Source organism: Rhinatrema bivittatum, chromosome 5 (assembly GCF_901001135.1).
Source record: "Rhinatrema bivittatum chromosome 5, aRhiBiv1.1, whole genome shotgun sequence".
NCBI lineage: Eukaryota > Metazoa > Chordata > Amphibia > Gymnophiona > Rhinatrematidae > Rhinatrema > Rhinatrema bivittatum.
This window is the reverse complement of record NC_042619.1, coordinates 9,516,890-9,660,659: the sequence shown is the minus strand read 5'-3', so window position 1 is coordinate 9,660,659 and position 143,770 is coordinate 9,516,890. Positions and strand designations below refer to the sequence as shown.

Sequence of the window (143,770 nt, the reverse complement as noted above, 5' to 3'; positions counted from 1 at the left end):
AAGTTGGGGTGCATGCATTTACTTACCTGGACATTTGGCTGGTCAAGCACTACCATAGAATCAATCAGCAAAACCATTGGGGTGTTTTAGTTTATGATCAACTACTCCAAGGTCCACTGGAGCCCATCATCTCAATTGGAATTTATAGGAACACGGCTAGACGTGACTTGGACAAGAGCCTTCCTCCCACGGGAGAAAATCATCTCATTGATATCCATAGTGGAGAGGATAAAAATGAGTCAGCAGGCATCAGCAAGAGGCATATTGACGTTGGACTTCATGGCGACAACAGTTCATGGTTTTCCTTGGCATGTCTTCATATGAGAAGAATCCAATGGACCTTCAGATCACAATGGAATCAGGCCACTCAAGATTCTCAGGACAGTATTTGAATTATCCAGCCTCTAAAGGATTCCCTGTCTTGGTGATCTATTACAATCTGGCCAGATGTATACCTTTCCAAATCCCCCCTATTCAAATTGTCCTAACTGTAGATGCATCCAACCTAGGCTTGTACAGAGGCACTGCATCTAAGGCCTGTGGTAGGCCCAAGAAAATCATCAAATAAACTTCTAAGAGCTATGGGTAATTCAATACACTAAAGACTTTTGAGAGATTGATTGGCCACCAAAATTATCCTCATCCAGTCAATCAAGTGGTGATGTTCTACCTCAACAAGCAGGGAAGAATAGGATTGTACCTCCTGTGTCAGGAATCTGTCTAGATGTGGAATTGGGCCATCTTTCAGTGAATGGTTCTCAGAGCCAGGTATCTCACAGGCGAGGAGAACGTTCTGATGGACAGACTGATTCAAGTCCTGGAACCCCACGAACAGGGGAGATAGCAAGCCAGATATTCTGCAAATGGGGAAAATCTGTGCTGCATCTGTTTGCATTACATCTGAATAGAAAGGTATCACTCTTCTGCTTCAGAAAAGGGATTTAAAGCAAGCTAGTCTCGAAAGGCCTTTGCCCTAAATTAGGGTCAGAGTCTACTCTACGCATATCTTCCAGTTCCTTTTGTGCAAAAACCTTGCTGAAGCTCAGAAGAGTGTGCGAGACTATAATTCTCATAGCACCATTTTGGCCTAGACAGATTTGGTTTCCATTTTTGTGGGAGATGTCTATCAAAACTCCAAACAGAACAGGGAATTCCCCAACTCTCTTCACTCGAGATTGGGGGTCTTTGCGCCATCCCAATATTGGGTCCCTAGCTCTCACTGCCTGAATGTTGCTAGGGTAGTTCTACAACCCCTGAATCTTTCTGAGGATGTCTCTTAGGTTTTTCTAACTTCCAGGAAGACCTCCAAGAAGAATTCCTAATGGTTGAAGTGGAAGAAAGTCATCTTCTGGTGAGACGAAAAGACTCGAGATCTTTTTTTTCAGTTTGACACAAAAACTACTTGATTACCTTCTATATCTTTCAGAGTCAGGTCAGAGTTCACCTTGCCATCATCATGTAAAAGGTAGACTCATCTCTGCACAGCCTTTAGTTGTCCATTTCATGTGGGGATTCATTTGAAGCCTCCTACTATGTCATGGGACCAATATGATATCGACTCAGTTGATGAAAGCTCCCTTTGAGCCTTTACCTGCACTTTCAAGTAAGGATTTTAGATCAGTGCTTATCAACCCAGTCCTGGGGGCACACCTAACCACTCAGGTTTTCAGGATATCCACAATGAATATGCATGAGATAAATTAGCATGTACTGCTTCCATTGTATGCAATTCTATCTCATGCATATTGATTGTGGATATTCTGAAAATCTAACTGGCTAGGAGTACCTCTCAGGACCGGGATGAGAAGCACTCTTTTAGATAATACACCACTGGGTTCTCAGTGCTGTTCCAAATGTAAACTTGATTTAATTGTGATAAGTGATACTCAATAAATGTAGTGTACCTGATTTAAAATGTGTTGTAATCCACCACGAGGCCCTTCTTGGAAATAGGCGGAATATCAAATGTCTATAAATAAATAAATACAGACTCTTGTGAGCTGAAGTACTTGACCTGGAAGGTCATATTTTTGTTGGTGGTTACTTGGGCCTGTATTGTCTGTGAGCTCCAGGCTTTAGGAACTTAGCCACCTCACCCTGACTTTTTTTTTTCTTGGCATTTGAGGAGTAGCCTAGCTCCAAGCCAGCATTGTACATAGTTTTGTTACACTGGTTACTTCAGTATGTTAGTGTTTACGGGCTCTTAATGTTATCTCAAGCAGCCCCAAGCGTTTGTTTCTTTTTATCTCTTTGCTTTTTCTTTGTTCCTCTGTAATCCCTCCCTCATTGTAATTTCCATACTATAGTTCTACTGTAAACCGATATGATGTCTCTACTAATATCGGTATAGAAAAGTCTATAAATAAAATAAATAAATAGAGCAGTGGGCTATGAACCAGGAGACCAGGGTTCAAGTCCTGTTGTCTCTCCTTGTGACCTTGGGCAAGTCACTTTACCCTCCATTGCCTCAGGTACAAAAACTTAGATTGTAAGCCCTCTAGGGATAGGGAAATACCTACAGTACCTGAATGTAATCCACTTTGAAGCGCTGAAAAAAAGTGCAGAATATAAATAAATAAATTTTCACAATAGGGGGGTTCTGTACACATGTCCTAAGTTCTTGTCTAAGGTAGTGTTGGACTTCCATGTTAATCAGTCAATCTTCCTTCCAAAATTTTATCCCAGGTCACATGCCCCCAAAAGTGAAAAAGCACTTGTTACGGGTGTAGACCCTTGGGCAGAGGTGGAGTTCGTGCAACCTGCAGGGACAAGCCCTGCAGATCCCTACAGTCAGCTGGCGGAGCTGGCTGTGGCAGAGGCCCAATTGGAGTTTCTCGTATACCAGCCCTTATTCCCCTTAGGTTGAGCTCTCAGGTGCCAGGGCAAGCAGGACTTAGGTGCGGGCCTCTGTGGATGAGATGGAGAGCCTTGGAGATGGGCAAGTAACAAGCCAGGGTCTGGGGCAGATAAGCACAGGTGTAGTCGGAGGTAGACAGCGGTCAGAACTGGTAATGTTCAGACGTGGTCCAGAATCAGACAGTGGTTGGAGGCAGGCAGACTTCAATCGTAATCAAGAATCAGATGCTGCTCAGTGGCAGGTAGAGTTCAATTGTAGTTGAGTATCAGTAGGCTGAGGTCAGAACCAGAGATCTGTCCAAGGAAAGACATGATGGATAGGAAGGTAGGCTGGGAGGCAAGGAGCAGCACAGGAGGGTACAAGGAGACACTGAAGGACTGAAGACTGACCACAGGCTGAAAGTGAAGAATTGAAGACTGACCACAAGACAAAGACACGGAAGTCAGAAGATGACCAGGCACCGCCAAGCGATGACCAAGAATACAGGAACAAGGACCAGGAACATGAAGTGGCAACTAGCACTACACAGGGCAGTTGATATATTGCCGATGCCTGGTTTGATGGGAGCAAAGCCCTTTTTCCTAGTTTGTAGCCAGATGTACTCAGGACCAGTGGGTTATGTGCTCCTCTGCCAGCAGATGGGAGATGGAGTCAGATTTCAAAGCTGATGTCACCCTAGATATACCCCGGCACTGACCTCACTTCCTCAGTATCTCTCCGTCTCCTAGCAGATGCGGACACTATCCCACACACTAGCACAGTGTTAGGAAAATTGCAGCAAGAAGACAAAATATACCTTAAAGAAGATCGTGCCCCGCTCTCCTGCGGTGATACCTAAGGGTCCCTCCCCTAGTTGAGAATTCCTGAGGTGATCTCCAATATCCCTCAGAGGTGTGCCTTGGTCCGGTAGCCGGTTCCTGGCATGGACTTAGCCCCCAGATTGGCTGAAAGGCAGTGGGTGCATAGCCGAGCACGGCGGTAAAAGGTAAAACACTCTCCCCCCGCAGCTGGAGAACATCTGACACACGAGCGGTAAGCGCTGAGACCAGGTAAGAAGAAAACTTTAAATTCCGGTCTCCAGAGCTTGGCTTGCCATACTTTTTCCTTCTTCCAGCGAGGTTAAAAGGGAGCACCGATCGGGTTGAGTAGCCTTGGTTGGGCTAGGCCCCAATTTGGTGCAAGGGTCCACACACGTGGAGACCCTCAGGGGGGGTGCCATCTTGCACATGGGGGGGCGTCGGCACCATCTTCCCTTCTTGTCCAGTGGTATGCACAGGGCAAACCAGACGGTCGATGCGCCTAACTTGTTTGCATCCCATACAGCTGCGCGCACAAGTTGGCCACATGCACAACTGAGCACACTCCGTGCGCATAACTACAGCCGCGCACAAATACATGCACGCATTGAAGCTCAGAGGCAATGGCACCGGTGTCCAAGAAGGCCAGAGGAGCGGGTACTCCTGGTAAAGTCCAAGGAGGCAGAGTAGCAAGGTAAGCGGAGAGCAAATCCCATCCGCAGCGATACCTGGGAGGCAGCTAGGTAGGAAACCCTTTGCTAACTCGATTAGCTAGCAAAACAAGAGACCTTAAATACCTGGCAATGATGACGTCATCTCAGGGGCGCCCCTGAGGTTCGCGCCACAGCCGGTACTTGAGTTGGGGCCGCGCGCCCTTAAGCCTCAGGAGAACATGGCGGAAGGCAGCGTCTTGCCGGTCCGGGGACGCCGGAGGAGGTTGGCAAATTGATGCTGCGGCAGCCAAACTTCCATCAATCAAAGAGGGAGTTGCCAAAGAGGTAAGGTGGGCTGGGTGGAGACATTGAGCAGTGACAGTCGCAACAGTACCCCTCTTCAAAGGGCGATCTCTTCGGGTACCAGGCTTGGGTTTTGAAGGATGCATGATGTGGAACTGACGAAGCATCTCTTTGTCCAGAATATTGGTCTGAGGCTCCCAAGAGTTTTCTTCGAGGCTGAAACCTTCCCAGGATAGAAGGTATTCAAAAGTATTGCCTCTTTTTCGAACATCCAGAATCTCTTCGACTTTGAATTCTAAGTCGTCTTCTGCATTGATGACAGGAGGGTCTTGAGTTTTGGAAGTAAATTCGCTGAGTATGAGCGGTTTCAGAAGTGAAACGTGGAAAGCATTATGGATGTTGAGACCAGGTAGCAGCTTCAGACGATAGGTGACTTTGCCAATACGTTGAAGGACTGGGAATGGTTCCACGTAGCGAGGAGCAAACCGAGAGAAGGATAATTTAAGTCTGAGGTGCTTGGTTGATAACCAGACTTTGTCTCCTGGCTTGAAGACTGGAGCTTGCGAATGGTGCGCATCGTAGTACTTCTTAGCACGGTCACTCGCTTTGATTAGCATGTCCTTTGTCTGAACCCACAGATTATGGATATCACCAGCAGTGGACTGAGCTGCTGGGGACGTCATTGAGAGCTTCAGTGGAAGTGGTAGTGTTGGGGAACATCCAAAAACCACTTCAAAAGGTGACAATCCAGTAGATGTTGCTGGATGAGCCGCTTCTTTGAAATATACATCCCCGAAGGATGCGTATTGGGGCGGCAGTCCTGGCATCACTGGAGTCATAGGCATGCACATGATAGGCGAAATCTCCTTAAGGTACTTCCCATGACATTCTGGGCCCCAGCGGGAAAGATCCAGGGATGCCCAGTCAAATTGGGGTTGGTGCACTTGCAACCAAGGTAACCCCAGGACGATAGAGTGCATGGCCTTTTCCAGTACAAACAAGGAGAGCAATTCCGTATGGAGAGCTCTGGTGCGGAGAGTAACTGGTACGGTTTGGCAAGTCACGTCACCCGGTAAGGGCTCTCCATGAATGGAGGATAACAGTAGTGGATCTTTCAACTTGATGAAGGGAATCCTCAAATATTCCACTAGACGTCTGAGAATGAAGTTGCCTCCTGCCCCTGAATCCACCAGGGTAGGAGCCTGAACCGTGACTGGTCCATAGGTCAAGGAGAATGGGAGAGAGAGCGGAGGAGAGGGCGCAGTAAGGCCCAAGAACAGTCCTCCCGCAGGACTTAGGCCCATCCGTTTCTCCGGATGAATGGAGCATGTAGAGACATCATGACTGGGCTGACCACAGTACATGCAAAGGCCGCGCCTCTTCAGAAGTCTTCTCTCTTTGGAAGTCAAACATCCATGACCAAGTTGCATCGGTTCATCTTTATCAGCAGCAGGGATTACTGGAACCATCCGAGGTGCAGGTATAGCACTAGCCTGTTTCAACCCAGGTAACACCTTAGGCTGGAGTTCCTTCACCTTGTCCCGAAGACGGTGATCAATCCGAGTGGCCAAGGCTACTAATTCGTCCAGCGAGTCAGGTGTTTCGCGAGCAGCCAGCTCGTCCTTTAAACGGTTATCCAGGTCTCTGAAGAAGAGAGTCTTGAGACATTTGGGGTCCCAGCAGAGTTCTGCCACAAGAGTTTTGAACTCTATGGCAAATTCAGCCAATGATCCGTTGCCTTGCTTCAATTCAACCAAAGTAGAACCGGGGACAGCAGCTCGGGCAAGGTCATCGAAAACGGATTTAAATAAATCCATAAATCCTTCTATGCTCTGCAAAATGGGGTCCTTGCGTTCCCATAAGGTAGAAGCCCAAGACAAGGCCCTACCATCCAAGTAGGAAAGGATGTAGGTAGTCTTGGAGAAAGCAGTAGGGAATAAAGATGGCTGTACGGCAAAATGCATGCAGCACTGATTTAAAAAACCCCGGGTCTTCTGGATTTCTCCGGAAAAACGAATTGGAGCTGCCAGTGGTACAACAGTCTTTAAAGTTACCTCCTGTAACTGACCTTCATGGCTGGAAGCAGTGCCTTGAACCTTCTGTATGTGTAGCCGACGAAACGCTGAAGTAAGTTCCTCCAAGGCGTCTTGCTGCTCCACAATGCGTCGGGCCAGGCCTGGTATGGCCTGCAAGGCATTGAGCTGTGCCGGGTCCATGGAGTTATCAATCTGTTATTATTTGTGATAATTGTGGGTGGATCCTTGGGCCAGTGGAAGATGACCACGCCCACGGGGGAAGATCCCGAGAGGGACCACCGGTCAGGCTCAGAGTAGGGAGACAGACACACACTTAGTTCGTTTATTAAACTGTTTTAGAGAACCACCAGAAGTGGCAGTAATGAGCTGGAAGAGCCCGGCTGGGCTGTAGTCCCTCAGGCACTGGAACAGCGATCCCAGGATGGCTGAGCTGTAGAGAAACTGAGATAGTGAGTAGGCAGAGTATGCAGCAGTGGCGTAGCTACGGGTGGGCCTGGGTGGGCAGTGGCCCACCCACTTTCCATTCAGGCCCGCCCAAATTTCTTTGCAAGACACTGCAGCCAATAAAAAGCAGGCAGCATCAGCAGGCACCCAAGGGAGAAAAAAAATTAATAAAACCAGCTGGTGTGTTGCGGCTCCCGGTGTCCCACAGCCCCAGTAATACTTCCCTTTACCTTCTTCCTGCCCCCGCGGGCCAATGGGAAACCTCCTATCTTCTTTCTGCCCCCATGGGCCAATGGGAAACCTCCTCCCTTCTTCCTGCCCCCGTGGGCCAATGGGAAACCTCCTCCCTTCTTCCTGCCCCCGTGGGCCAATCGGAAGCCTTCTTCCTGCCAGTGGAAGGAGGAAGCCTCTGATTGGCCGGTGGGGCAGGAAGAAGGGGGGCATCAGGCTGGGAGGAGTGGCAGTGTTCAAGCCACGGGCTGGAAATGCAGGGCAGGGAGGTGACTGGGGTGTGTGTGTGAGAGACAGAGACTGGGCAGGGAGGTGACTGGGGTGTGTGTGTGAGAGACAGAGACTGGGCAGGGAGGTGACTGGGGTGTGTGTGTGAGAGACAGAGACTGGGCAGGGAGGTGACGGGTGTGTGTGAGAGACAGAGTCTGGGCAGGGAGGTGACGAGTGTGTGTGAGAGACAGAGTCTGGGCAGGGAGGTGACTGGGGTGTGTGTGAGAGACAGAGACAGCAGGGAAGTGACTGGGGTGTGTGTGAGAGACAGAGTCTGGGCAGGGAGGTGACGGGTGTGTGTGAGTGACAGTCTGGGCAGGGAGGTGACTGGGGTGTGTGTGAGAGACAGAGACTGGGCAGGGAGGTGACTGGGGTGTGTGTGTGAGAGACAGAGACTGGGCAGGGAGGTGACGGGTGTGTGTGTGAGAGACAGAGACTGGGCAGGGAGGTGACTGGGGTGTGTGTGTGAGACACAGAGACTGGGCAGGGAAGTGATTGGGGTGTGTGTGAGAGACAGAGTCTGGGCAGGGAAGTGACTGGGGGGTGTGTGAGAGACAGAGTCTGGGCAGGGAGGTGACTGGGGTGTGTGTGAGAGACAGATAAGAATTATAAGTATTTGTAAAAATACAAGCACACTCTCTCTCACAAGGGCACATATCTTGTTTCCAAATATGCAGTCTTTATGTGAGAAAGTAACATTCCTAAAGGTCTTTTTCAGACCCTCTATTAAGTTAAGGTGTACCAGTTAATTTTCTCGTTGAGTCCCCCTGGATCCACTGTTTGTAAGGTAAAAATCCAGTATTGTTCACGTTGGTTGAGACGTTGTTGAACATCACCACCCCGTGTACCCGGATAAAGTTTCTCAATGATGGACCATTTTAGATCCACAAAATCATGTTTAACTGCCATACAATGTTGCACTAGGGGAGCTGTAACCTTACAATTCTTAATGCAGCTACGATGTTCAATCAGCCTAGTTTTTATCTTTCTTTTTGTTCGTCCCACATATACAAGGGCACTGTATAATATACATCACACATTCTGTCTCACATGAGGTCGTGGCTGTAAGCTTGATAGTGATATTATTGGTGGGAGAAGTCCATTGTTGACAAACCATTGTTTGTGTGCACAAGTCACATTTACCACAGGCTTGATGACCCCCTCCCCTAAAAATTGGCGGGGAGGAATCAAAAGCGGATTTCACCACAAGGTCCTTAATATTCTGAGCACGGGAAAACGCAAATTTAGGAAAAGCATCAAAAACTTGGTGGAGTGTTAAAACATGCCAATGTGTTTTAATAATTTGGACCACATTATGGGAGTGAGCAGAAAATGTTAATACACATGTCACATCCTGAGTCTTAACTGGTTGTTTGTACCGAAGTAACAGATCCCTATTGGCGTATAGTGCTCATTTAAACGCCTTGTTGATAACTGAAAGTGGATAACCTTTCTGAAAAAATCTTGTTTTCAAGTCCATAGCTTGGTGACGATAGTCTTCTATATTGGTACAAATCCTCCGTAAACGTAGAAATTGTGACACCGGCAGACCATCTTTTAGTCTTTTTGGATGATAGCTAGTATATCTCAGAAAATGATTTCTATCTGTTTCTTTCCTGTATAGAGTGGTCTCAATCCTCGATCCATCTCGTATCAAATTTATGTCCAAAAAGGACGCCTTAACATGATGATATTGTGCTACGAATTGTAGATGAGAATTCTGCATATTTAACCACTCAAGAAACTGTTTGAGCTCTTCCTCAGAGGCAGACCAGAGGCACAGTACGTCATCTATATAATGTTTCCACAGAATAATCTTATTATGCCACTGGGATGTATACAATACAGACTCCTCAAAATGTGCCACATAAATGTTGGCAATATCGGGGGCTACCGTTGCCCCCATCGCCACTCCTTGTATCTGTAAATAAAACTTGTTGTCAAACTTGAAAAAATTCTTGTATAAGACCAATTCTAAAAGCTGTAACAAAAAACCTGTAGGTACCCTATGCAGGCGCGGACGAGTTTGAAAGATGTGTTTTACAAGATCAAATGCTTCACTTTGTGGAATGTTAGTGTAAAGGGAAGTGATGTCCAACGTGACTAACAAACATTGTTCTGGTAGGTCAGGAAGCTCTTGAATTAATCGCAACACGTGCGAGGTATCCTGAAGAAAAGAACAAGCCTCTTTAACATGTGGTTTCAAAAAGAAATCCAAGAAGTCAGATAAGGGTTCCAAAATGGATCCTTTTCCCGCAACAATAGGACGTCCCGGTGGAGAATTTAAATTCTTATGAATTTTCGGGAGCGTATATAAAACCGGATACACCGGATTACTTCTCTTTAAAGCCCGGGCTTCACGGGCTAACAAGAACCCTGTACCCAGTCCTTCAGTAACTATATCTTGAATCCGATCTTGAAGACCCTTCAGTAGGATCGTCCTGGAGTTCTTGATAAAAATCTCGATCTCCCAATTGCCTCTCAATCTCAGCAACATAATCTATAGTGTTCTGAATTACAATGGCACCTCCCTTATCTGCGGGTTTCACTTCTACATCACGATTCGTGCTTAGTTGCTTTAAAGCAGAGTATTGATCAAAAGTCCACTCAGATGAGAAGGATTTCCTATTTGTTATACCAGAATTTTCCAATGTTTCAATATCCTTCAATACTAGTTGAATAAAAACTGCTATAGCAGGATCTATGGGTCCAGGTGGGATCCAAGTTGACTTGGGTGAAATAATGGATTCTCCTCCAGAATAGGTATGGGAATCTGCAAAAAATAGTCTCAACTGTAGCCTTCTGAAAAAGCGGTATAATTCAATCCTAGTCTGAAAAGGCTCATATTTACTATAAGGCACGAAGGAAAGACCCTTATTTAATGCCTGCATCATCTCTTTCGTTAGATCAAAATTCGACAAATTAACCACAGGATTCGACTCTCCCAATACCCCATTGCGGGACCTGGTTAGTAAAATTGCTGATTGCGCTGCTGTGATCTGGTCATTGGTCCTACCCATTCCGATGTGCGCGGTCGCGTCTGACCCCTATATGATCGTGACCGGTACGGTTCTCGAGCCTGCCCTAAAAAAGGCTGCGGCTGGGGGTGTGTTTGCTTATTCGGATCTTCATCACTGCCACTGAAATCATCAGTCGAATCCTGAAAAGTTACTCGTGGGCGTTGGTTGGGTTCCTTCTTGTTTCTCCAAAAATAAATGTTGTTAGTTTTGTAGTCATTCTCATCCCTGCGATATTTCTGAACTTTATACTGTTTTAGTTGATTCCTAAATTGAATAATATTCTGATCCAATTGTTTCTGTGATGCTTCGATTGTTTCATGATCTATATTAGTGCACAACTGAGCTCTCATCTCCACTATCTCTTTATTAGTTTCTTCAATAGAGACAGTTGTGCGTTCCACTATCAGGAGCATCAAATCTAGAGAACATTTGTTCAAAATTGATATCCAAAGTTCTACAAAAACTGTGTCTTCCTGAAACACCAGGGGCCCCTTTTGTACACGAAGTCCCCTGGGAATCATCTGTTGTTTGATGTATTCCACAAGGGTGGCTTGATGTAATTCACCTCTCACTAGTTTTTCGGATAATGCTGTCAAATCTGCCCATGTGCTTGGAGAATCACTGATTTCTCCCGAATCAAACAAAGACGCCTGTTTTATTACTTCTGCTACCCTTTCCTCCGAAAAACTGAATACATTTTTCCATTCTCCCTGCATATTCGCCATAGGGGCAATATCTCACGATAAAAATCACACACAATAAGCCCTACTCTCCAGAAACCGGAAGTACGCGTACAAAAACAATGAAAAAAGGTTTCGGGTAAATTATTCAAAATCTATTACGCCATATACCAATATTATAAGAGTAAAGAGTGAATTTTGTAGGACCGCTACCAACGGGATCTGTATAGCAATCAGACCCAGCATAGGAGAGGTCACTTTACTTTATTAATAATTTAGAAGTCTCTCAAAAAATATTTTGCCACGGGAAGATAAAGTTCAAAACAAAGCCACCAAAAAAGCTTTTGTTTAAATAAAGAATCATGCGCAAGAGATTGCAGTACTTAGCTTCAAAACCGGGATAGAAAGGTTGAAATCCCGACGTGATCACGTTTCGGACCGCCAATGTCCTGCTTCAGGGGTCAATTCTACGAATTGAAATATTTTGGTACAACATTCCAGAGGGTTTTAAAACATCTCACAGAATACTGTGATGTATGATGAGATATCTGTCTTTATGGTAGACTAGTATATGGTTCTTTGTAAGTTATGAGATACTGCCACTTGAGATCTCTTTAAGTATAATTGAAATGCTTCCATAACTATATATTAGGTTTAGCATTGGTAGCTGCTTGAAGTAATTGAGTTTAAAATATTAAAAGTATAACAGCTGTAGCAGATTATTTAGAAATCTATTGTCAGGTGTGTGTGTGTGAAAGTATTTATCAATAAGAATATGAATTCCATGGCTCAGACTTTGTTTAGTGCCCACCCATGTTAACCTTGGGCCCAGCCAAAAATTCATTTCTGGCTACGCCACTGCCGAGAATCCAAACGAGAATAGGATAGGGATGTGAATCGTTTTTCGACGATTAAAATTATCGTCTGATAATTTTAATATCGTCTTAAACCGTTATGGAACACAATACAATAGAGATTCTAACGATTTATCGTTATAAATCGTTAGAATCGTGAGCCGGCACATTAAAACCTCCTAAAACCCACCCCCGACCCTTTAAATTAAATCTCCCACCCTCCCGAACCCCCCCCCCAATGACTTAAATAACCTGGGTGTCCAGCGGCGGTCCGGAACGGCAGCGGTCCGGAACGGGCTCCTGCTATTGAATCTTGTTGTCTTCAGCGGCCATAGAACAACACGATTCCACGGCAGGAGGTCCTTCCGGACCCCCGCTGGACTTTTGGCAAGTCTTGTGGGGGTCAGGAGGCCCCCCCCAAGCTGGCCAAAAGTTCCTGGAGGTCCAGCGGGGGTCAGGGAACGATTTCCCGCCGCGATTCATTTCCCGTACGGAAAATGGCGCCGGCAGGAGATCGACTGCAGGAGGTCGTTCAGCGAGGGTTCCGGCGCCTCGCTGAACGACCTCCTGCAGTCGATCTCCTGCCGGCGCCATTTTCCGTACGGGAAACGATTAGCGGCGGGAAATCGTTCCCTGACCCCCGCTGGACCTCCAGGAACTTTTGGCCAGCTTGGGGGGGGGCCTCCTGACCCCCACAAGACTTGCCAAAAGTCCAGCGGGGGTCCGGAAGGACCTCCTGCCGTGGAATCGTGTTGTTCTATGGCCGCTGCCATTTTTCGGCGCCATTTTGGAAAATGGCGCCGGCTGAAGACAACAAGATTCAATAGCAGGAGCCCGTTCCGGACCGCTGCCGTTCCGGACCGCCGCTGGACACCCAGGTTATTTAAGTCATTTGGGGGGGGGTTCGGGAGGGTGGGAGATTTAATTTAAAGGGTCGGGGGTGGGTTTTAGGAGGTTTTAATGTGCCGGCTCACGATTTAACGATTTTTCACGATATTTACCCCCCCCAAACGGCAACAATATGATTCCCTCCCCCTCCCAGCCGAAATCGATCGTTAAGACGATCGAGGACACGATTCACATCTCTAGAATAGGATGCCTGCTGCTTGGCCAGATAAGCCTCATGCAGCAGCAATACAAAATCAGCCGAAAACGGCTTAATGATCCCAGCCCCACCAGATAAGCAGCATATGAATCTCTTCCCTCTCTGAGCCTCCCAGATCCTCCCCAGAGCCTGAACATGCCGGAGACAAATGTGGGGGGACATCCTCTTCCTCCCCGACGACACGGGAACAACTGAAAGTGAATAAAAAATGGCCACCGTTCCCGCGCTGAGTGGGAAGAGATCTTCAGCCCCATGTGATGCTGGAACAGAAGCAGGAGCCCCCCGTTTCTTTTTCACGTACATCCAGCCATCAGACGAGCCCTCCCTGTCTGCTGAACAGCCGGAGCACAAGCTGAGCCAATTAAGCTGCAAGCGCACCGAGCCATATGCGCGACATGCTGACCCGCGGCCCATCACACGCTCGAACACCCCAAACAGCGCAGCCCCACGAGAAAAAGGAGGAAGTGGTCGGCACAGGAGAGCTGTGCTGCCGCCTGAGACTCTTTCCTCTCTCTCTCTCTCTCTTTTTTTTTTTTAACTTTATTGGAAAACTCCCACCAGGCTGAAGAAGAGAGATCAAAAATAGAGTGCCTCAGGAGAAAAAAAGTTTACCCCGATCCTGCAGCCGCCTAAGCGGCCTCGTGAAGGGGAGGGATCTGGACTACCATATTTATACCCTACGGGTGCAAGGATCAAGCGTACTAAATGGTCACCTACCCCCAGCTCTTCCACTTCAACCACACAGAGTAGGACCCACCAGGATCCAAAACCTTCCTGGGAGGAAGGCTCAAAATCTAAAAACAAATTGCCCGGACTGCAGAACTGCAGGTTTTGCACCACCTACCATCTGCTGGAGACAGAGAAACTCTGTCTCCATCTGCTGGCAGGGAGGCAAAACCAGGAGTCTGGACTGATCTGGGTACATACAGGGAATATGTGTTATTAGTAGGCCATGGTACTTATGTTTTTAGTTATAATGTTCTATGTCTGCTTGATGGCGTGTGGTATTCACTTTGACTGGCCTCCCCAAAGGCCTATCCCTGTTACCATTGGCCATGGGAAGTGCGGAAACATCGTTTCAGGCATCGTGATGACTTTTGTTTACTTTCTGTTACATCAGATTTCAATTTTTGCGTGAGCAAATCAATGCAAAGCAAGATCATGTTAGTTAATACTATTAAAAAGATCTCATACTGACCTGGCTCACAGAGGAGGATGCAGTGCTAAGGAGATTTGCCCCTGGGTTTTCAACTGATTGTAAAACATTGTATAAACAAGCTTGGAGGTAGCTTATTAATTGCTTTTAAAGAGGACTTTGATATGTCATTGTGCGATGAGGTCATAGCTTTGCTTTTTTAAGTTTATTGCTCTGGTCTTCTCTGTTAAGTATTATCCTTGCTTATGTGCCTCCTGGCCTCATGTCACTGAGTATTTCACATTTAATACAATGTTTGGCAAATGCTGAAGTTAATCTGATGACTTCATTGTACTTGTAGATATTAAGCCAAGGTGATGACAGCCATTGGGTGGGATCACTTTATCTGTAATACAACTCACAAGCAGGTCCTATACTTTAGATTTGTTCTTTGCAAACCTTAAAGTTTTTTTTTTAAATGAGGTCTGGTGGGCAGAAGAATTGACTTTCTGAAAGTGCCCTGGTCAGATCAGTACCTCCTCACACATAGGTTTAAAGTTATCCGGATAAACTTAGCTGGACAACTTTAACCAGGGATAGTAAGGGAGTTAACTTATTGGCTCACGACTTACTGAATATTTGGCCCTTTCTGTTTTACTGTCCTGCTAATAAAGTTTATTGAATCGAATTCCCTCTCTGCCTCTAGTCACCCCCTTTGCCTGACATCATCAGTGAGCGCCGGCAGGAGGAGGAGGGGGAGGAGCTGCTCTGCTTGTAGGGAAAGAGCCCGGCAAGGAAGGGAGGAAAGAGACTTTCTCTCCTGCAAGAGAGGAGCCCCCAAGGCGTTTCTAATCTGCTTCAGGGACCCCCAGAGAGAGGAGAATGCCTGCAGGAGCTGCTGCTCAGGTAGGAGATTGCAGGCAGGGCAGAGGCAGACCGGGCTTTAATAGCACCAGAGCTGGGCTTTGGGCTCCCTGTGTGAGAAATTGTTACTCAGGGATCCAGCACTTGAGATTGCAGGCACTGCAGAGGCAGACCGGGCTTTAATAGCACCAAACCAGAGCTGGGCTTTGGGCTCCCTGGGTGAGAAATTGTTACTCAGGGATCCAGCACTTGAGATTGCAGGCACTGCAGAGGCAGACCGGGCTTTAATAGCACCAGACCAGAGCTGGGCTTTGGGCTCCCTGTGAGAGAAATTGTTACTCAGGATCCAGCACTTGAGATTGCAGGCAGTGCAGAGGCAGACCGGGCTTTAATAGCACCAGACCAGAGCTGGGCTTTGGGCTCCCTGTGAGAGAAATTGTTACTCAGGATCCAGCACTTGAGATTGCAGGCAGTGCAGAGGCAGACCGGGCTTTAATAGCACCAGACCAGAGCTGGGCTTTGGGCTTCCTGTGAGAGAAATTGTTACTCAGGGATCCAGCACTTGAGATTGCAGGCAGTGCAGAGGCAGACCTGGCTTTAATAGCACCAGACCAGAGCTGGGCTTTGGGCTCCCTGGGTGAGAAATTGTTACTCAGGGATCCAGCACTTGAGATTGCAGGCACTGCAGAGGCAGACCGGGCTTTAATAGCACCAAACCAGAGCTGGGCTTTGGGCTCCCTGGGTGAGAAATTGTTACTCAGGGATCCAGCACTTGAGATTGCAGGCACTGCAGAGGCAGACCGGGCTTTAATAGCACCAGACCAGAGCGGGGCTTTGGGCTCCCTGTGTGAGAAATTGTTACTCAGGGATCCAGCACTTGAGATTGCAGGCAGGGCAGAGGCAGCCCGGGCTTTAATAGCACCAGACCAGAGCTGGGCTTTGGGCTCCTTGTGTGAGAAATTGTTACTCAGGGATCCAGCACTTGAGATTGCAGGCACTGCAGAGGCAGCCCGGGCTTTAATAGCACCAGACCAGAGCTGGGCTTTGGGCTCCCTGTGTGAGAAATTGTTACTCAGGGATCCAGCCCTTGAGATTGCAGGCACTGCAGAGGCAGACCGGGCTTTAATAGCACCAGACCAGAGCTGGGCTTTGGGCTCCCTGGGTGAGAAATTGTTACTCAGGATCCAGCACTTGAGATTGCAGGCACTGCAGAGGCAGACCGGGCTTTAATAGCAGCAGACCAGAGCTGGGCTTTGGGCTCCCTGTGAGAGAAATTGTTACTCAGGATCCAGCACTTGAGATTGCAGGCACTGCAGAGGCAGACCGGGCTTTAATAGCACCAGACCAGAGCTGGGCTTTGGGCTCCCTGTGTGAGAAATTGTTACTCAGGGATCCAGCACTTGAGATTGCAGGCAGTGCAGAGGCAGACCGGGCTTTAATGGCACCAGACCAGAGCTGGGCTTTGGGCTCCCTGTGTGAGAAATTGTTACTCAGGATCCAGCACTTGAGATTGCAGGCACTGCAGAGGCAGACCGGGCTTTAATAGCAGCAGACCAGAGCTGGGCTTTGGGCTCCCTGTGTGAGAAATTGTTACTCAGGGATCCAGCACTTGAGATTGCAGGCACTGCAGAGGCAGACCGGGCTTTAATAGCACCCGACCAGAGCTGGGCTTTGGGCTCCCTGTGAGAGAAATTGTTACTCAGTGATCCAGCACTTGAGATTGCAGGCAGTGCAGAGGCAGACCGGGCTTTAATAGCACCAGACCAGAGCTGGGCTTAGTGCACCCTGGGTGAGAAATTGTTACTCAGGGATCCAGCACTTGAGATTGCAGGCACTGCAGAGGCAGACCGGGCTTTAATAGCACCAGACCAGAGCTGGGCTTTGGGCTCCCCGTGAGAGAAATTGTTACTCAGGGATCCAGCACTTGAGATTGCAGGCACTGCAGAGGCAGACCGGGCTTTAATAGCACCAGACCAGAGCTGGGCTTTGGGCTCACTGTGTGAGAAATTGTTACTCAGGGATCCAGCACTTGAGATTGCAGGCACTGCAGAGGCAGACCTGGCTTTAATAGCACCAGACCAGAGCTGGGCTTTGGGCTCCCTGGGTGAGAAATTGTTACTCAGGGATGCAGCACTTGAGATTGCAGGCAGGGCAGAGGCAGACCGGGCTTTAATAGCACCAGACCAGAGCTGGGCTTTGGGCTCCCTGGGTGAGAAATTGTTACTCAGGATCCAGCACTTGAGATTGCAGGCACTGCAGAGGCAGACCGGGCTTTAATAGCACCAGACCAGAGCTGGGCTTTGGGCTCCCTGTGTGAGAAATTGTTACTCAGGATCCAGCACTTGAGATTGCAGGCACTGCAGAGGCAGACCGGGCTTTAATAGCACCAGACCAGAGCTGGGCTTTGGGCTCCCTGTGAGAGAAATTGTTACTCAGTGATCCAGCACTTGAGATTGCAGGCACTGCAGAGGCAGCCCGGGCTTTAATAGCACCAGACCAGAGCTGGGCTTAGTGCACCCTGGGTGAGAAATTGTTACTCAGGGATCCAGCACTTGAGATTGCAGGCAGTGCAGAGGCAGCCCGGGCTTTAATAGCACCAGACCAGAGCTGGGCTTAGTGCACCCTGGGTGAGAAATTGTTACTCAGGGATCCAGCACTTGAGATTGCAGGCAGTGCAGAGGCAGACCGGGCTTTAATAGCACCAGACCAGAGCTGGGCTTTGGGCTCCCTGTGTGAGAAATTGTTACTCAGGGATCCAGCACTTGAGATTGCAGGCACTGCAGAGGCAGACCGGGCTTTAATAGCACCAGACCAGAGCTGGGCTTTGGGCTCCCCGTGAGAGAAATTGTTACTCAGGGATCCAGCACTTGAGATTGCAGGCACTGCAGAGGCAGACCGGGCTTTAATAGCACCAGACCAGAGCTGGGCTTTGGGCTCACTGTGTGAGAAATTGTTACTCAGGGATCCAGCACTTGAGATTGCAGGCACTGCAGAGGCAGACCTGGCTTTAATAGCACCAGACCAGAGCTGGGCTTTGGGCTCCCTGGGTGAGAAATTGTTACTCAGGGATCCAGCACTTGAGATTGCAGGCAGGGCAGAGGCAGACCGGGCTTTAATAGCACCAGACCAGAGCTGGGCTTTGGGCTCCCTGGGTGAGAAATTGTTACTCAGGATCCAGCACTTGAGATTGCAGGCACTGCAGAGGCAGACCGGGCTTTAATAGCACCAGACCAGAGCTGGGCTTAGTGCACCCTGGGTGAGAAATTGTTACTCAGGGATCCAGCACTTGAGATTGCAGGCACTGCAGAGGCAGACCGGGCTTTAATAGCACCAGACCAGAGCTGGGCTTTGGGCTCCCCGTGAGAGAAATTGTTACTCAGGGATCCAGCACTTGAGATTGCAGGCACTGCAGAGGCAGACCGGGCTTTAATAGCACCAGACCAGAGCTGGGCTTTGGGCTCACTGTGTGAGAAATTGTTACTCAGGGATCCAGCACTTGAGATTGCAGGCACTGCAGAGGCAGACCTGGCTTTAATAGCACCAGACCAGAGCTGGGCTTTGGGCTCCCTGGGTGAGAAATTGTTACTCAGGGATGCAGCACTTGAGATTGCAGGCAGGGCAGAGGCAGACCGGGCTTTAATAGCACCAGACCAGAGCTGGGCTTTGGGCTCCCTGGGTGAGAAATTGTTACTCAGGATCCAGCACTTGAGATTGCAGGCACTGCAGAGGCAGACCGGGCTTTAATAGCACCAGACCAGAGCTGGGCTTTGGGCTCCCTGTGTGAGAAATTGTTACTCAGGATCCAGCACTTGAGATTGCAGGCACTGCAGAGGCAGACCGGGCTTTAATAGCACCAGACCAGAGCTGGGCTTTGGGCTCCCTGTGAGAGAAATTGTTACTCAGTGATCCAGCACTTGAGATTGCAGGCACTGCAGAGGCAGCCCGGGCTTTAATAGCACCAGACCAGAGCTGGGCTTAGTGCACCCTGGGTGAGAAATTGTTACTCAGGGATCCAGCACTTGAGATTGCAGGCAGTGCAGAGGCAGCCCGGGCTTTAATAGCACCAGACCAGAGCTGGGCTTAGTGCACCCTGGGTGAGAAATTGTTACTCAGGGATCCAGCACTTGAGATTGCAGGCAGTGCAGAGGCAGACCGGGCTTTAATAGCACCAGACCAGAGCTGGGCTTTGGGCTCCCTGTGTGAGAAATTGTTACTCAGGGATCCAGCACTTGAGATTGCAGGCACTGCAGAGGCAGACCGGGCTTTAATAGCACCAGACCAGAGCTGGGCTTTGGGCTCCCTGTGAGAGAAATTGTTACTCAGGGATCCAGCACTTGAGATTGCAGGCACTGCAGAGGCAGACCGGGCTTTAATAGCACCAGACCAGAGCTGGGCTTTGGGCTCACTGTGTGAGAAATTGTTACTCAGGGATCCAGCACTTGAGATTGCAGGCACTGCAGAGGCAGACCTGGCTTTAATAGCACCAGACCAGAGCTGGGCTTTGGGCTCCCTGGGTGAGAAATTGTTACTCAGGGATCCAGCACTTGAGATTGCAGGCAGGGCAGAGGCAGACCGGGCTTTAATAGCACCAGACCAGAGCTGGGCTTTGGGCTCCCTGGGTGAGAAATTGTTACTCAGGATCCAGCACTTGAGATTGCAGGCACTGCAGAGGCAGACCGGGCTTTAATAGCACCAGACCAGAGCTGGGCTTTGGGCTCCCTGTGTGAGAAATTGTTACTCAGGATCCAGCACTTGAGATTGCAGGCAGTGCAGAGGCAGACCGGGCTTTAATAGCACCAGACCAGAGCTGGGCTTTGGGCTCCCTGTGTGAGAAATTGTTACTCAGGATCCAGCACTTGAGATTGCAGGCACTGCAGAGGCAGACCGGGCTTTAATAGCACCAGACCAGAGCTGGGCTTTGGGCTTCCTGTGAGAGAAATTGTTACTCAGGGATCCAGCACTTGAGATTGCAGGCACTGCAGAGGCAGACCGGGCTTTAATAGCACCAGACCAGAGCGGGGCTTTGGGCTCCCTGTGAGAGAAATTGTTACTCAGGATCCAGCACTTGAGATTGCAGGCACTGCAGAGGCAGACCGGGCTTTAATAGCACCAGATCAAAGCTGGGCTTTGGGCTCCCTGGGTGAGAAAATGCACTTTGGGACATTCCTGAGTGGGAGGAGGCGGATCAGGGCTCCCACAAAGGCCTTTTTTTTAGCACTGAGAGGAGGTTTCATGCAGATCACTTGTATGTGCATAATGCAGGGGTTTCTCCCCCTTTGTAAAGCTCTTCCTGCAGCAGCTGTGCAGGAAGTATCTTTCGTAAGGCTCACTATGAAGCTGTGAATGTGTTACCGGAGGATGTGGTCAAGGCAGTTAGCGTAGCTGGGTTTAAAATGGGTTTGGATCTGCGATTTAGGATTGCCCAGCGTGGGAGGCAGGATGTTGGGCTCGATGCACCTTTGGGCTGACCCAGCCTGGCACGTTAAGTCTTGGGCTGCCTACGGGGGGAGGGCCTGGGGTAGGAAGACAGAAAATCTTTGCGGTCTATAACTCATAATGGGTGAGAAAGCTAGGTGCCTAATGAGGCTTTTTGTGTTTGCTTCAAAGCCTTTCATCCTCTCTAAATTCCAATGTTTTCTTGTGTACTTTTCGAGTTCCCTTCACGCACCCTGATTGTGAACTGTTAAGGGAATGCTCCCCTCCTGAGTGTCCTGAATTTTCTCTGGAAGGTTTTATGCCTCCCTTTGATTATTGACTTTGTTTCTCCGATGCAGCCTCCTCCTTCACCTTTGTTTGCTCTGGATCACTGCACAGTATTCACAGAGAAGCATGAGTGTGAACCTTTTAGTGTGAGCGTCTGTCTTTTTATTATTGGCATTTTTACCACGCATGGCTTCAAAGCACAATTACCTTACCAGACACTTCTCATTAAGAATTAGCAATCCATGTAATGCCAGTTTCCTAGTTGGCATTTTAGCAATAAGGGGAACTGGTGGAGCTTATTTAAGTTAACTCTTCCCCAGGCTAACTCTAGGGTCCTGTGATAAGAACGTGAGCCCTCCTGTTCTTCTCTTTGAGGTTCACGGTTACTGGCTAGCAGCCTTTCATGGGCTTTCCTGTCACTTTTGCTGCCCCCAGTGACTGTCGAGTCGCTGCAGGGAGGCACTGGAACAGATGAGATCTGCTCCTGCCCGTGGGCTTCCCCAGAGGGTTCCCAGCTCCCTGTAGAGCATTTGGAGGCTAATTTTCTGGGATTTCCCCTGCTGGGGCAAACATCTGTTCGTGAGTCCCATGGGGGGTGACATCAGTTCCACTTAAAGAGAGAGCTCAGATGTGAGCAGCAGTGAGTAAATAAATGAGACTGTTGGGCCCAACTTGACAGGATCCCGTGGTTTTATCCGAGACTCTCGGGGGAATGTGGAGGAGTTTGGGACGCGAGAGGGCGCTGGAAGCCCCGCTCTGTTGGACCCAGGTTACAGTGACCCCCTTGCACGCTTTTGTTTCAGATGCGGTGTTCGTGGGAAGGCAGGGAATATTTCTTTCAGTAATTCGTCCTCCTGTAGTAGATCTTTGCTCGTTTTCACTGGGTTTTCCGGTTCTGGATCGCAGGCTATTGGAACCTGCTCCCTGGTTCCGCGCTCCGTGTCTCGGAGTAGGGTTTTCTCTGAGGGTTTTGCCTGAGGAGGTGGCTCTCCTGGAGATGATTTTGGGCTGATAGCTCTTTTGTTTGAAGGATTCAGTTAGAGCTTTGGGTCAGAAGAAAGAAGGTGGGATCGTGCAGCTTGGCTGTGCACCATGGGCTTTTGTGTAGGAAGGATGGAAGCTGAAGCTGCCCTGAGGAATCTTCACGTGTTGCAAAGTAACATGCAGACTGCTTAAGAGAGAGGAGGACGATCTCTCCCTCAGTGACCTCCCCACAAGGGGAATTACAGGGAATTTTAGGAGTACACAAGAATGGAAAACATTTGAAATTAAGATGATCAAAGGCTTTTGAAAGAAACACAAATGGGCCGATACAGTACAGTGCGCTCCAACGGAGCGCACTGTTAACCCACCATTGGACGCGCGTTTTCCCTTACCCCTTATTCAGTAAGGGGCGGAAAACGCGCGTCCAACCCGCGGCACCTAATAGCGCCTTCAACATGCAAATGCATGTTGAGGACGCTATTAGGTATTCCTGTGCGATTTAGAAATTAGCGCCTACCCAAAGGTCAGCGCTAATTTCTTCGGGCACTGGGAAAGTGCACAGAAAAGCAATAAAAACTGCTTTTCTATGCACCTCCAACTTAATATCATAGCGATATTAAGTCGGAGGTCCCGAAGGGTAAAAAAAAGTAAAAAAAAAAATTTGAAGTCGGCCGGCGGCTGTCGGGTCGAAAACCGGACGCTCAATTTTGCCGGCGTCCGGTTTCCGAGCCCAAGGCTGTCAGCGGGCTCGAGAACCAACGCCGGCAAAATTGAGCATCAGCTGTCAAACCCGCTGACAGCTGCAGCTCTGGGTCAAAAGGAGGCACTAGGGACGCGCTAGTGTCCCTAGCGCCACCTTTTGCCCGTTTCTACCGCCGGACCTCGTTTGAATACTGTATTGCATGCACAGGCGAGTGGCCTGCTCTCCCGCGGACTTTACTGAATCGGCCCGAAAATAACTTAATAAGGCCATTGCCTTTCTCAGCCATTAGCAGACATATATGAGCCCTTTCAAGTGCCAAATATACCTAAAACTCTCTCAGCGCCTCTGGCCTTCTCTCCCCCATTCCTGAACTGCAATGCTGTGCGCCGAGGTGGAGCCAGTGTACCTGCTCCGGGTCTGGGGGGTGAGAAAGCAGAAGAGTAACTCTGTTCTCTGCCCGGGACTTCCACACACAGGGAAACCTCTGCTCCTGCTCTGCTGAGCCCCAGCGCTGGGAGCTCTCCTGATGGACCTCATGCAGAAGGGTTTGTGTTTCAGGTGCCAGTGACCTTTGAGGACATCGCCGTCTATTTCTCCCAGGAGGAGTGGCAGCGTTTAGAAGAAGGGCAGAAGGAGCTGTACAAGGAGGTGATGAAGGAGAATTATGAGACCCTGAGCTCGCTGGGTAAGGGATCATTTTACAGGTTTATTAGCAGTGAATTCTGAGTGTGAGGGCTCCTGGTGTCACCTGGTGAAAACGTGAGAAAGTGAGCGAGGGCTGCAGGGATCACTTTGCTTCCTGTCCTTTGGAGCATTGGCACACTGGGTGATGTACAGTGTCAGTGAGACTCTCTCTGTCTCCATCTGCTGGCAGGGAGGGAAAGCCCAGGAGTCTGGACTGATCTGGGTGCGTACAGGGAAAGGGGAATTAGTTTTGGACAGCAGCCAACTAGGACATGAATTTTACGATCTCACCTAGAGTACGGTGTTCAGTTCTGGAGCCCGAATCTAAAAAATAATAGAGACAGGATGGAGGCGGTCCAGAGAAGGGTGACCAAAATGGTGAGGGTCAGGATTGTCCAATTTAAAAAGCCACCCTTGTTCACATTATACAAGCCACCTATTTTCTCCCAGTCTTCCAGTTCTTCCTCCAGGTTCGTCTGTATTTGTGAAATTCAAAATTCGGGTGTTTGTGCGACTTCTCTGTATCCTACTTGCGATATCGAACCATACAGTCTGATCACTAGCGCTCAGGTGAGCTCCTACCCGAATATCAGAGGCATTATCCCCATTAGTGAGCACTAGATCGAGGATCACACCCTCCCTCGTGGGTTCCATTATCATTTGTTTGAGCAGAGACCCTTGAAGGGCATCCACTATCTCTCTACTTCTCGGAGATTCTGCAGAGGAGATACTCTGAGCCACATCCAGCAGATTAAAATCTCTGATGAGCAACACTTCTCCCTTCTTTCCTGTCTTTTGGATGTCTTTGACCAGATCTCTGTCCATCTCTTCTGTCTGAGTTGGAGACCTGTAGACCACACCAATGTAAATGGAAGCACCATCTTCCTTTTTTTTTCGGATGGCCCATAATGCTGCTTCTCTACCCCAAGTCCCTTGCATTTCAGTTGCTGGGATATTGTTTTTGACATAAAGAAATACTCCTCCTCCTCCTTTTCTGTCTTCTGTCCTTCCTTAATAAGCTGTAGCCTAGGATGGCCGTATCCCAATCATGAGACTCAGTGAACCAGGTCTCTGTAACGGCAACAATGTCCAAGTCCGCCTCCACCATGAGGGCCTACAGGTCTGGAATTGTATTGCCCAGACGTGTGGTCATAGATTTCCAACTTTTAGCCTTGGTTTGCTGCTTTCCTACTCACCTTTTTGGCTTTCTTGATCTGATTGGATTTTGTTATTTTCTCCTCCAACTTCCTGTATCGCTAGTGGTTATGACAGTCCATTGGCCACCCTCTAGTTTAAATGCGTGCTCTGCATTTCTCACTTATCAGCCTCTTTCCTGCCAAGGACAAAAGTAGATCATTCCTTACTGTATAACATTTTACTACTCCATGCCTCCAATGTAATGAAAACCACTTTCTTCAATTTCTGGTTCAAAAAAAGGAGTAATCTCTATGGCCGAGCCTTTCCTTCCCCGTTCCATGACCAGGTAATATTCCAAAAAGGCAATAGTCTTTCCTATGACTCTAATCTTCTTTCCTCGATTTTGGAAATCTTTCTGTACTTCAAGGATACCATTTCTAGCAAGGGCATTGTTCCCTAGATGGATGATACAAGTGATATCCGAGTCTCTACTTTCTTCTATAATTGCATTGATTATCTGTTGGCATTTCTACTGGCTGAGGAGCCAGGAAGGCATTTGACTGTTGTGTCCCCATCAAAGTGAATTCCCAGTTTGGTTCCTCTGATGACAGTCTCCCAGGAGAAGAAGCTTCCCTTTATGACATTTAATAACGTTTAAGGGTTTCTGGATGCACTGTGTGACTCTATCCCTGTCGGCCACCACTTCATATTCAATTGCTGGAGCTTTTTTGTTATCCAGTGCAAAAAGGTACTATGTAAGGGTAATTTCATCACAAGTCTTATTCTGCCAGAACCCACTGTAATCCTTTGAGTGCTGGGTTTCTGAATTCTGGATGTAATGGCATCCTTGAAGTTCAGAAATATTTCCAAAATCTATGGAAGATTAGACACATGCAGTATCTGAATTTAATCTGCTTTGAAATGTAAAAAGGCAGAATATAAATAAAATTAAAAAATTAAACAGTCTGACTTCTTTGTGAGATTGGCGGTGGGTATTCAGGATGCTGCACAGTTGGGGAAACTGGGTGTCTTGTTCTACCAGAACTCACTGTATACCATTTATTCTTGGGTTTCTGAATCCTCTGTGGAAGCTAGGGGATATATTCTGCATGCTTAAAGAAAGGGGAGGTTTTTAGAAACCTGAACAATTCCTCTTTCAAATGAATCACCTGCTTTTTCATTGCAGACAGCTGAAAGCAAATTGGACAACCCTTTAGTTTCCAAATGGTAGGCTTTGAGACATAAACACCACAAATGTTACACTGGAAAAAAGCCATTCTGCCAATAGTGACTAACTTGCAAATTGTGAGATTTGTTGTCCAAGGAAGAACTATTTAAGAAGAACACAGCCTAGGGGTGGGAGGTGGGGTATAGTTGGAGAGAACAAACATCTCTTGTAGATACTAGCCCTTTATTCTTTAAATTACCAGGCACGGTTACTTAAATACAAACTAAACTATATAGCATACTCCCCGACAGAGCAAGATCCTTGATGAATCTGCAATAGGTCAGAAGCTGCAGAGGCGTAACGTCCCAGTTCATCAAACACCAGACGAACGTCCTGAAGGAAGCAATCCAAATCCAATAGAGGGTCATCTCACTCCCAGAGAGGAGAAGCCCTGTCCAAGGCAGAACCTTCCAGTAGGGACAGGAGGAAGGTAACCTTCATCTTATTAGTAGGGAACAGGGGTGCCTGAAGTGTAAAGTGCATACAACACTGGTTAATAAAGCCCCTGCACTCTAGAGGATCTCCATTGAAGTGTGGAAGAGGGAGTAATCAAAGAACAGGGTTCACCGGTAGTGCAAGAGGTCCTGGTGCAGGCGAGACCATCCATACATGCCGCAAGTCTCTCGAGAACCCGGTACTTGGTCCAAAATGCCTTGTTGCTAAACCCGAATTGCCAACACAGAAAAGGTTTGTAAAGCCGACAGTTCCACCAGTCTATGGCCTTGGCAAACTGTTAGATTTTATGGACCCTTGGGTGGTAGTGACCCACTACCACAGGTGGATGAACACCGCTGAGGGCCAGTCAGGAACTTCACCTGTACCAACTGTCTTCCCCACGTGTTGGGCCTTTGGATGCTGACAACTGGCAGGATTTAGGCAGGTCTCTGGGGTAGAGACAGTCAGCAGACAGCAGGTCTGGTGGGCAGGCGGCAGATCCAGTAAGCGGATGAATGGTCAGGGCAGGCAGCAGGCAGCAGATCCAGAGGGGGGCCAGTTAGGGTCAGAACCTGAACTGATGGCAGAAGCAAGAACGGGTACATCAGGGGCACACAGACAAGGTAGAACCACAAGGCATAGGCAGGGCAGAAGGGTCAAGGCAGGTTTGAAGCAAAACAGCAAACACTGACGCAGCTAAGACAGAGCAGGAACTCAAGAAGCCTGTTGCCAAGGCAAGGAGCAGTAAGAGAAGCGATTATTTAAAGACCATTGCTGCTGCTGTTGGCCTCATGCGACTTCCAAGGGCTGCGCGTAATGCACGAGTCGGCAGCGTGCCCATGCCAACATGTGGGTTGGCGAGAAGCCGCTGCCGCTATCAGTGGCAAGGGAGTGGTGGGGGCCTGGTGAGTCACGATGGAAGCACATTCTAACAGATTCTGTCCCTTGATCCTGGATTCTCCCTTCCTTGGCCTTCTCCCCAGATCTTGGGATTAACTCCCCAATGTATCCTACTGCCTCATTCAGGGCTGGTGCAGGAGTATTTGATGTCCTTGGCGAACCTTCGGTCATGCACCCCCATCCCTGAATTTACCTATGGGTGGCAGCGCCCGCACAGTGCTTCCTCTTACCAGCAGCATTGGCTCCCTCTTTGGCTAAGACATAGCACCCTGCTGGGCTTCACACTGGTAGGATTTTGCCATCCCAATAGTTTGGTGATACAGGAGACTGCTTAGTTTGCCTATTAGAGCAACGGCTCTGCCCTTCTCCCTTTCCTCAATCCCAGAACCTCCTTCCCTCTCCGTACTCTCCTCCCATCACAGATTCCTGATCTTGTCCCCTTCCTCTTATCTTCTCATCTCCTATCCTCTCCATCCCCATTGCTCTGTCTCCTCAAACTCCTCTCTCCTATCCCCAGTCTTTTCACTTTACCTCACCCCATTTCTAGTCTTCCTTCCTTCCCCCCTCTTCTCCCTATTCCTGAGATCTTCTCACTGTATTGATACTTAAGATATTTTTCCTCACCCAATTAAAAAAAATAAATTTACATAGACACAAGCAAGGTTGAAAAAGTACTTAATACATAATATAAAGGATGGCAACGTTTACCAGTGAGCTTCAGAATTTTCTAATTACTGCACAGAATCTACCCCTGGTCTGCAGCAGCAAACTGTGGGACCCTGCCTTACATCTCCTGCTCTGTATTGTCTGACTTTATCAGAGGGAGGGGGCAACAGTATAAGCAGTACCCAGGGGGAGGCAAAAACCTAAATCCATCTCTAGGTGGGACTGCTAATCACTGGAGGGGAGGACATTAAGTAAAACTTTTACAGTAGCATATAATTTAAAAGAGACTATCATCATCATCTATTTATAGCATGATAGAATGTGGAAATTAGGAAGAGAAAAATTAAAAAGGAGCAGTTGCAAGGGTAAAAAGGTAGGACTATTGTTTAAAAATACATTTTGGAAGCCCAGATAAAATGTATTCCATGCATTAAAAAAGATTGAAGGAAGACCAAATGACTGTCGGAATGGTTTCATGGTAAGGTAAAGGAGGCAGTTAAAGCTAAGGGTCATTGTTCAAATAATGAAAAATAGACACAAATGATGAGAATAGGCAAAAGCTGGCCTCATCTCTCAGGTGGAGGAGAATCACAGTTTCTCAGTGAACTGCCCTTCCCTAGACTATTTCTCAATATTCAGTTCTCCACCTGACAAGGTTCTTTGGGTGGGAGGGGTCACAGTATCACAGGTTTTCAGTGTTCCCCATTCTCACTATGACAAGTTTCTTCAGCCATCTCTGCATCTCCAAATATGCAGTCAGATGTCTCAGGTCTGCTTCATAATTCAGCACAATACATCACTCACCTTACACAGTCAGCAGGAGAGGCAAGAGGTGCAGCATAGCTTCCTTGAGATAATGAGGATTGTGTGTATTGAGATGGAGGTAATGATTCACAGAGGGAGCCAGATTATAAAGATGTATTAAAAGGGTTTGCACGACTTATGCAAGACACACAGGGTTTTTGAACTGTGCCTCATTAACCGAGGGTTGGAATAATATTGTCATTGAGATTGGTGAATATTTCTGTACTGCACATATTTCTAAGTCTGAATCTGTGCTAATCACAGCCAGGGTAATAATGCACTTATCTCATCCCTGGAACAGGCTCTCTGACTGTCACCCTGGATATTATATCCCACATTGAGCGAGGGGAAGAGCCGTACATCAGGGAGGAGCCGGGATCAGAGGAAGGAGAAAGAGGAGAAAGCAGCTGCTCCGGTGAGTCCAGGAATAAGAGGGACGGGAGCTGCAGAGACCCCTTCACAAGCCCCTCTGGGGATCTCTTTAATCACTGAGCTGGTTCTGATCTCCCTGCGTATCTTGTACAAGCCTCACTGCTTACACTGCTCTCGCTGTGGCCTTCACCCTTCTTTACACTCCCCTCACTCCCAGCTGTCAGCCTTACAAGATGTGACCCCCCTGTGAGCTATTACTTCTCTTTTAGTCACCACCTCATAGCTATATCACAACCTTCTCTTCCTATTATTTTACCTAAAGAACCATCCTGTGCCCTCTCTTTGGAGTCAGCTTGATCCAGTCCTGGTTTTATCCCATTGCATGCCTGCTCAGTATAAAGCTCCCTGTGTTACTGTTTTACTCTGTACAGGAACAGGAAGTGCTTTAGCTGCCTCTCCTGGTCACTGTTTTAGGTCGTGTCCCAGGATCAGAGGTTCTGTGCTGGAGTCAGGAATCTCCCAGTGGGGAATTCTCTCCATCATTAATTGAAAATCCTTTCTTCCCTGCTCACCCTGACCTCCCCTTACATCAGAGCCCTTCACGTCTCTGGGATGTCTCCAGCAAACAGAATAATGACTTTGTGCTTTTTTTCTTATGTAGGAAATGATCCCAGAAACACTAATCCAGGGAGACATCACCGGGAGCTCACTGATAACGGGGAAGTAAAGAAGATTTTATCAGATAGAGAGAGCGAGGAGACTTCTCCATGTGCTGACTGTGGGAAATACTCGGAAAAGAAGCAAAAGAATTCAACAGGAATCTCGGCCACCAATTGTAATGTGTGTGAGGAAAGTGCCTGTAATATCACAGGTACAAGGGAAGAGCAGAAAAACCAGAGAACAGAACAAAGATGTGCCTGTGATGCATGTGAGATTCACCTCAGGGATCCTGTAACTCTGGAATCACAACAGAGGCCACGCACTGAGGAGAGACCGTCTACATCTACAGACTATGGGAAGACCTTCAGTCTGAAGGGAGAGCTACAGGAAGAAGAGAGAACACACACCGGAAAGGGACATTTTTCATTTGCTGAATGCAGGAATGGTTTCAGTAAGAAACAAGATCTTGTACATTATAAAACCCCTACAGGAAACAGAACATTTCCATGCAGTGAGTGTGATAAATGTTTCATTACAAAATCAAGCCTAACATCTCACAAGAAAATCCACACAGGGGAGAGACCATTTTCATGTATGATGTGTAGTAAAAGCTTTAAGCAGAAGGTAACCCTCATAGACTACCAGAAAATCCACACTGGAGAGAGACTATTTTCATGTACTGAATGTAGTAAAATCTTAAATCAGAAGACACATGACTCATACCACTCTTACCACCAGAAAATCAACACTGGAGAGAGACCTTTTAAATGCATTGAATGTGGTAAAACCTTCACATGGAAGAGAGACTTAAAACATCACCAGAAAATTCACACTAAAGAGAGACCTTTTGAATGCACTGAGTGTAGTAAAACCTTCAAACAGAAGAAAAACCTCACACAACACCAGAAAATCCACACAGGGGAGAAACCCTTTTCATGTACTGAGTGTAGCAAAAGTTTCAATCAGAAGGCACATCTCACAAACCATCAGAAAATCCATACAGGGGAGAGACCATTTTTATGTATTGAGTGTGGTAAAAGTTTCAATCGGAAGGCACATCTCACCCATCACCAGATAATCCACACTGGAGAAAGACCGTTTTCATGTATGGAATGTGGAAAATGCTTCAATCAGAAGACAAGTCTTAGAAATCACAAGAAAATACACACAGAGGAGAGACTATTTTCATGTACTGAGTGTACTAAACGCTTCAATTGGAAGACAACCCTTATAAACCACCAGAAAATCCACACTGGGGAGAGACCATTTTCATGCAACGAGTGTAGTAAATCATTCATTCTGAAGACAACCCTCATAAACCATGAGAAAATTCACACTGAAAAGAGACCATTTTCATGTACTGAGTGTACTAAAAGCTTCAATTGGAAGACAACTTTCATAAACCACCAGAAAATCCACACTGGGGAGCGACCATTTTCATGCACTCAGTGTAATAAAAGGTTCATACTGAAGACAACCCTCATAAACCACCAGAAAATCCACAAAGGGGAGAGCTCGTTTTCATATATTGTGTAGAAAAAGGTTCCGTCAAGACAATCTTACAAAATACCACATAAACTTTGCAATGGAAATATCCTTCAGTATCAAGAGATGTAATCAGAAACCAAGAAAATATGGCAGATTGATACAGAAATAGTCCCAAGCATGTTGGATGCCACTGATCTTATCCAGCATAGCTCTCTGCTTCAACAGCAGGGGGCATGAAGAAAAGATGTTTTATATTCAGACATATACCAACAAGGACTGAATTACATAGTCTGGATAAAACAAATAAGCATGGGTATAGCTTGCTTGTTACGGCGGTTACTACCCCAAATCAAGCTTGATACTTCACTTAGAATACATATCCAGCGCAGCTCACTGCTTCAACAGCAGGGGGAATGAAAGGAGGATGTATATTCAAACAATCAACAAAGACTGAATTCACAGGCTGGATAAACAAGCGTGGGAGTAGCTTGCTTATTACAGCGGTTACTACCCCAAACCAATTAGCTGGATACTTCACTCAGATGCAGCTCCAGCACTGCTATCTACATCGATGGTGGGGGTGGAAGGGAAATAGAACCAAAAAAGATATTTAAAGGGACAAGAGTAACAGAAAAGTATGAAAAAAAAAAAGTGTGAAAGCTTGCTGGGCAGACTGGATGGACCATTTGGTCTTCTTCTGCCGTCATTTCTATGTTTGGATGCATTTTGATATGTTGCTTGTTAAGATTACACCCTATGAACTCCAGAAGGAGGCTCTCTTTGTTACAACGCAAGTACTAAGAAGGACATTAGCAGTAAATTTGAAAGACAGATAATCCCCAGCATGCCATGGCTTACTAATGAGGTTTATTCCTGTAAAGGTATGCACCCGAGAGAAACCCTGTAAAGAGATATGTTTCATCTGCTGAATGTATTAAAAGACTTACTGAAAAGAATTTCCGTAGAGAACCAGAAAATCCACACTAGTGAGAGGCCATTTTCTTGTACTGAGTGTAGTAAAAGGTTCTATTGGATGACATAGCTGAAATTATACCAGACAAGGCACAGTGGTGAGAAACCATTTTTATGTACTGAGTGTGGTTAAATATTCAAATGTGAGAAAACTCCTCACAAGGCACCAGAAAGCAAATACTGATGTGGGTGGTGTGGTGAGAGCAGAGAATAATAGTCTTGCTGCATACCTTACTGCTGCTAATTCTCATTTGGAAAGCATTACTGGATATGCACAGCTTTGTATGGATACATATAAGAGACAGTCCCTTCTCTTTACTGCTTACAATTGCGTTAAGATAAAGTTACATGACTATCAAGAATATGTGAGAAGCAAATTTATTTTTGGGAAGTAGTTAGGTTTTAAAAGCAGTTTAGAAAAGGTGAGTTTTTAATCAGGATTTAAACCATTGTGTTTTTCTCCTTCACTACATTGTCGTCTAGCCTCAGGTTGTCCTAGGTGATTTTAACTTGAAAAGATATCCAGGTAAGAAGCACTGGGAATTTAAGACAAAATAAAAAATAGTAAAGGGGCCTATGGCCCAATTTTGAGCCTTCTGCACAAACTTTGTAGAATGCCCTGTTGGACCATGCACCCCCAATCCCCTTTCAGATTGAATTTAGAAAAGTGTGTAGTCCTCAGATGGTACCCCTCTCCCCTCACAGTCTAAATATGTGTTCCATTGCCTCTCTAACCCGCCCGGACCCTCTTTCCAAAGAAATCACTGCTGGGACTGGGATCTGCCCTTACCCGCTCCTGGTTATGGTCCAGCATAGCTTCTGTCACACAGATTAGGCTTCCAGTGCTAGACATAAGACTGATTTTGGAGCGGATCTGCCTGGCGAAATCCCCAAGGATATCAGCAGGTCTATCTGACAGCAGCTCAGCATGGAAACTCTTTGGACCATGGAGTTTGCCTACATTCCTAATCTCTTTAACTTCTCTCCTTGACTGATTCCTCTGAGGAATCTGCTTCAGTTTCTGCTCTCGGTCTTGGAGATTATCTTTTCTCCCATATGCCTGGCACAGTAGCTGTGGTAGTGGTGTTTGGCCTTCTGCTCATCCCCTCCTATAGGTTTCAACCCATTTTTCCATTTCAATCTCACTCAAAAATTTTGGCAAAGGAATTTGGATTTTGTGGATTGGGTGGTGGAATTTCAGTGTCTGAGAGATCCCTGTTTGGGTTTTACTGATTAAGTTTTTTTTCAAATGTGTATTAATTCAGTTTCACAGAGAACAAGATAAAAACAGCATCTATAGCACATGAAACATACAAAAATATTGCCAAAGATGTAAAATTCAAAAGCAAACAGTAAAAAAAAATGCACTGAAAAATCACCATAATATATAAAGTGTTACATAACAGACCTGTATATTAACAGCAAATGGGAAGAGGTTTGACCAGAAAGATGAAAGTTGAAAAGTGCAATCAACTTGTCTTCAACCTGATAACCAATTTTTTATTTTTAAGCATTTTCAAATATAACAAGAAGAAGCCACTTGTTGTGGAAAAAACGATAAGCTGCAATCGTCTAGACAATAAGCAAATACACTGTTTATCTGATAATTAGGTAATATGGGGGGCCAGGTGTATACAGAGCGATTATATAGAAAAAGAAACATATTCACTTAAAGAAACTTAGAGAACCACCAGAAAACATAATCACTCCCCCATACCTAATATAGGAGATCCTTAGGTGTGAGAATCCAAAAAAGCTTGTAGTTGCGATGGCTCAAAAAAGATGTAAATAGAATTGGAATGTTTCACTGTGCACTTACAGGGATATTTCCAAACAAACGTATCCCCTCTAGATAATACCTCTGGACGCCTATTAAGGAATTTCTTCCTTCGGTCTTGAGACACTCTACATATATAGGGATACATCCATATTTTATCTCCATGAAGTAACAATAAGCGATTGCGCATAAAAAGTCGTAATCCTGAATTTCTAGCAGATGGAAAGGCAAAGGATACGAACAAAGTATTCCCTTCATTCGGGTTGTTCATATTCCTCATCCCACCCCTATCAATCACCCCAGGTAATTCAGACAGTATTCCAATCTGTTAGTTAAGTTAAACTGTTTCAACGTATACCAACATAAGTTCCAATCTGTTAATTAAGGTTCTTTGTTACTATGTAAGAATAATCAGGCACCGTTGTCATATTATTCCATGAGTTAATATGTAAACCGATGTGATATGCCATATAGAATGTCGGTATAAATAAATAAAATAAATAACTAAAGTTGCCCTTTTTAGTATGGTAGTCTCCGATAGACGACTCCAAAAATTCCGTCAAATTCAGTGAAACATCCACGGGTTGATTCCCAGGTTCAACATCCTCCTTAATAGGAAGATAGTAGATCTTAAATATCACTGGTGACATTTTCAAATTATGTATAAGATTGGCTTAAACATCTCATAAAGTGAAATCAGCTTTACATAAGGAAAGGTAAAAACCCTTAAATTTAAAGATTCCAGGGAGTTCTCAATATTTTCCAATTTTTTTTGCTTGTACAGTTTTCGATTGGACACATTTATATTGAAAAGACTCTTAAAGTTGTAAGGCGAGATTCCAAAAGTTCCAGCTTTGTAGAATGAGAAATAATTGTACTTTCAGTTGTAAGGACACGGTGGTTTGTGTGCAAAGTAGTCAAGTTAGATATTGCGGATTCCAGAGCTATCAAGGCAGTCCATAAAGAGTCCATAGTTATCACAGCAGGGGGGAGGAAACAACCGGGGCCTATCCTGGGCTCATACCTCTCATCTCGTGACCATTGGCTCTGGTTAAGGAAGAAGGGTCCCAAGATTGTATTGGAGAAGTAGGCCTCAACTGCAGTGGGAGTGTAACACTCCCTACGGCACCTTCCCCGCTTCCCTCCCCGGCGTTTTCAGTCTGCCGTTCCAGAGCAGGCTGCTTGGATGATCGGTGAAGCAGCACAAGGAAGAGAAGGGAGTATTCGGGGCACCGGGACTTAAAGATATCCCTTCAGCCAGCAGCGCTGACACTCGCTTCGTTTCTGCGACCACAGCGGCCCCCTCCACTGGCGCAGATTCTGGTGGTGCCGCGAAGAATGACTCCGTCCAGGGCTGATGGCATTCCGATAAGGGAGGAGAGGTGGAAATATCCCTTAATCTAGCTTTGCGCTTGGTATGAGGCATTTTTCTTTCAGGAAAAAGAGGTTAAGAAAAGCGCAATCCGGAGAGAGCCTCTTCAGCTTGCGTCTCTAACGGCGGCCATCTTGCCCCTCTCCAGGTCCAATCTGATAACCATTGATGCAGTCCCCTATATTTAACTGCCACCAGTTTTTCATGTTTATAATAAGGGCACACCAAAGGGTTTTGGTGGGTTTTGATACTACAGGAAACTTCCTTCAGTTTGGAAATTAAAAATGGAGCAAGATCGTGTGTTGTCTGGCCATAAGAGCCATCTTGAGAAATTGGAAGATGAGACACAATGATTTGTTTAGGGAATGGATGGATCTGATTTGTCTTATGGCATTTTATGAAGAGATGATTGCCAAATTTCAGGAGAAATCCTGAGGTTTTCAAAAATTTGGGGGCAAATTTTTAAAATGTAAGGGCCCGATTTACTTACCATTTTTCCCATAGACGCAAAACGGAAGAAAACCTTTAGCAAATGAGCCCCTAAGAGAGATGACTATTTCCTTGGTGTTATGGAGACATGAATGAAGATACGGAGCTGAAGGCTGATTGGCAGGGTTGGTGCAAGAGTAGTTGGCACCCTAGCTGAACCTTTGGTCATGCACCCCCCTCTGCTCTCTTCTTTGGAAGTAGTGGCTTCCCTTCTGGGCCTCATGCTGGTGGAAGTTTGACGCTCCCAAAAGTTTGGCAGTCTGTGCAACCTCCTAGCTTGCCCAATGGAAGCATTGGCCCAGTTTATTGACCAATGTTACAATAATAGGTTTTCTCCTAAAAGTTGGGTGGGTGAATGAAAGGAATTAGGGATACAATTAAACTCTGGAATTTGTTTCCAGAGGATGTGGTTAGTGCAGTTAGTGTAGCTGTGTTTAAAAAAGAATTGGATAAATTCTTGGAGGAGAAGTCCATTACCTGCTATTAATTAAGATGACTTAGAAAATAGCCACTGCTATTACTAGCAACAGTAACATGGGATGGACTTAGTGTTTGGATGCTTGCCAGGTTCTTATGGCCTGGATTGGCCACTGTTGGAAACAGGATGCTGGGCTTGATGGACCCTTGGTCTGACCCAGTACAGCATGTTCTTATGGGTTGGGTTTTGGAGACCATTAAAAATGGAAAGAAGAACTGTTGCCAGAATTAAAAATGTATATCGTGAATTGTTTCTTCAATAAAATTTTGTATTACAAAAGAGCTATCTAGGTATAGGAGAAGAACAAGTCTCCAGTGTGTATTTATGTTTCTTTATTACACTGCCCCCCTGTGTCATCTTGCAGTATTGCTTAGCTTAGATTTACTGAAGGGGGTAAGTCCTTTACCCTGACTGGTTATTGTTAGCTGTTTTGAACTTCCTAATTGGACCTGTTCCTGTTCTGTCCTCTCTCTGTGTTCTTTCCCCCTTTCTATAGGTCCCTTAGCCCAAAGCAGCAGGGGAGAGTTTTGCCTGGAACGATTTTCAGTTTGGTAAAGGGCTCTTCGCAAGCTAACGACTCATTCTGAAGTCTTCAGCCACAGGCTCCTGAGAAAGGCATCGGTTTTTTTATCACACACACACTCATTCATCCACTGCTTCTAGTACAGCTGCAGTTACTGGGGCCTCTGGAGAAAACTCATCAGCTGTACCAGGAGTCGGGAGTCTGTGCTGTGATAGGTCTGTGATAGTAGTGCTTCACAAGGGAGAGTTTCTGGCATCTCTGGATCTAACGGAAGCATATCTGCATATTCCCATTCATCCAGATTCACAGCATTTTCAGTTTCAGGCCTTTTCTTTCAGGTTGACCAAGGTGATGGTGGTGGCAGCGGCTCTCCATCAGGAAGGTGTTCAGGTGCATCCTTATCTGGACAACTGACAGCGAGAAGTCGGAGATTCTTTGTTGCTGGGTAATTCAGAAGGTTCTCGCCATTCTCCAGTCACTCGGCTGGGTTGTGAATTTGGTGAAGAGTTCACCTGTTGCCGACGCAGTCCCTGGAGTATCTGGGAGCTCGGTTCGACACTCTAGCAGGCAAAGTGTATCTCACAGAGGAGCATGTTCTGAAACTGAAAGGGCAGATTCAGTGCTTATTGAGTTTACAGATGCCCAAGCTCCGGGATTATTTACATGTTCTGGGCTCTATGGCTTCAACTCTGGATTTGGTACCGTGGGCGTTTATGCATATGAGACTGTTATAGAGGGGTCTTTAGGCTCGGTGGAACCCAGTCTCAGAGGAGTTTTAGCTTCCTTTTGCCACTTGAGAATGTCGCACAGGAGAGTCTATCCTGGTGGCTTCTAAGTTCCAATCTGATTCGGGGTGTGGACCTTGAGGTTTTGGATTGGGTGGTGGTTACTACCAATGCCAGTCTCTCTTGTCAGGGAGCAATTTGTCAGCATCTGTCAGCTCAGAGTTGCTGGTCCGTGACAGAATCTGCGTGGTCTATCAATTGTTTGGAGACCAGAGCCTTTCTACTTAGCTGTTGGTAAGGGGTCGATCGGTGAAAGTCCTATTGGACAATGCGACAACAGTGGCTTATATCAATTGGCAAGGTGGAACCAAGAGTCTAGCAGTGGCCCAGGAAGCTCAAGAGTTGATCCTTTAGGCGAACAACGCCTGGAGTAACTAGTGGCGTCATACATCACCGGAGTCAAGTACATTCAAGTGGATTATTTGAGTCACATGGTGTTATATCCGGGCGAGTGGGAGTTGTCGGAATCCGTGATGCAGCTCATTTGCGAGAGGTTGGGCTCCTCCCATGTGTATTTAATGGCGGCTCATCCGAATTCCAAGGCATTTCGGTTTTTCAGTCAGAGAAGAGAGCACAGGGCTGAGGGCGTCGATGCGCTGGTACTTCCTTGGCTTTGGGAGGTTCTACTTTGTCTTTCCCCCCTGGCCTCTTGTGGGCAAGGTGTTGCACCGAATAGAAAAGCATCAGGGCGAAGTGGTCTTGGTAGCCCCGGAATGGCCTCATTTTCCATGGTTCGCAGATCTAATCAACTTGACCATGGACTGTCTGATTCACTTCAATCACCTAGCAGGCCTTCGTCAAGGACCCATATTTTCAAACCAAGCTGCTCACTTTTGTCTAGCACCATGGCTTTTGAGAGCCGGTGATTGAGACGTAAGGGTTATCCTGAGGCAGTCATTGCAACATTGTTGCAGGCCAGGAGAAAATCTACTAATCTTTCTTACATGCGGGTATGGAAGGTTTTTGAGTCCTGGTGTTCAGCTAAAGGCATTCAGCCTCTCAAGTCTTCAGTCCTTGATGTTTTGTCCTTTCTGCGAGAAGGTCTGACCAGAGGGTTGTTTTGGAGCTCTGGGTTGTCTTCGTGGCAAAATAGAAGATTCTACTATTTCTGCTCATCTGGATGTGATTCTGTTCCTCAGAGGGACTAAAAATTTGCGTCCGCCGGTATTGAAAGTTTGTCCATCCTAGAATCTTAATCTTGTCCTTAGAGGTTTGTGCGTGGCTCCCTTTGAACTGCTCAGAAGGGCGACGCTTAAGGACTTGACTCTTATGATTGTTTTTTTTCTGGTCGCCATATGTTCATGTAGGAGAATATCTGAGTTATGAGCTTTGTCTTCCCGTTATCCATTCCTTCAGATTTCAGACTTGGGCATATCATTGAGGACTGTACCTTCCTTTTTACCAAAAATGGTATCGGCATTTCACGTAAATCAGTCAGTGGAGCTTCCGGCCTTTTCTGAGGTGGATGCATCTGCTCCCCATGTGAGGGAGCTCAAATTGTTGGATGTGAGGAGAGCTTTGATGAGGTATCTCAAGGTAACTAATGATTTCAGAAGGTCGGATCACCTCTTCGTTCTGTGGAGCAGTCCAAATAGAGGTTTGAAGGCATCTAAGATTACTATTGCAAGATGGCTTAAGGAGGCTGTTAGATCCACTTACATTACGAAGAGTCGTCCGGTACCTGAGGGTTTGCGTGCTCATTCTATGCGTTCTCAGGCGGCCTTGTGGGCGGCGGCTCAGCTAATTTCTCTGCAGGAGATTGCAGAGCAGCGACGTGGAAGTCACTACATATTTTTGCAAGGCACTATTGTCTGGATGTGGAGGATGCGGGGTCCCCATCTTTTGGCACGAGTGTTCTGCGAGCAGGACTCTCCAGGTCCCACCCTGAGTAGGAAGTTTTGGTACATCCCAGGAACCTGGACTGATCTGGGTTCGTACAGGGAAAGGAAAATTGTTTCTTACCTGCTAATTTTCGTTCCTGTAGTACCACAGATTAGTCCAGAACCCGCCCGTTCGGTTGAGGGGGAGACTTGTCCACTCATTTTATTTTGATATTTTATTTATTTATATATTTAAAAGATTTTATATACCGTCATTCATGGTTACATCACAACGGTGTACAATATGTCTGCATCTAAAACAAAGATATTCACATAAAAATACAACATTAAAACATCTAAAATACAAGTCAATTAGTATACAGTTTTAAGTTATACTGAAAACATTACTCTTAAGGGCTGACTGCAAAGGCTTGCTCAAAGAGCCAAGTTTTCAATCCTTTCTCAAATTTCTTGAACTCTGTTTCAAGCCGTAACTCAGCTGGTAGGGTGTTCCATGTGTTTGGGCCTGCTATGGAGATAACTCTTTTCCGTACTAACGCTAGGTGTGCAGTATTTATTGAAGGAACAGAAAGCAGTCCTTTATTAACGGATCTTAAGGAATGGTGTGGCGTGTGCATATGTATGGAAAAATTTAACTAGTCTGTCTTATGAGCGTAAATAGCCTTATGAATGATACAGCAGGTTTTGTACAGAATCCTTTGAGAAATGGGAAGCCAGTGCAGGCTAATCAGAATTGGGGTGATGTGTTCTCGCCTGTTACAATTTGTTAATACCCGTGCAGCCGCGTTCTGCAGCACCTGTAATGGTCGCAATGTTGACTGTGGAAGTCCTAATAAAAGAGAGTTGCAATAATCTAGTGATGATAATATGAAGGCCTGTAATACGGATCGAAGATCATTAAAGTCTAATAGTGGTTTTAGACGTCTAAGGACTTAAAGTTTATAGTATCCATCTCTTAGTTTCATAGAGATATGCTTTTTAAAACTCAGTTCACAGTCTATCGTTATCCCTAGGTCTTTGACTGAGTCAGCTAGTTCAATTCTGACATTATGCGATAAGGAAAAACCTTTTTTGATATCAGGCTTAGATTTTCTTTCAAGGAGGATAATTTCAGGTTTTTCCATGTTAATGGCAAGTTTCATGTGTGTTAATAACTGTTTAATTGCAGTTAGGTAAATATTTGTTTCTTTAAAGGTTTGTTCAAGGGTGTCGACAATGGGAATAAGAATCTGTATATCGTCGGCGTAGACGTAGAAATTCAAACTGAGCCCAGCTAGAAGGTGGCAGACTGGCAAAAGATAGATGTTAAATAAAGTAGCTGATAACGCCGAGCCTTGCGGAACTCCCGTATTGAGCTCACATCTATCTGAGATTGATTTGCCTATTTTGATAGCATTGAATACAGTATTGTTGAGCAATGTTTTGAAGTTTTGAAAGTGTTGGTGGTTTTTGCCTGGGTACAGGTCAATACCGAGGGACTGCAACATTGGTTCTGAGTCGTCCTCCCTGGAGTTTCATGACATGACCCTTAGTTCTATTGATTTTTTTCCAATGGAAAATATTTGATGATTGTGCATCATTAAACCTTTCAGGTATCTGAAGGTCTGTATCCTATCTCCCCCGCACCTCCTCTCTTCCAGCGTGTACTTATTCAGATCCTTCAGCCTCTCCTCATAAGTCATTTGATGGAGACCCCTCACCATTCTGGTTGCCCTTCTCTGTACCTCCTCCATCCTGTCTCTCTCTCCCTTTTTGAGACACAGGTTCCAGAACTGAACACAGTACACCAGGTGAGGCCTCACCAGGGACCTGTACAAGGGGATTATCACCTTTTTTTTTCTTACCGGTTATTCCTGTCTCAGTGCAGCCCAGCATTCTTCTGGCTTTAGCTATCGCCTTGTCACATTGCTTCGCCGTCTTCAGGTCTCCAGATCCTATTACCCCAACATCTCTCTCCTGCTCCGTGCACATCAGCCCTTCACCCCCCATCACATATGGCTCTTTTGGATTACCGCACCCCAGATGCAGGACTCTGCCCTTCTTGGCATTGACGTTAATTGAGGGGCTTGCAGGATGAAGAACCAGAGGGACGTTGAACATCTGAAAATCGACTGGACAAACTGGTTTTTTCCCTCGCGCGAGCGTGTTTTAATATCCGTATGTACGTGCGCGTAAAAGCCGCTAGAGCCCTAGCAGAATTACAAACGGGGCATGTACTCAAGCCACTTCCCAAGATCACTGGCCCACATCCGCACTGGAAGGGCATTTTAAATGCTAATGTGCGTCCTTGCGCAGAGGATATAAAACTGCAGTGCATCTCCGCTCGTGCGCCGATACACGCGTTTATGGGCGCATGCATGTGAATCAAATACCTCCAGTCTATGGTATCCCCCTATATTCTGACCTCCTCTCCTGAATGTTGTTCTTATTAAAATGTTGCCTTTATCTGTTGGAACTTGTCAATTATCAATTGGTTTAATTTTATTATTATTTAATCAGTTTGCAATTCTGTATTTTCTTTGCCTTGCCTTAGTTTCTGTTTTCCCTTCCCCTATTCCCTTGTTATTATGTATTTTCCACGCTTTTGTTATTATGTGAACCGGCATGATGTGTCTTTCTAATGCCGGTATATGAAAGTTATTAAATAAATAAATAAAGGTTCCTTTTTAAAATGAGCTACAAGCTACCTATTCTTACATGATAGAAACAAGAAGATCTCAGGGTGAGAATAAACCGTTTAAAATTAAAACTATGAACTCTTTAGTACTTTTCTGATATTTAGTATTTGAGAGTTTGGGAATTCTTTCTAAGTTCTCAGTGTAAGGAAATAGAAAAGAAATACAGAACAGTGCAAAGATTCTGTAAGGCTTTCGGCTGATGTTACAGTAAATTATTTAATAGGAATTTCTAACAGTTTAAAAATGAAAGTGAATTGAAGGTGCTTAATGCTTTATTTAGCCTTTTCCCTGTATTCACCTTCACCTCAGCCACCACAGCTCTATTCTTTCAGGCACAGAGTGGGAATCATTGACAGTTATAAAGAGGTTTTCCTGCTCCTTCTTTTGTGGGAAGTCTCTGATTTCCTCTCCCAGCTCTGGGAAATGTGCATCTCTGATCTCTTTGTATCTGCACAGCACAGGAGGAAATGCATTTCTGTTTCTCTTTCTCCAGGGTTGCACTGCAGGCAGATTCGGGCTCCTTGGGGTTTGCAGTTTCGGTTTTGCCTGCAGCTTTCTGTTTCCAGTCTGTGATCATTTATTCTGTATTGGGTGAGGGTCTCCCTGTTTCTTGCATTTGGGGCTGAGGTGAGGTCTCTGCTCCCTGTAGTTTCTGTGGGAGGATCTGTAGCAGCCCAGCTTGTTCTGCTTCCCAGTCTGCTCCTCCCTCCCCACTCTCCTCCCCCTCTGTCATCAGTGAGCACCTCCCTCCCCACGCTCCTCCCCCTCTGTCATCAGTGAGCACCTCCCTCCCCACTCTCCCCCCCCCTTCTGTCATCAGTGAGCACCTCCCTCCCCACTCTCCTCCCCCTCTGTCATCAGTGAGCGCCTCCCTCCCCACTCTCCTCCCTTTCTGTCATCAGTGAGCGCCTCCCTCCCCACTCTCCTCCCCCCTCTGTCATCAGTGAGCACCTCCCTCCCCACTCTCCTCCCCCTCTGTCATCAGTGAGCGCCTCCCTCCCCACTCTCCTCCCCCTCTGTCATCAGTGAGCGCCGGCAGGAGGAGGAGGGGGAGGAGCTGCTGTGGTTGTAGGGAAAGAGCCCGGCAAGGAAGGGAGGAAAGAGACTTTCTCTCCTGCAAGAGAGGAGCCCCCAAGGCGTTTCTAATCTGCTTCAGGGACCCCCAGAGAGAGGAGAATGCCTGCAGGAGCTGCTGCTCAGGTAGGAGATTGCAGGCAGTGCAGAGGCAGACCGTGCTTTAATAGCACCAGACCAGAGCTGGGCTTTGGGCTCCCTGTGAGAGAAATTGTTACTCAGGGATCCAGCACTTGAGATTGCAGGCACTGCAGAGGCAGACCAGGCTTTAATAGCACCAGACCAGAGCTGGGCTTTGGGCTCCCTGTGAGAGAAATTGTTACTCAGGGATCCAGCACTTGAGATTGCAGGCACTGCAGAGGCAGACCGGGCTTTAATAGCACCAGACCAGAGCTGGGCTTTGGGCTCCCTGGGTGAGAAATTGTTACTCAGGATCCAGCACTTCAGATTGCAGGCACTGCAGAGGCAGACCGGGCTTTAATAGCACCAGACCAGAGCGGGGCTTTGGGCTCCCTGTGAGAGAAATTGTTACTCAGGGATCCAGCACTTGAGATTGCAGGCACTGCAGAGGCAGACCAGGCTTTAATAGCACCAGACCAGAGCTGGGCTTTGGGCTCCCTGTGAGAGAAATTGTTACTCAGGGATCCAGCACTTGAGATTGCAGGCACTGCAGAGGCAGACCGGGCTTTAATAGCACCAGACCAGAGCTGGGCTTTGGGCTCCCTGGGTGAGAAATTGTTACTCAGGATCCAGCACTTGAGATTGCAGGCACTGCAGAGGCAGCCCGGGCTTTAATAGCACCAGACCAGAGCTGGGCTTTGGGCTCCCTGGGAGAGAAATTGTTACTCAGGGATGCAGCACTTGAGATTGCAGGCAGTGCAGAGGCAGACCGGGCTTTAATAGCACCAGACCAGAGCTGGGCTTTGGGCTCCCTGTGAGAGAAATTGTTACTCAGGATCCAGCACTTGAGATTGCAGGCAGTGCAGAGGCAGACCGGGCTTTAATAGCACCAGACCAGAGCTGGGCTTTGGGCTCCCTGGGAGAGAAATTGTTACTCAGGGATGCAGCACTTGAGATTGCAGGCACTGCAGAGGCAGACCGGGCTTTAATAGCACCAGACCAGAGCTGGGCTTTGGGCTCCCTGTGAGAGAAATTGTTACTCAGGATCCAGCACTTGAGATTGCAGGCAGTGCAGAGGCAGACCGGGCTTTAATAGCACCAGACCAGAGCTGGGCTTTGGACTCCCTGTAAGTAAAATTGTTACTCAGGGATCCAGCACTCATATTCTTGCTGCTCCTGTGGGTGCAGGCTCAGGATCAGAAAGGGGCTGGGGGATACTTTGCTGGGTCTCCCTGCTCCGGGTCTGGGGTGTGAGAAAGCAGAAGAGTAACTCTGTTCTCTGCCCGGGACTTCCACACACAGGGAAACCTCTGCTCCTGCTCTGCTGAGCCCCAGCGCTGGGAGCTCTCCTGATGGACCTCATGCAGAAGGGTTTGTGTTTCAGGTGCCAGTGACCTTTGAGGACATCGCCATCTATTTCTCCCAGGAGGAGTGGCAGTGTTTAGAAGAAGGGCAGAAGGAGCTGTACAAGGAGGTGATGAAGGAGAATTATGAGACCCTGAGCTCGCTGGGTAAGGGATCATTTTACAGGTTTATTAGCAGTGAATTCTGAGTGTGAGGGCTCCTGGTGTCACCTGGTGAGAACGTGAGAAAGTGAGCGAGGGCTGCAGGGATCACTTTGCTTCCTGTCAGCTGTAACCATGCAGCAGATGCAACATGACCAGGGGGTAAAAGGTAACACGGGACTGTGTCAGGGGTTATAGTGAGGGTAGAAAGGATGTCACACGGAGCTGTGTCAGGGGTTATAGTGAGGGTAGAATGGATGTCACACGGGGCTGTATAAAGGGGTTACAGTGAGGGTAGAATGGATGTCACATGGGGCTGTGTCAGGGGTTATAGTGAGGGTAGAATGGATGTCACACGGGGCTGTGTCAGGGGTTATAGTGAGGGTAGAATGGATGTCACACGGGGCTGTGTCAGGGGATATAGTGAGGGTAGAATGGATGTCACACGGGGCTGTGTCAGGGGTTATAGTGAGGGTAGAATGGATGTCACACGGGGCTGTGTCAGGGGATATAGTGAGGGTAGAATGGATGCCACACGGGGCTGTGTCAGGGGTTATAGTGAGGGTAGAATGGATGTCACACGGGGCTGTGTCAGGGGTTATAGTGAGGGTAGAATGGATGTCACACGGGGCTGTGTCAGGGGTTATAGTGAGGGTAGAATGGATGTCACACGGGGCTGTGTCAGGGGTTATAGTGAGGGTAGAATGGATGTCACACGGGGCTGTGTCAGGGGATATAGTGAGGGTAGAATGGATGTCACATGGGGCTGTGTCAGGGAGTTACAGTGAGGGTAGAATGGATGTCACACGGGGCTGTGTCAGGGGTTATAGTGAGGGTAGAATGGATGTCACATGGGGCTCTGTCAGGGGGTTATAGTGAGGGTAGAATGGATGTCACATGGGGCTGTGTCAGGGGGTTATAGTGAGGGTAGAATGGATGTCACACGGGGCTGTGTCAGGGGTTATAGTGAGGGTAGAATGGATGTCACATGGGGCTGTGTCAGGGGGTTACAGTGAGGGTAGAATGGATGTCACACGGGGCTGTGTCAGGGGTTATAGTGAGGGTAGAATGGATGGCACACGGGGCTGTGTCAGGGGTTATAGTGAGGGTAGAATGGATGTCACACGGGGCTGTGTCAGGGGTTATAGTGAGGGTAGAATGGATGTCACATGGGGCTGTGTCAGGGGTTATAGTGAGGGTAGAATGGATGTCACACGGAGCTGTGTCAGGGGTTATAGTGAGGGTAGAATGGATGTCACACGGGGCTGTGTCAGGGGTTATAGTGAGGGTAGAATGGATGTCACACGGGGCTGTGTCAGGGGTTATAGTGAGGGTAGAATGGATGTCACACGGGGCTGTGTCAGGGGTTATAGTGAGGGTAGAATGGATGTCACACGGAGCTGTGTCAGGGGTTATAGTGAGGGTATAAGGGTATAGGGTATAGTCAGGGGTTATAGTGAGGGTATAGGGTATAGTCAGGGGTTATAGTGAGGGTATAAGTCCCATCCTGATGGGACTTGACAAGGGACAATCTTACCTCCTAGCCCTACTCGATATTTCTGCGGCGTTTGACACGGTAAATCACGACATCCTCATCAGCCGTCTAATGGAAATAGGCATCTCTGGCTCCGCACTGCTCTGGTTTAAATCCTTTCTGAACAACAGGCACTACAAAGTTAAAATAAACGACAAAGAATCCCACCCCGTCCCATCAAAACAAGGAGTACCACAGGGCTCTTCCCTTTCCCCTACCCTGTTTAATATATATCTACTTCCTTTATGCCAGCTGCTCAATAGCCTCAACCTCACCCATTTTATATACGCAGACGATGTGCAAATCATAATCCCCATCTCGGACCCCATCTCCTCAACTCTAAATTTCTGGAACGACTGCCTACATGCCATCAACCAGCTTCTCAATAATCTCAACCTGGTCCTAAATACGTCCAAAACGGAACTCCTGGTTATCTCCCCTAGCGATAACCACCCCTTCACTAATAACACAATAACCCCACTAGCAAGCCATGTCAGAGACCTTGGGGCCACCCTTGACTCCAGAATGAATTTCAAAAAATTCATTAACGCTACAACTAAAGAATGTTTCTTCAAGCTACAGGTCCTGAAGCATCTAAGACCGCTCTTACACTTCCAGGATTTCCGTTCTGTGCTTCAAGCAATACTGTTTTCAAAGATTGACTATTGCAACGCTCTTCTACTCGGTCTCCCCGCCTCTTCGACCAAACCTCTACAGATGCTGCAAAACGCAGCAGCCAGGATCCTTACAAACACACGGCGCAAGGACCACATCACACCTATCCTAAAAATCTTACATTGGCTTCCTATTCAACATAGAATACTGTTCAAAGCTCTCACTATCATCCACAAATCGGTCTACCAACAATCCTCTCTCCAACTCACCTTCCCTCTGGAACTACATACATCTTCAAGACCAATAAGAACTGCCTACAAAAGTAAGCTCATGGCCCCTCCCAACAAATCATCAGTTCACAACTCCATCCACAAGCGAGCATTTTCAACAGCAGGTCCCCTACATTGGAATTCGCTTCCTCAAGACTTACGCCAGGAACAATGCCATTTAACCTTCAGAAAAAAACTTAAAACCTGGCTGTTCACACAAGCCTATCGTTGAAGGATTCCATATTAACCAACTCTCTCTCACCCTCCAACCACCCTTCTCACTCCCCGCACTCCCAACCTTTTTCCCTTTTCCACTCGCAACCTCTACCCACCCTTTTCCCTCACCCCCGCCACTCCTCCCATTTGACATACCATGTATATTCCAGCTGTATATATTCCATATATATATATTTCCATGTATATTTCCGCTGATTATAATCCATGTTTCTGTATTATTAATTTATTGTTTTATGTTAATTTATAGTTTGTAATTTTGTTAACTTATTGTTCAATTACTTAATTCTGTCCTATCTTCCGACATCCATGTTTTTACTCTCTCTGTTTTAATGTAACTTCTCTTTTCCACTTATACGTTAATTGGTTTTTCCCCTTGTTCTAATGTAAACCGGTACGATAAGACCTGGTCTTGAGTGTCGGTATAGTAAAAGAAGTTAAATAAATAAATAAAAATAGAATGGATGTCACATGGGGCTGTGTCAGGGAGTTACAGTGAGGGTAGAATGGATGTCACACGGGGCTGTGTCAGGGGTTATAGTGAGGGTAGAATGGATGTCACACGGGGCTGTGTCAGGGGTTATAGTGAGGGTAGAATGGATGTCACACGGGGCTGTGTCAGGGGTTACAGTGAGGGTAGAATGGATGTCACACGGGGCTGTGTCAGGGGTTACAGTGAGGGTAGAATGGATGTCACACGGGGCTGTGTCAGGGGGTTATAGTGAGGGTAGAATGGATTTTATATTTATTTTATTTAACACTTTTCTATACCGACCCTCATAGTAAGGAACCATATCGGATCGGTTTACATCGAACAAGGGTAAAACTAGAGAGACAACTAGAATAAATAAATAGAATAAGCAATGAAATGGAAAAAAGGCAAAGTTACATTCAAACAAGGGGTATGAACTTGGAAGCTTAAATAGCTGGAAAAGGTTAACTAGTGATAATTATAAATATAATACAATCGAAAACAGGTTGAATTATCATGTGCTTAGTAATACCATGGTCCACCGTTCATGAAGAGGAGAAGTCAATCGTTCTAGCAGGGAAAACGTACAGACTAGTGTGTATCTGGGGGGTCTGAGAAGGCTTGGCGAAAAAGCCAAGTCTTGAGTTTTTTCCTAAATGTTAAGAGGCAGGGTTCCAATCTGAGGTCTGATGGGATGTTATTCCAGATGGATGGGCCTGCTGTCGAGAAAGCTCGGTCTTTGGTCGAGGAGAGGCGTGTGGCTTTAGTCGGGGGAAATTGCAGGGATCCTTTGTGAATTTCTCTAGTTGGTCTGTTGGTGGAATGAAGTTGGAAGGGGATTTCGAGATCAAGTTGAAGCTGGTTGTGGATGGATTTGTATATTAATGTGATTGATTTGTGCAGGATTCTGAAATTAACTGGTAACCAATGTAGGTTTCTGAGGATGGGTGAAATGTGTTCTCTACGGTTAGTGTTGGTCAGCAATCTCGCTGCGGCATTCTGTATCATCTGCAGTGGCTTGGAGGTAGATTTGGGAAGGCCTAGGAGAAGGGCGCTGCAGTAGTCAATTTTAGCAAACAGCAAGGCTTGGAGAACTGTCCTGAAGTCGTAGAAGAATAGGAGTGGTTTGAGGCATTTTAGAACCTTGAGTCTGTAGAAGCAGTCTTTGGTTGTGGTGTTGACCATTTTCTTTAGGTTTAGACGATTGTCGAGAATTACCCCGAGGTCTCTTACATGTGTATGGGTGAGGTGGATGTTGTCGGAGTGTGGTGGGGGAACGTTATCTTGATTTGTAGAGATGAGGAGGAGTTCTGTCTTCGAAGCATTCAGTACTAGGTTTAATCTGTTGAGAAGGCTGGTGATAGAAAGTGGATGTCACACGGGGCTGTGTCGGGGTTATAGTGAGGGTAGAATGGATGTCACACGGGGCTGTGAGAGGGGGTTATAGTGAGGGTAGAATGGATTTTATGTGGGGCTAATCAGGAGGGTTACAAGTTGAAAACATAGAACATCCAGATCAACATATTTAAGTCAACACAAATCAAGACATACAGGAAGGAAAATGTAAATTTGGACAATACCCAAAGTCATCTCTCTTAAAGGGCCCACAGTAGGAGAATTCCACGGCACCCTTGGATGATGTCACAACTCTTTGCCCTATAAAAGGGTTTTCCTGACATTCACTCTCTTTCTCAGCCAGAGGTCACGTTGTCTTGCCATCAGCTTCAGCCTTGCCTTGTCTTTGGCCTCAGCATTGCTTCTTCTTCAGCCTTAGCCTTGCCTGGTCTTTAGGTCCACTGTCGTCTTCAGCCTTAGCCTGCTCTTTGGATCTAACCATAGTTACAGACCCTTGGACCTTGTCGTAGCTTGGTCCTTGCACAGACCTTAGGGCACAGTTGATGAGGTTGCATCAACTGTGCTGTGATAAGAGGGGCTCACACATTGCTCGCAACGGATTACTGAGGCTAGGAGCTGGGTGAATGCATCTCTACAACAGGCCATTTCTGTTTTGGCCACCCAGATGCAGGAGCAAAAAAATGAACTGAATGGTCTCCTGAATAGATTTATGCAATAGGCCCAGCAGCAACTTGATCAAGTAAATGGTTTACTACATATCTTATCTCAGTGTTTAGATATGTAACCCAACTTTTGAGCCCAGTCCCTGTACCACCTCTGGTGACCCCTAAGGGGTGTAGAGGGTGTAGAGGGTTCCTCAATCTTTACAATATGCATTTTGAGCAACAGCCAGCTTGTTTTTTTTCTGATTTGTCAAGGTAATGTACATCTTTTCCCTTTTGGATGGTCCTATTCTCGCCTGTGCTTCTCCTCTATGGGAACATGATGACTTGCTTCTCAGAAATTTGGATATCTTCACACAACAGTTTTGCCTGATCTTTGACCTACATGGGTCATCCTCCACTGGGGTCCATCCTGCCAAGAGCATTTTGCTGCCTCGTCTTTATCTCCGGGCACTCCACTCTGGACCACCTTGCCTAAAGTACCAGATCTGCTGCTTCACTATATCACCTGCTACAGCTTATGCTGTGAGTCACAACCAGAAACCCTGGAATCTTGCACTTCTGCTGATTGCTCAAAACCTTTGAAGTCCGTCACCGTGGAGGTAGAGTCCACTGCCAAGATGGTAGGGGCTGTCCTCATTCAACATGATGATTTTGGAATCTACAAGTCATGTCTTTCCCCCATTGAAGGATCCTTGCCCATAGAACAGGATGGACGCTTTTCTTGTTCAGCCCAGAGACCAAAGAATCCCTAGATTTCTTGTCAAACTCCCTAAGTTCCCAATTGGTAAAGATATACATTCAGTGTCTTAAAAGAGCGGGCTTAGAGGAGGGATACCGTTATGTTTGCCACTCATGGGATGGCCTCACCAGTGGCGGCACTCAACCCAAGGCCAGCAGACCTTGCCGCGGTGGAACACCGCTGAATGACATGATGCAGTGGAACACCACCAGGATCGCCGCCTCCTAGACATTCAAGCACCCAACTCAGCTCTCTTAAAGGATCCGCGGTCGGAAAAACCCGTGGCATCCTTGGATGTTGACAAGACTCTTTTCCCCAATGAAAGGGCTTTCCCAATGTTCTCTCTCTGCCTCAGCAAAAGGCTGCCTTGTCTTGCCTTCATCCTCAGCCTTGCCTTGTCTTCAGCTGCCGTTTTCAGCCTCAGCCTTGCGTCATCTTTAGCACAATCTTCAGCCTCAGCCTTGCCTGGTCTTCAGCTCCAGTCTGGTGTTCAGCCTTAGCCTGCTCTTTGTATCTGACCATAGTTACAGACTCCTGGACCTTGTCGTATGTGCTCTTTGTATCTGCCCATAGTTACAGATTCCTGAACCTTGTCGTAGCCTGGCCAGTGAAAAGACTTGTTCGTCTGCCGTCAGTGCTGATCTTAGGGGCCTGCTCACGAGGTTGCATCAACTACACTGTGGCAAGAGGGGCTCACGCTCACATCACTCGCAGCAATAAAAGTGTCATAAAACTGAACACTGCAAGAGAACCAAAAATAGAAATAAGTAAAAGGAATGGCCTAAGTTTTCCTTTTCTCCACCTCCTTTCTGTAGACTTAGAGACACCCAGGCCTCTGCCCCCACTGTCACTCTGATCCCTTCACTCTTGCCTTTCTCAGCATGAAGTCTCGGATGAGACTCTCAGTCAGTGCACTCTGAGGATCCAGTCCACCTTAAGGCTGCCACCCCTGTGTGGGGCTTATGGCAGACATTAGAGGAGCCTGACACAGATCATGAGCAACCTAGATACGATTTTAGAGCGAGCTGGGGAGGAGGTGACTGCTGGTACATGTGCGTACCAATGACATAGGAAGGTGCAGGAGAGAGGCTCTGGAGTTTAAAGTTAGGCTCTTAGGTAGGAAACTGAAATCCAGAATTTGCAGGGTTGCATTCTCAGAAATGCTCCCTGTTCCACGCACAGGACCCCAGAGGCAGATTGAGCCCCAGATTCTCAAAGCATGGGAACATTCTGGGGAAGGGGGCAGCTATTTCAATGAGATGGGCTCCATATTAACCAGCTTATATCGGGCTGCTGGCAATAACATTTTAAAAAGAGAGAAAGAGAAGCTTTTAACCTAGGCCATGGGGGAAAGCCAAGAGTCTCTCAGAAGTGCATGGATCACAGGGATGCATCTACCAAAGATACTTGCAAAACAAGGAAGCTAGAATTTCCCAGTAGAGAAGTTGTGTTTAAGGTTGAAGCAGCCCAGACGGGCATAGACAAAGAGCACCCAGATGTGAATGACTTTAAACTTCCTGTACCATTTACTAATAAGAAGGTTGTGAATACAATGAGAAATGAAAGTACAAACTTTAAAATGTCTGTATGCAAACATCAGAAGTCTGAACAGTAAGATTGTTAAGTTAGAACATATGGCATTATAAGTATTTCAGATGTGGTAGAAGGAGAATAACAAGGATATAAATGGGAAACAAGGATATAAATTATATTGTCACGAGAAGGGAGATCAAATTGTTGGCACGGTGGGACTATCTGCCAAAGAAGGCATAGAGTCAAGCGTGATAAAAATCCTGCAGGAAAAAGAATGCCCTGTGGAATCCTTATGGATAGAAATTCCATGTGTGACAAGTAAGAGTCTGTCTTGGCCTGTCTAACAACTATTTGACATTTAATTTGCCAGTAATTATGCTCTTGATATTTTCATCATTTGGGTCTGCTTTTCATTATTTGAACAATATCCTTTTAGCTTTAACTGCTTCCATTACCTTACCATAAACCATGTTGACAGTTTGGTCTTCATTCAACTTTTTTTTTAAGCATGAAATACATTTTATCTGGGCTTCCAAAATGGTATTTTTAAACAATGTCCATGCCACATGCAAACGTTTAACCCTTGCAACTGCTCCTTTTAGTTTTTCTCTTGATAATTTTCTCATTCTATTATGGTATAAATAGATTAAGATGATGATGGTCTCCCTTTTTTATATTATATGCTACTGCAGAACTTTTACTTAATGTCTTCTCTCCAGTGATTATGTCAGATTTGATTGCATTATGATCATTATTGCTTAGCGGCCCAACCCATAGATGGATTGAGGATTTTGCCACTCCTAGACACTGTTGCTCCATCCCCCTGATAAAGTCAGACATACTTCCTCCTCACAGAGCCTACGACTGCGCTATCAATTTGAAGCCTAACACTGAATCACCTAAAGGAAGAGTTTACCCTCTCTCCATGGCAGAAAACAAGGAGACAGATGCAGGCAGCGGGTCAGGGAACATGGGCCCTCAAGGAGCGAGTACCGGTTACTTGATAGCGACCTGAAAGAAGCAAAAGAAGCCCCCGAGGAGCGGGTACCCCCGTTAGCAGAAAGAGTCCAATGAAAGTTGGAAAGGCAGAGTAGCTGGGTACGGAGAGCGAATCCCATCCATAAAAATCACCCTTGCTAACTCAACAGCTAACAATAAACTGTAGGCTTAAATATCCGGGCAGCGTGACGTCCTCACAGGGGGATGCCCTGAGGAACGCGCCAATGAGGAAATAAGAATGAGGGCCACGTGGCGCGTGCGCCCTAAGGTACCTGTAGGACATGGCGGGAGGCAGCACCCAAGCCAGTCCGGGAACGCCGGAGAGGACGGCAGGCAGACGCCGCGGCAGCCAGGCGTCCGTGAAGAGCAGGAGGAGTCGCAAAAAAGGAAAGGTAGGCGGAGTGAAGCCGTCGGGAAGTGACAGTCGCAACAGATAGTAGTTTGTGAAGCCCAAGCGACGTAATGCCTTCAGGCCTGTAGGTTGGGGCCAAACCCAGATGCTTTCTAATTTTTTGGGATCCATCTGAAACCCGTTCTTAGAAACAATGTAACCCAGGAAGGGTACAGAATTCTTGTGGAACTCACACTTCTCTGTTTTGTATATAAGCGATACTCCTGCAGGCGTCTTAAAACCTTCTTGACGTCCTCTTGATATGTTTGTAAGTCTTGAGAGAAGATCAAAATATCATCAAGAAAAACTACTACGCATTGGTATAATAAGTCCCGTAAAATGTCGTTCATCATATTTTGAAAAATGGCAGGCACGTTACTTAATCCGAAGGGTATGACGAGATACTCGAAGTATCCATCGCGGGTGTTAAAATCCGTCTTCCATTCATCTCCTTCACGAATACACACCAAGTTGTAAGCCCCTTTAAACTCCAGTTTAGAAAATATCTTGGCTCCTTGGAGCCTGTCAAATAGTTCAGAAATTAAGGGCAGGGGATACCGGTCCTTGATGGTAATTTCATTCAGACTCCTGTAATGAATGCAGTGGCATAAGGTGCCATCCTTTTTACCCACAAAAAAGAAGCCTATGCCGGCTACTCTCTAAATTGGGTCTTCAACACTTCATCTACGTAGATGATGTTCAAATACTCATACCTATAACCAGCACAATCACAAATGCACTGAGTACCTGGAAGGTAGCTTTATTAGAAATTAAAACAATCCTCACAGACAACCAATTGGCTATAAATACCAATAAAACTGAACTTATCATAATTTCACCTCCAAAAAATACAATACTGATCAACTCTGATATAGCTCAAAACAACTCCACTATTTCACAACAAGTACGCAGCCTTGGTATCATCATTGACAGCAATCTCACGTTTAAAAAATTCATCGCGGATATGGTAAAAAATGGTTTCTTTAAGCTATTTACGCTGAAACGGATTAAATCTCTATTATACCAATATGATTTCCGCACAGTTTTACAAGCAACTATTTTATCAAAGATTGATTACTGCAATGCTCTGTTACTGGGTCTACCCAAAGCCACCATTCAACCTTTGCAAATGCTGCAAAATGCAGCTGCCCGCATTATCACCGACACAAGCCGCCATGATCACATCACTCCAGCTCTCCAGTCTTTGCACTGGCTACCTGTGGCTTACAGGATAATTTATAAATCTATGTCGCTGATACACAAAGCCATTCAAAACAGAGAAATGCTCTGGTTTACAGATCAACTACAATTCAAAACGTCTTCCCGCCCAACGAGATTCCAGAATTTAGCCAAACTAAATATCCCAGCACCCAATCTGACTAAACTCTCTAGTACAAAAGAACGATCTTTCATCATTGCTGGATCAACAATATGGAACACCATGCCCTCTGAATTACGCCAGGAACTCTGTCACAAAAAATTTAAACAAAACCTTAAAACCTGGCTATTTAAAAAAGCCTACTATCAATGATCCGAATCCTCAACTACTCTTCCTAACTGCCACAATCTCTCATATATTGCTGATATTCTATTAATATAAAGTTATATACTGTATTGTTTTCGTTTAGTTACCTTGTTATATTGTAAAGCGCAATGCTGAATTACTGTTTGAATGTAAACCGAGGTGATGTTATTTACGTACCCCGGTATAGAAAAATCTATAAATAAATAAATAAATAAATAAGCCTGCACCAGCAGGGGATTTAGAAGGTCAGAGGGATCCCTTTTGAAGGGATAAGAAAATTATTACTTACTTGCTAATTTTCGTTCCTGCAGTACCATGGATCAGTCCAGACAGTGGGTTATGTCCCCAATCCAGCAGATGGAGTCAGCCCAAAGCTTCGAGGGGGCGTCACCTTAAGTACTACTACCCCCTCTGGAGGAGTTCAGTATCGAGTATATCAAAGCCCGAGTAAACAGAAACCCCCTGCTTGGATCAAGTTGAAACAAGACGGCAACAATGAGCCGCTGAATGTTAACGAAGGGAACTGAATCCGACCCACCAACGAGTGGTCGGGCACGAACACAGCGTGTCAACCTCCAAGAGAACGGTGAAAAGAACAGTGACAAAAACTGGAAACACGTGAAACACAAACAGCAGCAGTAAGGACACTACTGTAACGGGAGACACAGTTGAACAGAATCAGCATCCACATACAGCCGAGCAGGAATAGAACCTAGGACCCAAAAGCGGTGGGCGTCTGGACTGATCCATGGTACTACAGGAACGAAAATTAGCAAGTAAGTAATAATTTTCTTTTCCCTGTACGTACCTGGATCAGTCCAGACAGTGGGATGTACCCAAGCTTCCCTAACCCGGGTGGGATCCTGCGAGGCCTGCTCGTAGGACCTGTTCGCCAAAGTGTCCCTGGACGGACGAGGCGAGATGTAGTCTGTAGTGTCTCGAGAACGTGTGCAACGACTTCCAGGTGGCCGCTCTACAGATTTCTTGCGAAGATACCGAGCGGCTCTCAGCCCAGGAGGCCGCCTGAGAGCGTGTAGAATGTGCTACGATGCCGGGTGGGGGAGTCCGCCCCACCCCAATATAAGAGGCGGTAATGCCGGCCTTCAGCCATCTGGCAATGGTCGTCTTCGAGGCCTGAGAACCCTTCCGGGGACCGGACCAAAGGACGAAGAGATGGTCAGAAGTCCGGAAATCATTCGTAGCCTCCAGGTAGAGCCTCAGAGTGCGCTTGACGTCAAGGAGACGAAGAGACCGCGGCTCCGACGAAGAGAACGATGGAAGTTCCACCGTCTGATTCACATGGGAAAGTGGACACCACCTTCGGAAGGAAGGAGGGGGACAGTGCGAAGTGAGACTCCCGAATCGGAGAACCGGAGATAAGGTTCTCTACACGACAGGGCCTGCAGCTCCGAAATACGCCGTGCGGAGCAGATGGCCACCAGGAACACAGCCATGACCCCCTTGAGAAAACGGGCGATGTCCGGGTGTCGCCACAGAGATCCTCCGTCGCGCAGGAGGGAGCCAAGAGCGGCCACTTGAACCCGAAGTGAGTTGTAAGCGAGCCCCTTGTCCACCCCTTCTTGTAGGAACTGGAGGATCTGAGAGACCGACGCCTCCGAGGGTCTTGTGTTCAGGCCGGTGCACCACAGCTCGAACACCTTCCAGACCCGCACATAGGCCACCGACGTCGAGGTCTTTCGGGAACGCAGCAGCGTGGACACTACCGCCTCCGGGTATCCCCGTCGTCGGAGGCGACGCCTCTCAAAAGCCAGGCCGCAAGACAGAAGAGTTCTGCCTGGTCGAAAAATACTGGGCCCTGGTGGAGGAGGCGGGGAAGATGTCCCAGCCGGATGGGTCCGTCGATTACTAGGTGAAGGAGGTCCGCAAACCAAGGTCGTCTCGGCCACTCTGGCGCGACGAAGATGACGGTCCCCCAATGAGCCTCTATCCGTCGTAGTAGCCTTCCCACCAGTGGCCACGGGGGGAACGCGTATAGAAGCAGATCGGCCGGCCACGGGAGCGCGAGAGCATCGACGCCCTCCGCCCCCCGTTCTCTCCGGCGACTGAAGAAACGAGGCGCCTTGGTGTTCTGAGTGGATGCCATAAGATCCAGGTGGGGGGGACCCCACCGCCGAACGATCAGCTGCATGGCCGCGTCGGAGAGGGCCCACTCTCCGGGATCCAGAGACTGGCGACTGAGGAAATCCGCCTGGACGTTGTCCACGCCCGCTATGTGCGAAGCCGCCAGACGGGCCAGGTGCCGTTCCGCCCACTGCATCAACATCGCCGCCTCGAGCGCGACCTGCGGACTGCGGGTGCCGCCCTGTCGGTTGATGTAGGCCACCGTGGTCGCGTTGTCCGACAGGATTCTGACTTCCCGATTCCGAAGGAGCGGCAGGAAGTGAAACAGCGCCAGCCTGACCGCTCTGGTCTCCAGACGATTGATGGACCACGTCGACTCCTCCGCGGACCACGTCCCCTGCGTGGCGCTGCGGTCGCAGACTGCCCCCCAGCCTACGAGACTGGCGTCGGTGGTAACCACTACCCAATTTGGTAGCTCGAGGGACACGCCACGAGCCAGATTCTCCGGGACCATCCACCAGTCCAAGCTGCTCCGTGCAAACTGGGGCAGCGGGAGTATCACCTGGTAGTCCTGCGAAAGTGGTTTCCAGCGGGATAGGAGTGCTCTCTGTAGCGGCCGGAGGTGCGCAAATGCCCAAGGAACCATGTCGATGGTGGAGCCCATCACCCCCAGGAGCTGTAGATAGTCCCAGGAGGTGGGAGCTGGTAATGCAGAGAACCGCTGTATGTGCTCCCGCAGGGAGTGCGCCTTGTCCTGCCGTAGAAAAACCCGCCCCCAGACGGGTGTCGAAGGTCGCCCCCAAGAAATCCAAGCGCTGCGAAGGCACGAGGGAGCTCTTGGAGAAGTTCACCACCCAACCCAGGGACTGCAGGAACTCTATCACCCTGGCCACTGCCGCCTGGCCATGCCGAAAAGACTTCGCCCGTATGAGCCAGTCGTCCAAATAAGGATGAACTAGAATACCCTCCTTCCGAAGGGCAGCCGCCACAACTACCATGATCTTGGTGAAGGTGCGTGGGGCCGTTGCCAGGCCGAACGGAAGCGCCACAAACTGGAAATGTTGATCCAGAATCTTGAACCGTAGAAGCCGATGATGCTCCTGGCGAATGGGGATATGAAGGTAGGCCTCCGTCAAGTCCAAGGAGGCCAAGAACTCCCCTTGGTGTACCGCTGCGATCACCGAACGCAGCGTTTCCATGCGGAACCGGATCACCCTGAGGGACTTGTTGACTTCCTTCAGGTCCAGTATGGGGCGGAAGGAGCCGTCCTTCTTTGGTACTACGAAGTAGATGGAATAATGGCCCGAGCCCACCTCTCCGGAGGGGAACGGGCACAATGGCGCCTATCTCCCACAATCTGTCCAGCGTCGACTGCACCGCCCTTCGCTTGATGGCCGAGCCGCAGGGCGAGAAGATGAACCGACCCTTCGGAGCGCGGGCAAGCTCCAAAGCGTAGCCGCGTCCTATGGTGTCCAAGACCCACTGATCCGAGGTGATCCGCGCCCACTCCTCGTAGAAGAACGCCAGCCGCCCTCCAATCCTGGGGACGGCGGAGTGGGCGAGCTGAACATCATTGAGAGGACTTGGGTGAAGGTTGTCCCGCCGTGGAAGCGGGGCGCGCGGGGCGGCGCCCGCGAAAGGAGCGAGACCAGGGCTGAGACCTGGGGGCAGGAGGCCGAGCCGCCGCCGGCCTATAACTCCTATAGCGCCTTTGCGCTCTGGCTCTGGTCCTGGAGGACGAAAAAGCCCTGGTGGAGCGATATCTGTCTTCCGGCAGGCGATGGACCGCGTTTTCCCCCAGAGACTTGATGATCTGGTCCAGATCCTCGCCGAACAGGAACTTACCCCTGAATGGCAGGGAACCCAGACTCGACTTGGAGGACGTGTCCGCCGCCCAGTTGCGTAGCCATAGGAGTCGACGTGCCGCCACCACCGAGGCCATGGAGCGGGCAAGGACCCGAAACAGATCGTAGGAAGCGTCCGCCCCGTATGCCACCGCGGCTTCCAGTCTATCCGCCTGGGCGGCTTCCTCGGGTGGCAACGCCTGGGACGTGAGCAATAGCTGAACCCAGAGAAGACTGGCCCGCTGAGCAAGCGAGCTGCACATCGCAGCCCGCAGCCCCACGGCGGAGACCTCGAAGACCCGCTTGAGGAAGACTTCCAACTTGCGATCCTGCGTATCCCTTAGCGCTGCTCCACCTGTCACTGGTATAGTCGTCCTCTTCGTGACCGCCGACACCGCGGAGTCCACTCTGGGTACCTTGATGAGATCTAGAAAATCTTCCGGCAGTGGATACAGCCTCTCCATGGCGCGGCTGCCCTTCAGCGCGGCTTCCGGGGCATCCCATTCCCTGGTGAGAAGCTGCAGGAACGACTCGTGAATGGGAAAAGCCCGAGCCCTCGGGCAAAGGGCTGCCAGCACCGGGTCTCCCTTCTTTGAGGAGGTGACTACAGCGGGCGCGACGGGAGCTGGCGGATCCGGCGGAGGATCAAGGTCTAACCCCTGAATGATCTGTGGGATCAGGTCATCCAGCTCTTCCCGCTGGAAGAGACGTAGCGTGCGCGGATCCTCACCTTCTGAAGTGGAGTCCCCTTGCCCCGCCGCCGCAGGGTCCAACCCAGGGGAAGCTGGTGCCGACCCAAGTCCCCCCGAGCCCACCGGGAGCCGTGGTTGGCTGGGGGGCTGTGGGGCCCCCACGCCCGCCGGGGTGGGGGGGGCCGGATAGGAGGACGAAGGTTGCGGTAGCTTAGGTGGTGGCGGATCCGAGAGCGCAGCCAGGTCCTGTAGGTAAGCCGAATGCATCAGACGGATAAACTCCGGGGAAAACCCTGGTCTAGTCGGGGGGACCTCCGCGGGTGGGGGCCCCGGGGGACCCTGCCCCAGCGGGCCTTCCTCCGGGTCTGTCTCAGATATTAACCTCGGGGGTGAGCCCTCCGAAGCTTCCTCGTCCCCCCGCGCTGCCTGTGCCCCTTCAGGGCGCAGCGCATGCAAGATGGCCGCTGTTCCCGCCAGGAATGGGGGAGGGGCCGGCCCGCGCCGCCCGGGCAAGGCTGTCATGGAGGACCGAAGAGTGAGGGACCGAGAAGTGCCTTCCCCTCCGGGGAGGCACCGCGCACAAATTCCCTCCCTTGAGACGCGCGATCCCGGCTCGCCACAGGCCGAGCAACGCGCTGGCCTCGGCATCCGGAGCGCGAGTTTCGAAACAGTCCCCAACAGCCCAGAACGCCTGGAAACCCGGGGGGGGGGGCCGCGAGACGGATCGCCGCTGCGGGGGGGGCCCTGGTGGCCTGCGCTACCCGCCGAAGAGAAAAACGGCGCCGCAGGGGGGCCTTCCTGGCCGCACAACCCGCTGGTGACGATCTGCCCTCTCCCCACTGCAGCCCACGAGGAGCCGCAAAATGGCCGCGGGAGAGGGCGAAGACGCTAGCAGGCCGGAGCACCGGCAGCCGCGTGCAACCTAGCTGTAAAGAAGAAAGAAAAACAGCCCAAAACAAAATCTCACTTACCCCGGAGCAGCAACGACTAGCGCCGGTAGAGAGGAAAGGGAGAGACAGAGAACAAGAAGAAAGCCACGCCTCTCCAATTAGTCAATTAACTTTTGGCTTTTTTTTTTTTTTTTAAATACAACTTGATCCAAACAATCTAACCAAACCTACAGCAAATAGAGCCCCAGACAAGGGACGCAAAAGAAATAGGTGATAGGAAATCGGGAGCAAGCCCAGATTCCACTACTCGCATCTGCTGGAGTCAGAAGATACTGAACTCCTCCAGAGGGGGTAGTAGTACTTAAGGTGACGCCCCCTCGAAGCTTTGGGCTGACTCCATCTGCTGGATTGGGGACATAACCCACTGTCTGGACTGATCCAGGTACGTACAGGGAACTTGGAGTATTTCAGACCTGCTCAACGACTCAATCACCACCAAGCAAGATGGTCCCTGTTCTTTAACAGATTCGACTTTCTTTTAAAGTAAAGAGAAGAACACTCGGGCTGATGCCATGTCATGATCCGTCTCCCCTCAGGATGTGCCAGACGAACCCCGGGAGAATGATTATTGCAGCCACTTATGTGGTACCCGCGGGGAAGACAGTTGTGGCCAGAAACCAAAGAAAGAAGTTGTTGAAGTGGGCACACGATTCCCACCTGGCTGGCCATCCTGGACAGAGTCGTACCTTAGCCATGTTACAGCGGTATTACTGGTGGCCAACCATGAAAAAGGATGTACAAGCTTATGTGGGTTCTTGCACTGTTTGTGCTAAACAAAAACCGCCAGCTGGATGTCCTTGGGGTCTGTTATAACCCTTGCCAGCGCCGGATGAACCCTGGACCCATATAGCAACTGATTTTATGCTGGACCTGCCACTCTCCAGCGGTAATAACACCATTTGGGTCACCGTTGACAGCTTCTCCAACATGGCACATTTTGTAGCCTTACCAGGTCTACCTTCAGCTGTGGAGTTAGCGAAACTCTTTATCAAACATCTTCCGCCTTCATGGTATGCATAAACATATTCTGTCTGACAGAGGGGTACAATTCAAAAGTCAAACGTTTGACATCTGTTTGAACAACCTCTGCTTTCCACCCGCAGTCCAATGGACAGACTGAAAGAATGAACAGAACACTCAAACAGTTTTTATGTTCTTACATCAATTCGAGACAGAATGACTGGGCTAAACTACTGCCTTGGGCAGAATTTGCTATCAACTCACATCCTGCTACATCTACGGGGTCTTCTCCCGTCCAACTCGTCTATGGACGACAACCGCTTCCTCCTCTGCCGATTCCCTTATCAGTGGTTTCCCCTGCTGCACAGGCTACTGCGACGGAGTTATCTCAACTTCGGAAACACATGAAGGACTTACTCCTCAAAGCGGGACAGAGAGGAAAGAAGATCTACGATGATCACCATCAAAAGGCACCCCAGTTTCAGCCTGGAGAAAAAGTCTGGATGAGTACCAAATTTCTCCGTCTTAAACTGCCATCAGCGCGTTTTGCACCTCGCTTCGTGGGTCCCTTTGCTATCCTTCAGTGCTTGGGAAATCTGACGTACGGTTTCAAACTACCTCCATCTATGAAGATACATAACGCGTTCCATGTCTCTCTGTTAAAACCATTGATGCTCTCTGAGTTCTCTAAAAAGACCCCAGAACCTTCCACTCTGGACACGGAGGACGACATTGAATATGCTGTAGATGACATCTTAGATGTTCGTAAGAGAGGCAAAACGAGGGGAATATCTCATCTCTTGGGAGGGCTATGGAACAGACGAAAACCTATGGGTACCTCTGGCCAACATCGTGGATAAGGACATGGTATATCAATGCCATCTTGCACACCCACGAAAACCCAGACCACCGGGAGGAGGACCTGGAGGGGGCCCTTTGAAGGGGGGGGTACTGTTGTGTCCATCAGTCGCAGACGTTTGCGACTGCTCTGCCTCACCTCTCTTTTGCCTGTCTCCACCTCCATAGGGAAGTTGGTTGGCTCCGGTGCTGAGTGCTGAGACCTATGGCGTCTCCAGCACAGCATGAACGTCCCCATCTGCCTTGCTTCTTCCTGTGGCCTCCCTAGGCGCGTGCACGCACGTTGCTTACGCTTATCAACACGTCATGGCGGGAACCTCGGGAGCGTCCCCACCGCATGTCGTCAATACCTCCGGGTATTTATTTATTTAAAAACTTTTTCTATACCGTCGTTTAGTAGTGCACCATCACAACGGTTTACATTTAGGCATGGAATAGGTTTGATAGTTTTCTAAGTTATCCAAGCGGTGCCAATATTTTACGGTTACATTGTTCAATAATATACTCTAATTGAAAAGTGGGTTGGAGATGCTATTTCCGATTGCCGTGCTAATCGTATATGTGCATACTGTTTTTAAATTAATATTTAATTATGAGTAAAATAACAAAAAAATAAAATAATAAAGACAAACAACTCTGCTTTTATAGGTGACTTTCAGCTGAATGTATTTGTTGTTTCTTCTGCGACCTTACTGCTCCAATTCAACCTTCCGCTCCAATTCAACAAGTTAGCAAGGACTTCACTTTGCTTCTCTGCCTGTCTCTAAGCTGCTCGCTTGGATTCCTCACTACCCTCCGGGGTACCTCGCTCTGTTAGAAGCTCTGGGCACCCGCTCCTCGGGGGCCTCTCACTTCCATCTACCCTTCGGGGCACCTTACTCTAACTTAGACAAATGCTCCTCGGGGGTCTTATTTCTCTATCCACAGGATTCCTCAGTGCTACCAGGTACTCGCTCCTCGAGGGCCTTGCCAGCTCAGGATATCCTTCACCATGGACCTCGGGTCCCCCTCCTCCATTCTGCTACCACGGAAGACATCTGCACTACTTCCTCTGTGAGTACCTCTACGCTCCAGTTTCCACTATCATCCTTCAGGTTCGGCTTATCCCGCTCAGTGGAACACTACCAACCTTGCTACATCTGGGTGAGATCTTCAACATCTGGGACTGTCTGAGTATATTGGATATCGCAGGACTGCAGTGCTACATAATTCCTGAGCAAGTACCTTCTACCAACAAGAGAATTAAGCTGGAGCCAAGAGGCCCACATTCCAGCTAACAATCCACCGAGAGGAGAAGAAAAAGTAATCTCATGCAATAGGGTAAACCAGTTTAATGCAAAGCAACATTTGATATTTTACAGATTGTGGGGGAGATCAATCCATTTTAATTAGCTACTCTGAGGACAAAATGAAATTCTGCTTTTAACGTAATTGTAAGCAAACAATCAAGTGGTCGATGGTTAATCATTATTTGGGCAAAGAATTGGGTGACATTCAGAGTACTGATGACATCTGTGGCAAAGGGGGGAGCCTGGTAACGTGGCCTGGGGTTCTAGCAGTAGTAGCACTGAGCTGAGCAAAACGTTGGTGAGACTTGCAGGTGACACAAAAGTATTCAAATTCGGTAAAACAGAACAGATTGCAAGGAGCTGCAGAAGGACCTTGTGAGACTTGGAGACCAGGCAGTTAAATGTAATGTGGAAAGGGCAAAGTGATGCGCGGAGGGAAAAATGATCCCGACTGCAGGGACACGATGCTGGGTTCTGTATTGGGAGTCCTTCTAGGAGGTACATTGAAATCCTTAGCTCAGCATGCTGCGACAGTCTTTAAAGCAAATAGAAAGCAAGGAATGGTATGAAAAGGAAGGAGAATAAATCCGAAAATATCATTACCTCTGATTCGTGCAGTTCTGGTCCTCGCCATCTCCAGTAAGACAAAGCAGAACTAGAAAAAGTGCAGAGGAGAGCGACAGAAATGATAAAGGGGAGGGAACGAAACTCCTGTGATGTGAGACAGCGCAGGCAAGGGCTCTTCAGCTTGGAAAAGGGACGGCTGAGAGGAGACAGGATAGAGGTTTATACAATCATTAGTGGGGTGGACGGTTATTAATCCTTTCAGATAATACTAAAGCAAGGGGATGCTCCATTAAGTTACACCCAGCAGATCAAAACAAATCACACAAAGTGCTTTGTCGCTCAGCGCACTAAAAAGCTGAGGAATCTGTTGCCAGAGGATGAGGTCAAGGCGACGAGCATAGCGGGGTATATGAGAGGAATGGAGAAGTTCCTGGTGGAAAAGTCCATAACATTATTAGCCAGGCAGACTAATAAAGCTACTGCTTTCCCTGGGAGTGAGTAACAGGAAATAGATCTACTACTTTATGGCATCTGCCAGGTACTTGTGACCTCGAATGGCCAATGACTGAGGCAGGATGCACCTTCATCTAACCCAATGACCAACTCAAACAGTTTCACAATGAAACAACTGGAAATCTATCTGTTTGCCATTCAGAGATGACTATGGTATAATAGGCGGTTTCTGAATATCTCAAAGACATGCTAGGCAGGAGAATATCTCCCAATTTTAATTTTCTGGAAATAAAATTCCTATCAAATGCATGCACGTGATGTTGGTGGGCTGTTCATTCAAAATTATCAGTGAAGGATCGCATTCAAAATTTAAAGAAGACAGGATATTATAAACTAGCTATGCTTAGGAGATTAAAACCCCTTCTTGAACTAAATGACTTTTGTTCTGTCTTACAGACCCTAATGTTCTCCTGAACTGATCATTACAATTCACTAATGTTGGGTTTCCCAAACAGCAGCCCAAGATCACTTCTACTTTTACAAAACTCTGCTGCTCGAGTTCTCACTGTGACAAGTTCTTAGAGATCATGAGGACTGTGTGTATTGAGTAGAGATATGCGAAGCCCGAACCGTTTGGTTTGGGCTTCGTTTTCGGCCTGCCGTGGGAAATTTCGTATTTCCCATGGTTCGGGCCTTTTAAATTCGAGGAGACCCGAACTTCGGATTAGTGCGCACCAAACCTGAAAATGAATTTTTCCCAAAATTTCGGGAAAAACTCATTCTGATTTTGCACTCCCTGAGCCAGGAGGAATTAGGCAATTTTGTTGAAATTGCCTAATTCGTCCTAGACGAATGCACATCCCTAGTATTGAGATGCTCTTATCTCATCCCTGGAACAGGCTCTCTGACTGTCACCCCGGACATTATATCCCACATTGAGCGAGGGGAGGAGCCGGGATCAGAGGAAGGAGAAAGAGGAGAAAGCAGCTGCTCAGGTGAATCCAGGAATAAGAGGGACGGGAGCTGCAGAGACCCCTTCACAAGCCCCTCTGGGGATCTCTTTAATCACTGAGCTGGTTCTGATCTCCCTGCATATCTTGTACAAGCCTCACTGCTTACACTGCTCTCGCTGTGGCCTTCACCCTTCTTTACACTCCCCCCACTCCCAGCTGTCAGCCTTACAAGCTGTGACCCCCTGCAAGCTATTACTTCTCTCTTACCACCACCTCCCTGTTATATCACAACCTAAGGAAGCACCTCCTGCTTTTACCACTGCCCTCTTGTTGGTGTCAGCTTGATCCAGTCCTGGTTTTATCCCATTGCATGCATGCTCAGTATAAAGCTCCATGTGTTATTATTTTACTCTGTACAGGAACAGGAAGTGCTTCAGCCTAGTACTTTCCAATTGGAGGCACAGCCAACCATTTGGGTTTTCAGGATATCCATAATAAATATGCATGAGATAGATATGAATACATTGGAGACTCAGGCTATGCAAACCTATCTCTTACATATTCATTGTGGCAATCCAGAAAACCCAACTGGCTAGGTGTGCCTCTAGAAGAGGGTTGAAGGCACTGCTTTAAATGCTTCTCCTGGTTACTGTTTTAGGTCGTGTCCCAGGATCAGAAGTTCTGTGCCGGAGTCAGGAATCTCCCAGTGGGGAATTCTCTCCATCATTAATTGAAAATCCTTTCTTCCCTGCTCACCCTGACCTCCCCTTACATCAGAGCCCTTCACGTCTCTGGAGCGTCTCCAGCAAACAGAATAATGACTTTGTGTTTAATTTTTATATAGGAAATGAGGATCCCAGAAACAGAAATCCAGAGAGACATCACGGGGATCTCACTGATAACGAGGAAGTAAAGAAGATTTTATCAGAAGGAGAGAGAGAGGAGACTTCTTCATGTGCTGACTGGGGAAAAAATTGTATCTCAGAAAAGAAGCAAACGAATTTAACAGGAGACTCAGTCAGAATTTGTAATGTGTGTGAGGAAAGTGCCTGCAGTATCACAGGTACAAGGGAAGAGCAGAGAAACCAGAGAACAGAACAAAGATGTGCCTGTGATGCATGTGAGATTCACCTCAGGGATCCTGTACCTCCGGAATCTCAACAAAGACCACGAACTGAGGTGAGACCATCTACATCTACAGACTATGGGAAAACCTTCAGTGAAAAGGGAGAGCTACAGCAACAAGAGAAAACACATACTGGAGAGGGACCTTTTTCATCTGCTGAATGCAGGAATGGTTTCAGTAAGAAAGGAGCTCTTGTACATTATAAAATCCATAAAGAAGAAAGACGATTTTCATGTACTGAATGTGATAAAAAATTCATTAAAAAATCAAGTCTAATATCTCACCAGAAAATCCACACAGGGGAGAGACCATTTAAATGCTTTGATTGTAGTAAAACTTTCAAGTGGAAAACAAACCTCAAAAGCCACCAGAAAATTCACATTGGAGAGAAACCATTTTCATGTACAGAGTGTAGTAGAAGCTTTAATCAGAGGTCAAATCTCACAAGTCACCAGAAAATTCACACAGGAGAGAGACCATTTAAATGTACTGAGTGTAGTAAAACCTTTAAGTTGAAGAGGGACCTCCACAGCCACGAGAAAATCCACACAGGGGAGAGACCATTTTCATGTACAGAGTGTAGTAAAAGCTTCAATCAGAAGACAAGTCTCACAAAGCACCAGAGAACCCACACAGGGGAGAGACCATATTCATGTAGTGAGTGTGGTAAAAGTTTTACACAGAAGAGAACCCTCATAAATCATCAAAAATTCCACACTGGAGAAATTCACTCTGAGGAGAAACAATTTTCATGTACTGTGTGTAATAAAAGCTTCAAATGGCAGGCCTCCCTCATAAACCATCAGAAAATCCACACCGGAGAGAGACCTTTTTCATGTACGGAGTGTAGTAGAAGTTTTAATCGGAAGGAAAATCTCACAAGTCATCAAAAAATCCACACAGGAGAAAGACCTTTTTCATGTACAGAGTGTAGTAGAAGCTTTAATCAGAAATCAAATCTGACAAGTCATCAGAGAATCCACACAGGGGAGAGACCATTTAAATGCATTGAGTGTAGTAAAACGTTTAATTTGAAGGCAGGCCTCCAAAAGCACCAGAAAATCCACACATGGGAAAGACCTTTTTCATGTACTGAGTGTAGTAAAACCTTTAAGTTGAAGGCAGGCTTCCAAAGGCACCAGAAAATCCACACAGGGGACACACCATTTTCATGTAGTGAATGTAATAAAAATTTTAAACAAAAGATAACCTTCATAAACCACCAAAAATTCCACACTGGGGAGAGAGCTTTTGCATGTATGGAATGTGGTAAAAGCTTCCAATGGAAGGCAAACCTTTTAAACCACCAGAAAATCCACACTGGGAAGAGACCTTTTTCATGCAGTGAGTGTGGTAAAAGTTTTATTCAGAAGAAAAATCTCATGTATCACCGAAAATTACACACTGGGGAGAAACCATTTAAATGCACTGAATGTAGTAAAAGCTACATTTATAAAGCAGCGCTCACAATACACCAGAAAATCCACATTGGATAGAGACTATTTTCTTGTACTGAGTGCGGTAAAAGCTTTAGGCAGAAGACAAATCTCACAAATCCCCCAAAAAAATCCACATGCAGTGAGAGTATTTTCATGTTCTGAGTGTAGTAAAAGCTTTATTCAGAGGATGACCTTCATAAACCACCAAAAATTCCACAGTGGGGAGAGAGATTTTGGATGATTGTAATGTGGCAAAAGCTTCCAATGGAAGGCAAACCTTTTAAACGACGAGAAAATCCACCCTAGGAAGAGACCATTTTCATGCAGTGAGTGTGGTAAAAGTTTTAGTCAGAAGAAAAATCTTATGTATCACTAAAAATCACCAAAGGGAAGAAACAATTTAAATGCTTTGAGTAAAGTAAAAACTCAATTTATACGGCAGAGCTCACAATACCCCAGAAAATTCACAATTTTCATGTAATGAATGGAATAAAAGCTTCAAAAGAAAGCCACCCCTTAGAAACCACCAGAAAATAAACACACAGGCAAGAGATCATTTTCAAGTAGCGAGTGCAATAAAATTTCAAATGGAAAACAGTCCTCCAAAATCATGAAAATCTACACACAGTGGACAGACATTTTTCATGTACTGAGTGTAGTAAAAGCTTCAATACGAAGACAGCCCTCAGATGTCACCAGTAAATCCACACTGAGGTGATACAATTTTAATGTACTGAATGTAATAAAAGTTTTCAATGGAAGCCATCCCTCACAAACTACCATCAACTCCACAGAGGGGAGAGGAGATTTTCATGTACTGCGTGTAGTAAAAGCTTCAATCTGAAGACACACTTTATAAACACCAGAAAATCCATACTAGAGAGAAACCATAGTTTTGTACTGAGAACAGTAAAAGTGTCAATCAGAAGACAAACCTCAAAAGGACTTCCATTGATGAAATAGTCACAAGCATTTGTCTGAAGTTTGTGCTCCTAGGGGATTGGCTGCAATCCTTCTGATAGGAATAATAATCTACAAAAATAGAGAGCCCTCCAGTGACAGCATGGTGCACTTAGCATTAATGGACAGTTTTGTGTTAAAAAAAACAGGAGACACGTCAGGCAGATCGAAAAAAACAGGGAGAGAGAAGGCCATGACCCAGGATAAAAACATGGCATCTGAGCATGTGGGTTCAGAAGGTATGCCGGCAACAACAGTACGGGAATTAACAGCAGCAGTATCATTGGCAGTGAAAGAGCAAATACAGCAACTGCAGGCATCTTTAGGGGATATTAGCACGAAAATGACTAATCAAACAACAACCATTGCTTCCATTGATCAAAAGCTGAGCAGACATGGTGAGTGGATAAGAGGAAATGGTGGTACAGCTCAAGCCTTGGAGGAAAAGCTTGACGATGTAAAGATCCTCAGTCAGTGGAACAATATGGAAACATAGAAATGATGGCAGAAAAGGAGCAAATGATCCAGCCAGTCTGCCCAGCAAGTTTATGCCAGTATCTGGAGTTGCATTAACAGTTTTAAGGCTTATTTGTTGAAGGTAGCAACTGCCACACCAGCAAGTTACCGCCACTTACCTCCATGCACTCTTCTCTTTATTTCCAACCTCTAGCCTTTATCCCATACCCCATTGAATTCCTTCACTATTTTTATCTTCACCACCTCTTCTGGAAGGGTATTCCAGGTATTCACCACCCTCTCCATGAAGAAATATTTCTTGACAGTGGTTCTGAGTCATCCTCCCTGGAGTTTCATTTCATGACCCCTAGTTGACAATTGTGCATCATTCTAACCTTTCAGGTATCTGAAGGTCTGTATCCTATCTCCCCTGCACCTCCTCTCCTCCAGGCTGTACATATTCAGATCCTGCAGCCTCTCCTCATAAGTCTTCCAATGGTAACCCCTCACCATTTTGGTCGCTCTTCTCTGCACCGCCTCCATCCTGTCTCTATCCTTTTTGAGATACGGGCACCAGTACTGTACGTAGTACTCCAGGTGAGGCCTGTGAGATTAGTGACTCACAAGGATCTGCAGGGGTTGATTAATTTAAATAGAAGAGAGAGAATTGTTCAGGGGTCTCTCCAGAGAGACTCATACCTGTGCTTGGGACCAAAGAAGTTTAATTTTTAATTTGCTAGCCATAATATTGACTGATTTCTTGCTGATATTATTCTCTCTTCTATATTTCCTGTTGCATGTTTTGAACTCTCTATCTAATCTAGCTAGTGATTTATACTCCAGGCTAGTGTATTGAAATAAGTGTTTGTAATTTATAGAAAAAAGAGCTGCTATCTGGTAGATTCTGCAAAAGGGATTCTCTAGTCTATGTCCGGCAGATTAAAATCTCCAACAATCATCTCCCTTCTTTCCCACCTTTTGGATGTCTTCAACCAGATCTCTGTCTAGTTCTTAAGAAAATGCCATACTGGGTCAGACCAAGGGTCCATCAAGCCCAGCATCCTGTTTCCAACAGTGGCCAATCCAGGCCATAAGAACCTGGCAAGTACCCAAAAACTAAGTCTATTCCATGTAACCATTGCTAATGGCAGTGGCTATTCTCTAAGTGAACTTAATAGCAGGTAATGGACTTCTCCTCCAAGAACTTATCCAATCCTTTTTTAAACACAGGTATACTAACTGCACTAACCACATCATCTGGCAACAAATTCCAGAGTTTAATTGTGTGTTGAGTAAAAAAGAACTTTCTCCGATTAGTTTTAAATGTGCCCCATGCTAACTTCATGGAGTGTCCCCTAGTCTTCCATTTGAGTCGGAGCCTGTAAACCACTCCGGTAAAAATGGATGCCCCATCATCTTTTTTTAGGACGGCCCATAGTGCTTCTTCATTGCCCCATCTTCCTTGCAGCTCAGATGTTTGGATATTGTTTCTGACATACAGAGCCACTCCTCCCCCTTTCCTGTCCTCTCTGTCCTTCCTTAACAAGTTATAGCCTGGTATTGCCGTATCCCAATCATGAGAATCTGTGACAGCAACAACAGCCAAGTCTACCTCCACCATTAGGGCTTGCAGATCTGGGATTTTATTGCCCAAACTATGAGCATTTGTGGTCATTGTTTTCCAATTGTTCTCCCTTGATTTGTGGACTTCCTAGACACCTGGTCTGCTTTTTTCAGTGGATTGATTTTGTTATTTTCTCCTCCCACTTCCTGTATTGCTTGGGGGTGACATCAGTTTTATTGGCCATCTCCTGCCACCCCCATTCTCCTCCTTCCTGCTACAGACAAAGGTAGGCTGTCCTTACCATAAAGCCTTTTACTGCTCCATACATGACCCCAGTCTCCAAAGTATCCAAAAATACTTTCTGTACACCAGGTTTTGAGCCAGGAATTGTAATTATTTATATGGCACAGCTTCTCATTTCCCTTTCCATGAACAGCTTGTACTTCTGAAAAGGCAACGTCTTTGCAGTGTTCTTTCTGTACTTCATGGATACCATTTCTGTTGAGGTTCTTGGTCCCCAGATGGATGATAACAATGATATCAAAGGCCCTGCTTTCTTCTTCAATGGCTTGGACTATCTGGTTTGCATTTCTACTGGCTGAGGATCCTGGAAGGCATTTAACTCTTGTGTCACCATCAAAATGTTCTCCCTTCATCACAGGCCTTATTCTGCCAGAGCCCGCTGTTATCCAATTGCTCCTGGTTTTTTGAATCCTGGCTGTCTGACATCTCTGTGGAGTGGCGGTTGATGCAGAGGATGCTGCAAAGTTGGGGAAGGTGGGTGTCTGTCACATGTCTTGTTCTACCAGAGCCCACTGTAAACCATTTTTTCCTGGGTTTCTGAAACCTCTGTGGGAGATGGATGAGAGATAGCAGATGGTTCAAGGAAGGGGAGGTTAATTTCAAACTGGATAATTCCTCCCTTAGATGAATCGGCTCCATTTTAATTGCAGACAGCTGAAGGTAAAAGGGAAAAGCTTTGATTCTCCAAATGATAGGCCCTGGGACATAAGCACCTACAATCGTTGCATTGAATAAAAGACATTTTGTTAAATTATCACTAATTCCTTAAAATCCTACAGATAAGATATGGTAACATTTAGTTTCTAGCAAAAGATTTTTAATAGCTATTTGAAATAAAAACTAAAAATATCAGTGTTAGCCAATAAAGATTAATAGGTAGAATATGAAACACAATTTTTTCAAGCAATATGACAGTTAAAGTCACTATTATCTGAGCTATAAGGAACTACTATGTAATGGGAGATGAAGTAATTGAAGAGAATTAACTATGAGTCCAGGGAAGACTATATAAGAAAAATAAACTCAGGAGTGGGTGGGTAGAGGGGTAGGGAGGTTGGGAACTAAATGGTTGAGATTACTTGCAGAAAATAAATTTTCAGCTAACTTGTAGCTGCCTCTCACAGGAAGCCTTTTAGACAATGACTAATTTCTGCTCCCAAATGCTCGTCTCTAGGCAAATGAAATACTGGGCCTGCCAGAGAGCTTTCAGGAAGAAGCACTCTTGTGTTGGTGCAAGCGAGGACTCCCGGAGCTACTGGGGGTGGAAACACAGAAACGGCACATTCTAGTGGAAGGAGAGGAATCTGCCCAGAGGCTGAGGCAAGTAATTGTGACAATCTTGAATTTCACAGAAAAAAATGAAGCTTCTAACAGCTTACAGAAAGAAAACAGAATGGTACTACAAAAACCAGAAAATATTGTTATTTCCAGATTTTTCTGCAAAATGCTTACCCGCCAGAAAGGAAATAATATCCTATTGTACGCAAACCTACAAGCAAGGGATCAAATGTGCACATTGAGGTTTTTAACAGAGACACAGCTAAGACTTTCTCCACCAAGGAGGAAGCCCAGCTTTTCATGGAAGGACTCACAGAAGATTGACATTGTTCATAAGGTTTGACAACAGAGTACAAGTTCTTTGAAGTGGCCTGATACTAATGAGAATGAGCGTGGGGCAGCTTCTGAGTTCTCCTTTTGATGGCTCCCCGGATCCTCCCACCATCCTCCCAAGCTGTGGAGTTTGGGAACGCGTGGATACTGAGGGAAGCAGAGGTGGTGATAAACAGAAGGGTGTTGGACATGGGGTAGAGTACAATTGTGAATGTGTGGCTGTGAATATGACAACATGGATAAGGGGGAGGGGTCTGAGCTGGGAGACCCTCTTGGAATAATGCTTCCTTCTGTTTAGGAGTGACATTATAATATGCTCTGTCACTATCTTGGGACTACATTCTCCTACAAAAAGATAAAAGATGTTAACAGCATTGAGGGAAAAAAATGCAAACTTTGCTTTTCTATAAGAGACTCAGTTAAAAGACCATGAACACACAAAAATGTGCCGTGAGTGGTTGGGGAAGCATGTTTTGCATCATTTAGGGATCAGCAACGAGGGGTTGCCATCATGACGCCGTTTACAAGATATTAAGAACACCTGATTTCTTATAAGGTTAGTTATTTGATTAATCCATTTAGTTTTTTTCCCCTTTTTCCTCTTAAAAAAGTTTTTAATTATAGAATTGGTTGTCACTAAATTTAATTTATTATTTTTTCTTTTTATTTCTCATAATAATTTTCTCATAGACAAATTTGCTTGCGGATGAGTTTTTGAAATTTCATCAGAATCCTCTTCACTTCTGATTTGTTTTAAAGTTAAGGTATTCAACACATTTTATGACACATTATATGTGGGTACTTCACACTTTGATGTTGTTCATACACAATTCCTCTGTCATTGTTATTTATGTTTCTTAAGTTTGTTTTCCATTATTTATGGTTTTTGATTGTATTTACAAGTTTTTATACATTTTTATGTTTTTATGATTTTATATATTTATGTCTGATTGTTCTATATATGTCTGTTTTTAGCCCCTGAGGCAGCCACATTGTGTGGCGAAACTCGGCCAGAGTCAGGCTTATTAATGGAACAATACATTTTACATGTCTCCACTAATAAAGATTGAAAAAGACTTCTTTGTGGCATCCACTTCTTTGTTGTTTCCAATAAAGGAGCGGACTGGGAGGGAACTTCCTATCCCCCTATCTAACCTTCTTCCCTTTTCCTCTCTCCATCCCGACCCCTAAACCCTCCCTATCTCAGTGAATTTTTTTTGTTTTGGAACTTACCCGCTCGACGGAGCAGGAGTAAGTTCCAGACGCCAGCTGGCTGCCGGCACACGCCGTCCTGGTCTATTAATATCTCAGATATCTGAGGAACACGTAAGAGCGATTGACGCTCCAATCATGGAGGCGGAAATTCAGCAGGCGATCTCACAGCTGAAATTAGTGAAAACGCCAGGACCAGATGGCTTGGGCCCTGAATTACATAAAATTTTAGGAGATTCGATGATAGAGCCATTAAAAAATGTTTCGTCTGGTCAAATCCCAGGGGGAATTTGAAAGGGGACATAAAGTGGCTACATAGTCTTATTGCCAAAGCCTGGTAAAGGTGTGCACTCCCCTGAGTCATACCGTCTTATCTCGCTATTAAATCAAGCTATTGAGCTGTTAGCGCATGAATGGACTACTGCAAAATCTAATAACTCTCCGCTACAAATATGGTGATGGCACTGTCTGCTATTTTTATGAAAAACGGTGAATCTCGGCAGAGTGTTACTTAGCTTGGATGCCGAAAAGGCGATTGACCGGGTGGGGTGGCCGTATTTGATTCAAGTTATGGAAAAGTTCAGTTTTGGACAGGGAGTTATGGAGTGGATAAGGCTATTATATAATAAGCCTTTGGCGCAGATATTGGTCAATCTGGAACCCGTGGAGATCCAGTTAAGGCAACTAAATGCGTTCGAAGGCATAAAAGTGGGAACGAGGGAAATTAAAATAAGCCTGCTTGCAGATGATCTGCTGCTTTTCATGGGAATGCCCGACACTAGCTTGCAGAAGCAATACATTATTTTGGAAACTTTTCTGGGTTATTGTAAACCGATACGATATGATTGGTATCATGAGTGTCGGTATAAAAAAGCCCTAAATAAATAAATAAAAGTAAATTGTTCTAAATAAGTGGTCTCCAGGAAGTTTCCTTGATGTGCAATGAGTTCACAGGAGTTTGGATTAGGTGTTACCTTTTGGGCATATGTATATCATATCTGACTTTTTTTGTTAAAACTTTTGTATTGTTCTTATCTCCCCCTTAATGTGAAATTATAAGTGACGTTTTTCTTTTTCCCTGTTTCTCCTTGTTTGTAAGATTATTCTGTAATTAATTGTCCTGCTCACTGTTTTTCTCTTGGGTAGGGTCAGTCAGTGGTGGGTGAGGACAGAGGGGTGGTGGCAATTTCCAGTAGCCCTCCATTTCCATCATGGCTTGTCCCAAGCCCAATGATGATCTGCAAGGTGCAGCAGCGTTAATACTGAAAGTCAGTATGAGGCAGGTGAGCCAGAGGAAGCTCACAGGCCCTGCTGTGGCTGTTTCACCCCTCAGAAACTCAGGTGAAGGCAGAGCCAGTGCAGGGTCTGTGAGTGCCTGCCTCACAGGCCCCCACATTCCTGCTGCCTAAAGAGCACTGCCATTTGAAGCACTTATTACCCCAGCTGAAGGTTTCGGGACACCATCTGGGGTCTTGATCCACAGTTTGGGAAACCCAGGTTTAGGGTTTAATTTTTGAAACATTGCACATAAGTTAGCCAGCAAATACGCCCATAAGTTAAATCCAGCTTGAAAATGGCTCTATGTGTATAATCCACTCTAAAAACTATCCTGTCAAACTACATGCACACAGTCCCACCTGCTATGTGATGCGCATAGTTTTGCTGAAATTATTAAAATACTTTTTAAAATCAAGAACTATGTACATAAGTCCCAAATATAAGTTCCGTGGCTCCTTGTGACTGTGGAGAGATGGACTCACCCTACAGGAAAGGCCCTGTAGCTCCTCCCTGACAGCTGGCGGGACTGGGTTGGTGCGAGACTGCTCTAGGGCTTCACCTATACCAGCCCTTTCCCCTTAGGTTGAGCTCTCGGGTTCTAGGGCCCAGCAGGACTTAGGCGTGAGTATCATGGAAGGCGGTGAGAAGTCCCGGTCATGGCTTGTGAGAGCAGGCAGGAGGCGAGAGTGGTCGAAGTCCAGGCTGGGGGAGATCTGGTGTTGCTGCCCGTGCTCCAGAGGATTTCCGGTGGTGAATTGGGCCTGTGGCTGCTCCCTGCTCACAAAGTGTTTTACAGTCTCATTCTGTTCTGTAGAGGTGGAGTCTCCCCTCCTTTGGCTGTGAGGAACTTTGACTTGGGTTAGGGAATGAGTGGAGGGTCTGAGAAGCAGTGGTTGGGTCTGCATGCTGGCCCCGGCGGGTGTCCGCTGCAATCCATGGGATTATTGAGACCAGCCGAGGATTTTGCCACATGAGCTGCAGTTTATTCTGTAGCATCCAGCGAGCATCCTGCGATTTTGTACCCATCTGAACTGCGAAGAGTTGGGGAGTGTGCCCTCCTCGGCCTTTTGTGGCGACAAAGGAGCAGTGGAGTGCGGTGCGCTGGCATTTAGTGCAATCCATAAACGAAGATGCTTTATTAGAAAAAGGCACAATACAGACAGTTGAGGTTTCCTGATGTTTGCCTCAGTGTTGCATAAGGGCTGCCTGATCAGAATACAATGCTCTGCGGTAGGTATTCTTTATAGTTCAGAATGGGTATCTCCGTGCAAAGAATCGTTCAGCCAAACTGTAGGCTAAGAGAGAATTTGAAAAGAAGTTGGCTGTAGAGGCAAAAACTCACAGTAAAAACTTTTTAAAATATATCCGAAGCAGAAAGCCTGTGAGGGAGTCAGTTGGACCGTTAGATGATCGAGGGGTTAAAGGGGCACTTAGAGAAGATAAGGCCATCGCAGAAAGACTAAATGATTTCTTTGCTTCGGTGTTTACTGAAGAGGATGTTGGGGAGGTACCCGTAATGGAGAAGGTTTTCATGGGTAATGATTCAGATGGACTGAATCAAACCACGGTGAACCTAGAAGATGTGGTAGGCCTGATTGACAAACTGAAGAGTAGTAAATCACCTGGACCAGATGGTATACACCCCAGAGGTCTGAAGGAACTAAAAAATGAAATTTCAGACCTATTAGTAAAAATTTGTAACTTATCATTAAAATCATCCATTGTACCTGAAGACTGGAGGATAGCAAATGTAACCCCAATATTTAAAAAGGGCTCCAGGGGCGATCCGGGAAACTACAGACCGGTTAGCCTGACTTCAGTGCCAGGAAAAATAGTGGAAAGTGTTCTAAACATCAAAATCACAGAACATATAGAAAGACATGGTTTAATGGAACAAAGTCAGCATGGCTTTACCCAGGGCAAGTCTTGCCTCACAAATCTGCTTCACTTTTTTGAAGGAGTTAATAAACATGTGGATAAAGGTGAACCGGTAGATATAGTATACTTGGATTTTCAGAAGGCGTTTGACAAAGTTCCTCATGAGAGGCTTCTAGGAAAAGTAAAAAGTCATGGGATAGGTGGCGATGTCCTTTCGTGGATTGCAAACTGGCTAAAAGACAGGAAACAGAGAGTAGGATTAAATGGGCAATTTTCTCAGTGGAAGGGAGTGGACAGTGGAGTGCCTCAGGGATCTGTATTGGGACCCTTACTGTTCAATATATTTATAAATGATCTGGAAAGAAATACGACGAGTGAGATAATCAAATTTGCAGATGACACAAAATTGTTCAGAGTAGTTAAATCACAAGCAGATTGTGATAAATTGCAGGAAGACCTTGTGAGACTGGAAAATTGGGCATCCAAATGGCAGATGAAATTTAATGTGGATAAGTGCAAGGTGATGCATATAGGGAAAAATAACCCATGCTATAATTACACGATGTTGGGTTCCATATTAGGTGCTACAACCCAAGAAAGAGATCTAGGTGTCATAGTGGATAACACATTGAAATCGTCGGTTCAGTGTGCTGCGGCAGTCAAAAAAGCAAACAGAATGTTGGGAATTATTAGAAAAGGAATGATGAATAAAACGGAAAATGTCATAATGCCTCTGTATCGCTCCATGGTGAGACCGCACCTTGAATACTGTGTACAATTCTGGTCGCCGCATCTCAAAAAAGATATAATTGCGATGGAGAAGGTACAGAGAAGGGCTACCAAAATGATAAGGGGAATGGAACAACTCCCCTATGAGGAAAGACTAAAGAGGTTAGGACTTTTCAGCTTGGAGAAGAGACGACTGAGGGGGATATGATAGAGGTGTTTAAAATCATGAGAGGTCTAGAACGGGTAGATGTGAATCGGTTATTTACTCTTTTGGATAGTAGAAAGACTAGGGGGCACTCCATGAAGTTAGCATGGGGCACATTTAAAACTAATCAGAGAAAGTTCTTTTTTACTCAATGCACAATTAAACTCTGGAATTTGTTGCCAGAGAATGTGGTTCGTGCAGTTAGTATAGCTGTGTTTAAAAAAGGATTGGATAAGTTCTTGGAGGAGAAGTCCATTACCTGCTATTAAGTTCACTTAGAGAATAGCCACTGCCATTAGCAATGGTTACATGGAATAGACTTAGTTTTTGGGTACTTGCCAGGTTCTTATGGCCTGGATTGGCCACTGTTGGAAACAGGATGCTGGGCTTGATGGACCCTTGGTCTGACCCAGTATGGCATTTTCTTATGTTCGCGGCTTAGACGACGCGCCGGTGGATGCAACGTGCCACGGCAGCGGCGTTTTTGTAGAGGGAAACTGGTCGCAGCAAAATGACATCAGAGAGGCGGAGCAGGGTATCGCAGGGCCAGGAACCTCACCCCACTTCAAACAGGTCTTTACTACTCTCCTTTCTCAATTAATGCTGCGGCAGCGGCGTTTTTGTAGAGGGAAACTGGTCGCAGCAAAATGACGTCAGAGAGGCGGAGCAGGGTATCGCAGGGCCGGGAACCTCACCCCACTTCAAACAGGTCTTTACTCCTCTCCTTCCTCCTTCACTGGCCTTATCTGACAGGAAACAAATATGTTGCTTGCTCTTATCTCACCTCCTTAGTACTAGGCAGACTAGAAAGAAAAACAAACACAGTATACTACATTTTCATGCCTTAATGATCCTTATGCTTAAGCTATGTGCAGTATATATATATATTGATCCACATTTATTAATTTATTGGTGATTGCTTTGATCCACTATTAACTCCACCTTCGCTTACAATGCTCTTCTGATCCGCTTCAACTACTCCCTAAACAATTTTCCCACATCATAAGAGATGGTGGATTGCAGTCACAGATCTAATGAATTTAGCCATTGATAAGGACATAAGAAAATGCCATACTGGGTCAGACCAAGGGTCCATCAAGCCCAGCATCCTGTTTCCAACAGTGGCCTATCCAGGCCATAAGAACCTGGAAAGTACCCAAAAACGAAGTCTATCCCATATTACTGTTGCTAGTAATAGCAGTGGCTATTCCCTAAGACAACTTGATTAATAGCAGGTAATGGACTTCTCCTCCAAGAACTTATCCAATCCTTTTTTAAACCCAGCTACACTAACTGCACTATGCACATCCCCTGGCAACACATTCCAGAGTTTAATTGGGCGTTGAGTGAAAAAGAACTTTCTCCGATTAGTTTTAAATGTGTTACATGCTAACTTCATGGAGTGCCCCCTAGTCCTTCTATTATCCGAATGACTAAATAACCGATTCACATTCTCATGATTTTCAAGACCTCTATAATATCCCCCCTCAGCAGTCTCTTCTCCAAACTGAACAGTAGTAAACTCTTTAGTCTTTCCTCATAGGGGAGCTGTTCCATTCCCCTTATCATTTTGGTAGCCCTTCTCTGTACCTTCTCCATCGCAATTATATCTTTTTTGAGATGCGGCGACCAGAATTGTACACAGTATTCAAGGTGCAGTCTCACCATGGAGCGATACAGAGGCATTATGACATTTTCTGTTTTATTCACCATTCCCTTCCTAATAATTCCTAACATTCTGTTTTCTTTTTTGACTGCTGCAGCACACTGCACCGACGATTTCAATGTGTTATCCACTATGACACCTAGATCTCTTTCCTGGGTTGTAGCACCTAATATGGAACCCAACATTGTGTAATTATAGCATGGGTTATTTTTCCCTATATTTCAATGTGTTATCCACTATGATGCCTACATCTTTTTCCTGGATGGTAACTCCTAATATGGAACCTAACTTCGTATAACTATAGTATGGGTTATTTTTCCCTATATGCATCACCTTGTACTTGTCCACATTAAATTTCATCTTCCATTTGGAAGCCCAATTTTCCAGTCTTACAAGGTCTTCCTGCAATTTATCACAATCCGTTTGTGATTTAACTACTCTGAATAATTTTGTATCATCTGCAAATTTGATTACCTCTCTTGTCGATTTCTTTTCCAGATCATTTATAAATATATTGAAAAGTAAGGGTCCCAATACAGATCCCTGAGGCACTCCACTGTCCACTCCCTTCCACTGAGAAAATTGCCCATTTAATCCTACTCTCTGTTTCCTGTCTTTTAGCCAGTTTGCAATCCACGAAAGGACATCACCACCTATCCCATGACTTTTTACTTTTCCTAGAAGCCTCTCATGAGGAACTTTGTCAAATGCCTTCTGAAAATCCAAATAAACTACATCTACCGGTTCACCTTTATCCACATGTTTATTAACTCCTTCAAGAAAATGAAGCAGATTTCTGAGGCAAGACCTCCCTTGGGTAAATCCATGTTGATTTTGTTCCATTAAACCATGTCTTTCTATATGCTCTATGATTTTGATGTTTAGAATAGTTTCCACTATTTTTCCCAGCACTGAAGTAAGGAGCCCTTTTTAAATATTGGGGTTACATTGGCCACCCTCCAGTCTTCAAGTACAATGGATGATTTTAATGATAGGTTACAAAGTTTAACTAATAGATCAGAAATTTCATTTATTAATTCCTTCAGAACCCTAGGATGCATACCATCCAGTCCAGGTGATTTGCTACTCTTTAGTTTGTCAACCTGGCCTACTACATCTTCCAGGTTTACAATAATTTGGTTCAGTTCATCTGACTCATCACCCCTGAAAACCATCTCCGGAACTGGTATCATTTAGTCTTTCCGCGATAGCCTTATCTTCCCTAAGAGCCCCTTTAACCCCTCTGTCATCTAATGGTCCAACCGACTCCCTCACAGGTTTCTTGCTTTGGATATATTTAAAAAAAAGTTTTTATTATGAGTTTATGCCTCACTGCATTCAGAGTTAGAACATTTTGTTAGCCACAGAGGTAAGAACTCTTCCTGAATTTCAGTTTTATTCCCTCCCCTATTACACTGAGCCCCACAATGATTGGAATAAAAGGGGGAGAAAAGAAAGGCAAAATATAAGAATAATAATAAGAGTCAGGTGAGGTTACAGAGAGCGCAATATCAGGGCAGGTCTCAGGCTCAGGGCTGCTCCCTTATTATCTCTACTCAGATTTCATTTTGCTGCTGTTTCTCCCCTCTCCCCAGGATTATAAAGAGGTTTTCCTGCTCCTTCTTTTGTGGGAAGTCTCTGATTTCCTCTCTCAGCTCTGGGAAATGTGCATCTCTGATCTCTTTGTATCTGCACAGCACAGAAGGAAATGCATTTCTGTTTCTCTTTCTCCAGGGTTGCATTGCAGGCAGATTCGGGCTCCCTGGGGTTTGCTGTTTAGGTTTTGCCTGCAGCTTTCTGTTTCCAGTCTGTGCTCATTTATTCTGTATTGGGGGAGGGTCTGCCTGTTTCTTGCATTTGGGGCTGAGGTGAGGTCTCTGCTCCCTGTAGTTTCTGTGGGAGGATCTGTAGCAGCCCAGCTTGTTCTGCTTCCCAGTCTGCACCTCCCTCCCCACTCTCCTCCCCCTGTGTCATCAGTGACCACCTCCCTCCCCACTCTCCTCCCTCTCTGTCATCAGTGAGCACCTCCCTCCCCACTCCCCTCCCTCTCTGTCATCAGTGAGCACCTCCCTCCCCACTCTCCTCCCCCTCTATCATCAGTGACCACCTCCCTCCCCACTCTCCTCCCCCTCTGTCATCAGTGAGCACCTCCCTCCCCACTCTCCTCCCCCTCTGTCATCAGTGAGCACCTCCCTCCCCACTCTCCTCCCCCTCTGTCATCAGTGAGCACCTCCCTCCCCACTCTCCTCCCCCTCTGTCATCAGTGAGCACCTCCCTCCCCACTCTCCTCCCCCTCTGTCATCAGTGAGCACCTCCCTCCCCACTCTCCTCCCCCTCTATCATCAGTGACCACCTCCCTCCCCACTCTCCTCCCCCTCTGTCATCAGTGAGCACCTCCCTCCCCACTCTCCTCCCCCTCTATCATCAGTGAGCGCCGGCAGGAGGAGGAGGAGGGGGAGGAGCTGCTGTGCTTGTAGGGAAAGAGCCCGGCAAGGAAGGGAGGAAAGAGACTTTCTCTCCTGCAAGAGAGGAGCCCCCAAGGCGTTTCTAATCTGCTTCAGGGACCCCCAGAGAGAGGAGAATGCCTGCAGGAGCTGCTGCTCAGGTAGGAGATTGCAGGCACTGCAGAGGCAGACCGGGCTTTAATAGCACCAGACCAGAGCTGGGCTTTGGGCTCCCTGTGTGAGAAATTGTTACTCAGGGATCCAGCACTTGAGATTGCAGGAACTGCAGAGGCAGACCGGGCTTTAATAGCACCAGACCAGAGCTGGGCTTTGGGCTCCCTGGGTGAGAAATTGTTACTCAGGATCCAGCACTTGAGATTGCAGGCAGTGCAGAGGCAGACCGGGCTTTAATAGCACCAGACCAGAGCTGGGCTTTGGGCTCCCTGGGTGAGAAATTGTTACTCAGGATCCAGCACTTGAGATTGCAGGCAGGGCAGAGGCAGACCGGGCTTTAATAGCACCAGACCAGAGCTGGGCTTTGGGCTCCCTGGGTGAGAAATTGTTACTCAGGATCCAGCACTTGAGATTGCAGGCACTGCAGAGGCAGACCGGGCTTTAATAGCACCAGACCAGAGCTGGGCTTTGGGCTCCCTGTGAGAGAAATTGTTACTCAGGATCCAGCACTTGTTTTCTGGGTGCAGGCTCAGGATCAGAAAGGGGCAGGGGGAGACTTTGCTGGGTCTCCCTGCTCCGGGTCTGGGGGGTGAGAAAGCAGAAGAGTAACTCTGTTCTCTGCCCGGGACTTCCACACACAGGGAAACCTCTGCTCCTGCTCTGCTGAGCCCCAGCGCTGGGAGCTCTCCTGATGGACCTCATGCAGAAGGGTTTGTGTTTCAGGTGCCAGTGACCTTTGAGGACATCGCCGTCTATTTCTCCCAGGAGGAGTGGCAGCGTTTAGAAGAAGGGCAGAAGGAGCTGTACAAGGAGGTGATGAAGGAGAATTATGAGACCCTGAGCTCGCTGGGTAAGGGATCATTTTACAGGTTTATTAGCAGTGAATTCTGAGTGTGAGGGCTCCTGGTGTCACCTGGTGAAAACGTGAGAAAGTGAGCAAGGGCTGCAGGGGTCACTTTGCTTCCTGTCAGCTGTAACCATGCAGCAGATGCAACATGACCAGGGGGTAAAAGGTAACACGGGACTGTGTCAGGGGTTACAGTGAGGGTAGAATGGATGTCACACGGGGCTGTGTCAGGGGTTATAGTGAGGGTAGAATGGATGTCACACGGGGCTGTGTCAGGGGTTATAGTGAGGGTAGAATGGATGTCACACGGGGCTGTGTCAGGGGTTATAGTGAGGGTAGAATGGATGTCACACGGGGCTGTGTCAGGGGTTATAGTGAGGGTAGAATGGATGTCACATGGGGCTGTGTCAGGGGTTATAGTGAGGGTAGAATGGATGTCACACGGGGCTGTGTCAGAGGGTTACAGTGAGGGTAGAATGGATGTCACACGGGGCTGTGTCAGGGGTTATAGTGAGGGTAGAATGGATGTCACACGGGGCTGTGTCAGGGGTTACAGTGAGGGTAGAATGGATGTCACACGGGGCTGTGTCATGGGGTTATAGTGAGGGTAGAATGGATGTCACACGGGGCTGTGTCAGAGGGTTACAGTGAGGGTAGAATGGATGTCACACGGGGCTGTGTCAGGGGGTTACAGTGAGGGTAGAATGGATGTCACACGGGGCTGTGTCAGGGGGTTATAGTGAGGGTAGAATGGATGTCACACGGGGCTGTGTCAGGGGTTATAGTGAGGGTAGAATGGATGTCACACGGGGCTGTGTCAGGGGTTACAGTGAGGGTAGAATGGATGTCACACGGGGCTGTGTCAGGGGTTACAGTGAGGGTAGAATGGATGTCACACGGGGCTGTGTGAGGGGTTACAGTGAGGGTAGAATGGATGTCACACGGGGCTGTGTCAGGGGTTACAGTGAGGGTAGAATGGATGTCACATGGGGCTGTGTCAGGGGGTTATAGTGAGGGTAGAATGGATGTCACATGAGACTGTGTCAGGGGGTTATAGTGAGGGTAGAATGGATGTCACACGGGGCTGTGTCACGGGTTATAGTGAGGGTAGAATGGATGTCACACGGGGCTGTGTCAGGGGTTATAGTGAGGGTAGAATATATGTCACACGGGGCTGTGTCAGGGGTTATAGTGAGGGTAGAATGGATGTCACACGGGGCTGTGTCAGGGGGTTATAGTGAGGGTAGAATGGATGTCACACGGGGCTGTGTCAGGGGTTACAGTGAGGGTAGAATGGATGTCACATGGGGCTGTGTCAGGGGTTACAGTGAGGGTAGAATGGATGTCACACGGGGCTGTGTCAGGGGTTATAGTGAGGGTAGAATGGATGTCACACGGGGCTGTGTCAGGGGGTAATAGTGAGGGTAGAATGGATGTCACATGGGGCTGTGTCAGGGGTTACAGTGAGGGTAGAATGGATGTCACATGGGGCTGTGTCAGGGGGTAATAGTGAGGGTAGAATGGATGTCACACGGGTCTGTGTCAGGGGTTACAGTGAGGGTAGAATGGATGTCACACGGGGCTGTGTCGGGGTTATAGTGAGGGTAGAATGGATGTCACACGGGGCTGTGTCAGGGGTTACAGTGAGGGTAGAATGGATGTCACATGGGGCTGTGTCAGGGGTTATAGTGAGGGTAGAATGGATGTCACACGGGGCTGTGTCGGGGGTTATAGTGAGGGTAGAATGGATGTCACACGGGGCTGTGTCGGGGGTTATAGTGAGGGTAGAATGGATGTCACACGGGGCTGTGTCGGGGGTTATAGTGAGGGTAGAATGGATGTCACACGGGGCTGTGTCAGGGGTTACAGTGAGGGTAGAATGGATGTCACACGGGGCTGTGTCAGGGGTTATAGTGAGGGTAGAATGGATGTCACACGGGGCTGTGTCGGGGGTTATAGTGAGGGTAGAATGGATGTCACACGGGGCTGTGTCAGGGGTTACAGTGAGGTAGAATGGATGTCACACAGGGCTGCCTTCCTCTTTCTGCAATCTTTTGTAGTTTATGAATGCTAATCTTTTGTTTTCTTACCTTTTCTGCTACTTTAGAAAATCATTGCGGCCCTTTTGTCCTCTTTCCTTTGTTTACTTTCCTAACAAATAGTTTAGTTGCCTTTATAGTACCTCTTTTTTAATTTTTCCCACTGCTCTTCTATTTCTCTAGATTTTCCGATCCTTTTAACGACTTCTGGAGGTTCTCCCCAGTTTTATAAAATGTAGTTTTCCTGACGTCTAGGAATCTTGACATTGAATGAACCTTCATCTCCAGCGCTCTAATATTGAACCACACCATCCAGTGATCACTCATTCCCAGCTGATCATCCACTACAACGTCAGAAATCCTGTTCCTGTTGGTAAGCCCAGGCCCATTACTGCTCCCTCCTGGGTAGGTTCTCGCTGCAGAAAATCCAGCATCTCTCAGCTTCTGGAGGACACCACAGTTAGCATCTGGCAGCTTGAAATCCCCCTGCAGTTGCACCTCTGCTTTTATAAGAATTTCCTCCATTTAATCTCTGTCCATTTCTTCTCTCTGTCATGGAGGTCTGTAAATTAGAGAAATATAAATAGCTGTGATATTCTCTCACAGTGCTTCCTTCTTACCTCATGAGCCCTACCCTTCCGTTGCTTTAATATTATTTTTTATATTTAGCATCTCCTCCTTTCCTACCCAGTCCTTCCTGTAAAGATTGTAGCCCTGTATAACTATATCCCAGTCATGATTTTCCATGTCCTATGGCTCCGTGACATCCAAATCCGCTTCTTCCATGACTGCCTCTAGATATGGGGCTTTATTTTTCAAACTATGAGCATTAGTTACATAGATTTCCAAATATTGCCCCTTTCTTCCATATCTATCCAAGTATTGAATGTTTTACTTACCTTAGGGTTTTGTTCACCCATCTCCATCTCTGCCGAGCACTCCGTGAAACAGCATCCCATTTCTCCAGTAAGCTGAAATACCCTCATTCATTCATCTGCAGAAGGCGAGCTTCCTTGCATGGGCCTTTATCCTTGACCGAGAGGATGGAGGAAAATAATACCCGTGCAGTTATCTGCCTTACCCTCTCTCTCTCCCAGAGCCATGGAGTCACTTGTGATATGGTCTGAGGCACTGAGCAGTATCCTAGGCCTGAAGATGTTTGGCAGTCTCTCCATCATGTCTTGGAATCTGACTCCCAGAAGCAGCACACGCTTCCCAGGACAACATTTCTAACATTTCAACAATCTCACATTTCTGGTTAGATTTTCAGAAGCAAGTAACCAATAACTGTTACCCTATGCCTCTAGGGTTGTTAAACCCGCAATTTTGGAGTTTTCATGTTTCAGTTCCTCCTCATCCTGGATTGGTTTCTTCTCTTTCTCTTCCTATTCTTTAGGGAAAGTGGAGTGAGGGCGTGGGGTCTAGTGGCTGTGGTAATCTGGATTCAGCTGTAGTAATCTGTGTTCCAGTTACATCTTCCTCTTGGCTTCAGTTTCCCATCTTTGATGCCTTAATAGGCATTTCATCAATGTAGTCCTCATCTTTCCGCATGCTTCCTAGTCTTGACAGCTCCTCTCTAAGTTATGACAACCGTTTCCTGAGGAACTCAGTCTGCAGACATCTTTCACGCTCTCGCTGTGCATCAGGAGATCTATCTCGACAGCAAGCGGAAGTGGTAACAGCAATGACAGCTTTGGCTGTACAAGGTTTTGCGGCCATTTTTTCAGTTTTTGGGAGCTTCTGGTTCCTGTTGAAAGAAATGAGAAAGACCTACCAAAGTCCCTGCTTTTCCTCAACTCTCCTCAAGGGAAATTAGCAAGCCTGGGGCATCTAACTTCTACATCCACACTCAGAATCTCTCGCGTGTAATCCTGTTTGTTTGCTTGCTTACTTGTTGCTTAAAAGAATAAAGTGTCTTATCTTATTCTTTTGGACTACAAATTATATTTATTTATAAATTGACAAAGTGTGGTTTTTTTATGTTGCTCCATTTGAGACTCTTGTTGCTTAAGTTATTCCAGAGCAACTAGAAATTACTATCAGAAAGAGCTAATATGAAGTTACCAGTCAAGCTCACAAGAAATGTCCTTAATTTGTTCTGTGCAGATGACCCTTAATGGCTTAAAATCACTTGTTACTCCTCCCCTCTTAGTACAAAGCAGTACTTTCTCCAGTTGATGACTAGTAATTTATCATAATCTGTGATCTTAATGTTTACCTATTATCTCTACAGATCTACTACTATTTAATTTAATTTTGGTTAGAATTACTTTCACACTTATTTGTACGGTCACTAATGATAGTTAAACACCATTTTCAAAAATCCCCCTTTTAGTTTATAAAATGTATAATTTATTAAATGTGTATTCTCAAAGAATCCTGATGCCATCGCTATTAAAGATCAGACCAACTAAAATAATTACTTGAAAGATGTACTATGATGTTACTAATTAGAGAGAGACAAACAGAGATAAGCACAGACCCACCAGGCACACTGAGAGAGAGAATAATCAGTCCCCGGTAGTTGAGTTTTTGCTGTGTGCCGCTTGTGATCCTCAGGACACCATCGTCCCTGAAGATTTTAATTTACATCTTGATTCAGACTACCTACACCCCTCTGAGGCCTTGGCAGTGTTGGGCTACACCTTATGGTCAATTTCCTGACCCACAGGTTGCGACATATGTTAGATTTGATTTTGCCTTTATTTGTAAATTGTCCCCACTGGAACAGTTAAGGAAGTACCTTGATCTGACCAGAGACTTCTCACATGTAATTTGTGTATCAGCTCTAAAGTATTCACTGTTAAGCAAGCTAATGTACAGTTTGTTAAATGGAAAAATATTGAGTCTCCCACTTTTAGAGAACATTTGTTACTTACCTGTGCGTTTAAGGTTTTTGCGGCTGCCTATGTTGTATTAATTGATAAGAGCAAAATGCTCAGCACTTCTGCCAGAGGGGTGGCTTCGGTGATAGCAACCAGGCGTCAGCTATGGCTGAGGAATTGGTCGACTGATACAGTTTCAAAGTCTAATCTTACAAAATTGCCTTTTCAAGGATCACTTTTGTTTGGAGGTGAGTCGGAAAAAATGGCCAATAAGTGGGGTGAGTCCCAGGTTCCTTGGTTACCAGAGGATAAAAAGCAGGCACCACACTTGTTTGGCGTGAGAGAGATCGTGCTAGGGATTTCAAATGTTTTTGACCCCACAGAGGAGCGGCTTCTCAGAGGACTTGACCTTTGGGTAGTTCTCAGTCCTTCGTCCCAGGCCACCCAGATGGGGCACGGGCTAAAGCGGTGCTTCCCACCCCCCCTCGATGAGGGTGTGCCGACCCACCTCTGGGAACAGGAGATAGGGTCGCCTGACTATTCTTTATCGGAAGTGGGTCGAGATCACGTCAGATCAGTGAGTTCAGGAGGTGATAAGAGACGGCTATGCTCTGGGGTTTCTCAGCATTCCTCGGGACGTTTTAATGGTGTCTCCCTGCAGCTTTCCGCAGAAGAGAGAGGCAGTGGAGTTTATGTTGTCAAGGCTCCTCAGCCTGTGGGCCGTGATCCCAGTGCCCATGTCACAAGAAAATATGGGCGATATTCCATCACTTCGTTGTACCCAAAAAAGAGGGTTCCTTATGCCCCCATCTTGGATCTCAAGGGAGTCAACCGTCTTTTGCAAATGACTCGCTCCCACCTGGAAACCTTACGCTCAGTGATAATAGCAGTACAGTTGGGGGAGTTTCTTACCTCTATGGATTTGTCAGAGGCATATCTGCATATTCCCATCTGGCTGGAGCATCAATGGTTTTTTGCATTTCGCTGTTCTGGGCAACATTATAAGTTTTGACCACTACCCTTTGGTTTGGCCACTGTGTCTAGAACCTTCTCCAAGGTCATGGTGGTTTTAGTGGCAGTGTTGAGAAAGGATGTCATTCTGGTCCACCTGTACTTAAGATGATTGGCTAATTCCAGCCAAGAGCTTGAGAGTCTTCAGGCCTCGCACAAGGTGATCTCCTTGCTACAGGAACTAAGTTGGATGGTGATCTTGGCCAAGAAAAATCTACAGTCATCCCAGACACTGAAGTATCTTGGTGTTCATTTCAACACGAAGTACGGCAGAGCGATCTGCATTCTGAAACTGATGGCGCAGGTGAGACTAGTGACAGAAACAGTATGCCCAATGGTGTGGTCTTATCTACAGGTCTTCAGGTTGATTGCAGTCATCCTAGATCTGGTTCTGTGGGCAAAGGTGCATATGCATCCTCTTCAGTGCACTGCTGTCTCGTTGGAGTCCACAGTCTCAGGACTACTTGATTCAGCTTCACTTACCAGTTGAGATCAGGATCCAACCGCAGTGGTGATTATGAGCAGATCATCTAAGGAAGGTCATTCCCCTATGAAGACCGGACTGGCTAGCTCTCACTATGGATGCAAGCCTCCAGGGTCGAGGGGCTCACCGTCGGGAGTTGACAGCACAAGGACGCTGGAGGACAGAGGAGTCTCTCTGGAGCCCTTGCATTTCGGCTGGCATGCTTGCAATTCTTCAACTGCTTGCAGGGTAGAGCAGTCCGAATGATGTTGGACAATGTGACGACGGTGGCTTACATCAATCGCCAGGGAGGAACCAAGAGCCAGCAACTGTCACAGGAAATAGCCCAACTCATGGAATGGGCGGAAGTACATCTTCAGGAGATCTTAGCCTCACACATTGCAGGAAAAGACAAAGTAAAAGCCGACTTTCTCAGCAGACAGAAAGCCATGGAAATAGATATTCCTGGCCTTAAGAGATACAACAACCAGCACTGTATATTGTACAACTTTATGGCTGGACAAGGGAAGATCAGCTTATGTGCCTGAAAATTATTTCTGCTTTTCTTTCAGATCATGGCATTCAGTTTGGGTTTTTTTTATGACTCACTGATATGGGTCCGGTGCGCTATGGCCATCTTTGTAGCGCTGTGAGGGCGGGTAGCAGATTTTTCCCTTTCACGCTATCATATAGTGGATATGTAAACGACAACTTTGCTTGCTTTTTTCTGGGAAATTGGAGCTTTGCCCAACAAGAGCCTTGCTTGGGCTCAGATAACATAGTTCCAGTGGCTGCGATACTTCTAGCGTATATAAAAAAAAGATACTTCCTCTTCAGCCATGGTGGTATGGAAGGTGATGACTTCAAAATCGGTTTCACCATAAAAGATTTTAGATGGCCTCTCTTCCTAGTCCTCTGGAAGTGTTCATCGTGCTGTGAAGAGGACACTATGGCTCATGAGGGATATATGGTTGGGCAAGAACTCAGATTGCACTATTCAGCTACAATATTTTAAATTTAATTTTTCTCCCTCTCATGTCTATAACCTATAACAGACATTACTATTATGCCTGATAATGATACCAAGGGTGGACTTTTTTTTAAAGTTTATTGGGGAGTGGGGCCCTCATATGTATTGTATGGCCTCTTCCACCAATATTTGGGCAGCACTCTAATGCTTATTGCTTTGGTTGTACAGGTAGAAGTTCAGGGAGGTTGTGAGGAAGGGAGTGAGGAGTTTGAATGGGGGTAGGAATAAGATAGTTGCAAAGGGATTGGAAGAGTTATATGGGTGGGGAATTGAGCTGGGTGATTGAGAAAAAGATTTGTCTACCTTATGCGTATTTCAACACATTGACACCTTAAACACCAGCAATGTGGGGTGGACCTAGGTAAAGAGGGTCCGGGCTCAAGAATTCTATTAGCAGAAATCTTACCAGCAACCTTCTTATATTAGAATTATATGACCCGGTCCATTATTAGATATTCTGTTTGGAATGTGTCAGGAACTGGGTGTGTAATCAAATGATATAAAATATGCAATCTTTGCAGAGGAACAAGGTCCATATTGTTATGCCCTAGGAGACCAAGTTAGACAAAGCAGAGCACTTAAAGTTAAGGCGGCAGTGGGCAAATGACGTGAGAGTGGGGTTGGCTATTTTAATAGGTAAGATGGTACCATTTCAAGCCTCCGAGATGGTGGAAGGCCCAGAGGGCATATATTTGGCAGTAGTAAGAACATTATAAGGACCACCAATAATACTATGCAATATTTAGGCACCTAAAACCTTTCAGCATGTTTTTATTAATTAAAATAAAACAGTTGGGCTCCTTATACATATGGGCTCGATCCTACTAGTAGGGCTGGCCAATGAAGAGATAGACGAAATGCCATTGGCACAAAAATGATCTGACTTCCAAGATATGAGTGATAATGAAGTGGCCTGAGAAACCATTGAAATACAGACAATAGAAAGAGGGGGCAGAATGTAAGCCCCACCTCTTTCTTAGAGACCTCGACGCAGAGTCAGAAGGATACCCAACTGAAGGAATTGTGCTTGATGCTCCGGAGAGCATTTCCGTCGCCGAAGAAGGGCTGGTTGATGCAGATGTAGACAAGATGCCACTGGCACAAAAGAAAGTGAAGAAATGAGAAATGAGCAATAATGAAGATGACAGAGAAACCCATGAAAGAAAGGCGATAAAAAGAGGGGAAGAGCCCATCATTCTTCAGGAGGAGCAAACCCTCCGCAACGTTTTTAGGGACCATGTCTGTCAAGCGGAGTCAGAAGGACAACTGGTTGTGGGAATTTTAATGGACTCTCTGGGGAATCTTACCAGTGCTGAAGGAGAATGCGAAGAAGGGCCTACCAATGCAGAGATAGACGAGATGCCATTTGGCGCAAAAGTTGTTTGATTCCCAAGAAAGCAATGACAATGAAGAGGACAGAGAAAATGCAGAACAAGCGGCGGACAATGACAATGGTATAGATTGTAAAGATATGGAACCGTACCACGCAGTGGCGGATGCCGAGATGATGTATTACTTTAACAAACTAGAAGAAGAAGATTGTTCAGCCATGGTAGCACAGGTGAGAGCATGTTTTGATGTTTGGGGTGTTATGACAGAAAGAGAACTATTTTTAAAGCGGCTGCCTCAATCTTGTAAACATTTTATATTATACTCACCGACAAATCTTTGCTGAGCAGACAAAACAAAGAGGTGGGAGATCCGCCAGCAATCAAAGTGTCCTGAGTGTGCTTTTTTTGCGCTTATAACAATGACGAACCAGAAGATGTGGAAGGTAAACACAGAGATTGCAAATGGGCTTTGAGACCAGAAGATGTGGTGACATAACACCACCATCTTAAGCGCCAACCACGCTTAAGGCTGTTCTCCACAGACACAAGGATACCACACCAAAGCTTTGTAGAAACAAATATAAATTTTTATTGCATATCAATAAGCAATACAGGTAGGAACAGAAGGGCGGGGCTTCTGCTTATGAAAAGCACTAGCCTCTGTCTCGCTTTGTATGTCAGTGAGTGCTGCTTTTTATTGGTAAAACATGCAATAATCCCTAAGTTGCATGAGCCTATGGGAGTATCATGTACACAGTTTCTCATATTAAAACAAGATGAATTAGACCTATGTTACCCTGATCCCCCTCCCAAACTGGAGCCCACTTGCCTGATGTTCACATCAATCTTCCGTCTGTCCTTTGTCCTGTCATTTCTTCACCCTAGGGGAGATTTTCAAGACTCTGTTTTCACCGGTGCCACTGTAGTTGAAATGTTAGCCTGTGAGATTCTGACCTTTTCCCTCTGCTTTTTTGTGACCCTATGACCCTCCATCACAAGGTTTAGACAGCTCCAACTGCTGTCCAGATGTCTCCTTGAATTTCTCCAAATTAGGGTCAATAGGGCATTTAAGGTTCCCATGGCCAGAACTGCAAGCAGGCCAAGACAGCAGAGGATTCTGGGTCAATCACAGTCTGCATGTTGGTTTGAAACCCAGGCACACCTATCAGTGGCATGAACTGGGGCTTTGGAAACAAGCATACACACGTTGCACTTTATCGTAAAAGCGTATTCAATTCACTCATACAATCAACGGTGCACTGCATTATAAAGAAATGCTGGCAAGGGGTCCTACGGGACGACTGCGAGGCATGTATCTTGGAAACAGCAGGGCAGAATTTTCACGAGTGTCTGAAATGGGGCTGCCCCGTGGAAAGTCAGAAACTGAGACGGGTTTGCGATAGAACGTGCCTGGAGCATACTGGGACTTTGTAAGAAGAAGATAAATGCTATCTGTGCATGTTAATAACAGCCCTAAAAGAACATATTACAATCTATAGTCGCAGTAACATGTTATCTGTAAAACCACCCAGCTGTTTTACAAAAACCAGCGCCTCCGCAGCCTGGGCTCAAACTAGGGGCGTTAGACTGGAAATCTAACGAGCTAGAGGCACGACCTTTAATATCAGTGAAATACTTTTCTTTCAGCGTGCTTCGGGTTTAGGTGCGGGTCTGCTCCTCTTCCCTAGCCACAATACAGCCTGACAAGTTGGCACTCAAAATTGCCTTTATGACACAATCCAGAGAGACAAAGAAAACAGTTGAAAGGTTATAACGCCCCCCCCCCCCCCTCATTATTACCCATCAAAAACTGCATTTTTTCCTCCTGCTTCCCCGGCTTCTCGCAATAGACCTGTCTTGGATTTCATGTGACACCACCTACCCCCTTTATTTTCACAAGTTAGCTAATGTTCATGTGTAAAACCAAAAATTAAAAAATAGATAAAAAAAGGAAGTGGGAGAGAGGTGATGTCTTGTTGGGAGGGTGGGGGGGGGGGGGGGGTGCAGAACTGCTTCTGCCCTCTGGATGGCGAAAAGCAGAGAGAAAAGCTTTCTGTACGACCCTAAGACTCTATTTTCATATGTCGCAGCCCTCACTACTTCTGTTCCTCCAATCATCCCAGAAGAAGAAGCCCAAAACATCGGTATATTAAAAGAATTTAAATAAATAAATAAGTAAGCCTATCCACATCTCCCCTCAACCCCCCTCCCCCAGGCTCCTTCTCACGATTCAGTTCTCCACCTGACAAGTTTCTTTGGGTGGGAGGGGTCACAGTATCACAGGTTTTCAATGTTCCCCATTCTCACTATGACAAGTTTCTTCAGCCATCTCTGCATCTCCAAATATGCAGTCAGACGTCTCAGCTCTGCTTCATAATTCAGCACAATACATCGCTCACCTTACACAGTCAGCAGGAGAGGCAGAGGTGCAGCGTAGCTTCCTTGAGATAATGAGGATTGTGAATATTGAGAGGCTCTTATCTCATCCCTGGAACAGGCTCTCTGACTGTCACCCCGGATATTATATCCCACATTGAGCGAGGGGAAGAGCCGTACATCAGGGAGGAGCCGGGACCAGAGGAAGAAGAAAGAGGAGAAAGCAGCTACTCAGGTGAGTCCAGGAATAAGAGGGACAGGAGCTGCAGAGACCCCTTCACAAGTCCCTCTGGGGATCTCTTTAATCACTGAACTGGTTCTGATCTCCCTGCGTATCTTGTACAAGCCTCGCTGCTTACACTGCTCTCGCTGTGGCCTTCACCCTTCTTTACACTCCCCTCACTCCCAGCTGTCAGCCTTACAAGCTGTGACCCCCTGAGAGCTATTACTTCTCTTTTACCATCATCTCCCTGTTATATCACAACCTTCCCCTCCTATTATTTTACCTAAGGAATCACCTCCTGCTTTTATCACTGCCCTCTTTTTGGAGCCGGTAGGGTAATCTTTTTTTTTTTTAAGCCAGCTTGATCCAGTCCTGGTTTTATCCCATTGCATGCCTGCTCAGTATAAAGCTCCCTGTGTTTCTATTTTACTCTGTACAGGAACAGGAAGTGCTTTAGCTGCCTCTCCTGGTCACTGTTTTAGGTCGTGTCCCAGGGTCAGAGGTTCTGTGCTGGAGTCAGGAATCTCCCAGTGGGGAATTCTCTCCATCATTAATTGAAAATCCTTTCTTCCCTGCTCACCCTGACTTCCCCTTACATCAGAGCCCTTCACATCTCTGGAGAGTCTCCAGCAAACAGAATAATGACTTTGTGTTTTCTTTTTATGCAGGAAATGAGGATCCCAGAAACAGTAATCCAGAGAGACAGCACTGGGAGCTCACAGAGGATCTGAAAGCAAAGAAAAGTCTATCAGTACAACAAAGAGAAGATGTTTCTTCATGTGCTGACTGGGGAAAAAATTGCATCTCAGAAAAGAAGCAAAAAACAGAATACTCGGTGACAAATTGTAATGTGTGTGAGGAAAGTGCTTGTAATATCACAGGTACAAGGGAAGAGCAGAGAAACCAGAGAACAGAACAAAGATGTGCCTGTGATGCATGTGAGATTCACCTCAGGGATCCTGTAACTCTGGAATCACAAGAGAGACCACTCACTGAGGAGAGACCATCTACATCTACAGATGATGGGAAAATCTACAGTCAGAAGGAAGAGAAACTAGAGGAACAAGAGAAAACACCCACTGGAGAGGGACAATTCCATTTGCTGAATGCAGGAATGATTTCAGTAAGCAAGGAAGTCCTGTACATTATAAAATCTATAAAGGAGACAGACCATTTCCATGCACTGAATGTAATAAAAGTTTCATTACAAAATCAAGCCTAACATCTCACCAGAAAATCCATACAGGGGAGAGATCATTTGCATGTAGTGAGTGTGGTAAAAGCTTCAATCAGAAGACAACCCTCACAAATCACCTGAAAATTCACACTGGGGAGAGACCATTTTTATGTATGGAGTGTAATAAAAGCTTTATACGGAAGACAGATCTCCAAAAACACCAGAATATACACACAGGGGAGATATGTTTTTCATGTCCTGAGTGTAGTAAAAGCTTCAATCAGAAGAGAAATCTCACACGTCACCAAAAAATCCACACAGGGGAGAGACCATTTGTATGTTTAGAATGTGGTAAGAGATTCATTCAGCAGGCATATCTCAAAAAACACAAGCAAATCCACACAGGGGAGGGACCATTTTCATGTACAGATTGTAATAAAAGCTTCAATCAGAAAAGAAAGCTCAGAATACACCAGAAAATCCACATAGGGGACAGACCATTTTCATGTACTGATTGTAGTAAAAGCTTCAATCAGAAGATAAAGCTCAGTATACACCAGAAAATCCACACAGGAGAGAGACCATTTGCATGTATAGAATGTGGAAAGAGCTTCATTCAGAAGAAGTGTCTCACATCGCACCAGAAAGTCCACACACAGGAGAGACTATTTTCATGTACCATTTGTAGTAAACGCTTCAGTCAGAAGACACATCTCACAAATCATCAGAAAATCCATACAGGAGAGAGACCATATTCATGTACTGAGTGTAGTAAAAGCTTCAGTCAGAAGACAAAACTCAGAATACACCAGACAAGCCACACTGGAGAGAGACCATATCCATGTACTGAGTGTAATAAAAGCTTCAGTCAGAAGACAAAACTCAGAATACACCAGAAAATCCACACTGGGGAGAGACCATTTTTATGTACTGAGTGTGGCAAAAACTTCAATCAGAAGACACATCTCACACTTCACCAAAAAATCCACACAGGGGAGAAACCATTTGCATGTACAGAATGTGGCAAGAGGTTCAATCTGAAGACATACCTCACATCTCACCAGAGAATCCACACAGGGGAGAAACCATTTACATGTATGGACTGTGGTAAAAGTTTTAATCAGAAGACAGGCCTTTCAAATCACCAGAAAATCCACACAGGGGAGAGACAATTTTCCTGTACTGAGTGTAGGAGAAGCTTCAGTCGGAAACAACATCTCACAAATCACCAGAGACTCCACACAGGAGAGAGACCATTTGCATGTATTGAATGTGGTAAAAGCTTCAATCAGAAGACAACCCTGACAAATCACCTGAAAATTCACACTGGGGAGAGACCATTTTTATGTATGGAGTGTAATAAAAGCTTTATACGGAAGTCACATCTCACGGATCACCAGAAAATGCACACTGGAGAGAGACCATTTTTCATGTAAGGAATGTGGTAAAACTTTAATCAGATAATAGACCTTTTTTATCACCAAAATTCCACACTGGGGATAGACTATAGTTATGGACTGCATATGGTAAAAGCTTCAATTGAAAGACCAACTTCAGAAATCACTGGAAAATTTACAATGGAAAGAGATAATTTTCATATGCTGAATATAGTACAATCTTAGTCAAAAGACAAGCTTTACAAATCACAAGAAAATTTGCAGTGGAAAGAGACTATTTGCTTGTATTGAGTTTGGTAAAAGATTCACATATAAGGAATGTCTTACAAGCCACCAAAAAATACATGTTCATAAGAGGCCATTTTCCTATTCTGAATATATAGTGACATAGTAATGACAGCAGAAAAAGACCAAAATGGTCATCCAGTCTGCCCAGCAAGCTTCCGATGATAGTAAAAGCCGTTCTGTGCAGGTTACTCCATGTTTCTGTTAAAGGTAGTAACTGCCGCTCCATGCAGATTACCCCCAAGCCTTTTCATTCATTCATTCCCATCCTTAGGGATCCACAGTGTTTATCCCATGCCCCTTTGAAATTCTTCACAGTTTTAGTCCAGGTTCAGCATCCAGTTTTTGTATGCTTAGTTGGGCCTCGGTTTCTATGTCCAAGTTAAGCAGCACCTTAGTCGCTGTCCTGCTTTTCTGTGTGCACAAGTTGAGCATTTGCTGTGCGCTTAAGTTTTTTGCGGCACCTATCCTTAGGGATGCCTATGTTGTATTAATTGATAAGAGCAAAATGCTCAGTGCTATATAATGGTTGCTATCAATTAATACCAACATTTATTATATGTTCAACATGAAAAGGCACAAATTAGCAGGCACTCCAGGTTGCGATGCCCGAATATGACAGGCAGCGCAAAGGGGAAAGGCACTTAAGTTTCTTAGGTATAAGCGCCAATAGGCCGACAGTTCACTAAGCAGTGATTGAAGGCATGCGTCCAGCTGTTTTTCTTTTTAGGTGTCCAAAAACTCTAGGCATCCAACCTAAGTGTCCAAAAACAGGTGTCCCAAACCTGGGCATCCCAACACCTAGGCATCCCTAAGGACAGGCGCCGCAAAAAACGTAAGCGCACAGCAAACGCCCAACTTGTGCACACAGATAATCATCGGTTACACCCTAGCACATTGAAGCATTTTGCTCTTAGAGTTACCTGGTTTGTTATCCGGGACTCAGTGCTATATGATGGTTGCTATCAGTTAATACAACATTTATTATATGTTCAACATAAAAAGTAAGAAATCATTTTTTTTGTTTGTATTATCATTTTTCTTACACATAAAGGTTCTATTTATTGGGTATTGCTAATTTGTGCCAGCACTGTTTGGAGGCTCAAGGAGAACTATCTTCCTCTGATTTCACTAAGCCTGGTTCTTCCCAGTCGGATGTCAGGTGGGGGGCCGGGCCCCTAAGTGGTTCGTCAGCAGGGGAAGGTAGCTCAGTGGGTATGCCTCAGGTGCCTTCTGGTTTTGGCATGGATGCTTCTACATTTTCATGGCTGGAATTTTTCCAGGGATTGCAAACCTTTCTTTAGGCGCAGTCCTCAGCCTCAACCAATGCTCCCAGGACAGAGTCACAGGTAGGAACCTCGCCTGACCTACTGTTTAAGCGCCAGAGTACACCGAGATCAGCAGCGGGTCTGCCTGATAGGGATCCGAATGGCACGGATGATGAGGCCAATCCCGATTCTCTAGAGCAGCGGTTCTCAACCTTTTTTTTGGCCGGGACACACCTGACAGATGGTTCTCACGTGCGTGACACACTGAACATGTGACCATCACGGGGCTAAATGTAAACATGCACTCTGCATCCACAGGAATCCCCAGCAATGAGTGCAGAGCAGATCTAGGGCATTACCCTATACAACTCGCCATACAACAAAGATATTCTGGTTCTGATGACATCTCAGTAAAAGCAAAACAAACTCCCTTTACTACAGGCACAACAGCCTTCCTTATGAAAAGACAGTAATTTACCACTAATGCATGTCCTATTGAGAAAACACAACAAATAAGATTGATACAAATGCCTTAATGCTAGTAAAATACCTCACCTCGGTCACACACCCAGAACTGACCTTCACCAAGTACAGAAAAACCACAAATTACAAATATGGAAACCCCAAAAAGCCACTCTGCATGCAGTGCGAACCTGGAGAAATGGAAAGAGAAATATAGCACCTAACAGACTCTCAGGATTTGCAATAATGCACAGAAACTAACCCGCACAAAGTTACATCTGTATTATGGAACACACTCCGACAGTAACAATCCTATCTAAGAAATACAACTATTAAACCAGGCCCTAAACACTAGGGATATGCATCCGTTTTGAACGAATGAGCAATCTGCAACTTATAGGTCCCTATTCGTTGCATTCGTGGGTTCGCGAAACGCATGGCAAACCCCACGAATGCAACATATCATTAGTTTCATTCTTTTTGTTCGCGCCGCGGTGTTTTAGTGGCTGTTTGAAATAGAAAGCCATGTGAGAGTAGAGGCAGATTGGCTAATCGGGGATCGGGCTTCCCCCGGTGGGCCGGACTAGCTGATCCCGTGGTCTCCTCTGCTCTGGGTCATGAGGGCGCCAGGCCGAAAAAATGAAGAGACCAGGCTGGTGGGGCCGAAGAAAAGAAGATGGCTGCTGCCAGCCACTGCCGCCAGAGAAATGAAGACCGGTGCAGTCAGCCACCGATGGAGAGCAGGCCGGGGGCTGAAGAAAACAAGATTGGCACAGCCAGCCGCTGCCCGAGACCAGGCCAAAGAAAAGAAGATGGCTGCTGCCAGCCAAATGAAGACCGGCGCAGCCAGCCGCTGACGGAGACGAGCTGTTCAGCTGAGGGCCTTTGTGTGTATATGTATTTGAGATCGGCAGGGTGCTTCTGTGTATGTGTATGTGTATGTGAGAAAGGAATGGTGCTTCTGTGTGTGTATATGTGATGTATATGTGTGAAAGGAATGGAGCTTCTGTGTGTGTTTCTGTGAGAAAGGAAGGGTGCTTCTGTGTGTATGTGAGAAAGGAAGGGTACTTCTGTGTGTATGTGAGAAAGGAAGGGTGCTTCTGTGTGAGTGACGGAAGGTGCTTCATGTATGTGAGACAGGTAGGATGCTTCTGTATGTGTGTGGTCTATATGTGAGTCAGGGAGGGTGCTTGTGTGTGTCAATGTGTGTGTGCAAGAGAGATGGAGCATGTTTTTGGCTGGCTTGTGGCTGTGAGAGAGGGCATGTGTGTGATTGAGCCTGTTTGTAAGTGAGATAGAAAATGTTTGTGATTGAGAGCTTGTGTGTAAGTGAAATAGAGCATGTGTGTGATTGAAAGCCTGTGTGTAAGTAAGAGAGAGCGAGAGCATTGTGTGATTGAGAGAGACTGGCCAGAGAGGTGACGTGTGTATGTGTGAGAAAGACTGATCAGGGAGATGACTGGTGTGTGTGTGTGTGTGAGAGAGAGAGAGAGACTGGTTGTGGTCCCTAAGGAAGAGGACAGTGAGGACAGCTTCAGCAGCTACTGCTGCTTCTGGTGTGGCCTGCAAGGGAAAGGAGTAGGAGAACTGCTGGAGAGGGTAAGTAAAGGCTTTTTTTGATTGACTACCATTTTAATTATTGGGTAGTATGTGATGTGTCAGCTGTTTGAAATATTGTATTGGTGTTTGGTAAAGCTTTCAAAATTTGCATGAATCTTTACTTATTGGATATTCTATTCATCAGCTGTTCTGAAACTATTTTATTAGTATGATTTTACTATTAGATTAATGATTTATATATCTTGATTTTATTGTTTCATGAGGAATGGTGACATTTTTGTTTTTCCATTGTTACACTGTATAGAGTCTGGCGTGATGTGTTTTACAGTTCAGTTTTTGTCTGCACATTTCTATTTATACTTTATGTGGCTTTATTCTGTATTTGGTGAGGGTTTGTGTTCTGCATGCAAAGGCTGAGATGAAACATTCTTTTAGCATGTGGTTTTCTCTGTAGGGATCTGTAGTAGCTTGGTCTGTTCTGTTTTCCTGATAGGAGGTGTATTGATATTTTAGATTCTGGTGTAATATTTGTGGTATTCTTTTTCATAGGTGGGGTTGTTATTCTTTGAGTGTTGGCAGATAGTACTGTGTTGATACGGGAGGACCATGCTGAAATATATCACAATAGGTATGATGCCATATGAATTCCAAGATGCAAAGTTTTCTTGTTGGCATCACAACGGTGCATGAAATTATCACAATAACGTATATATTAATTTTACCTCAGAATGTCACTTTTCATGTAAAATATGTGTTAAATGCATAATTTAAAATTGTGTATGGGGAGGTGGGGGTAGGGCGCCAGGCTGTAAGGTTTGCCTAGGGTGCGTAATACCCTTGCACCGACCCTGTGCACAGCAGCAACGCTCCACCCCACCCAGGCATAGTCATCATGTTTCAGGTCCTAGCACGTGTGTTAGACTCCTTGGTCTGTGTTTCAAGATGGGTCGGGTGGACAGTACACCCCGGTTGACAGTCACGCCGCATGCTGAGCCTCGTCTTGTCTTGCCTCCTTGTCTTGCCCCTATCAACACCACAGGGACCTGACTACCTCCACTCTGCCAGCCTGTCTTGCCCCTATCAACTTTCTGCCACTCTGCCTTGCTGCCATACACCAGACGACTCACTCTACTCCTTGTGGTGTTCTTGCCACTATCATGGTTCCTCAGTGTGTTGGTGCTAGTCTTTCTGCTTGCTATGTTCCCCCTTCATTGTGCTGTAGGATGTCGATGCCACTTGTCTTGCCACTTTGCCTGTCGTGCTGCCTTCGACAGTTCATGCAACTGTTATCGGTGCTCTCTTTTGAAGCTGTGGTGTGTTTTTGACACTCTCGCTGCTGCTTTGCACCTCTGTTAAAGCACTCTTGCCACTTCTGGTACTCCTTTGCCCCTTTACAGTGCCTTAGGTTATTCATGCCACTTTGGTGCCACTTTGCCACAGTCTAAGTACCTTGGAGCTCTTTTCTTGTTCTGATGATTGCTCCCCAGAAGTTTCATCAGAATTGATAAGAAAACGCCAATTCTGCAGCCAAAAATAGGCTGCAAATACTTCCCCCATTGACTTTAATGGGAAATCGGAAAACGAATAAAACAAATCAAATGAATTGGGTTTCCCCCCATGAAACAAATGTAACAAATTTGGGTCCTGGCGAAACGAATAAGAATAAACACAGAATAAGCCAAGCTGCTATAGAGCCCCACACAGAAATAATTGTAAAGCTATACTAAAAATGTTACAAAACAGCTGCTGAACAGAATAATATCCAACAATTAAAAACTCATAAAAATGATTAAAACATGTCCAAATATCAAGAAAATATTTCAAAACAGCAGACATCGCACAATACCCAATAACTAAAATGGCAGTCAATCAAGAAAAATAAATTTAAAAAGCCACCTTTACTTACCCTCTCCAACAACTCTCCTACTCCTTTCCCTTCCAGGCCAATAGCACACAGCAGAAGCAGCAGTGGCTGCTGAAGCCCTGTCCTCACAGGCCTCTCTTCCTTAGCACCCACAACCAGTCACTCACTCACATACCTCCAATTAGACCCCACGACCAGTCTCGGTCTCTCTCACACCAGTCATCTTCCTGACCAGTCTCTCTCTCACACAGAAACACATCACCTCCCTGACCAGTCTCTCTCTCAATCACACTCATGGTCTCTTATATACAAGCTCTCAATCACACACAAATGCTCTTGCACTCATTCACACCAGCTCTTACCAAGGCTTCCGTTCACACCCACAGCACAAGCTCTCACCCAGGCACCCATTCACACCCACAGCACAAGCTCTCACCCAAGCACCCATTCACACCAGTTCTCACCCATGCATTCATTCACACCCACAGACACAAGCTCTCACGCAGGCTTCCATTCACACCCACAGACACAAGCTCTCACCCATGCATTCATTCACACCCACAGACACAAGCTCTCACCCAAGCACCCATTCACACCCACACACACACAAGCTCTCACCCAGGCTTCCATTCACACCCACACGCACAAGCTCTCACCCAGGCACCCACACACAGAAGCTCTCACACATGCATCCATTCACACCTACAGACACAAGCGCTCACAGGCCAATCAAAGGCTTCCTCCCTTCTTCCTACTCCCACTGGCATGTAGAAGGGAGGAGGTTTCCGATTGGCCTGTGCGGGGGCAGGCAGAATGAAGGAGGCTTCCCACTGGGCAATGGGGGTAGGAAGAAAGGAGGCTTCCATTCACACCCACACATATGGAAGCCACATATGGGCTTCCATTCACACCCACACATATAAGCTCTCGCCCAAGCACCCATTCACACCAGCTCTCACCCTGGCACCCATTCACATCCAGACACACAAGCTCTCACCCATGCATCCATTCACACCCACAAGCTCTCGCCCAAGCACCCATTCACACCAGCTCTCACCCTGTCACCCATTCACACCCACACACACAAGCTCTCACCCATGCATCCATTCACACCCACATACACAAGCTCTCACTTAGGCACCCATTCACACCCACAGACACAAGCTCTCACCCAGGCTTCCATTCACATCTACAGACACAAGCTCTCACCCAAGCACCCATTCACACCAGCTCTCACCCTGGCACCCATTCACACCCCACACACACAAGCTCTCACCCAGGCATCCATTCACACCCACACACACAAGCTCTCACTTAGGCACCCATTCATATCCACACACACCATCTCTCATCCAGGCACCTACAGACACAAGCTCTCACCCAGGCTTCCATTCACACCCACAAACACAAGCTCTCACTTTGGCAGCCATTCACACCCACAGACACAAGCTCTCACTTAGGCACCCATTCACACCCACAAACACAAGCTCTCACTTAGGCACCCATTCACACCCACAGACACAAGCTCTCACTTAGGCACCCATTCACACCCACAGACACAAGCTCTCACTTAGGCACCCATTCACACCCACAGACACAAGCTCTCACTTAGGCACCCATTCACACCCACAGACACAAGCTCTCACTTAGGCACCCATTCACACCCACAGACACAAGCTCTCACTTAGGCACCCATTCACACCCACAGACACAAGCTCTCACTTAGGCACCCATTCACACCCACAGACACAAGCTCTCACTTAGGCACCCATTCACACCCACAAACACAAGCTCTCACTTAGGCACCCATTCACACCCACAGACACAAGCTCTCACTTAGGCACCCATTCACACCCACAGACACAAGCTCTCACTTAGGCACCCATTCACACCCCACAGACACAAGCTCTCACCCAAGCACCCATTCACACCAGCTCTCACCCTGGCACCCATTTACACCCATACACACAAGCTTTCACCCAGGCATTCATTCACACCCCAGACCAACCAGCTCTCACCCAGGCACCCATTCACACCCCAGACACACAAGCTCTCACCCAGGAACTCATTCACACCCCAGACACACAAGCTCTCACCCAGACACCCATTCACACCTCAGACACACAAGCTCTCACCCAGACACCCATTCACACCCCAGACACACAAGTTCTCACCCAGGCACTCATTCACACACAGACACAACAGCTCTCACCAAAACTTATTCTTCCTTCACTGCAGGGTTGGGCTCCAGTTCTGCCGCAGCTTTACTCCGGTAGGCCTTCTTTTTGTGTCACCACGGGAATGGGCTCCAGTGGTGGCCTCGGTCGGGGTTGGGTTTTCTTTTCGCTGCCACGGGCTGTGGAGGCCTTGCTTGGTCGGGGTCGGGTTTCCTCTTCGCCGCCATGGGAATGGGCTCCCATGGCGGCCTTGCTTTGTTGGGGTCGGATTTCCTCTTCACCGCCATGGGAATGGGCTCCCTTGGCGGCCTTGCTTCGTCGGAGTTCAACACTTCTATTCCTCCCACCCCACCCCCGGGCATTCTGATGCCTGCCTCACTGGCCAATCAAAGGCTTCCTCCCTTCTTCATACTCCCACTGGCAGGTAGAAGGGAGGAGTTTTCCGATTGGCCTGTGCGGGGGCAGGCAGAATGAAGGAGGCTTCCCATTGGGCAATGGGGGTAGGAAGAAAGGAGGCTTCCAATTGGCCCACGGGGGCTGGAAAAAGGGAGAAGGAAAGTACAACGGGGCAGTGGGACACCGGGAGACGTGACACACCTGCCGGTGTTTGGCGACACACTAGTGTGTCGTGACACACCGGTTGAGAAGCGCTGCTCTAGAGGATGGAGAAACTCCTCGGGGATTAGAACAGTATAGCACTATGTTATGGTTCTTCCATAGAGATGAACTGCTGGCCCTGATTTCCCAAACCTTGAATATGCTGGGAGTACCTGGGGCAGATTCCATGTCTTAGCCAAGGAAAAAACCCATTTTGGTTTCACTGCGTAAAGCCTCTTATTTTTTCCCTGTGATGGAGGCCATTCAAGAATTGATTGGTCTTGAGTGGAGCACCCCAGAGGCTAGTTTTAAGGAGGTCAGATTTTGGAAGGCCTGTACCCTCTGGATCCGGAGGTGAGAGAGTGTTTATATTTTCTGAAGATGGATGCCCTTGTGTATGCAGTCTCCAAGCAGATGACTATCCCCGTAGAGGAAGGAGAGGCCTTGAAGGATGTACACAAAAGAAGGATTGAAACTATCCTTAGGCAGGCCTTTGAAGCAGTGGCAATGACCTTGCAGATTGCTTCTTGCTGTTCCCTGGTGGCTCATTGTTGTTTGCTTCTCTCCCAAGAGGTCGATGACTCTGGGGTGAAGTCCAAGGCAGCTATAGCTGCCTTAGACTTCTTGGCAGATGGAGGCTGTGATTTGGTCCGCACCTCAGCCAGAAGGGTGGCTTCGGTAATAGTGTCCAGGTGTCAGTTATGGATGAGAAATTGGTTGGCCGATGCGACCTCCAAGGATAACCTCACAAAATTGCCCTTTAAAGGTTCGCTCTTGTTTGGGAGTGAGTTGGAGAAACTGGCCAGTAAGTGGGGCGAATCACCAGTTCCTCCATTACCGTAGGATAAGAACCAGATGCCACGCTCCTTTAGCATGAGAGGTCGTGCTAGGGGATCCAAGCGTTTTCAACCATATAGAGGAGCGTCCTTTCAGAGGACTCGGCCTTTTGGTATGTTTCAGTCCTTTCGTCCCAGACAGCCCAGAAGGGGCGCGGGCTTGGGTAGTGGAACCACCCGAGTTTCCCAATGATGGTTTGCCAACCCACCACCAGGAGCAGGAGATTGGGGGATGCCTCTCTTCTATCAGCGGTGAGTCGAGATCACATCGGATCAATGGGTCCTGGAGGTGATAGGAGAAGGATAAGTGCTGGAGTTTCACAATGTTCCTCGGGATGTGTTCATGGTCTCTCTATAACTCCCTGGAGAAGAAGCAGGCAGTGGAGGGTACATTGGCAAGACTCCTCAGATTGAGGGCTGTGATTCCGGTGCCCGTGACTCAAGAAAATACAAGGTGGTAGTCCATTTATTTCATTGTGCCCAAGGAAGAGGGATCCTTTCATCTCATCCTGGATCTCAAAGGTGTCAACCGTCATCTGCGGGTGATGCATTTTCGCATGGAAATCTTGCACTCGTTGATAATAGCCGTGCAGTTGGGGGAATATCTGACGTCTTTGGAGCTATCTGAGGCATATCTTCACATTCCTATTTGACTAGAGCATCAACACTTTCTGCAGTTTGCAGTTCTGGGATGCCATTATCAGTTTTGGGCACTGCCCTTTGGTCTGATCACCGCTCCCAGGATCTTTTCCAAGGTAATGGTAGTAGTTTCAGCAAAATTGAGAAAGGATTGGATTCTAGTACATCCATATTTGGACGTCTGGCTGATTCGAGCCAAGTCACTGGAAGAGAGGCACCTGGTGGACATCTCTGTTGCAGGAGCTCGGCTGGGTAGTGAACCTGGCCAAGAGCAGTCTTCAGCCTGCACAGCCATTGGAATACCTTGGGGTTCAGTTTGACATGAAGCAGCACAAGGCTTTCCTGCCAGAAGCTTGTATTCAAAAGTTGATAGAATAGCTATGTCCATTGATGAACAATCTGTGCCTGACTGTATAGTACTACCTGCAGGTACTCAGTTTACTTAGTTTAATGGCGGCAAACCTTCAGCCCTCCCTGTTGTCTTGGTGGAACCCGCAATCCCAACTGCAGTGATGACTACAGTCGGATCATCTAAGGAACGAAATTTCCCTAGCAATACTGGACTGGCTAGTACAGCTGACAGATGTGAGCCTCTGTGGTTGGGGAGTTCACTGTAAGGAGCTGACAGCACAAGGGAACTTGGATGCAGAAGAGTCTCTCTGGAACATCCGTTAGCATGTTTGCAGTTCGGTGACAGGCTACAGGGTCTATCGGTCCAGATAATGTTGGACAATGCAACGACTATGCCTTACATAAATCAGCAGGGAGGAATCAAGAGCCATCAAGTGTCGCAGGAAATAAATCAACTTATGGAATGGGCTGAAATGCATCTCCAGATGATCTCAGCTTCGCACATAGCAGGAAAAGACAATGTAAGAGCAGACTTTCTCAGCAGGGAGAGTCTGGACCCAAGAGAATGGGCATTATCAAATGAGGCGTTTCAGCTGATTCTGCTTCGCTGGTGTCTCCCTTTTCTAGACCTGTTAGCAACTTCTCACAATGCGAAAGTTCCACGATTCTTCATTCGTTGGAGAGATGCAAAGTCATTGGGGATCGATGCTTTGGTGCAGATTAGTCCGAAGGAATGGTGGTCTTGCTCAGGAGACTGTGGTATGTGGATCTGCAGCGATTCTTGGTGGAATCGCCCCTTTGGCTTCCGGCACACAGGGATCTGTTGTGGTAGGGTCCTTTTCATCACAAAGATCCGACTCAATTTTGTCTTATGGTATGGCTCTTGAATGGGCTCGCTTGCTGAAACGTGGATACTCAGTGGCAGTGACTTCCACCTTGCTAAGAAAGTTCTCCACTTCCTTGGCCTATATGCGGGATTGGTGAGTGTTTGAGGCCTGGTGTGAGGATCAATGAATTATTCCTGGTTCGGTCAACATCCTGCTCATGTTGGAATTTTTGCAGGATGGCTTGAATAAAGGCTTGGTCCTTAATTCCTTAAAGGTACAAGTAGAGGCTCTCACCTGTTTCAGAGGTCAGGTGAATGGTGGATCCTTGTTGGCTCAGCCTGATGTGGCCCATTTCCTGAAAGGAGTGAAACATCTTCATCCTCCTTTGCGGTTTCTGGTGCCCTTATGGAGTCTTAATTTGGTCTTGGATTTATTAGTGGGTCCTAATTTAGAGTGATGTGTAACCTGACCTTGCAGTTGCTGACTTTGAAAACGGTGTTTTTGTGGCAATTTGTTCTGCACATAGAGTTTCCAAACTGCAGGCCTTGTCCTGCCGGGTGACATCAGGGGCAGTACAGCTGCGTACTGTTCCTTCCTTTTTACTGAAGGTGGTCACTGAGTTTCAGTTGAATCAGTCCATCTCCCTGCCGTCTCTGGACAGAGAGAGAGAGGTAGGAGTATTGTCTGTTGCAACCCTTGGATGTCAAAACAGAAGCTAGAAATAAGCCAGGAGCAGTGCATACCTAAGTAAAAAGGTTGAAAAGTTCAGTTCAGTTACTCACCTTGGAAAAGTGTTAAGGTTGTGTGTTTGATTTGAATAGGTACCATTGTTTGTTAATCAGGAAAGCAATGAGACACTCAGGACTACTGACTGTAGTGTAAATCTCCAAAGGGATTGTTTTGCACTAATTTACCTTAGAAGCACCATATATATTGCAAGGGAAGAGCTCTGTAACCCACAATCCAGTGGGAGCACTGAGAGGAGAGGATCACGTTGCTGGTGGCTGAAAGGAATCAGTAAGTTTTGCTTGGAAATTTTTTTTTGTATTGGGGAGAAGTAAACTATTGGGGTATATTAGTTAGTGTGCTTGTGCTTTTAATAGTCAGTAAGGCAGCTAATAAACAGAGGTTGAACTCTGTCACACAGCTGGTCCATTCACTTGTCCAGATGTCACACCAGATGTCACAAGACTGGAGATCACGCACCCTGGCCAGAAGCTATCATATGGCCTGAGATCATGAGGGCAAAGGGGGGGGGGGGGTCTAGCAGTCTGAAATGAAGAGGAGACCCCATTTTCATGCTCCTGTTTGACTATGTATGAGGTCTTGCATATGCATATCCTGGATTTTAAAAACAGCATGGGAGAGGGGCTCAAGGGTGGTGGTGGTAGATGATCCATTAACACCACCCAAGATAACACCTGAACACCGCACTCTGCCCCTCCCTACAGCCCAGCGGACATGCTTCCGCATACTGGAGGTTACTGCACATTAGAAAGTCTCCTGCTTGCTCCATTGGAGCCCGAGACAGTGGAGATCTTAACATGTGCTGTCATTCCTGGGACATCCGCTGGGAGCTACTGCATCTCTCACAGCTTTGCAAACCAGAGATCTACAATAGTGATACTGATGGAAATCTTCTAAAGTGGGAGAGCTAGCTAGCTACGTTTATTAATACACCCTGCACAAGTCAAAGTATCTGATGTGTTGTGCTCTAAGCTTACCTGAGGCTATTATCAGTACAAAACAATGCAATCAGGGAAACACTAGGGTCAAAGTTCAATACAAAAAAAAATTGCTGCTGTTTCTCCTCTCTCCCCAGGATTATAAAGAGGTTTTCCTGCTCCTTCTTTTGTGGGAAGTCTCGGATTTCCTCTCTCAGCTCTGGGAAATGTGCATCTCTGATCTCTTTGTATTTGCACAGCACAGGAGGAAATGCATTTCTGTTTCTCTTTCTCCAGGGTTGCACTGCAGGCAGATTTGGGCTCCTTGGGGTTTGCAAGTTTCGGTTTTGCCTGCAGCTTTCTGTTTCCAGTCTGTGCTCATTTATCTGATTGGGGGAGGGTCTCCCTGTTTCTTGCATTTGGGGCTGAGGTGAGGTCTCTGCTCCCTGTAGGTTTCTGTGGTAGGATCTGTAGCAGCCCAGCTTGTTCTGCTTCCCAGTCTGCACCTCCCTCCCCACTCCCTTCCCTCTCTGTCATCAGTGAGAACTCCCTCCCCACTCTCCTCCCCCACTGTCATCAGTGAGCACCTCCCTCCCCACTCTCCTCCCCCTCTGTCATCAGGAGCACCTCCCTCCCCACTCTCCTCCCTTTCTGTCATCAGTGAGCACCTTCCCTCCCCACTCTCCTCTCCCTCTGTCATCAGTGGGCAACCTCCTTCTCCTCCCCTACCCCTCTGTCATCAGTGAGCACCTCCTCACCATCTCCTCCCACTCTGTCATCAGTGAGCACCTCCCACCCCACTCCCTCCCCCTCTGTCATCAAGTGAGGCACCGGCAGGAGGAGGAGGGGGGAGGAGCTGCTGTGCTTTGTGTAGGGAAAAGAGCCCGGCAAGGAAGGGAGGAAAGAGACTTTCTCTCCTGCAAGGAGAGGAGCCCCAAGGCGTTTCTAATCTGCTTCAGGGACCCTCAGAGAGAGGAGAATGCCTGCAGGAGCTGCTGCTCAGGTAGGAGACTGCAGGCAGTGCAGAGGCAGACCGGGGCTTTAATAGCACCAGACCAGAAGCTGGGCTTTGGCTCCCTGTGAGAGAAATTGTTACTCAGGATCCAGCACTTGAGATTGCAGGCACTGCAGAGGCAGACCGGGCTTTAATAGCACCAGACCAGAGCTGGGCTTTGGGCTCCCTGTGAGAGAAATTGTTACTCAGGGATCCAGCACTTGAGATTGCAGGCACTGCAGAGGCAGACCGGGCTTTAATAGCACCAGACCAGAGCTGGGCTTTGGGCTCCCTGTGTGAGAAATTGTTACTCAGGGATCCAGCACTTGAGATTGCAGGCAGTGCAGAGGCAGACCGGGCTTTAATAGCACCAGACCCGAGCTGGGCTTTGGGCTCCCTGTGTGAGAAATTGTTACTCAGGGATCCAGCACTTGAGATTGCAGGCAGTGCAGAGGCAGACCGGGCTTTAATAGCACCAGACCCGAGCTGGGCTTTGGGCTCCCTGTGTGAGAAATTGTTACTCAGGGATCCAGCACTTGAGATTGCAGGCACTGCAGAGGCAGACCGGGCTTTAATACCACCCGACCAGAGCTGGGCTTTGGGCTCCCTGGGTGAGAAATTGTTACTCAGGATCCAGCTCTTGTTTCCTTGCTGCTCCTGTGGGTGCAGGCTCAGGATCACCGTGGGCTGATCTTTCTCTGCTCCGTGTTGGCAGCAGCGCTGAATGTCAGCAGGGCAGCTTTAAACTTTGCCCCCTCGGGCAGTTATCAGTACCTGTGAGACCTGTGCCAGGATCTGCGCCTGTGCCCTGCCCCTGGAAGGAGAGACCTGGGGACCAGAAACTGCCCTCTGACATAATGGCAGGCAAAATTTATCCCTATCTGTGTTTCAGGTGCCAGTGACCTTTGAGGACATCGCCGTCTATTTCTCCCAGGAGGAGTGGCAGCGTTTAGAAGAAGGGCAGAAGGAGCTGTACAAGGAGGTGATGAAGGAGAATTATGAGACCCTGAGCTCGCTGGGTAAGGGATCATTTTACAGGTTTATTAGCAGTGAATTCTGAGTGTGAGGGCTCCTGGTGTCACCTGGTGAAAACGTGAGAAAGTGAGCGAGGGCTGCAGGGATCACTTTGCTTCCTGTCACCTGTAACCATGCAGCAGATGCAACATGACCAAGGGGTAAAAAGTAACATGGGGCTGTGTCAGGGGGTTATAGTGAGGGTAGAATGGATGTCACACGGGGCAGTGTCAGGGGTTATAGTGAGGGTAGAATGGATGTCACACGGGGCTGTGTCAGGGGTTATAGTGAGGGTAGAATGGATGTCACAAGGGGCTGTGTCAGGGGTTATAGTGAGGGTAGAATGGTTGTCACACGGGGCTGTGTCAGGGGTTATAGTGAGGGTAGAATGGATGTCACACGGGGCTGTGTCAGGGGTTATAGTGAGGGTAGAATGGATGTCACACGGGGCTGTGTCAGGGGTTATAGTGAGGGTAGAATGGATGTCACACGGGGCTGTGTCAGGGGTTATAGTGAGGGTAGAATGGATGTCACACGGGGCTGTGTCAGGGGTTTATAGTGAGGGTAGAATGGTTGTCACACGGGGCTGTGTCAGGGGTTATAGTGAGGGTAGAATGGATGTCACACGGGGCTGTGTCAGGGGTTATAGTGAGGATAGAATGGATGTCACATGGGGCTGTGTCAGGGGTTATAGTGAGGGTAGAATGGTTGTCACACGGGGCTGTGTCAGGGGTTATAGTGAGGGTAGAATGGATGTCACACGGGGCAGTGTCAGGGGTTACAGTGAGGGTAGAATGGATGTCATACGGGGCTGTGTCAGGGGTTATAGTGAGGGTAGAATGGATGTCACACGGGGCAGTGTCAGGGGTTATAGTGAGGGTAGAATGGATGTCACACGGGGCTGTGTCAGGGGTTACAGTGAGGGTAGAAATGGATGTCACACGGGGCTGTGTCAGGGGTTATAGTGAGGGTAGAATGGATGTCACACGGGGCTGTGTCAGGGGTTATAGTGAGGGTAGAATGGATGTTCACACGGGGCTGTGTCAGGGGTTATAGTGAGGGTAGAATGGATGTCCACACGGGGCTGTGTCAGGGGGTTACAGTGAGGGTAGAATGGATGTCACACGGGGCTGTGTCAGGGGTTATAGTGAGGGTAGAATGGATGTCACACGGGGCAGTGTCAGGGGTTATAGTGAGGGTAGAATGGATGTCACACGGGGCTGTGTCAGGGGTTATAGTGAGGGTAGAATGGATGTCACACGGGGCTGTGTCAGGGGTTATAGTGAGGGTAGAATGGATGTCACACGGGGCTGTGTCAGGGGTTATAGTGAGGGTAGAATGGATGTCACACGGGGCTGTGTCAGGGGGGTTATAGTGAGGGTAGAATGGATGTCAACACGGGGCTGTGTCAGGGGTTATAGTGAGGGTAGAATGGATGTCACACGGGGCTGTGTCAGGGGTTATAGTGAGGGTAGAATGGATGTCACACGGGGCTGTGTCAGGGGGTTACAGTGAGGGTAGAATGGATGTCACACGGGGCTGTGTCAGGGGGTTACAGTGAGGGTAGAATGGATGGTCACATGGGGCTGTGTCAGGGGTTATAGTGAGGGTAGAAATGGATGTCAACCCGGGGCTGTGTCAGGGGTTATAGTGAGGGAGAATGGCTGTTCACATGGGTGCTGTGTCAGGGGTTATAGTGAGGGTAGAATGGATGTCACACGGGGCTGTGTCAGGGGTATATAGTGAGGGTAGAATGGATGTCCACACGGGGCTGTGTCAGGGGTTATATATGTGAGGGTAGAATAATGGATGTCACCACGGGGCAGCTGTATTAGAGGGGGTTTCTAGTGAGGGTAGGAAATGGATAGTCACACGGGGGCTGACCTGTCGGGTTATGTGAGGGTAGAATGGAGTGTCACATGGGGCTGTGTCAGGGGTATAGTGATGGGGGTAGAATGTGATGTCCACATGGGTGGCTGTGTCAGGGGGTTATAGTGAGGTGTAGAATTGATGTCACATGGGGCTGTGTCAGGGAGGGTTATCGTGAGGGGTAGAATGGTGTCACATGGGGGCTGTTCAGGGGGTATAGTGAGGGTAGAATGGGCATGTCACACGGGGCTGTGTCAGGGGTTATAGTGAGGTAGAGGTAGTAGGATAGAATGGATGTCACACGGGGGCTGTGTCAGGGGTTATAGTGAGGGTAGAATGGATGTCACATGGGGCTGTGTCAGGGGTTATAGTGAGGGTAGAATGGATGTCACACGGGGCTGTGTCAGGGGGTTATAGTGAGGGTAGAATGGATGTCACACGGGGCTGTGTCAGGGGGTTATAGTGAGGGTAGAATGGATGTCACATGGGGCTGTGTCAGGGGTTATAGTGAGGGTAGAATGGATGTCACACGGGGCTGTGTCAGGGGTTACAGTGAGGGTAGAATGGATGTCACACGGGGCTGTGTCAGGGGTTATAGTGAGGGTAGAATGGATGTCACACGGGGCTGTGTCAGGGGGTTATAGTGAGGGTAGAATGGATGTCACACGGGGCTGTGTCAGGGGGTTATAGTGAGGGTAGAATGGATGTCACACGGGGCTGTGTCAGGGGTTATAGTGAGGGTTAGAATGGATGTCACACGGGGCTGTGTCAGGGGGTTATAGTGAGGGTAGAATGGATGTCACAGCGGGGCTGTGTCGGGGTTATAGTGAGGGTAGAATGGATGTCACACGGGGCTGTGTCAGGGGTTATAGTGAGGGTAGAATGGATGTCACACGGGGCTGTGTGAGGGGTTATAGTGAGGGTAGAATGGATGTCACACGGGGCTGTGTCAGGGGGTTACAGTGAGGGTAGAATGGATGTCACACGGGGCTGTGTCAGGGGTTATAGTGAGGGTAGAATGGATGTCACACGGGGCTGTGTCAGGGGTTATAATGAGGGTAGAACGGATGTCACACGGGGCTGTGTCAGGGGGTTACAGTGAGGGTAGAATGGATGTCACACGGGCTGTGTCAGGGGTTATAGTGAGGGTAGAATGGATGTCACACGGGGCTGTGTCAGGGGTTATAGTGAGGGTAGAATGGATGTCACACGGGGCTGTGTCAGGGGGTTATAGTGAGGGTAGAATGGATGTCACACGGGGCTGTGTCAGGGGTTACAGTGAGGGTAGAATGGATGTCACACGGGGCTGTGTCAGGGATTATAGTGAGGGTAGAATGGATGTCACACGGGGCTGTGTCAGGGATTATAGTGAGGGTAGAATGGATGTCACACGGGGCTGTGTCAGGGGTTATAGTGAGGGTAGAATGGATGTCACACGGGGCTGTGTCAGGGGTTACAGTGAGGGTAGAATGGATGTCACACGGGGCTGTGTCAGGGGTTATAGTGAGGGTAGAATGGATGTCACATGGGGCTGTGTCAGGGGTTAGAATGAGGGTAGAATGGATGTCACACAGGGCTGTGTCAGGGGGTTATAGTGAGGGTAGAATGGATGTCACACGGGGCTGTGTCAGGGGTTACAGTGAGGGTAGAATGGATGTCACATGGGGCTGTGTCAGGGGGTTATAGTGAGGGTAGAATGGATGTCACACAGGGCTGCTTTCCTCTTTCTGCAATCTTTTGTAGTTTATGAATGCTAATCTTTTTTTTTCTTACCTTTTCTGCTACTTTAGAAAATCATTTCGGCCTTTTTGTCCTCTTTCCTTTGTTTACTTTCCTAACAAATAGGTTAGTTGCCTTTATAGTATCTCTTTTTAATTTTGCTCACTGCTCTTCTATTTCTCTACATTTTCCGATCCTGCTAACGACTTCTGGAGGTTCTCCCCAATTTTATAAAATGTAGTTTTCCTGAAGTCTAGGAAACTTGACTTGGTGGAAGGAGGATAACCAATGGGACAGTGCTAAATCAGGGTCCAAATTATATCGCAATGATAGGGAGGATCAACTTGGTGGGGGTGTGGCACTTTAGAGTCCAACAGGATAAAGATCATACTATTTATTTATTTATTTATTTATTTATTTATTTATTTAAGGTTTTTCTATACCGATCATCGTTGTTGGACATCAAATCAGTTTACAGGCAAGATGGAGTCAGCAACAGTGCTTTACAGTGTAACCAATATAACAATTTTTACAACATAGCTATAATGACATTTTATCAGTTTGCCAGGATCTAAATGCTCAGTAGAATCTATATGGGTAGAAATCCCATGTGTGTTGGGTAAGAGTATAGTGATAGGAGTATACTACCGTCCACCTGGACAAAATGGTCAGACAGATGATGAAATGCTAAGAGAAATCAGTGAAGCAAACCAATTTGGCAGTGCAAATTACCCCAATATTGACTGGGTAAAAGTAACATCAGGACTTGCTAGAGACATAAAGTTCCTGGATGTAATAAATGATTGCTTCATGGAGCAATTGGTTCAGGAACCAACAAGAGAGGAAACTATTTTAGATGAAATTCTTAGTGGAACGCAGGATTTGGTGAGAGAGGTAACGGTGGTGGGGCCACTTGGCAACAGTGATCATAACATGATCAAATTTAAACTAATAACTGGAAGGGGGACAATAAGTAAATCTGCAGCTCTAACACTAAACTTTCAAAAGGGAAACTTTGATAAAATGAGGAAAATAGTTAGAAAAAAACTGAAAGGTGCAGCTGCAAAGGTTAGAAGTGTTGAACAGGCATGGACATTGTTTAAAAATACAATCCTAGAGGCGCAGGCCATATGTATAAGAACATAAGAACATGCCATTCTGGGTCAGACCAAGGGTCCATCAAGCTCAGCATCCTGTTTCTAACGGTGGCCAATCCAGGCCATAAGAACCTGGCAAGTACCCAAAAACTAAGTCTATTCCATGTAACCATTGCTAATGGCAGTGGCTATTCTCTAAGTGAACTTAATTAATAGCAGGTAATGGACTTCTCCTCCAAGAACTTATCCAATCCTTTTTTAAACACAGCTTCACTAACTGCACTAACCACATCCTCTGGCAACAAATTCCAGAGTTTAATTGTGCGTTGAGTAAAAAAGAACTTTGTCCAATTAGTCTTAAATGTGCTACTTGCTAACTTCATGGAGTGCCCCCTAGTCTTTCTACTATCCGAAAGAGTAAATAACCGATTCACATCTACCCGTTCTAGACCTCTCATGATTTTAAACACCTCTATCATATCCCCCCTCAGTCGTCTCTTCTCCAAGCTGAAAAGTCCTAACCTCTTTAGTCTTTCCTCATAGGGGAGTTGTTCCATTCCCCTTATCATTTTGGTTGCCCTTCTCTGTACCTTCTCCATCGCAATTATATCTTTTTTGAGAAAGGTGGAAGGAAGGCAAAACGATTACTGTCCTGGTTAAAATGTGAGGTGAAAGAGGCTATTTTAGCCAAAAAAACATCCTTCAAAAATTGGAAGGATCCATCTGAAGAAAATAGGATAAAACATAAGCATTGTCAATTTAATTGTATAGAAACATAGAAATGGCGGCAGAAGAAGACCAAACGGCCCATCCAGTCTGCCCAGCAAGCTTTCACAGTTATTTTTCTCATACTTATCTGTTACTTTGACCGCTGAGGTCAGGGCCCTTATTGGTAACGTTTTTGGTTCTAATTTCCTTCCACCCCCACCAATGATATAGAGAGCTGTGCTGGAGCTGCATAAAAGTGAAGTATCAAGTCTAATTGGTTAGGGGTAGTAACCGCCACAATAAGCAAGCTACTTCCATGCTTGTTTATCCAGCCTGTGCAATTCAATCCTTGTTGGTAGTTGTCTGAATGTAAATCCTCTTATCTTCATTCCCCCCTGCCGTTGAGGCAGTGAGCTGTGCTATATAGGTATTCAAAGTGAAGTATCAGGCTTAATTGGTTTGGGGTAGTAACCGCCGCAACAAGCAAGCTACTCCCAGGCTTATTTGTGAATGCAAATCCTTTGTCCCACATTTCCTCTTGCCATTGAAGTATAGAGCAATGTTGGAGTTGCATTAACCGTGTGTATGTTTAGTAAGCTAAGTTATTCTAGTGTTTTTCCATTGTACTCTAATGTATTTCTAATTTGCCTATTACTACCCTTCCCTCTTTGGTTCCTCCTCGGTTATCCTGATTACTTACTAGTTAATCCCTCCCGGTTTTATCTGTTTCGTTCGATGTAAATCTCTCGTTTGATTTAAACCGATGTGATATGACTTTACCATGAACGCCGGTATAGAAAAGAATATATATAAATAAATAAATATGTTTATTGAATAAGGATATTAATCACCAGGTAGTAGCCGTCATTCCCGCAAGCCACCCCCATGCCTCTTCTCTTCATTCACATTCTCAAGACTATGGATCCACAGTGTTTATCCCATGCCCCTTTGAAATCCTTCACAGTTTTAGTCTTCATCACTTCCTCCGGAAGGGCATTCCAGGCATCTACCACTCTCTCCATGAAGAAATACTTCCTGACACTGGTTCTGAGTCTTCCTCCCTGGAGTTTTAAATCATGACCCCTGGTTCTGCTGATTTTTTTGCAATGGAAAAGGTTTGTCGTTGACTTTGGATCATTAAAACCTGTCAAGTATCTGAAAGTCTGTATCATGTCACTCCTACTCCTCCTTTCCTCCAGGGTGTACATATTTAGATTCTTCAATCTCTCCTCATAAGGCATTCGATGAAGACCATACACCATTTTGGTCACCCTTCTCTGGACCGCCTCCATCCTCTCTCTGTCCCTTCGGAGATACGGTCTCCAGAACTGAGCACAGTACTTCAGGTGAGGCCTCACCAAGGACCTGTACAAGGGGATAATCACTTCCCTTTTCTTAATCGATATTCCTCTCTCTATGCAGCCCAGCATTCTTCTGGCTTTAGCTATTGCCTTGTCACATTGTTTCGCCGACTTCAGATCGTTATACACTATCACCCCAAGGTCTCTCTCCTGCTCTGTGCACATCAGCCCTTCACACCCCCCCCCAATTGAATACAAACACTAATAAGACAGGTAAAGAGAGAATTTGAAATGAAGTTGGCCATAGAGGCAAAAACTCATAATAAAAACTTTTAAAAATATACCCGAAGTAAGAAACCTGTGAGGGAGTCGGTTGGACCATTAGATGACCGAGGGGTTAAAGGGGCTCTTAGGGAAGATAAGGCCATTGCGGAAAGACTAAATGAATTCTTTGCTTCCGTGTTTACTAATGAGGATGTTGAGGAGATACCAGTTCCGGAGATGGTTTTCAGGGGTGATGAGTCAGACGAACTGAACCAAATCACTGTGAACCTGGAAGATGTAAAAGGCCAGATTGACAAACTAAAGAGTAGCAAATCACCTGGACTGGATGGTATGCATCCTAGGGTACTGAAGGAACTCAAAAATGAAATTTCTGATCTATTAGTTAAAATTTGTAACCTATCATTAAAATCATCCATTGTACCTGAAGACTGGAGGGTGGCCAATGTAACCCCAATATTTAAAAAGGCTCCAGGGCTACGTAAGCTTGTACGTCTGCCTTCATCGTGGGCCACCAATAGAAGCGTTGAAGCATGGCTAGTGTGCGGGCTTGGCCAGGGTGACCAGCCAGTCGAGAATCATGTGCCCACCTTAATAGCTTTTTCCTCATACCTCGAGCCACCATGTTCTTACTGGCTGGTACCTCATGAGTGGCGGTCAAGACCACTTTCTCAGGGCTGATAATGTGGCGAGGTTTGTCGGGCACATCTTCTGGTAGAAATGAGCGTGAGAGGGCATCCGCCTGGACATTCTTCTCCGCAGGATGGTATATGAGCAGAAAGTCGAATTGGTTGAAAAATAATGACCACCTGGCTTGCAGATGATTAAGCCACTGCGCTTGCCGCAGATACTCCAGATTCTTGTGGTCTGTATACACCAATATTTGGTGTTGGGCCCCTTCCAACCATGGACGCCACTCCTCAAAGGCTAGCTTAATAGCTAACAGCTCTTTATCTCCTATTCTATAATTTCTCTCGGCTGGAGTGAAGCACCGAGAGAAAAATGAGCATGGATGAAGAGTGTTGGTGTCGCTGTGCTGGCTTAGCACAGCCCCCACGCCGACATCGGAGGCGTTGACTTTGACGATGAATGGTCGATGAGGGTCAGGGTGGTGAAGACTAGGTTTCTTTAAGAAGGCTGCTTTGAGTGTCTGGAAGGCCGCCATAGCCTCAGGAGACCACTGAGAAGGGTTGGCCCCCTTTCTAGTCATGGCAGTGAGTGGAGCAGTTAAGGTGGAGTAATTTTTAATAAACGTACGACAGTAATTCGTAAAGTTGAGAAATTGGCATAGTGCCTTTAATCCAGTGAGTTGAGGCCAGTCTTGGATGCTCTTGGTCTTTTGAGGGTCAATCTGGAACCCTTCTTTAGAAACGATGTAGCCAACGAAAGGCACAGATTCTTGGTGAAAGGCACACGTCTCAAGCTTTGCGTAAAGGCGGTTGTCACGTAGTCTTCGTAGTAACTTTACCACATCTGCCCGATGTGTCTGAAGGTCTTGAGAGAAGATTAAGATGTCATCTAAATATACCACCACGCACTGGTACAGCAGATCTCGTAGAATTTCATTCGTCATATTTTTTTTTTTTAAATTTATGCGTTTTCATATACATATCAAGGCAATACACTTGATTTGAAATTCTGTGGTACAAAGGCAATTTATAGTTTCACCACTTTGGTAGTCATTATACAGGTAAATTTACCACTCCCAAGTCCTTTATTAGGGGAAGCTAACAAGATCAAACTTACAGGAAATAGTGAAGAAGTTACAAATTAGGCAATGCCGACTATCTACAGGACATTTTATATATTGGGAGGCCCTTCATCCTGTCTTTGACGGTTATCAAACAATGGGGTTAATACAGCTTTGTTTGTCAGAAAAGTAGTCAGTTGGTAAGACTGGAAAAGGACCTATGAAACATTATGCAACTTTACTGTACATTTACAGGGAAACTTAAGTATGAAAAAGCCTCCCAATTCCAAAACCTTAGGTTTCAGGAGCAAGAATTGTTTTCTCCTTTTTTGGGTTTGTTTAGAGAAGTCTGGAAACACCGAGACTCTCATATCCAGATCGATGACGAAAGAATTGCCTAAGGACCCAATCCTTGTCCAATTCCAGTAAAAAGGAAACTAATAACGTTGCAGGCTTTATCGGTTCTTTTTGAGTGGTTTCCAATGAAGCTGATACATCTAGCGGGGAACCAGCAACAGGAGATAATTCATCCACACCATTTATTTGTCCAGAACCTTTTTTCTTGAAAAAGGGAATGTAATATATACGAGAAACAGGTGGAATTAATCTCGCCGAGATCTTTAAACTTTCCATCAGATATTTTCTCCACATTTCTAGTGGGGGAACTGTTGGCCCCCTTGGAAAGTTAATAAAGCGTAGATTCTTTGCCCTGTGTTGATTTTCCAAGTTTTCTAATCCAAATGCCAACGCTTCATTTTCCTTAATCAAATTTTGTTGGAAGTTCATCAGTTTTCCTGTTTCAGCTTTACTTGACTCGCACGTTTCTTTTGCTTCTGCCATCTCTCCCTCCACTTTTTTAATCTGGGGATCCACCATTGTAAAGGAGTTTGAGACTGATTTAAATTGGGTGGTCAAATTTAAATTCAGAGCCTGAATACATCCAGAGTAATGGAAGCAGATCTTACCACTGCTACTGTCTGAAAAGTGGGTTGAGGGACCATTGGTTCTTCCCCTTGCTTTCTTTCTCCGTCAGCAGGTGAAGCCTCCTCCTTTCCTGGTTCCAGGTCCAGCGTTTTACATGACAGTGCTGAGCCCGGCTGCACAACAACCTCTCCATGTTCTCGCTCGGTCAGCCCTCCCTCTGGCAAGCTCAGAGCATGGTGCTTCCGCTGGATTGGAGGGGGGACGCCGCTCCTCCAGGGAGACTGTGATGGACAGCTCTGGGAGCGAAATGGCTTCCTCCGCTTGCCGGCTCTGTTCCAGCGAGCTCACCCCCGGTTGTTGTCCTTCGCGATGAACATGAGTCCCCGAGTCTCTCCCGATGGCAATTGTGCAGGAAAAGCCCGTTCTCTGGCCCTTTTCTTCCTACCAGAATGGGGCATGTTGAGGAAATCAACGACCAGGGTCCAGTCGGCGTCTCACTATCAACAGGTCAGTTTGGCCATCTTGGTTTTCTCACTATGACAAGTTTCTTCAGCCATCTCTGTAACTCCAAATATGCAGTCAGATGTCTCAGCTCTGCTTCATAATTCAGCACAATACATCGCTCACCTTACACAGTCAGCAGCAGAGGCAGAGGTGCAATAAAGCTTCCTTGAGATAATGAGGATTGTGAATATTGAGATTCTCTTATCTCATCCCTGGAACAGGCTCTCTGACTGTCACCCCGGATATTATATCCCACATTGAGCGAGGGGAGGAGCCGTACATCAGGGAGGAGCCGGGATCAGAGGAAGGAGAAAGAGGAGAAAGCAGCTGCTCAGGTGAGTCCAGGAATAAGAGGGACGGGAGTAAAACTGCTGAGATGAGGAGTGGGAGCTGCAGAGTCCCCTTTACAAGCCCCTCTGGGGATCTCTTTAATCACTGACCTGGTTCTGATCTCACTGTGGCCTTCACCCTTCTTTATACTCCCCTCACTCCCAGCTGTCAGCCTTACAAGCTGTGACCCCCTGCGAGCTATTACTCCTCTTTTACCATCATCTCCCCGTTATATCACAACCTTCCCCTCCTATTATTTTACCTAAGGAACCACCTCCTGCTTTTAACACTGCCTTCTCTTTGGTGTCAGCTTGATCCAGTCCTGGCTTTATCCCATTGCATGCATGCTCAGAATAAAGCTCCGTGTGTTTCTGTTTTACTCTGTACAGGAACAGGAAGTGCTTTAGCTGCCTCTCCTGGTCACTGTTTTAGGTCGTGTCCCAGGATCAGAGGTTCTGTGCTGGAGTCAGGAATCTCCCAGTGGGGAATTCTCTCCATCATTAATTGAAAATCCTTTCTTCCCTGCTCACCCTGACCTCCCCTTACATCAGAGCCCTTCACGTCTCTGGGGCGTCTCCAGCAAACAGAATAATGACTTTGTGTTTTCTTTTTATGTAGGAAATGAGGATCCCAGAAACAGTAATCCAGAGAGACATCACCGGGAGCTCACAGAAGATCTGAAAGCAAAGAAAAGCCTCTCAATACAACAAAGAGAAGATGTTTCTTCATGTGCTGACTGGGGAAAAAATTGCATCTCAGAAAAGAAGCAAAATAATTCAACAAGAGACTCAACCACCAATTGTAATGTGTGTGAGGAAAGTGCCTGTAATATCACAGGTACAAGGGAAGAACAGAGAAACCAGAGAACAGAACAACGATGTGCCTGTGATGCACATAAGATTGACCTCAAGGATCCTGTACCTCTGGAATCACAAGAGAAATCACGCACTGAGGAGAGACCGTCTACATCTACAGACTATGGGAAAACCTTCAGTCAGGAGGGAGAGCTAGAGGAACAAGAGAAAACACACACTGGAGAGGGATTCTTTTCATCTGTTGAATGCAGGAATGATTTCAGTAAGAAAGGAAGTCCTGAACATTATAAAATCTATAAAGGAGACAGACCATTTTCATGCACTGAATGTGATAAAAGTTTCATTACAAAATCAAGCCTAACATCTCACCAGAAAATCCATACAGGGGAGAGAGAATTTGCATGTAGTGAGTGTGGTAAAAGCTTCAGTCAGAAGACAAATCTCAAAATTCACAGGAAAATACATACAGGAGAGAGACCTTTTTCATGTACTGAGTGCAGTAAAAGTTTCAGTCAGAAGACAACCCTGACAAACCACCAGAAAATCCATACTGGGGAGAGACCATTTAAATGTACTGAGTGTAGCAAAACCTTTACATGGAAGACAGATCTCCAAAAACACCAGAATATACACACAGGAGAGAGACGCTTTTCATGTCCTGAGTGTAGTAAAAGCTTCAATCAGAAGACAAATCTCACACGTCACCAGAAAATCCATACAGGAGAGAGGAGAACGATTTGCATGTATAGAATGTGGTAAGAGATTCATTCAGAAGGCATATCTCAAAAACACAAGCAAATCACGCAGGGGAGGGACCATTTTCATGTACAGATTGTAGTAAAAGCTTCAATCAGAAAGAAAGCTCAGAATACACCAGAAAATCCACATAAGTGACAGACCATTTTCCTGTACAGATTGTAGTAAAAGCTTCAATCAGAAAAGAAAACTCAGTATACACCAGAAAATCCACACAGGAGAGAGACCATTTGCATGTATAGAATGTGGCAAGAGCTTTATTCAGAAGAAATATCTCACATGTCACCAGAGAATCCACACAGGGGAGAAACCATTTACATGTATGGAATGTGGTAAAAGCTTCAAGCAGAAGGCAAAGCTCAAAATACATCAGAAAGTCCACACAGGGGAGAGACAATTTTCATGTACCATTGTAGTAAAAGCTTCAGTCAGAAGACACATCTCACAAATCATCAGAAAATCCATACTGGAGAGAGACCATATCCATGTACTGAGTGTAGTAAAAGCTTTAGTCAGAAGACAAAGCTCAGAATACACCAGAAAATCCACACTGGGGAGAGACCATTTTTATGTACTGAGTGTGGCAAAAACTTCAATCAGAAGACACATCTCACACTTCACCAAAAAATCCACACAGGGGAAAGACCATTTGTATGTACAGAATGTGGCAAGAGGTTCAATCAGAAGAAATATCTCACGACTCACCAGAGAATCCACACAGGGGAGAAACCATTTACATGTATGGACTGTGGTTAAAAGCTTTAATCAGAAGACAGGCCTTTCAAATCACCAGAAAATCCACACAGGGGAGAGACAATTTTCATGTACTGAGTGTAGGAGAAGCTTCAATCGGAAACAACATCTCACAAATCACCAGAGACTCCACACAGGGGAGAGACCATTTGCATGTATTGAATGTGGTAAAAGCTTCAATCAGAAGACAACTCTCACAAATCACCTGAAAATTCACACTGGGGAGAGACCATTTTTATGTATGGAGTGTAATAAAAGTTTTATACGGAAGTCACATCTCACGGATCACCAGAAAATGCACATTGGGGAGAGACCTTTTTTTCATGTATGGAATGTGGTAAAAGCTTTAATCAGATAATAGACCTTTTATATCATCAAAAAATCTACACTGGGGATAGATTATAGTTATGGACTGCATATGGTAAAAGCTTCAATTGAAAGACCAACTTCAGAAATCACTGGAAAATTCACAATGGAAAGAGATAATTTTATATGCTGAATATAGTAAAATCTTTAGTCAAAAGACAAGCTTTACAATCACAAGAAAATTTGTGTTATCACATGTGTTTTTAGTGGATCCTTGGGTGCTGTGAAGATGACCACGCCCAAGGGGAGGAGCCCCGGAGGAGCACACAGCACTGGGCTAGACCTCTATACACAAAACACCGGAATTTGAACTCTTTATTTATACAGCTTGGAGATAGCCACAGGTGGCAGTTGGTGAGTTGTAGTCTCAGGGACCTCGCCAGAGGGAGCCCTTCTCTCCTTGGTGATGTCAGGAGGTTCCGCAGCAAAGGTTACTGTGGAGAGACAGATGAGATATTAAAGTACTCACTCGGTGTTAGCTGTTATGATGCGATTCCACCAGATAGTTTGTTGTAGGTACAGGCACTGAGGCAGGGAGAGCAGCCCTCGAAGAGCGAGTACCTGTCCCTGAATGGCACCTGAAAATAGAACAGAGGGCCCCTGAGGAGCGGTACCCAAGTTAGTAGCAAACCCAAAGGGCAGAAGGAAAGCTTCCTGCAAGCAGCAGGGAAGTGGCAGAGTAGCGCAGAGGGAAACAGTACGTGACCATTCGAGCCTTTGCTAACTCAATGAGCTAGCAATCTAGAGAAGTAGATATACCCGGAGTGGCATGACGACAGCTGAGGGGAACGCCCTTGAGGTTCGCGCCACCGGGCGTAGTTAGACGTGGGTTGTGCTTGCGCGCACACCCTTAGCACGTACCTGGGAGGAGCAATGGCATACGGCTGCACCATAGCCATTTCGGGGATGCCAGAGAAGTTGGCTTGATGATGCTGCAGTAGCCATCTTGCCCAGTTAAGCAGGAGGAGCGAGATAGGGGTGCAACAAGCGGGGCGAAGCCTTCGAAGACCGACGGACGCAACAATTTTTAGTGGAAAGAGACAGAGCTATTTCCTTGTATTGAGTTTGGTAAAAGATTCACCTATAAGGAATGTCTTACAAGCCACCAAAAAAGACACGTTCATAAGAGGCCATTTTCCTATTCTGAATATATAGTAAACATGTTAATGACAGCAGAAAAAGACCAAAATGGTCATCCAGTCGGCCCAGCAAATTTCCCATAGTAGTAAAAGCCGTTCTGTGCAGGTTACTCCATGTTTCTGTTAAAGGTAGTAACTGCCGCTCCATGCAGGTTACCCCCCAAGCCTTTTCATTCATTCATTCCCATCCTCTAGTCTTTAGGGATCCACAGTGTTTATCCCATGCCCCTTTGAAATCGTCACAGTTTTAGTCTTCACCACTTCCTCCGGAAGGGTCGTTCCAGGCATCCACCCACCCTCTCCGTGAAGAAATATTTCCTGACACTGGTCTAGTCTTCCTCCCTTGAGTTTCAAATCATGACCCCTAGTTCTACTAAATTGTTTCCAATAGAAAAGGTTTGTTGTTGACCTGGATTATTAAAACCTTTCAGGTATCTGAAGGTCTGTATCATATCACCCCTGCTCCTCCTTTCCTCCAGGATGTACATATTTAGATTCTTCAACCTCTCCTCATAAGGCATTCGATGGAGACCACCCATCTAATGGCGATTATACCTAAGAAACGTAAGCGCCTTTCCCTTTGCGCTGCCTGTCATATTCGGGCATCACAACCTGGAGTGCCTGCTAATTTGTGCCAGCACTGTTTGGAGGCTCAAGGAGAACTATCTTCCTCTGATTTCACTAAGCCTGGTTCTTCCCAGTCGGATGTCAGGTGGGGTGCCGGGTCCCTAAGTGGTTCGTCAGCAGGGGAAGGTAGCTCAGTTGAGTATGCCTCAGGTGCCTTCTGGGTTTGGCATGGATGCTTCTACATTTTCATGGCTGGAATTTTTCCAGGGATTGCAAACCTTTCTTTAGGGCCGCAGTCCTCAGCCTCAACCAATGCTCCCAGGACAGAGTCACAGGTAGGAACCTCGCCTGTGACTCTGTCCTGGGAAGGAGGACAGAGTCCTGGGAGAGGACCTACTGTTAAGCGCCAGAGTACACCTAGATCAGCAGCGGGTCTGCCTGATAGGGATCCGAATAGTACGGATGATGAGGCCGATCCTGACTCTATAGAGGATGGAGAAATTCCTCAGGGATTAGAAACAGTATAGCACTAGGTTATGGTTCTTCATAGAAGATGAACTGCTGGCCCTGATTTCCAAACCTTGAATATGCTGGGAGTACCTGGGGCAGATTCCATGTGTGAGCCAAAGAAAAATCCCATTTCGGTTTCACTGCGTGAAGCCTCTTGTTTTTTCCTTGTGATGGAGGCCATTCAAGAACTGATTGATTTTGAGTGGGGCACCCCAGAGGCTAGTTTCAAAGGGGGTCAGGTTTTGGAAGGCCTGTACTCCGTGGATCCGGTGGTGAGAGAGTGTTTATATTTTCTGAAGATGGATGCACTTGTGTATGCAGTCTCCAAGCAGATGACTATCCCCGTAGAGGAAGGAGAGGCCTTGAAGGATGTACACAAAAGAAGGATTGAAACTATCCTTAGGCAGGCCTTGAAGCAGTGGCAATGACCTTGCAGATTGCTTCTTGCGGTTCCCTGTGGCTCGCTCTTGTTACTTCTCTCTCAGGAGGTTGATGACTCTGGGGTGAATTCCAGGGCAAGTTATGGAGCCAGAAGACGCCTTCTTGGCAGATGGAGGCTGTAATTGGTCCGCACCTCATCAGAAGGTGCGGAACCTCATTGCTCGGTAATAGGTCCAGCTGTCAGTTATGGATGAGAAATTGGCGGCCAATGCGACCTCCAGGATAACCTCACAAATTGCCCTTTAAAGGAGTGAGTTGGAGAAACTGGCCAATAAGTGGGGCGAATCACCAGTTCCTCAATTACCATAGGAAAAGAACCAGATGCCACGCTCCTGTAGCATGAGAGGTCGTGCTAGGGGAACCAAGCATTTTCAACCATATAGAGGAGCGTCCTTTCAGAGGACTCGGCCTTTTGCCGACCCACCCCCAGTAGCAGGAGATTGGGGGATGCCTCTCTTCTATCAGAGGTGAGTCGAGATCACATCGGATCAATGGGTCCTGGAGGTGATAGGAGAAGGATAAGTGCTGGAGTTTCACAATGTTCCTAGGGACGTGTTCATGGTCTCTCTCTACAACTCCCTGCAGAAGAAGCAGGCAGTGGAGGGTACATTGGCAAGACTCCTCAGACTGAGGGCTGTGATTCCGGTGCCCGTGTCTCAAGAAAATACAAGGTGGTAGTCCATTTATCCAATGAAGGATCCCTCTTCATTGTGCCCAAGGAAGAGGGATCCTTTCGTCTCATCCTGGATCTCAAAAGGTGTCAACCGTCATCTGCGGGTGACGCATTTTCGCATGGAAATCTTGCACTCGGTGATAATAGACGTGCAGTTGGGGAATATCTGACATCTTTGGAGCTATCTGTCTCTAGACTACTCAATTCGGCTCTACCTGCTGATGGAGGTGTCTTCCCGACTGCGGTGATGACTGCAGTTGGATCATCTAAGGAAGGAAATTTCCCTAGCAATACTGGACTGGCTAGTACAACTGACAGATCTGAGCCTCTGTGGTTGGGGAGTTCACTGTAAGGAGCTGACAGCACAAGAGCACTGGGATGCAGAAGAGTCTCTCTGGAACATCAGTCGCTTGGAAGCCAGGGCAGTCTGGTTAGCATGTTGCAGTTCGGCGACAGGCTGCAGGGTCTATCGGTCCAGATAATGTTGGACAATGCAACGACTATGCCTTACATAAATCAGCAGGGAAGAATCAAGAGCCATCAAGTGTTGCAGGAAATAAATCAACTTATGGAATGGACTGAACTACATCTCCAGATGATCTCAGCTTCGCACATAGCAGGAAAAGACAATGTAAGAGCAGACTTTCTCAGCAGGGAGAGTCTGGACCCAAGAGAATGGGAATTATCAAATGAGGCGTTTCAGCTGATTCTGGTTAGCTGGGGTTTCCCGTTTCTAGACCTGTTGTCAACTTCTCACAATGCAAGAGTTCCACGATTCTTCAGTCGCTAGAGAGATCCAAAGTCATTGGGGATCGATGCTTTGGTGCAGGAATGGCTGTAAGACCAGTTGCTGTATGCCTTTTCTCCATGGCCCATGTTTGGGCAGATTAGTCTGAAGGGTTAGTGGTCTTGGTTGCTCCAGATTGGCTCAGGAGACTGTGGTATGTGAATCTGCAGCGATTCCTGGTGGAATCACCCCTTTGGCTTCTGGCACACAGGGATCTGTTGTGGTAGGGTCCTTTCGTCACAAAGTTGTGACTCAATTTTGTTTTATGGTATGGCTCTTGAATGGGCTCGCTTGCTGAAACGTGGATACTCAGTGGCAGTGACTTCCACCTTGCTAAGAAAGTTCTCCACTTCCTTGGCCTATATGCAGGATTGGTGAGTGTTTGAGGACTAGTGTGAGGATTGATGAACTCTTCCTTGTTTGATCAAGATCCTGTTCATTTTGGAATTTTTGCAGGATGGCTTGAATAAAGGCTTGGCCCTTAATTCCTTAAAGATACAAGTAGTGGCTCTCGCCTGTTTCGGAGCTCAAGTGAATGGTGGATCCTTGTTGGCTCATCCTGATGTGGCCCATTTCCTGAAAGGAGTGCAACATCTTCGTCCTCCTTTGCGGTTTCTGGTGCCCTTATGGAGTCTTAATTTGGTCTTGGATTTCTTAGTGGGTCCTACGTTTAGACTGATGTGTAACCTGACCTTGCAGTTACTGACTTTGAAAACTGTGTTTTTGTGGCAATTTGTTCTGCACATAGAGTTTCCAAACTGCAGGCTTTGTTTTGCCAGGAGCCATTCTTTTGGGTGATTCAAGGGGCGGTACAGCTGCGTACTGTTCCTTCTTTTTTTAAACTGAAGATGGTCACTGACTTTCACTTGAATCAGTCCATCTCCCTGCCCTCTCTGGACAGAGAGAGAGATGTAGAGGAGTATCATCTGTTGCAACCCTTGGATGTCAAAACAGAAGCTAGAAATAAGCCAGGAGCTGTATACCTAAGTAAAAAAGTTGAAAACATCAGTCACTCACCTTGGAAAAGTGTTAAGGTTGTGTGATTGATTTAATTAAGTAACAACACTTGTTAATCAGGAAAGCAAAGTGTCACTCAAGCTGACTAACTGGAAGTGTTAGGGTAGTGTGATTTGATTTAATTAAGTACCAACATTTGTTAATCAGAATAGCAATGAGTCACTCAGGATAACTGACTGTAATGTAAATCTCCAAAGGGATTGTTTTGCACTAATTTACCTTAGAAGCAGAAGATATATTGCAAGGGAAGAGCTCAGTAACCCACAATCCAGTGGGAGCACTGAGAGGAGAGGGTCACGTTGCTGGTGGCTGAAAAGAATCAGTAAGTATTGGGGAGAAGTAAACTATTGGGGTATTTTATTTATTTATTTATTTATATATATATACTGGTGTTCCTGTATAGAATACATATCGCACCGGTTTACAGAGAACTGAACTGTCGCCTCAGGGGCGGATACATTGAAACAGTAGTTGAAAACTGAAAACTTACAGAGAAACCAATGGAATGCACTTCAAAACATGATTAGCAAAAAGAAGTATAATTCAAAGCCTAAACAATTCTAAACATATTTACAGTGGGGTTGGTGGACCAGTGTCTGTAAAGCTCTATTCATCGGCTCTTAGCTATCAGGGAACGCTTGGCTAAACAGCCATGTCTTTAGCGTCTTTTTGAATACCAAGAGGCAGGGTTCTTGGCGGAGGTCTGGAGGGAGCGTGTTCCAAAGTGAGGGACCAGCTGTGGAAAGGGCGCGTTTCCTAAGTGAAGTTTTGGCAGGCTGGATTTGTAGCATGTCCTTGTACGCTCTTCTGATGGATCTCATGGTGTTGTGCCGCTGAAGTTGGAAAGTTAGGTTGAGGGAGGAGGTGTTGTGTAAGGCCTTATGGATCATCATAAGGGCTTTGAAGAGTATCCCGAATTTAATTGGCAGCCAGTGAAGGTTCTGGAGGATGGGGGTGATGTGTTCCCTTTTATTGGTGTTAGAGAGGATCCTGGCCGTTGCGTTCTGGACCATCTGAAGAGGTTTGATTGTGCTGGCGGGTAGGTGTGATTGTGCTTTTAATAGTAAGGCAGCTAATAAAAGAAAATTATTATTTACCTGCTAATTTTCGTTCCTGTAGTACCATGGATCAGTCCAGACAGTGGGTTATGTCCCCAATCCAGCAGATGGAGTCAGCACAAGCTTTGAGGGGGCGTATCCATATATACTACTACCCCCTCTGCAGGAGTTCAGTATCGAGTATATCAAAGCCCGAGTAGAAAAACCGAACCCCTTAATGGATCAAGTAGAAAAAGGAACCGGCAACGAAGCCGTGCAACTATAATAACTAGAACTGCAAAGATCCTACCAACGGGTAGGAAGCTTTATAAACACAGGAAGACAACCTACACAGTAAGACAACCTGTGGGGAACTGCGAGAAGCAGTAAAAGCTGAAGACGTTAGAAAGGACAGCCACAGAAAAGGAGCCGAGCAGGCAGAGAACCCAGACGCGGTGGGCGTCTGGACTGATCCATGGTACTACAGGAACGAAAATTAGCAGGTAAATAATAATTTTCTTTTCCCTGTACGTACCTGGATCAGTCCAGACAGTGGGATGTACCCAAGCTTCCCTAAATCGGGTGGGGTCCAGCGAGGCCTGCTCGGAGAACCTGCTCGCCAAAATGCCCAGAGACTGGAGAGGCGAGAGGTAGGCGATAGTGCCTCGAGAACGTATATAACGATTTCCAGGTGGCTGCGCAACAGATTTCTCGAGAAGAGACCGAGCGAGCCGCCGCCCAGGAGGCCGCCTGAGAACACGTAGAGTGCGCGACAATGCCGGGTGAGGGAGACCGCCCTACCCCAATGTAGGAAGCCGCAATGCCAGCCGTCAGCCATCCGGCAATCGTCGTCTTGGAGGCCCGGGACCCCTTCTTGGGCCAGCCCTAAGGACGAAGAGATGGTCAGACGTCCAGAAATCATTCGTAGCTGCCAGATAGAGACGCAGAGTGCGCTTGACATCCAAGAGTCGTAGAGACTTCGGCTCGGAAGACGAGAAGGACGGCAGTTCCACCGTCTGATTCACATGAACGCAGACACCCCCTTCGGGAGAAATGATGGAATGGCGTGGAGGAAAACTCCAAAGTCGGAGAAACGCAGATAAGGTTCTCTACACGAGAGTGCCTACAGTTCCGATATGCGACGAGCGGAACAGATTGTCACCAGAAAACACTGTCTGAAGGGTGAGATCCTTAAGCGTTGCACTCCTCAGTGGCTCGAGGTTGAGACTCCAGGAGGGCCAAGGATCCCGCAACGGAGGCCGCAGGTGTGGGACACCCTTGAGGAAAAACGAACAATGTCCGGGGGCTGCCGCAGAGAACCCCCATCGCGCAATAGCGAACCAAGGGCGGCCACCTGGACCCGTAGGGGATTATAGGCGAGCCCCTTGTCCACCCCCGCATGTCGGAATTGAAGGATGTAAGGAACAGAAGCCTTAGTTGGGCCCGTGTTCTGGCTGGAACACCACGCCTCGAACACCTTCCAGACTCGAACATAGGCTACCGACGTCGACGTCTTTCGCGCACTCAACAACGTGGACACTACTGCCTCCTGCCTCCTGGTAGCCTCGGGGCCAGAGGCGGCGCCTCTCAAAAGCCAAGCCGCCAGGCAGAAGGATTCTGCCTGCTCGAAAAATACTGGACCCTGATGCAAGAGGCGGGAGAAACGTCCTAGTCGTATTGGTCCATCGAGGACCAGCTGTAGCAGGTCCGCAACCCAGGGACGCCTGGGCCATTCTGGTGCGACGAAAACCACAGCCCCCTGAAGAGCCTCTATTCTGCGGAGTGTTCTGCCCACCAGTGGCCACGATGGGAATGCGTAGAGAAGGAGATGGGGCGGCCCCGGGAGCACTAGGGCATCGACTCCCTCCGCACCTCGCTCTCTGCGGCGACTGAAGAAATTGGGAGCCTTGGCGTTTTGCGTGGACCCCATCAGATCCAGGTGGGGGGTCCCCCACCGATGGACAAGCAGTTGCATCGCATCATCGGATAGTGACCATTCCCCGGGATCCAGTAGTTGACGACCGAGGAAATCCGCCTGGACGTTGTCTACCCCTGCGATGTGCGAGGCCGCCAGGCGGACCAGAAGCCGCTCTGGCCACAGCATCAACATCGCTGCCTCGAGCGCGACCTGCGGGCTGCGAGTGCCTCCTTCGGTTGATATAGGCCACGGTGGTTGCGTTGTCGGATAATATCCTGGCCTCCCGGTGCCGAGGAAGTGGCAGGAAGTGTCGTAGAGCCAGTCTGACCGCTCTGGTCTCCCGACGATTGATGGACCATTTCGACTCCACCTCGGACCACGTCCCCTGCGTGGAGCTGCGGTCGCACACGGTTCCCCAGCCGCCGAGACTGGCGTCGGTGGTAACTACCACCCAATTTGGGAGATCGAGGGACACGCCGCGAGCCAGATTCGCCGGATCCAACCACCAGCTCAGACTGTTCCTGGCCGCTTGCGGCAGAGGGGGAATCACCTGGTAGTCCTGCGAGAGCGGTTTGCAACAGGAGAGAAGAGCTCTCTGTAGAGGTAGGAGGCGCGCAAACGCCCAAGGGACCATGTCGATGGTGGAGCCCATCACCCCCAGGAGCTGAGACGGGTGTCGAAGGTCGCCCCCAAAAGTCCAAGCGCTGCGAGGGCACGAGGGAGCTCATGGAGAAAATTCACCACCCATTCCAGGGACTGCAGGAACTGTACTACCCTGGCCACCGCTGCCGTCCGTGGCGGAAAGACTTCGCTCGAACGAGCCAATCGTCCAGATAAGGATGGACTAGAATGCCTTCCTTCCGAAGGGCAGCCGCCACCCCTACCGTGATCCTGGCAAAAGTGCGCGGAGCCGTCGCCAACCCGAACGGGAGGGCTATGAATTGGAAATGCTGGTCCAGAATCTTGACCCTGAGAGTACGCTGATGTTCCCGGTGGACGGGAATGTGCAGGTAGGCCTCCGTCAGATCCAAGGAGGCTAGGAACTCCCCCCGGTGCACCGCCGCGATCACAGACCGCAGTGTTTCCATGCGGAACCGGACCACCCGGAGGGACTTGTTGGCCTCCCTGAGATCCAGGATGGGCCGGTAGGAACTGACCTTCTTTGGCACCACGAAGTAAATTGAATAATGGCCCAAGTCCACCTCTCAGAAGGGCACGGGCGCAATAGCGCCTATCTCCTGACGCCTGTCCAGCCTTAACTGCACCGCCCATCGCTTGGGACCCGATCCGCAGGGGGAGAAGATGAACCGTCCCTGCGGAGCGCGGACAAACTCCAAAGCGTAGCCGCGTCCTATGGTGTCCAGGACCCACTGGTATGAGGCGATGTGCGCCCACTCCTTGTAGAACAACGCCAGCCGACCCCAATTGGGAACGGCGGAGTGGGCGAGCCTGACAACATTGTGAGGACTTGGGAAAGGGAGGTCCCGTCCCGGGGTGGAGCGGGCGGGCCGGCGCCCGCGAAAGGAGCGCGACCAGGGCTGAGACCTGGGGGCGGAGGGCCAGGAGCCGCCGGTCTGTAGTTCCTGTAGCGTCGTTGAGCCCTGGCTCTGGTCCGGGACGAAGAAAAACGCCCTAGAAGACCGGCATCTGTCCTCTGGCAGACGATGAACCCCTTTCCCCCCAGGGACTCTACCACCGAAGCCATGGATCGTGCCAGCACCCGAAACAGGTCGTACGAGGCATCTACCCCGTACGACACCGCTGCTTCCAGCCTATCCGCCGGGGCGGCCTCCTCGGGAGGAAGGGCCTGGGAGGTGAGGAGTTGCTGCACCCAGAGGCTTGCCCGCTGGGCAAGGGAACTGCACATCACTGCTCGCATACCCAGCGTGGAGACCTCGAAGACCCTTTTGAGTAAAACTTCCAACTTGCGATCGTGCGTATCCCGCAGGGCCGCGCCTCCCGTCACTGGGATCGTCGTCCTCTTCGTGACCGCCGACACCGCGGAGTCCACCTTTAGTGCCTAGATCCAGGAAACTTCCGGCAGTGGATACAACTTTTCTATGGGCCGTCCGACCTTCAAGTAAGCCTCCAGAGCGTCCCATTCCCTAGTGAGAAGCTGGAGGAAAGAGTCGAGGATGGGAAAGCCCGGGCCCTCGGCCGAGGAGCCGCCAGGACCGGATCCCCCTTCTTTGACGAGGTGACAACCGCAGGCGCTACAGGCGCGGGCGGATCCGGCGGCGGACCCAGAACCAGCTCCTGGATAATCAGCGGGATAAGGTCGTCTAGCTCTTCCGTCCGGAAGAGGCGAAGCGGGCGCGGGTCATTCCCTTCCGGCGTGGAGTCCGCCTGGTCCATGGCCGCAACATCAGGGTCAGAAGCCGCCGGGCCTGGCACCGCTCCCCCCCCCCCGGCCCCGGGGGAGGTCGCGCCCGGACGGGGGTGGGGGCCCCCACGCCCGCCAAGACGGGGGGGGCCTGAGCAGCAGTCGCCATCCGAGGAGCCGTAGCCGGGGGAGGCCCCGCAGGTGCGTCCAGCCCCTGCAAATATGCCGCAGAATAAATTCCGGGGAAAACCCCGGCCTGCCCGAGGGGGCCCCGGACGAAGGAGAGGCCGTGGTACCCAGCCCCGGCGGACCCGGTTCCGATACCAGGGTCGGTGGGAAGCCGTAACCGCATCCCTATCCTCCAGCGCTCCCTGAGTTCCCTCAGGGCGCTGTGTGTGTGTGATGGCCGCCGTTCCCGCCAGGAATGGGGGAGGGGCCAGCCTACGCTGCCCGGGCAAACTGGAAAGGAAGGCAAAATCGGCGAGGAACTGCGAGGTGCCCTCCTCCCGGGAAGGCACCGAGCGTCCCCGCAGGCTGAGCAGCGCGACGGCCGCGGCATCGGAAGCGCGTGGCAGCAGAAACGGCATCGAAAAACAGCCTCAATTAAGCCTTGAGCCTCGGGGGGGCCACGAGAGAGCGAAAAACGGCACCGCGGGGGGGCCCGGTCGGCCTGCACTGCCCGCCGGATGAATCTCCAAGTGCCGCGGGGGGGCCCTCCTGGCCGCACAACCCGCCGAAAACGTGATCCCTGCCTGAAAAACGGCGCCGCGGGGGGGCCCGGTCGGCCTGCACTGCCCGCCGGATGAAGCTCCAAGTGTCGCGGGGGGGCCCTCCTGGCCGCACAACCCCCGAAACCGTCCTCCCTGCCTGCCACAGCAGCCCCTAAGGAGCTGCAAAATGGCCGCCGGCAAGAAATTCAGCGCGGAGAGGCCGGCTCCAGCGGCATCCGCGAGGCACCGGAGGTTGGAGAGCTGCAAAGGAAAAGAAACACAGCAAATCCAAAACTTACCCCGTCCAAAACGCAGCACAGGCAAGAGAGAGGACACAGAGGGTAAGAGAAAAACAGCTCTCTAAAAGAAAACTTTTTTTTTTTTTTTTTTTAAATACAACAATTTGATCCAAAACAAGACAAGTAGGCAGAAGCCAAAGCGAAAATCAGAAAGGAAAACACAGGGAAAAACCTATAGCAATGGGAGAATCCCAGGATACCCTACTCGCATCTGCTGGAGTCAGAAGATACTGAACTCCTGCAGAGGGGGTAGTAGTATATATGGATACGCCCCCTCAAAGCTTGTGCTGACTCCATCTGCTGGATTGGGGACATAACCCACTGTCTGGACTGATCCAGGTACGTACAGGGAAACAGAAGTTAGTGTGTTTATTTTTAAACAGTCAGTAAGGCAGCTAATACACAGAGGTTGAACTCTGTCACACAGCTGGTCCACTCACTTGTCCAGATGTCATACTAGCTGTCAGAACACTGGAGATCATGCACCCTGGCCAGAAGCAATCATGTGGCTTGAGATCATGAGGGCAAAGGGGGGGGGGGGGTCTAGCAGTCTGAAATGAAGAAGAGACCCCATTTTCATGCTCCTGTTTGACTATGTATGAGGTTTTGCATATGCATATCCTGGTTTTTAAAAATAGCATGGGAGAGGGGATCAAGGGTGGCGGTGGTAGATGACCCATTCACACCACCCAAGATAACACCTGAACACCGCACTCTGCCCCTCCCTACAGCCCAGCGGACATGTCTCCACATACTGGAGGTCACTGCACATTAGAAAGTCTCCTGCTTGCTCCACTGGAGCCCGAGACAGTGGAGATCTTAACATGTGCTGTCATTCCTGGGACATCCGCTGGGAGCTACTGCATCTCTCACAGCTTTGCAAACCAGAGATCTACAATAGTGATACTGATGGAAATCTTCTAAAGTGGGAGAGCTAGCTAGCTACGTTTATTAATACACCCTGCACAAGTCAAAGTATCTGATGTGTTGTGCTCTAAGCTTACCTGAGGCTATTATCAGTACAAAACAATGCAATCAGGGAAACACTAGGGTCAAAGTTCAATACAAAATATTTGCTAGTGTGGATATAAATAGTTTTTAACAATCAGCTAAATAGTTTTTTTAATACAACGTCTAATTTTATTTTTTCATGATTTTTAAAACTTTTTTGTAATTATTTTATTTAAGAGAGGAAAAGACTTCAGCACTGGCTGAAAACATGACAAATTGAATTCAATATATTTAACACAACGTCAACATTTAGATTTCTCAGAGTTTAAATCAATTCTTAATTTTGCCGGAATCCCAATTTCTTTACGTAAATCCTTCCCCTTATTTCTTGTATATTTATTGTAGAAGTTTAATGGACCTTCATAACATCCCATGGTATATGGGCATTACTGCTCCATTTTTAATCAAGGGGTTATCTTTAATCATTGGTCCAGACCCAGTCCTGTATTTAGCATTCTTTTTAAATTTTTTTTGTTTTTCCTTGTATATCTTTTTTTTTCTAAAAAAAATTTTTTTTAGTCTAGCACCAAAATGGAAATGCATTCAAATTCAAGGTACTTCCCTTAAGTAGATATCAGAGCACAGAACTGCATTTCCATTTTTGTGCTAGAGAAATTTTTTTTTTAGAAAAAAAGATATACAAGGAAAAAAGGAGAAGTAATGCCCATATACCGAGGGGTGTTATGAAGGTCCATTAAACTTCTACAATAAATATACAAGAAATAAGGGGAAGGATTTACATTAAAATCATCCATTGTACCTGAAGACTGGAGGATAGCTAATGTAACCCCAATATTTAAAAAGGGCTCCAGGGGCGATCCGGGAAACTACAGACCGGTTAGCCTGACTTCAGTGCCAGGAAAAATAGTGGAAAGTGTTCTAAACATCAAAATCACAGAACATATAGAAAGACATGGTTTAATGGAACAAAGTCAGCATGGCTTTACCCAGGGCAAGTCTTGCCTCACAAATCTGCTTCACTTTTTTGAAGGAGTTAATAAACATGTGGATAAAGGTGAACCGGTAGATGTAGTGTACTTGGATTTTCAGAAGGCGTTTGAAAAGTTCCTCATGAGAGGCTTCTAGGAAAAGTAAAAGTCATGGGATAGGTGGCAATGTCCTTTTGTGGATTACAAACTGGCTAAAAGACAGGAAACAGAGAGTAGGATTAAATGGACAGTTTTCTCAGTGGAAGGGAGTGGGCAGTGGAGTGCTTTAGGAATCTGTATTGGGACCCTTACTGTTCAATATATTTATAAATGATCTGGAAAGAAATACGACGAGTGAGGTAATCAAATTTGCAGATGATACAAAATTGCTCAGAGTAGTTAAATCACAAGCAGATTGTGATAAATTGCAGGAAGACCTTGTGAGACTGGAAAATTGGGCATCGAAATGGCAGATGAAATTTAATGAGGATAAGTGCAAGGTGATACATATAGGGAAAAAAAACCCATGCTATAGTTACACAATGTTAGGTTCCATATTAGGTGCTACCACCCAAGAAAGAGATCTAGGTGTCATAGTGGATAACACATTGAAATCGTCTGTTCAGTGTGCTGCGGCAGTCAAAAAAGCAAACAGAATGTTGGGAATTATTAGAAAGGGAATGGTGAATAAAACGGAAAATGTCATAATGCCTCGTATTGCTCCATGGTGAGACCGCACCTTGAATACTGTGTACAATTCTGGTCACCGCATCTCAAAAAAGATATAATTGCGATGGAGAAGGTACAGAGAAGGGCAACCAAAATGATAAGGGGAATGGAACAACTCCCCTATGAGGAAAGACTAAAGAGGTTAGGACTTTTCAGCTTGGAGAAGAGACGGCTGAGGGGGGATATGATAGAGGTGTTTAAAATCATGAGAGGTCTAGAACGGGTAGATGTGAATCGGTTGTTTACTCTTTCAGATAACAGAAAGACTAGGGGGCACTCCATGAAGTTAGCATGGGGCACATTTAAAACTAATCGGAGAAAGTTCTTTTTTACTCAACGCACAATTAAACTCTGGAATTTGTTGCCAGAGGATGTGGTTAGTGTAGTTAGTATAGCTGTGTTTAAAAAAGGATTGGATAAGTTCTTGGAGGAGAAGTCCAGTACCTGCTATTAATTAAGTTGACTTAGAAAATAGCCACTGCCATTAGCAATGGTTACATGGAATAGACTTAGTTTTTGGGTACTTGCCAGGTTCTTATGGCCTGGATTGGCCACTGTTGGAAACAGGATGCTGGGCTTGATGGACCCTTGGTCTGACCCAGTATGGCATGTTCTTATGGGATTCCAGCAAAATTAAGAATTGATTTAAGCTTTGAGAAATCTAAATGTTGACGTTGTGTTAAATATATGGTACTGGTCTCAGCAACCAAGAGAGGAGTATATTTTGATATTGTTGCAAAATTATATTCAATACCAGTTGTTGCAATCACTGGTCAAAAAAACCTCTCATATTTATTGATTTAATTCAAAAGATCAAAAATTCTTCTTTTCCATACTATTCATGTGAATCTTACATAATAAATAATAATTATTTTACTTTCTTCTTTTACAGCATTAACAATATGTCCCATTGAATTTATATCTGTAAGTTTAACGGGATCATTACTTAGCAGTGCTTATCGATCAATGTGCTGATTTGAAAAACACCCAATAAACCTCACGTCTCAAACCATTCTTAGAGAGATTTAGAGACCTATCTGAAGGTTGCCCATCATTTTTGGGGGACAATTCTTTTCTTGAATATCCAAACCGGATTACTATGAGTCTGTCTTCTCGCCAAATAAACGCCAATGGCGACAACGTTTCGCTTAACGCTGCATCAGGGCGCTGATTTGTCTAATGATCACGCATCTCTAAGATCCCTAAGTTGTCTGTATTATTCTTGCTAGTAAACTTCTGATTCATCAAGGTCTGATTCTCAGGCAGTTATCCTTTCAGACTGCATAGAAGGTAACTAAGGGGTAAACTTCAGTAGTACTGCCCCTCACCCAGAGAAAGGAGAGGAATGTGGGCTTATATTCCCACAATGCGCTACCTCTTGTGTCTGTAGCACTGAAAGGTAATTACTTTGCAGCAGAGATGACAGCTGATAGGGTTGAGATGGCACCGCTTAGAGCCTTGTGCTGGACTAGCTGGATAACATAGGGAAGCAGGACAGCAGCTCCAGTGCCCCCTTCCCCATGCACAAAAAACACTTTACAACAATATGGCTTTAAAACGTAATTTATTAAACATAACCCGAGCCCGCAACTTGTTAATACAATAAACCAAAACAGAAATCCCCCCTCCGTTGTGCTCCTCTTTGCTTACCACCGAGTCCCAATGGTAAGTCTACTTTGACCCCCACCCCCATATCTTACCCCACTACAGCACTAGCGAGGATAAGCGTGCGGCCTGAGCATCGCCCCCCCCCCCTTGCTCTTTAGGCTTTCCCGTGTAGCAGCCCCAAACTACACGAGCATTCCCTCCCCTCCAATATCCTTCACAATCCAATACAATACATTCCAACTTAGGGCTCGGGTTTTCCGCCACAAACAAAGGCGAACTCTTTGCCTTTGTTCCCCCACTGCGGCCCCTCCTATCACAATTGCTGCTCAAATCCTTCCTCCAGGGCATTATTGAATAAGTCCATTCCAATGTCCGAAAGGTGCACCCCGTCGCCCAAAAAGAGCCCACCCAACACCTCCCATGACCAAGCGTGCCGAATCCAAAAACCTCCCTGTTGAATCAACCATTTTCCAATCTGTCGATTCAACTTTTTCACCCCGTTACGCCATAAAGGCTCTGCGCAGTGCTTGATCCGAATTATAATATCCGACCACCCCACTTTCGTATTTGGCATACCTAGCATATTTGGCGCCAAATCTTTCCGCATAATTGCCACTAATTCGCGGCCAGACATTTTTCCAATGTCATTTCCCCCCAAATGGATGATCAAAAGACGTGGTGCACCCCAGGTTCGAACCTGCCCCTGAAGGAAAGAAAGCAACTCCCCCCACGCCATTCCCCCTTTGCCGAACCATCGCACAATTCATTGATCGGTATTCAGGTTCAAGTTTTCGCCATAAGGCCTCTTGGCAGCCCTCCGCCAAGCACGGTGAACATAAGAATGGCCCATGACCCAAGCACATTCTCGAATAGAATCCACCCCATCATTGTCTGCAAGGCAAAGCACTGTATTAGCTAACGGAAATGGCCCACAGCACGCCCTATATTGCACCTTACGTGCGCACGTATGACCTGAAAACCATAGACTTCCAACGGCTGAGCATTTGAATCCTGCTCGCCAAACATCCCAACTCAGCTGCCGTAGTCGTGCCCCTATCCTAAAAGAATGCGTCGAGTACCTCCCCGCCTCCCAGCCTAACCCTTCCACGGCTCATTGTAACACACGAGCGAACTGAAAAATGGTTAACGGCAACCCATTCTCATGCGCTAAAAAGAACCCCCCCTGTTGCTGGCCGTAGCCGTACAAAAGCTTGCACACTCTGCACAGGACATCACCCCCATGTCCCGCGATCGCACCAGTGAAATCCAGAACCCTCTGCCTGTCTGATCCGTTTTGGATTTCCTAATGCGCAGAGTGACTAGACGCTCGTAAAGCCAAACATCGTGGGCCCTCAAACCAAGCCCATCACCATGCGCCTTGGACTTGGCAACTGATTCACCGACACGCAGTGCTCCGAAAACAGCGAAGGAGAAAGCTGCTCGGAACAACAAAACGTCGTAGCTGGACCGGCACGCTACCTCCAATTGTTCCGCTATTTTTACTAAGTCCTGGTACTGAATACGTTTTTGCTTGTCTCCTTGTTCTGCATATCCCCTGCCCCAGCCCCTCAAGACTCGTCCGACTAGAAAGCTATTAAGCGGTCCCCCCCCCCCCTCCAACCCCTCAGTTTCTGAAAGAATGCGAAACCTGCCAGAGGCATCGAACTGACCCTAACGAGTAACCCGCCCCTTTGCCCAGAAAATAAACTGTACCACCTCTCCCTCACGTACCGCCTCTCCCTCACGTACTGCCCACCGTCCCACCTCTGCTCCTGCCTCTGCTCCTCTGCCTGACAGATAAGATCTCCACGTAGCCGGTGCCACTGATTGTCGTATCAAGTCCCAGGTGTCGTCCAGCCAAGCTGCCACAGGTGCTCTGGGAAGACCTCTCCGCGCGAACTCGCTCGAGGAGCCTCGGCCCTGAAGACGTCCCACTTGAAACGAGAAAGAGCATCAGCGATCAAGTTCATGTTGCCCGGCCCGTGCCTCACTCATGCAGAGAAAAACCATTTCCCTAAGAAGCCTAGATACCCTTAAACATTTTGCAGCCTGTCTGTTAACCACCTGGAAAACTCCTAAGTTGTCACACCACCATATCACTTTTTTATTCCGCAGCTCCTTCCCCCAAATCGTCAATGCCACTGTGATAGGAAAAAGCTCCAGGAATGTAATATTTCTTGTCAACCCTTCCGCAACCCACCCGTCTGGCCATGCTTCCGCACACCACCGCCTCTGCAAATATAAACCGAAACCGCACGCTCCCACTGCATCGGAATACAGTTCTAAGTCCTCGTTTGAGACTTCTGCCTCTTGCATCATTCAAACTTCGTTAAATGAATCTAAAAATCTTTCTCACACTGCCAGTTCGCCTTTCACCGCCTGTGTGACACGGATGAAATGATGCCCTGCGCCTTTACCCAACGGTCCAGGCTGACTATCAATGAATGAAAGCTCGACCCATCAGTATGACTCGGCAGGCAAAATTCAGAGAACCAATTAAAGATTGCATCTGCCTCAAGGTCACTTTTTTCCGAATCACGTACTGTCCGCAGGTTCCTGTAACTGGACTACTTTCTCAGCTGGCAAACGTGACACCATGTCCACTGAATCTAATTCGATGCCCAAAAAGGTTAGCCTAGTGACCGGCCCTTTGGTCTTGTCCTGAGCAATAGGCACTCCCAAGGACTTAGCTACCTCCAAAAATCCTGTCAACTGACGCTGGCATACGCTGGACTCGCTCGACCCTATGTAATGTTACATGTTTCAGCACTCATTATACTGCATTGTGGCCCATTGAAGGAAAGTGCTGAAGGCCTCGAAGAACGCGCACGAAACCACACAACCCATGGGCAAACAGCGATCAACAAAATAATCCCCTTCAAAATAAAACCCTAACAGAGGAAAACACCGCAGATGAATAGGTAACAGCCGGAAAGTGGATTTGATGTCCACCTTCGCTAGCAACGCCCCTGCCCTTGCACGGCGCACCAAGGCTAGAGCCTCGTCGAAAGAAGCACCGTGCACTCCCATCGCGGGATAAAGTCACTCA

The 143,770-nt window shown here is 47.0% G+C and overlaps 3 protein-coding genes and 1 pseudogene across 7 annotated transcripts; all 4 read left to right on the top strand.

Annotated features, from left to right (window-relative positions):
* The first annotated feature begins 23,270 nt into the window (after positions 1-23,270).
* On the top strand, positions 23,271-31,321 carry LOC115091782 (gastrula zinc finger protein XlCGF26.1-like). The gene is made up of 3 exons (XM_029601991.1): positions 23,271-23,324; positions 28,795-28,908; positions 29,527-31,321. Exons 1-3 carry the CDS (start codon positions 23,291-23,293, stop codon positions 31,059-31,061), a joined length of 1,683 nt encoding a protein of 560 aa, XP_029457851.1. The 5' UTR covers positions 23,271-23,290; the 3' UTR covers positions 31,062-31,321.
* A 13,258-nt stretch (positions 31,322-44,579) lies between these two features.
* LOC115091781 (gastrula zinc finger protein XlCGF26.1-like) lies at positions 44,580-69,953 on the top strand. Of its 2 annotated transcripts, XM_029601989.1 has the most exons (3): positions 44,594-44,633; positions 65,554-65,649; positions 66,452-69,953. In XM_029601989.1, exons 1-3 carry the CDS (start codon positions 44,600-44,602, stop codon positions 68,227-68,229), a joined length of 1,908 nt encoding a protein of 635 aa, XP_029457849.1. In that variant the 5' UTR covers positions 44,594-44,599; the 3' UTR covers positions 68,230-69,953. The 2 variants fall into 2 exon arrangements, with proteins under 2 accessions (XP_029457850.1, XP_029457849.1); XM_029601990.1 differs by lacking the exon at positions 65,554-65,649 and having other exon boundaries at positions 44,580-44,633.
* A 12,475-nt stretch (positions 69,954-82,428) lies between these two features.
* LOC115091778 (gastrula zinc finger protein XlCGF8.2DB-like) lies at positions 82,429-123,948 on the top strand. 4 transcript variants are annotated; one of them, XM_029601985.1, is made up of 4 exons: positions 82,429-82,639; positions 111,788-111,914; positions 122,225-122,338; positions 122,952-123,948. In XM_029601985.1, the coding sequence occupies exons 1-4, from the start codon at positions 82,616-82,618 to the stop codon at positions 123,905-123,907; spliced, it is 1,221 nt and encodes a 406-aa protein (XP_029457845.1). In that variant the 5' UTR covers positions 82,429-82,615; the 3' UTR covers positions 123,908-123,948. The 4 variants fall into 4 exon arrangements, with proteins under 4 accessions (XP_029457845.1, XP_029457848.1, XP_029457846.1 ...); XM_029601986.1 differs by lacking the exon at positions 82,429-82,639 and adding an exon at positions 110,776-110,904; XM_029601988.1 differs by lacking the exon at positions 122,225-122,338.
* Positions 123,949-124,280: 332 nt separating this feature from the next.
* Positions 124,281-125,479, top strand: LOC115091780 (annotated as a pseudogene).
* Positions 125,480-143,770: the final 18,291 nt, after the last annotated feature.

Bases quoted from the DNA above. Each gene is read 5' to 3' on its own strand.
- LOC115091782 (XM_029601991.1), top strand. From the start codon at position 23,291: ATGAAGGAGAATTATGAGACCCTGAGCTCGCTGG. The intron at 23,325-28,794 runs GTAAGGGATCAT...TCCCTGGAACAG, and splicing joins TGAGACCCTGAGCTCGCTGG to GCTCTCTGACTGTCACCCTG. The intron at 28,909-29,526 runs GTGAGTCCAGGA...TTTCTTATGTAG, and splicing joins AGGAGAAAGCAGCTGCTCCG to GAAATGATCCCAGAAACACT.
- LOC115091781 (XM_029601989.1), top strand. From the start codon at position 44,600: ATGAAGGAGAATTATGAGACCCTGAGCTCGCTGG. The intron at 44,634-65,553 runs GTAAGGGATCAT...TCCCTGGAACAG, and splicing joins TGAGACCCTGAGCTCGCTGG to GCTCTCTGACTGTCACCCCG. The intron at 65,650-66,451 runs GTGAATCCAGGA...ATTTTTATATAG, and splicing joins AGGAGAAAGCAGCTGCTCAG to GAAATGAGGATCCCAGAAAC.
- LOC115091778 (XM_029601985.1), top strand. From the start codon at position 82,616: ATGCCTGCAGGAGCTGCTGCTCAG. The intron at 82,640-111,787 runs GTAGGAGATTGC...TCTGTGTTTCAG, and splicing joins CTGCAGGAGCTGCTGCTCAG to GTGCCAGTGACCTTTGAGGA. The intron at 111,915-122,224 runs GTAAGGGATCAT...TCCCTGGAACAG, and splicing joins TGAGACCCTGAGCTCGCTGG to GCTCTCTGACTGTCACCCCG.